Raw genomic sequence first — 106,163 nt, forward strand, 5'->3', positions numbered from 1 at the left:
GGACCAGACGATCCTCAAAGTCTTTCCAAGTTCTTAGGAAAAGTTCGAGTGAAGCTACTCTTCTGTGCCACCTAGTCTCGAAGGCCCCCAACATTCGTAACCACATATTCAACAATTTGTTTTCAGCTCTAGCTTTGCAGCAAAATAAGTATGATTACATATAAAACTCAATTCAATATTTATCAGCCTTCTACCAAAAGAAAAGCACTAAGCCATACTGGGCAAGCCGAAGAGTAAAAGCCAGTCCTTGACCACAGCCCTCTCTTACACAGAGGGGAAACGGGAAAGGACAAGATCTTTGTATTCAGAACATTTGCTACAGTCTAGCTGGGGAGACAAATTTTAATTCAGCTTAATTATATAAATACTTATTAAATACTTTTTGCATAAAGTGTCAGTTTTCAAACTTTGATGAGCATAAGAATCTAAGATGCTTTTTTTTTTGGCCATGCCCCATGGCTTGCGGGATCTTAGTTCCCCAACCAGGGATGGAACCCAGGCCCCTGGCAGTGAGAGCACCTAGTCCTAACCACTGGACCTCCAGGGAATTCCCCTAAGACACATTTAAAAAAATGTAATTTCCCATAAAAATGATTCACTACATCCAGGTGGGGCCCAGGTATCCACATTTTTAAAAGCACCCCCAGATGATGCTGGTGGTCCTGTTCAATTAACATTGCCATTAGCCTATATCAACAAAAAGTAGATAGGTTCAAAAACAGAAAATGTTTTTAGAGCTTGAGTTCTCAAGACTATATGCCCATAACAACTAGAGAACAAACTGCAAGGCATTAAAAATAAGCAAAAATCTGATGGAGCATATAGACTTTTTATTTCAGTGGTTTTCAAGTGTGGGCTGTACTTAAAAAAATCAACATAGGGGGACTTCCCTGGTGGTCCAGTGGTTAAGACTCTGCGCTCCCAATGCAGGGGGCCCAGGTATCAATCCCTGGTCAGGGAACTAGATCCCGCATGCATGCCGCAATGAAGATCCCACATGCCGCAACTAAGATCCGGCACAGCTAAATTAAATAAATAAATAAAATCAACATAGGAAGTTTTTACAGATACATATATAGACCAGTTAAATCAGAGTTTCTAGGAGTGGTAGTTGTGGCTCAGCTTTCACATTTAAAAAAATCTCCTTGTAACAAATGCAGACAACCATTAAATTAAGGGCAAGATCACTGGAATTGGTTAGTCAGGTTAAGTTTCATGAAAAAAGATGATTTTTTATCAGACTCTTTACTTGGCTAAAAATTTAATGAAAAAGATAAATGTAACAGAAGAAGTGAAAGGAACCAATGTATAAATAAATGATCTAAGTAGGGGAGGAACAAATAAAGATGCTTTTGACCACAAAGTAAAGGGAGACTAAGAACAGTAAATATATGAATTTTGCAAACATTATCACTGGGGCTGTGTGGTAATATAGGGGAAAAATTAATATTAATCAATCCTATTCTTGTCTTGAGAAGTCTTACAATCTAGTTAGTGATGTGTACTACAAACACATAAACCCCCTGAACAATGTATTTGAAAAATAACACTAATCATCATCAAATATACAGGTATATATGTATATATACACACACACCATAAAGCACTATATACTTTAGTAAGGCATATTACTAATCCACCCAGTGCAATTAGCAATACAGAGAAACAAGCTTCTATAATGTTACACAACACACGGGTTTTTAAAATTTTGTAAGTAATCTACTTTTATTACCTTACATTAAGAGCTGCCTTCCCATGAAGAATTTTAGCCTAAGTCTTGATAAAAACTAATGCAAATATTTTAAACATCCAAGTAAGAAATACCAAATTGTGACTTATACCCTAGAAATTACAAAGAGATACATTTCATAGATTTTTAATAGATTCTTCCATTCTTTCAAGTCAGGCTGCCTAGGTTCAAATCTCAGCTCTAACATTTACTAACATGTGAGCCTGGGCAAATTCGTTAGCTCATCTGTACCCCAGCAAAATGGAGATTTTAATAGCGCCTATCTCATAAAGCCAATGTGAGGATAAATGAATAAAATACATGTGAAGCACTTACAGTGCCCAGTATATAGCACTTTAGAGTGTGCTATGCAGTAAAGACACAGAAAAAGACATAGCCCTTACTGTCATGAACCTTAAAATCTAGTGGGAATTCTAAACAATAAATGATATTATGGTATTATTACCATGATATGGTACATGAATACAAATAGGAATTCCTAAATTTGATAGTTCTGGACAGGTTTTCTGGAAAAATGGAAAATTTTCAACAGGCAACAGTGAAATGGAAGAGGTGAGGAGTGTTCCTGACAAAGAGAAAGATATGTGCAAAGGCCCAAGGGCCCTACAGTTATGAATAAGTGGGAATGACAAGGATGGCAAAAGGCTGGATTTATGGCAAATCAATGGTCATGAGCAATATCCTAGAGGATCTGTCAATGCTCTAACAGCCTTTCAATCAGGATATACTATTAAATCTGACATCCAAATCAGAGAAGAAATTTCTAATAACTGAGGGTGAGATGATACTATGGTGACTTCTGAAAGAGAAAAGACAGAAATCATGGTGTAAAAACATAAGACATTTTTATTACCATTTACTTTTCAAAAACAGATTAAACTGCCGTCTCTGGTATGCTGGTAAAAGGAAGTTATGTGACTTACCAAAGGGCACATGGGTCAGACTTGAATCTAGATCCTCTGGGACCAAGTCCAGAGTTCTTTTCACTACATGGGGCTGCCTCCAGTTTCAGACACTAGTCAAACTGTTGTTCTCCACAAAGTTCCCAAGTTACATTTGTGTTAACAACTTTGTCCTTTATAATGCAAGTACTGATAGTTCTTGCTTCCATTCACACAGTCTGAAACAGAATCCTACAAACTCAATCAGAAAGGATACAAAAGTCATTAAGACCAATGACCAACATTAATGATCAAATACCCTAAAACAACATCCTGAACCACTTACTTTACTTTGAACTAACTGGCCACTTTCCTCCTCACATTTAACCTGAATCTGTTTTGACTGTGCACTGAGAAAATACAGGCCTGGTTCAAACGACACACAGAATACAGCATAAAGTTATCAGCTCCTTTTGGCTAAGAGTTGTTAGGAGGTGGGTGATAGATATAAAGATGAGGCAGGAAGTCTGTACAATTTTGCCACTCTAAAATGCCTATCCAAAAAGCTATAATGGACTTTTTCTCCAATAGCTATAAAATAAGAATCTGTTAATATTTCACACAGATTTAACTAATCCAACAGTGGAAAGTTATGCTGAGAAAGAATCAGTCATTTGGTAAACAATAAATCAGAAGGTAAAATGAAGAATGTTGCCAGTACATTTAATAACCCAACTTGTACTACCTTTACTAATCTTTTTACTGTTATTTGATAAAACTGAATGCCCCAGCTAGACTTTTATAAGCTTAAAAACATTGACTTTTGCTTCATCCTGAGAATGAAATATGGAATACTAATTGCTATGATAAGACAGTGACTATAAAATAGAATTCAGCTTTAAATTTAGCCAATCTCTCAAAGCACAATAAACCAGTTTTAGATTAGCTATGATGCATCCACTTTTAAGAGGATTTACATTGCAAAGGGAAATGCATTTAGTCAAGAAAAGTCTGATTTCATCAGTTATAATGAAATTATCTAGAGTAACCAGCAAACTACAAATGGCTTTGAGAAGACTGAGTGGAATCAGAACTAATTCACATATAACCAAATCAAGTCACTGGTTATAGTTTTCCTACAATTCAGTTGCTGTTACAAGATCCTGGGTTTTACCAAAACTAAGATTTGAACATAGATGTTTAATCCAAAAAATTTATAGAAGTGGAGTACCACGGATTATTCTTTCCTAATTATGAAATACCAGAAGCCAAATTCTATGTTTAATAAAGTCAATTTCCATTTGATAGCACTTTCCAGTTTCTGAAGAGCTCACAGAGATACCTCATTTGAGGATACCAATGCAGGTTATGATCATTACGTAGATGAGAAAATCTGAGACACAAAGTCTAAGTTCACTTGACCAAGGTCACAAAATCAACTAAAATGTAGAGATGGATTTTTTTCGACATTCATTCATTCAACAAATATCTAGAAAGCTAAGACTATGTGTTAGGAACTAGTCAGTGGTAGAGACAGACAAGGTCCTTGCTCTCCAGCAGTTTACAATCTAATGGAAGACAGACAATAAACAAGTAAACACATACGACATAATTTCCGATAAATTCTATTAAGAGAACATGGTAATTGGAGAGTGATTGCAGAATGGCACAACAGAGGTCAGAGATGGTCTAGGGAGATGACATCTGAACTGAGACCCAAATGATTAGGACAAATCATCCATGTGAAGGTCTATAAGAACATCTGAATCAGGCAGAGGAAGATGCAAGCATAAAGCCCTAGAGGCAGGAATGTTCTTGGACAGCAAGGTGGCTCAAATAGAATGAGGAGCAGGAGTGTTTAGATAGTAGCCTGATTACATGGCACCCTTAGGCCATTCCAGGAGATGGGATTTAAAGTGCAACAGGAAAAAAAAAAATTAAAAAAAAAATAATAAAGTGCAACAGGAGAGAAGACTAGGTGAGATGATGTGATTTATGTTTTAAAGAAAGCTTTTAAGCTGCTATATGAAGAAACAATTGTAATACATTCAAGTAGAGGCACCCTTGAGCTTCAAGAGTACTGGTAATGGTTTACTTTTTGGAGAACATTCCTGGAAAGCAGATACATGGGTGCTTGTTACAATTGAGACATTACATACATTATATACTTCGCTGTACAAAATTTCATAATTTTTAGAAGTAAATTGTAAAGATGTTAAGGGTGGAAGCAGAAAAAACAACTAGAATGCTACTGTAACAGCCCAAGACTGAGGTGACGGTAACTCAGGAGTAGTGGAGATGAAGAGTAGTGGAATGTGGAATATACCTCTGAAGTAAGGTAAATAGGTCTTCTTGATGGAAAAATCAGGGGCAGCAATGAAGGCTGACCAGTGGTTCTCACTGTGGAGTGATTTTGCCTCCCGGGGGACATCTGCAATCTCTGGAGACATTTTTGGTTGTCATAATTGGTATGGGGGTTCTCATATTGGTACAGGTTCTACTGGCATCTATGGGTAGAGGCCAAGGATGCTGCTAAACATACTACAATGCACAGTAGTGCTATAAAATAAAAAATTACTTGGCCATAAAGTGTCAATAGTGCTAAGGTTGAGAAATCCTGATCTTGACTGATTCCAAATGGTTCCCATCCTAGAATACCCGTACTTCCAAGAGACTCTACCAAAAAAAACTAGAAATGGAGCTCTTTACTTATTTTCAATGTTTAGAGATAACTAAAATTGTGGTATACATGAAACAAAGTTTATTTCTTTGGAGGTAAATTATATCACTCTGTGACTAACACTATGTTGATCAGGACTAACTGGTATATGTCTAATTAATAACATATGAAAAAATCAGTTACTGATTAATAAATGCCATTTATTGGACAGACTTTCTCAAAGCACAGCTGAAGAAATCCTATTTAGCAATACCACCCAACACTGCTTATACAGTTTTTCTTTTTACCAGTTATGCTTAAATCTGTAGTCCAACACATTCACTGCTTTTCCAAATACAAATTCCCCCCCAAATCGAAATAGATGTCTATGCACACTGAAGGACATAATCAGAGCTGTAAATGGATAAAATGGTAGGAAAAGCTAATTATGGGAAAATGATGGCCCACTTGTACCTGTGTGCATGTAACTGTTATCAGACTTACTTTGGGCCTTGAGCAAGTGGATAGATTAATTTCAGGTATAAGTAAGACTGCAGCACACGTTTCTCTTTATTACTTTAAAACTAGCAATGGGCAAAGTACTCTTTGAGACCTAACTCACTAAACACAAAATAGCAAAGTTGGTAAAGTTCATTTTACCTCATTTTTTGTTATCTAAAGGGAAAGAATTAGGGGGAAAAATAAAATCACTGTGATCGACTCCTGAAGCATTCTAATGGGCCTGAAACTACTACCACTAATGCAGTAAACTACGTGCCGCGATATGCTCCAGAAAGAAATTACCTGGTAACTGAAGTAGATAACAAAAAACAAAATAACATCATCATCATCTAGTCCCGGGATGACAATACAAAACATCAGAGTTCTCACAGGTTGCGGCTGAGGGAAACTATTTCGAAGAAGCTACAAAGCCAATTTTGGTCAAGAAATGGACGCCGTTTCTTATCTATAAGGACCTCAATAAAACTGGCCATGGATACATACGATACTAGGTTACTGAGTCTGGCTAAAACTGAATTTTAGGAACAATTACATTTTTAAAAGGTAAAGAAAAGGGCAGTCATATCGTCACAGCCTCATCCAAAGAATTTACACAATAACTTAGAAATCAGTTCGAGAACGAAGGCCTCCGGCCTAAATTCATCCCCACTTGTGACAAAACTCAAAACTGACAATCTAGAAGTAAAATGCTGGGACACTTCACTACCCTTAAAATCATGCCGCGTTCCCGCTATGCCGGGCGGACGTTTTCCGGAGCATCACCGCGCGGCGGCCAAAGCGCGCGTCTCCCACGAGCCCTCCCGGCGGTACGCTCTAGACACTGCTGCGCCGCCGTTACGCCTATCGACGTCCCCCACTTCCCCATTAGTACACAGAATGACCCTGGGCGGAAAATCCACCCATTCTACCTCCTTGAGGCGGCGACCGATAAGAAACTACTCCTTTCCTCCAGCCTTTCAAAAATTCATGCAGACGGCGGCCAGCTCACCAGTCTTTCCACTAACCCAGAGGGATAACCGCACCACCTCAACCCGAGAACGCCCATAGAGGAGGCGCCAATAGAAACCCCATTCTCGCGAAATCTAAAGACAATTCTCGCGATATCTCGCTGCCTGGCTTTTTCCAGCCTCACCCCCCACAACAGCGCGTTGCTTCAAAACATCGCGAGATTTTCTTCTTTCAGTCTCCGCCCCTCTACGGCACGATGGTCGCACAAGAATGTGATACAGCCTCGGCGGCCGCCATTTTCTTCCTTTCTTAGCAGTTGGCTGAGAGGTCCCTGCGAAGAAGCGGTAGCGGCCACTGTAGAGTAGGCATGGCAGATTATTCAACAGTGCCTCCACCCTCCTCTGGCTCAGCTGGTGGTGGAGGCGGTGGTGGTGGAGGAGTTAACGATGCTTTCAAAGATGCGCTGCAGAGAGCCCGACAGGTAAGTCTGGACCGCGCGGCGAGACCCCGACAGCTCACGGTAATTGGCCGTTGGCTGAGTAGGCCGCTACTTCTTCGCGCATGAGGAAGAGGAAAGAAGTGCCCTTCCGCCCTCTGAAATGTGACGAGACTCACGTTTCCCCACGTTGGTAATACCGAATAGAGGCTGGAACTCGGTTTTGTGTTCTTGGTGTCTAAGCCACTTTGAACCCCAACGCGTGCTACGCGAAGATGGCTTTAGATTTTTTTCTCCCGTTTCTGCGGTACTCGCGCTTTTTTCTCCTAGGTGTTAAGCGTTTCCTTTTCCTCGGAGTGAACATCCTCTTCCATGGGGTAAAGCGCGCGTAGTTTTACACAATAGTATGGAAGCTTCTGGTAATGAGTTTGGGAAAGGACTAGGGTCTGTCCGCCGGAGCCATGGTAAGGGAAGGGATCTGTCATTAAAGCAGTCTTTAGAGCTTCCAACCCGTTCGAGCTCTCCCGCAGTTAATCTTTCGGTACCATACACTTTCACACCTTCAAGGAAGAAAATTAGAGGCGAGCACTCGTATTCCGCGTTGGAATCCCTCTTCAGGGCGGGATTTACGCGTGTTCTACGGTTCCTTCCCTCTTACTTCTCAAAATGGCTTCAGGGCCATTATACCCTAAGTTTCAATTTGAATCTGCCTCTCAGTTCAGAGTCGTAAACTGACCAGACCTCTTTGTATTACGTAGGTGCGTACATTTGCCCTGAAGGCACCACTTTCCCAAACAAAAGCTGTAAAAAAAAAAAAAAAAAAGTTATATTCTAGGATTTTATTTGAACTTTATTAGATAGTCCCTTAATGTAATTTTAAAACGTGTGATGTTGGTATGGACTTGTGTCTAAGTAAAAGTAAGAATCTTATATTCTCGTTATGACATGATGCGTGTTAGATGCTAGACATTTTTAGGGTACAGTGTTAAGCTCATGGTAATCAGAATCCAATTTTGTGGTATGTTTTGATTACATTAGTTCATTTCGTTAACTTACTTTTCACCCCCCGGTTGGATTAAAGTATCATTTGAGTCAAAATCCATAAAATCTGTAGTGATGTAGCAAAGCGCTCATATTTTTATAATGTGAACACATTATAAATAAAAATGTACCTGTACTTGTTTTTAATCAGAAATTTTCCAAGGAGTCAACAGAAGGTCATCATTAACCCTAATTCTGCGATTTATTTACCTAATTCTTATTTACTACTTCTGAACATGTTTAGAATAGTGACTGAAACGTTTATATAATGTCAGGAACTCTGTTAGAAGGGTTTTATTAGATTGGATTGGAAGACTCACCTGAATTATTTTATTCAACCAGCATATTGAATTAATTTGTGACACTGTACATAAATACTGGAGACTTTTTAAATGTGTTAATTGGGTTTCTGCCTTCTAGGAAGCTATGATGATCAGGGAACCAAAGACAAAAGAATAGAAGTATCTGATTAATGCTTTCAAACAGTAGACAAAATATGGGCACTGTTAATTCATCCATTTGTTCTATAAACATTTTAGAGTTCTATGAATCAGGTACTGTACATAACACCAGGGGTTGGGGTACCTAACTGCCAAAGTAAAGGACTGATATTTTAAGCAAGGCATTAAAGAATGAGTGAGAGTTTGACCAGTGGAGAAAGAAGCAGCATGTGCAAAGGTATGGGGGTTTTGGGGATGACAAGAACCTAAGAGTGAAGTCACTGGAGGATAGGGTTGCGTGGGGGAAGGAGGGTGGAAAACGAGGTGAGAAAAGGTACAGGTGGATACAACTTCTGAAGACAATTTTCTTATTTAGACTGCCTTTTTAAATATAGAAATTGTCCTCAAACTATGAATTTCTTGTCCTCTGTTTGTATGCCAGTAGCTGCCCCAGTGCCCTTTCTGTAATAAAATTTACAAGTGTCTTTGCTGTAATTTGATTGTTTCTACAGAATTAATCTTAAATCTGAGATTCTCATATTTAGCATTTGAGTTGAATTGCCCCTTCTGGTTACATTTGAGAGTGCCTCTATATTGGTTGTAGAGCTGCTTGTCTGATTATGTAAGTCGAGTATAGGGAAAAGTGCTTGGGCTGAAGGGACAAATTAGGTTAATCCCTGAAATACGTTTTTCCTTATCTATATTAAATGGATACTGAATTATATTTCCAAAATCTCCATCTAACCTTAAGTTTCTTTTCTTTGTCTAGAGTATTGTGCTGTGTTCTTTGGAAGGAAGAGGTATAAGAACAGCTTCTTGCCTTCAAAGAGCTGCATACTGCTTGGGAAGCTATTGGCATTTCAGCTGGATAGTTCTTTGTTATGCAGGAAAGCAGAACAAATGATAGGGATCCCTGGTCCCTATCTAGTAAATGCTAGTAGCATTTACTCTAGCTGATTGTTGCCATGAGGCAATTGAGGCCGAGTTGCTCAGTCTTTTTTCCAGAGAATTCTAATAGCTTATTTTCTTAATGTGAAATTTCCAGATTTTTATAATATTCTGTGAGCTAAATCTAGCACAGGGGCACCAGACTGCTTCTCTAGTTTAGGTTTCCAACCTGTCTACTTTAGAAATTTATATTTGGGTATTTCAAACTGTAACTGCAGAGGGTGATGTTGAAATTCTTTGATTAGATCTTTAGTGATCACACTGATAATAAGTTCTGTCTTTGAAACACTGGAAAATTGAGATACATCTATCTACTTTTTTCCCCTTAAGGTTATATGAAGATAGAAGTGAATCAGAGACTGAGACTAAGTATAGTGGTAGATCACAGGTTATGCAAGAATATCAATCCTCATCACTTCCCCTCTAAACAACTATTAAATTAATCATTAAGTACTCAATTCTTGAAATCTCTTTCTTGATAATTGTGAAAGTAATTCAGACTGTATTATGTTTGAATGCAATGAAGAATTTATAAAATAGGACTGTTGACTTTTTACTTAGCATTAATCTCCAGTGAAAACTAGTATTTGTGTGGGGGGTGGGGTTGTTTGGTTGTTTTTGTTTTTCTAACACATTTTGAGATGGGATAGCAAAGCTTGATTATGATAATAAGCACAGATTTCTGGGCTGTAAAGAGGGGACAATACTAATAAAGTGGTGGGCTAGTAATATTTCTAGCCTCTTCACATTTCTGGTGCATAGGAATTGAATCCATTAGGACCTTGCCCATAGTAGGTACTCATTATTTATTGAATTGAATCAACAGATATCTTTAATGAATTAAAGCAGTAATGAAATTTTGTTCTGAAAATAATTATGTTCTTTCAAAGTGTATATCTTTGGCCAGTACAAATAAAAACCTGTTAAATTTTTTAAATTGAATATTTGAAGTCTTGTGAACCTGCTTTATAGTTGAATTAAAGTGTGCTGATTTGTTCATAGTAACTGGCAATTTATATGCTACATATTAGGCTCTGTGCTAAGCATATTTATATTAATTCATTTAATTCTCACAACTATTCTACAGGGTAAGTGTAGAAACTATTTATCTCTTTTGTACACAGAAGATGAATGAGGCACAAAATGCTTAAGAAAATTTGGCAAGGACACAAAGCAGTAAAACCAGAATTACCACTGACCCCAAATCACGGTTGGACCCCAAAGCCTAAGGAAGCATGTAGACTGAAAATTAGGAGATAGTCATTTTGGGCATTTAGGTAATTACTTCTGAAAATCAGCTTTTTGTGTGTTGTTGTTTGTGGTTTTGTTCTTGTCGTTTTAATCTCTAAAATCAGGTGGTATGATTGAATAATCCCAACTTTCCTTTCAACTCCAAAATTCTTGGATTCTAGGAATAATTGATGAAGAAAGGTGGAAAATGCTAAAACATTGAAAGCACAAAAAATATTTATTCATTTGAGAAGTAGGCAGGGTCCAAATGGAAAGCTTGAATTTTTACTGTAAATTGAAAATCAAAGAAGTTACCTACACTTAATTTTACTAGTCTCATAAGAATTTTATATAGTTAGAGACTGGATTGTAGGAATTACTGTTTCTCTTAAATTCTGTGCAGTGACCTAGGAAGTGTATGTTTTCTGTTGATCTTGGAGAATTGATTAAATCTGTGTTAGTATTTTTTCTAAAAGTTCTTCTCTAATGTTTTTGTATTGGTTCTGAATTTTTGAGATGGTGTTAACTGGTTCTTCTGAGTGAACTAAAGATCAATTTTATTTTCAGTTGGATATTTTTAGAACTATTCAGTGGATAGGGAGGTATAAATAAATATCCTTTTTCTGTGCAGAAGTTCCTTGGAGTTAAAGGAGTGCTGCTTTGCAAACTCAGTGTTTATAAAAGCTAACTGCAGAAGGTACTACCAGCCTAAACCATTTTCTTTCATTAGTATTAACTCTTTCCATGGACCAGAAATATTTTCCTCATAACATCAATGCCTAGCAGTATGTTAAATTTCCTGAGGAACAATTCAAATGCTGATTGCTTTAAAACTGAATGGTGGAAAAGCAGTTCTCAGATGTGATGAGGAAGACTTTCAGGGAAGAAATAAGATTTTAATTAGATCAAAGATTCGAATAAGCTTTTGAGAAAGTGAAAGATGATTAAGATAGGTTAGAGTGACCAAAGCTATAAAGTCAGGAAATATATAATTGTATACCTTTCTTGTTGAGCATTTTTATATTTAATCCTAATTAATATGCTTTGTGGTGGGTGTTTGCATTTACAAATGAGAAAAAGGGAAACCTAGGAATCCTAGGAAATACATTTGGTATATGGGAACTGACATATGTTTAGGACTTACGTGATACATATTGGATTCAAGTCGTTGAATACGCTTATCCTTTCCAGTTTTCTAATTATAATGAAGCTTGAGGCACTTGGTTTAGTTCCACATCAACACCTTTTTAGAAGAATTCCAGTCACCAAAAGTTTCATTTTCTGTTTAATTTTTATCATGGATAATTTCAAGCATACTCAAAATTGAAAGAATAACGTGGTGAACTCTAATGAGCCCATCACCCATCTTTGGTGATTACCACTTGTAACTGCCAAGGTGTGTAGAAATTGGGACTTCTCCACCATTGACTTACTATGTAACATTGGTTAAGTTACCTCTTGAGATTGTTTTCAATTGTAAAATGGATATCTATCTCACTAAATACTGTACCTCATAGAATTGTGATGATTCAGTGACAAAATGAGTATAAAACATTTATCATAATACAGAGTTTGGCCTTTTGCTGGCACTCAGCAATTTTAGTTCCATTTCCCTTTTCATAGAAAAATGCAGTAAATAACCCCTGATTGTGCCCCACTTAAGACTTGAGGCTGGTGTTTCTTTTTTCTTTCTTTTTTTTTTTTTTTGCGGTACGCGGACCTCTTACTGTTGTGGCCTCTCCTGTTGCGGAGCGCAGGCCCAGCGGCCATGGCTCTCGGGCCTAGCCGCTCCGCGGCATGTGGGATCTTCCCGGACCGGGGCACGAACCCGTGTCCCCTGCATCGGCAGGCGGACTCTCAACCACTGCGCCACCAGGGAAGCCCGAGGCTGGTGTTTCTTATACTATGTTTGCCCCACTCTAAAAGTTAAAAGTCTCTAACAGTGAAATGAGTTGTGGTTCTATAACAGAGACTTCCTTAGACATACAACTTCCCAGGCTTCCTCCACACCGCCTCGTTCCCTTAGAAAAAGATTGTCCAATAGAAGTATAATGCAAGTTACATGTTTTGTTTAACCCAACATATCTAAAATATTACCATTTTAACGTGTTCAATATAAAAATTTTTGAGACGCTTTACATTCTTTATATTTGTTCCAAGGTTTCGCTATCTGGTGTGCATTTTACACGTGAAGTACATCTCAATTTGGACTAGACATATGAAATACTCAGTAACCAAATGTGGCTAGCATTTTACCTTATTAGACAGCACAGCCTTAGCATGTTCACGTTCTCCCTATACCAACATATAGAGAGTCATGGGAGAGAGACATGGAGAAGATAGGATTAGGATCCATATTTTCCTCAAAGTTATTTGGTCAGTCTTCTAAAGATTCTTAATTGATTACTTCTTTGTTTTTATAGAGATATATCAGAAGCAATTCCAGATGATGATTATTTGTTAGCTCTGAAGTTATTAATGATAGTAATAAATTGAACTGCAATTTTAATTTGTCTATCAAATTAATTTTCTTATGTGATAGATATTTAGCATATATTAGGAAATAATGTAGTTATGGTGCTATCCTTAATGACGGTGTGTTTTTTGTTTTTTTAAGATTGCAGCAAAAATTGGAGGTGATGCTGGTACATCACTGAATTCAAATGACTATGGTTATGGGGGACAGAAAAGACCTTTGGAAGATGGAGGTAAGTTATAGCCATAAATATTTTAAATTGTTTTACACAGAGTTTAGTTGAAGTGATTTTCAGTATTTTTCAGATGTTCTTTTTTTGAAACATTGCTTTTATCATAAGGTTCCTAAAATTGTAAGGGTTATATTGGACTCAAAAGGAGAGGGGGGAAAAGAGACCTAGACAAGGTAGGTAAAATTTGAGTTAACCAGCCAGTTTTGTCTTACTAGAGAACATCATTTTCCCTCTTTTAGGATTGTGCCAGATTGATAGTTTGCACAGACGACTTGTTAATATACTGAAGAAAACAAAAATACAAAATGTTTAGGAAACATTTCATGGGTTTTTCTCATCATACATGAATTAATCTGAGATGCTGTATTCTCATTACTTTGTTATTTCAGATTTCACTTTAAAGGTTGAAGTTGTTATAGTTTGCTACTTTAGTGTGTTGCAGGTTATACCATTTTTTGTTTGTTTTAGTACCTTGTTTTGTGTTTCAGGTTTAATTCAAAATGTGGCTTAAAACAGTAGATAAACAGTGCCTTGTATTTTTTAAAAACATAATTGTTGAACCTTCTGAACTTAGAAGTCTGCACATATTTTTTTGTTTTAGATTTGATGTATGAATTTTGATACATTTTCTTTTTGCCCTTTTTTTTTAAAAGGAGGATTCTGAATGAGCGTATAGAATGTATTTGTAGCTTTTGACCAGGAGTGCTTGGTTTCCTTTTATTTAAGTGTCTTTCACATTTATAGTGAGGTTTTAATATACAAAAAAAATGAGCTAATGATGCTTCAGATGTTGTATGTAATGTATTCTTTTTATTTTATGTGTAGATGGCTCTTGGACAAGTCCGAGCAGTACAACACACTGGGAGGGAATGCCCTCTCCTTTTAAAGGCAGGAATTTTTATTTATTACCTGTGTTCAGTATGTAAACGTGAAATAAACCAGTGGATTCTTAAATGGACACAAATATTTCTTGGATTATGTGTCTGAATTTTTGTTGCACAACATTCTGATGTTTAATCATTTAAGTTTGAAGGGGGGAGGAGAACGTAGTACTTTGAGCTGTAGGTTGTCTATTCTAAGGTACGCATTGTATTCATGTGTGTAAAGGATGTAGATAAAGATGAAGTCATGTAGTTGTTTGAGTTTCTTTTGAAGTTTATGCTGTGAAATGTTTGGTTAGGAACAGTAGAACAGTTTAGATTGAGATTGCCTTGCAATGTGATTTTTCACTTATTTTTCATAGCTTTGTGTTCACTGTCAGATACACTCAACTTTTGATATGTCAAATTTTCACATTTTGATAGGTTTTTTTCCTTCCAATCTTCAGTTCCTACAGTGGGAAGCATCATTAGACTTTAGCATGTGATGTTTTGCTAAGTAACGGAGTAAATACTTTGTCTTGTATCATTCTAAAGTGCTTAACATACATTAAGGTCAGTGATTTGATTCCGTAAAAAAGAACTTTTTTTAATGTCTGTGCATCTTTTAAACATGAAGAGAATGAAAGAAATGCCGTTTTCTTTCGATCACTAAGTGTTTGGGTTGAGTTTTGGCAGTTTTGGTTCAAATGATAAACAATACCCTCAGCTATTTCAGTAAATGTTTATATTGGTATTCTTGATTGGGCATGGGGGAGCTAAGTCTTATGTTTGTACTTACTGGCAAAAAATTAAAAGACTCTTAATTTTACAGATCAGCCAGATGCTAAGAAAGTTGCTCCTCAAAATGACTGTAAGTATTTATTTTAAATTGGGTTAAAAGTTAAAGTAACTATGGATTTTAATATTAGGGCTTTGTTCCTATGTTTTGTTGGGTATCTTTGAAGTTAGTTGAAGGCCATAAATTATCTTTTTGTATGAATTTATTTCTGAAAATATACCTCCTATCTCCTAGTTCAATTATGGCCATGTATCAATATAATTTAAGATTTAGTTGCTAAGTCATTTTACATGTTCAATTTATTTTATAGCTCTGTTTTTGAAGTACAGTTGTTATATATTTCATTATGGTTTATCATTGGATATTGAATGTAGTTCTTTGTGCTATGTAGTAAGAATTCATTGTTTATCCATTCTGTACATATTAGCTTATATCTGCTAACCCCAACTTCCCACTCCAACCCTCCCCCAGCCCAACACCACCCCCCACCACCTTAAGTCTGTTCTCTGTCCACTAGTCTGTTTCTGTTTCGTAGGTAGAATCATTTGTGTCAAATTTTAGATTCCGCATATAAGTGATATCATATATTTGTCTTTCTCTTTCTGACTTAGTATGGATATCTAGTTGCATCCATGTTGTTGCAAATGGCATTATTTCATTCTTTTTTATGGCTGAGTAGTATTCCATTGTATATACGTACCACATCTTCTTTATCCATTCATCTGTCAATGGACATTTAGGTTATTTCCATGTCTTGGCTATTGTGAATAGTGCTGCTATGAACATAGGGGTTATAGCTCCATTTCTTAATCTTTGCTTATGCTGCTTGAAAAAGGACAGTTTTTCTTTTATGCTATTGCCAATAATGTCTGCCATTTCACTGAGTTTCTTGCCCACTCTCAGTGTTAAGTATTCTGCATAAAATTTTTGTGCTCTTCAGGGTGTTGTCTGTGTGTCAGGGAAAGATTTTAGAATTGCTTAAAATGATTATATTGTTAAATATATGTCAATTAAATTAAATTCTCACTTTATTTAATTTTTTGGTAGCTTTCGGAACACAGTTACCACCGATGCATCAGCAGCAAAGGTATAGTCAAATAAAAGCTTTTCAAAGAGCACTTTGCAAGTTTTAGTTGAACTGTATATGAAACACAGCCAAGTTAGTATATAGTGAATATGTGTCTGCTTTTTTTTTTTTTTTTTTTTTTTTGGTATATATGGTTCATTTCCCTTGACTCAAATAGGTGATAGCAAATGATCTGTTTTCTTGAGTGAGATACATTTGTAATTTGAAAGGATGGGTGGAATTAGCCACACTTTAGAAGAACTAAGCTGAATTAAAATAACTGTTAAAATGGTATCTCCTGAACTGCACCCCAACTCCTTTTTGTTCGTGCCTTCAGACTGTTCCATCCACCATACCTTCCTCACTTGATGTGTATGACCTTAATTAAGATACTGAGTTTAACTACTCAGGCCCCGTATTTTGACTTTGAGTATTTTAAGTATGTGCCTGGAAATGTAGTTTAAGTTATTAGGAGCCATTAGATTTCCATTTTTATGTTTACCTTTTATTTATAAACAAATTATCTATCTTTCTTTGAAGGAAAATGTTGGTTTCTGTTATTTCTTAGCAGGTCTGTAATGACAGAAGAATACAAAGTTCCAGATGGGATGGTTGGATTTAGTAAGTAATCTGATTTTTTTAAAGCTATGAAAAAACATAATCAAAACATACTTTAAAATCTTTCAGCAAATAATTTTCTTTTTTCTTACTAGTAATTGGCAGAGGAGGTGAACAGATCTCACGCATACAACAGGAATCTGGATGCAAAATACAGATAGCTCCTGGTAATGTTATTCTCTTGCTGTTATTTTTCAAAGTGACAAGAAAACTAGCATTTTTAAAGTTGCTAGTGAAAATGATTCTGTTAACATTTTCTTGGCCTAAGATTTTTGTTTGTTTTTAATTGTAGACAGTGGTGGCCTTCCAGAAAGGTCTTGTATGTTAACTGGAACCCCTGAGTCTGTCCAGTAAGTACGAAAATCATGTTCCAGCCCTTCCTTCCTACTGAAGGATATTGTCCCTGCAATTGAACTGACTTTCTCCTGCGCTATTCCTTTTCCCTTTTTTTAGAAAATTTCTAACAGCATATAAACATGCTTGAAAATCCCTCTAAACAGAAAACCATCCCTAAACCCCACATTTCTAATTCTCTGCTCTCTTTTACAAAAAAACTCCTTAAAAAGGTGGTAGCTCTGCTTGAATCTTCAGCCTTGATTTCTTTCCCTAAATTCCAGATTCATATCCAGCTGCTTCCTTAGTATACTGTCCACTTGAATGTCTACTAGACATCTTTAAATGTTAAACTTCAAATTGTTAAAAACAGAATCATTGTTTTCCAGCCCATGCTTTTTCTTTTACTCAATCTAGTTCATCTCATTTCAGTGTATGAAAACTCTGTTTTAATACTTTATCTTTCTCTAAAGTCTCATTTATCCGTAAGCATTTTTTCCTTCCCAGTTATTTGGAATTCAGCCTCTTCTTGCCACCTTCTGTACTGTCACCTTATCTATGACACCATTTGCCTATATTACCACAATGTGTCTCCATTCTTTTTAGCCTTGTCTAATTATAGTATAGCCATACCGATCCTTTTAAAATATGAATCAATTCATATCACTACTTTGCTCAAAGATCCTCTAATGCTTTCCCATTTAGAGTAGAAGTCAGTGTCTTTATTATGTCTTGGCTTACCTGCCACCTTTCTCACTTCATATTTTACCATTCTTCTCCCAACTCACTCTGTTCTAGCCCCATTTAGCCTCTTTTCTATTTTTTCAGCACACCAAGCGTGCTTCTCTTTAGAGTCCTTTGCGCTTTCTGTTTCTTCTCCCTGGAACATTTTTCCCCAGATATTTTCATAGTCACTCCTCTACTTCCTTCAGGTCTTGGTTCAAATGTCTCCTTATCAGTAAGGTCATTCATTATTCTTTTTTTTTTTTTTTTTTTTTTTTTTTTTTTTTTTTTTGCCCTGCTATGCGGCTTCTGGGATCTTAGTTCCCCGACCAGGGATCGAACTTGAGCCTGCTTCAGTGGAAGCGCAGAGTCTTAACCACTGGACCGCCAGGGAATTGTTCATTTATCTATTTTGCATAAAATAGCATCCCTTCACATACATACACACAACCTGTCCTCCTTATCTTGTTTTGGTTTTCTTTATAGCACTTCACAAATGACATGTTTTTTCTTTAACCTGCTATTTTTACTTATTTAATGAAGTTAAGGCATGCCAGCAAGGACCTTGTCTTTTTATTTCATTGCTGTAACCCCATTACTTAGAATAGTACCTGGCATATAGTTGACATTTCTTAAGTATTTGTTGAATGAACAAATAAATTTTAACATGTGAGTAACCAAAGTAAAGGTTTTAAAAAGTAAACACATGGTTTATTTTTGGAAGAATGAGCTTTATTCTGAGATAACTTTAGAAATAGGGTGTGTCTTGGAAATTTTGGACTGTTCTCAAAAATATTGATTATATATTGATACCTAGAAAATTTATTGTGTGGTTTCAGTCTTTGACACTCACGGCATTTTCTTTTAATTGTTAAAATTTAGTTTTAGGCCACCTTATCCTGAATTGGGATGGGAGGAGTACCTGATTATATTATTTTGTATTGGCTATTAATTTGTTAACAGATCAGCAAAACGGTTACTGGACCAGATTGTTGAAAAAGGAAGACCAGCCCCTGGCTTCCATCATGGTGATGGGCCAGGAAATGCGGTTCAAGAAATCATGATTCCAGCTAGCAAAGCAGGATTAGTCATTGGAAAGGGGGGAGAGACTATTAAACAACTTCAGGTATTTGTAAAATGATTACTTTTTGTCTGTTTTGAAGCCCGTTTCCTTCCTCTCCCCTCTTGTTAATACATCTGATTTCTGTGATTAACAGGAACGGGCTGGAGTTAAAATGGTTATGATCCAAGATGGACCTCAGAACACTGGTGCTGACAAACCTCTTAGGATTACAGGGGACCCATACAAAGTTCAAGTAAACTTAAGTTTATATTTTACAAAGAGGGATTTGGGGTGGATGGCAGAGGGGGAACACATGCATGAATAATTACAGCGTTTTGAGACACGATTCCTAAATTGGGTAATTTTTTCTACTTCAGCAAGCCAAGGAAATGGTGTTAGAATTAATTCGTGATCAAGGTGGTTTCAGAGAAGTTCGAAATGAGTATGGGTCAAGAATAGGAGGAAATGAAGGAATAGATGTAAGTAAAAATACCAATTTAGAAGTGGTTGAATGCTAGTCCATAAATAAAATAAGGCTTTTCCTGTTTTGTTTTACATAGCCTTCTCTAACATTGTACTGTCTTCCCCCTCACTTTCTACCTTACAATACAGAATGTGTACTTTGTATCTTGCCAACCTCTTTGATATAAATATAGTACTTCTATGGTTTGGGGCAGATTAATTTTTCAGGAAATGGCTTTCCTAATGCTTGGTCTTCTCTGCATAAGGTCCCCATTCCAAGATTTGCTGTTGGCATCGTAATAGGAAGAAATGGAGAGATGATTAAAAAAATACAAAATGATGCTGGTGTTCGAATTCAGTTTAAGCCAGGTGAGTACATATATTTATTTTCTAAGCGTTGGAGGCAGTTACTTTTGACACTAATTAATTTAATGCTAAATTAATCCAATTTGTTTCCTTTGTTTAAAGATGACGGAACGACACCAGATAGAATAGCACAAATAACAGGACCTCCAGACCGATGTCAACATGCTGCAGAAATTATTACAGACCTTCTCCGAAGTGTTCAGGTTTGATAGAATGTTAAATTTTCATTGTTTTGTTTCCATTTTAAAAATACTTTGCTTCATTAAATATGAAAGTCCCCCTCCATATTATTTTTATCAGAATCTGTTTGGTGATACTTCATTAATAGCTAGAAAGTTTAAATTGCTTTAAGATGAACATTTTGGAGCAGGACGGCAGCTACATAAGTGCACTGCTTTATTCACCACGGCATAAAAGGAATAAATGGTGGTGGTCATTTCTTGATTATTTGGGCCAAGGTGTGTCCCAACTTCTCTAAACTTCTCATTTAGGAAAATGAAAGTTAAGGGAAATAGATGTGTAATAATTTTACTGTGGAAAGAAGAGCATATTTCTGACTTTGTCTTTCTCCTCTTTTAGGCTGGTAATCCTGGTGGACCTGGACCTGGTGGTCGAGGAAGAGGTAGAGGTCAAGGCAACTGGAACATGGGACCACCTGGTGGACTACAGGAATTTAATTTCATTGTACCAACTGGAAAAACTGGATTAATAATAGGAAAAGGCAATGTATTTAAAACTATTACTGTGTGGTTAATAATTTAACGGTTCTGGATGCTATTTCTGTTGCTGTTGTAAATGAGTAGCAATAATTTTTTTTTGGCTGTGTTTTAGTAGAAAAGTGTTCTTACGCTGATAGTAACACCTAAAGCCTAAATGAAGGGCTTTATATGTACTTAAGTCAAGAGTGGGATTTGAATCACATTGGCTTCTAGAGAAGGGAACCAACAGTATAATTATTAGTGTAAGAAATTTTTCTTCTGACCTAGAAAGTGGTTAGTGTTTTTGTTTATTTTGCTGTTTCCTGACATGTTTTTAAATTTTTGAATTTTTAAATCATTGTGTTAGTTTATATTTACATTGCTTAGAAAAGCAATTTCTTTGAAGCAAATATTTTGATGTTATAATTCATTTTAAGGTTGGGTGCAGACATACTAAGTTATGTCTTGAAACTTAAATGTGTGAAATGCTTCATATAATTTGATTTAAAGTGTAGAATAAATGGAAACTCCTAGTAGAATATAGGCAAATGGGTTACTGTTCATACCTTCCTTCTTAATTGTGACCAGTTTTTGAATAGCTTCTCTGTATCCTTTGAATCTTTAGAGAAATTACTGTGCTTTGATTTTAGGAGGTGAAACCATAAAAAGCATAAGCCAACAGTCTGGTGCAAGAATAGAACTTCAGAGAAATCCTCCACCTAATGCAGATCCTAATATGAAGTTATTTACAATTCGTGGCACTCCACAGCAAATAGACTATGCTCGGCAACTCATAGAAGAAAAGATTGGTGTGAGTATGCTTTAAACTTCCAATTGATAGCACAGATCCTGTTAGTTAAATAAGACAGTAATTCATGGGTTCCTATAAGTGCTGTACAGAAAAATGTTAATTTCTACTCTAAAATTATAGGTCTGGTCACATAATAGAAACATACAATATAGAAGAGATTTTCCAGCGATGAAAATAACCCAGTTAATACACAGTTACAGGTGTTCAGAACCTTGTACTTGAGGGTGGGTAAATAAGAGGATAGCATTACTTGAGTTACGGTATTAGGGTTGGTGGAAGATTGTGGAATATACCTGAAGGAGACAGTTAACAGGAAGTCACTATTTATTAAGGGCTTGCTTACCCAACTTTGGTGAAGCAAAGGTGAATCAGATGCCTGCCCCCTCAGTAAAGTAGAAATCTATAAATCCTAATTCTTAGAATGGCTGACAGTCGTCTGGGGAGTTTTAAAATGTCGAGCGCTTGGGTGCTTTACACCTTGACACATATAACGTACACAGTTCTGATTCAGAATGTCTGCAGTAGGACCCAGCATCTAATTTTAGAAGGATGTTCCAGGTGATTCTGATGCATGATCAAATTTGGAAATAGTGAGGAAATAGTGCTTTACTGTGTTTATCTTAGCATGAAGAATTAACGTGAACGAGCATCTTAAATTATTAATAATAATTAGAGTATCTTAGGAAAGTTCTTCTTGATGTTTGCCATGCTGTGAATGAGGTGTTTCTCTCTGCTTGGGAAAACAAAAATAGATGTACAAAAGACACTTCAGAATACCTTATGGGGACTTCCCTGGTGGCGCAGTGGTTAAGAATCCACCTGCCAATGCAGGGGACCTGGGTTTGATCCCTGGTCCGGGAGGATCCCACATGCCGCGGAGCAACTAAGCCCGTGTGCCACAACTACTGAGTCTGCTCTCTAGAGCCCGTGAGCCATAACTACTGAGCCCACGTGCCACAACTACTGAAGCCTGTATGCCTAGAGCCCATGCTCTGCAACAAGAGAAACCACCGCAATGAGGAGCCTGCGCACCACAACGAAGAGTAGCTCCCGCTCACAGCAGCTAGAGAAAGCCCTCGTGTAGCAACGAAGACCCAACACGACCAAGATAGATAGATAGGTAGGTAGGTAGGTAGGATAGATAGACAGATTTATTTTAAAAAAAAAAGAATACTTTATAAAAATATATACAAACATAAGTTCTGTGGTATGGAGAATAAGTATAATTGTTCAAAAAAATGAAGAAAATAATTGTTGGACTCAGTAATGGCAGGAATTGATGGCAGAAAAATGAATAGTGCATCTTGGTTTTGGATTTTGCTATCATCAGCATTGCTTCTGGATTGATGGACAGACTAGATAGGTTGTTCAAGAGAAGCTCTTAAGAAGTTCTTGGACTCTTGAGTCAGGCTATTTGGGTTCAAAATACTCTGAATCATTTACTGACTGTGTGACCTTGGGGGAAGATAATTACACTCTTCTTTGCCTCTTTTTCATCTGAAAGTGAGGATAATCATACCTACCTTTTAGGGTTATAGGGATTAAATGTTTGAAGTATGTGTGTTTATCCCTTAAAAGAGTGCCTAGCACAAAGCCCTGTAAAAATGCTGCTACCTTTTTTCAGTAATCCTTTTTTTTACTATTTGGAAAGGAAAGGTTATGTATAATTGAAGTGAGGGATAATGACAGCAGTTAGAGACTTAAAGAGACAGGTTATTATGAAAGTCTTGAAGTTTGGCTTTATTGTAGTGAGAAAATTGACAACCATATATAGATTAAGCATTTTTGTCCAAATTGTCACATGGTGAGTATTAACTGCATGAAAGGAATATTTTATTTTAGAACAGTTAAATCTAGTGGTCCTTACAAGTTGGATTATCAAAGAAGAATCAACTAAGCATTGTTAATTATGATGTGGCATGAAATGGATACGAAATATCCTGATTTGTTAAATCAATTAAAAAGGGAATCTTCATGGTATTCAGAAAATTATGATAAAAAGGGTAAGGGAGGAAATGAATTAAATTATTGATTGAAATGGGGCTCAGTGACAGGAAGGCTGTGAGAAGGACTGGTTTGTTGAGTGAGAACTTGTTACATTATTGGGGAAGTATTCAATAGCCAGTTCACGATATGAGACCTAAGCAATTTGAGGACTGTATTGTCAGCATGGTTCTCTGATTACAATGTTAAGTAAATAGATGTAGAGTAGATGCAGAGAGAGAAGAGCTAGAGGTAAGAACTTGATATTTGATAAGCTTCCATGATTAAGATGATAAAGGGCTAGTAAAAGTAAAAATTGTACAAGGAAAGGGAAATAATGGAAAAGGGAATCGCCTGAAAAGAATAGAAGGTAAAGTTAATGTTTCAGTTCTTTGCTAATGCTGTTGATTTTAATTAATTTTACATGCCTTTCAGAAGTTTTGCAACATGAGTGAGGAAATGAAGAAAATCATAAATTTTAGATTGCTTGTGGTTAGGTAAAAGGGTAGAAATGGAAGGTTATTTGGCCTTTGAAATGTTTAACCATTACTGTCTTTCTGATTTTTGTTTGTCTTTTGCTTTTTTGCAGGGCCCAGTAAATCCTTTAGGGCCACCTGTACCCCATGGGCCCCATGGTGTCCCAGGCCCCCATGGGCCTCCTGGGCCCCCTGGGCCTGGAACTCCAATGGGACCATATAACCCTGCACCTTATAATCCGGGACCACCTGGCCCTGCTCCTCAGTAAGTTTTGAGTTTGGTTCTAGGCTTTTCCTCAAAGATTCTAGATTTGGGGAAACTATTTTAAAATTGATTTCTGTGTTTTCAGTGGTCCTCCAGCCCCTTATGCTCCCCAGGGGTGGGGAAATGCGTATCCACATTGGCAGCAACAGGCCCCTCCAGATCCAGGTAAAAGATGCTTATCATTTGGGTGTAATCTGTGTTTTTGTTTGCCACTCCTGTTACAGTTATAAATTTTCTAGTGTTGATTCTACATTGTGTGCATTTTCTGCACTTGTTTCACTCCTTCAGCAGAAGTGTTAGGTTCTGGTTCTACTACAGTGTATAAGACTGTTGTGAGTATGGTCTATTTTCGTAGGTCTTTTTCTACCTGCATTTGGCTTTCTCTACTTTAGAAGTGATATAGCAGAATGCTAAAAGCCAAGAGTATAGGAAGAAGTACAGTGTCTCAGGTTTTAGATGCTAGTGCCATCAAATGTATGTTAATTGTGACATCCATGAAAGAATAGTGTATATTTATTTATAAAATTGTGTGAGAGTTAGTTGGAGTGTTTAATCCTTGGGCATTAAACTTCCAAATTCTCAAATAAGATATGTAAGTTGCCTATTTTAGTATTTCTGATATAACTTCACATTAGTAAAAAGCAGGCCTGTATTAAATATCTGCATGTTGGAACTCTCAGATTAATTTAGTTAAATATTTTCTCTGTTCAGATGTGATTTTTATCTGTTACATTTTATTCTATCCTTGAATCTTTTCCCACCCTGTGGTTTTCTTTCCATCACAGTCAAAGAGCATTAATTGAAACCAGTAACTTTTATTTATGATCCCTTTTTTTTCCCTCACCTACTACATACCTCTTAGGCCTCTTTCACTGGAGTAGTTTCAAGGAAGGTACTGAATTAAGGATTCCTTTTCACACTAGTATACTTACTTTTTAGTTTAGTTTTTTTTGTGTGTGTGTGGTACGCGGGCCTCTCACTGTTGTGGCCTCTCCCGTTGCGGAGCACAGGCTCTGGCCACACAGGCTCAGCGGCCATGGCTCACGGGCCTAACCGCTCTGCGGCACGCGGGATCTTCCCAGACTGGGGCACAAACCCGCGTCCCCTGCATCAGCAGGCGGACTCTCAACCACTGTGCCACCAGGGAAGCCCTATACTTACTTTCTAAAAAACTAAAATAATATAAATGAAATTGTTTTAGTGAATTTTATTAAACATTTCTGGAGTTAAGGGTGGCCCTGTATTATAACATACCTTAATTTCATAGGAGGTATATGCTCTTTGGAACATGATGATACAACATGACAGTTACCAAATAACCACAACTCCCACACTTTAAAGAAGCTAAACTGTGTGCGCTAAGGTCTGAGTATGCAGCAACGAATTTACATTCTGTAGAAATGCGTACTTAAAATGTTAGCAGTACTGTGCTAGAAGGACTTAAGAAGGGTCAAATATGATTTATTGTATAATAGTGTTTAAAGAATGGAAGGATTTTTCTTTCCCTCTTGTAAGCTAATTGGTATGGTGTTATTAAGCAGAAGAATCCCACCACTGAAGAGATTGAGAAAATTAAGGGGCAGATTTATATTGGGTAACTTGGATCTGCAGGATTGCACCTATTTGGATGCTCTGTTTGGGTAGGTAGTATGATTGAGAGAAATGATGGGAATAAGAAGTGGTCTCTGTTTCACAGTCTCATTTTCCCACTTGGGGTAGTGGTGAAGTCATCAGTGAAAGAATTGGTTAATGAATGTGGCTTTTAGCAATGCCTTTGGGAAAGAAATAACCCATTTTGCTAAAAGATAACAGCCAGGGTTAGATATTGCTTATATGTAGAAACCAAAGTGAAATTTTCATTACTTTGTATTAAACATCCTGGTATTTAAATGTGGCCCTATATTGACAGTAAAGTCTGTATTCTCTGAATTAAAATCTGTTTCTATAAAAAAATTACTGGGTGGTTAAAGATTTATGTAGTAGTCACATACTTAGAGTGAAACAGACTTGAATAAGTCCTAGTCATAACTTAACTAATTACGGGATAGTAAGCAAGTTTTGAACCTCTCTGTATCTGTTTTCTTATCTATAAAATGATAAGATAATGAATTTAGTAAGTTCTCAGTATGTATTAGTTATATGTAATTATGAGACTGGTTTTCATATATGGTCTACACATTTTAAGAGTGTAAGTATCAATTCCTAAAAGTCGGTTTATCTCAGTTTCTCTATCTAGACGTGCTGTGTCATATTTGTATTAATTACTATACAGGTAATGATACTATGTATTGGGACACATGTATTAATTTAGAAACTTAATGGAGAGTGGCATAATGCCTTATAATTGTATCACCTTAGACATTGGATCACTCTGGGAATCCTTACCCATTTTTTCTCAAACATCACTAACCTTTGTTTTATTAGGCAGCTGAGAATTGCTGCCCATTTGGGATGAAGGCTAAATAGATTACATATAGATATAGAATCTGGTTAAGGAAATTACATCTTTCTTCAGGATATAAACTAATAAAGATATACCTATAGTATCATATGATACACGCAGTATAAAAGACAGAATCAGTAAGAGGATTTCTGTTTCAGACTGAGAAGTCTCAAACTTTTAATGCATCAGTTGATTTTTATGAAAGATGAGTGAGGGACAGTCAAGTGCAGAGGAAGCATAACATGGTGAAACGCCCAAATATGAGCATGATGACTTTTGAAAAGTACAACCAATTTACTGTGGCCAGAACTTGAGTGCTGGAAAAATATTGACAGCAGGGAGAGGAGGCTGGAAGGGAAAGTATAAGCGAGGGTGTCCAAATATCTTGTTAAATATGTTGAATGATATTCTTTACTTAAAAGCTTTAATAGTCCCTAAAGACTCCAGGAAATAAATGAATTTCAAATAGGGCAGTGACATCAAGTTTATCTTTTAGGATAATCACTGAAATATGATGAGATGAAATATGGCGAATCTTTTTCTTTTTCCAAGGTTTTTAAGTTGTCTCTTCATTGAAAACAAGATAGGACAGAGTTCATAGTTGTAAAATAATTCTTTCTTGTACAGGTTAGTCCCTAGAATTCCTTTCCTTTAGTCATCTGCCACATAAAACTGTTGTGCTTGAGGCAAAACTGTTTTAGAAAAAGAAGGGCACAGGATGGTTTGAGACAAAGCATTGGATTTGGAACCAAAAGATCTTTATTCGTATTCCAACTCTGCCAGTCACTAGTTTTCTAGGAACTAGGAAAGTTACTTAATCTCTGAGCCTAAGTTTTCTATAATAAAAGCTAATGATGACAGTAAAAATAATAGAAGAATTTGAAAGTGTCCACTTACTGTTTTTTAATGTCCAGTTAATTTGGGGGTCTATATATTTGCTAGAGAGGTGTGTGTGTGATTGATTATGGACTTTAGATACAAATATAGAACTTGTGTTTATTCTAGCTAAAACAGGAACAGATCCAAATTCAGCAGCTTGGGCTGCTTATTATGCTCACTATTATCAACAACAAGCACAGCCACCGCCTGCAGCTCCTGCCGGTGCACCAACTACAACCCAAACCAATGGACAAGGTAACTATGGTAATTAAAGAATTTATTTTCTATGTGGAAGTGAAAACCTGTGTTTGGAATTATATATAAAGTATATCGGTGTATTACCCCCAAATTTATAATATTATTTAGTTAGCAGCTTCAGTAAGCAGCCTTTGCTTTTTAAAAACAAGTTACTTTGAAATAACTGCAAACTTTCATAAAAGTTGTAAGATACATTACCAAGAACGTCCAGATAATCTAGCTGTTGATGTTTATCTTCCCCCATTTGATCCATTACTCTGTCACACGTGTCCATATCCATTATCATTAGTCTTTTTCAGAACCATTAAGACCAGGCTATAGACATAATGCCCCATTACCCTTAAATACTTCTTTCTGTATTTCTCCAAAATTAACCATCACACGGCACTCTTTAATCAACGTTGATACATCTTACTATCCCCAAGGCACAGCCGTTACTGAGATTTCACCAGTTGTTCCAACAGCTTCTCATCAATCAAGAATAATTCCTGTCTTTTTCTTTCAAAAGAGTGCAGACCTTTTTTGAGATGTTTATGGATCAACCTAGGTCCCTTCAACCTTTCCTTATTAAGATGAGGTCACAGTCAGGGTTCCTGCTTACATTATGGCAAGAATACGTCAGAAATGAATGCTGTTCTCTTAGTGCATTACAATAGGGGTCGTATAATGTGGACCTGTTTTATCTCCAGAGGTGGTGACCGTGGTCACTCAGTCATGTTGATGTCTGCCAAGATTCTATACCATAAAATCACCATTTTTCTCTTTGAAATTAATACTGTCTATAGAGTTATACTGAGATTATACCACTCTTCTGTTCTTTTTTTGGAGGGGGGCAGGACAAACAGGATAATTTTATTCTCATTTTTCCTTAAAATAAAGATACAGTAGAAGTTTTACAGTTCAATTTGATGAGATGTGATTTATAATCTTAACATTTTTTAAAAAACAAATGATAGCAAAAACAAAGAAATAGTACAAATTATAAAACTACTAGAGCAAAGAGAAAACTACCTTTCTGATCAAAACATGTACCACAGCTAAAGTTCCTTAGAAAACTTCCTAAGATTTCTAAGCTAAACTTTCTTAGGATTCTGTTCCTCATTGAAGGCCTTAGCCTTCATTGATAATAGCTGCCTGATTGAATTACAAATATGATAATTTCTCCTTTCGTCATTCATTCTGCATTTATTAGGTGGTATTTTACTATAGAAGAGGTTTCGTTTTTCTTTCTGTTTATTTCTGATGTCAGTATGGATTCCTGTTTTATTCAGTAAGTTATGTTTTTAACTTAACCAGATTGTCCTAGATTTGGTCAGTCAGGAGTAGCTTTAAGATGGCTCCTGTATCCTTTTGACATGCCTGTCATTCTTTAAGCACTTCCCTACTTTCTTGCACAATAAGATGCTTATATTGTGCTTTTTGAGCTCCAGCCCTTGAATCAGCCATTTTTCCAATGATCCCTGATTTCTTTTAGTAGATGATGATATTTAGAAAACAGTCGTGTTCATTGCTGCTGAGGTGTTACTGCTACTAGCTCCTTTCAGTGTACAGAGCTAGGAAATGGATTTATGTACATGCATATCTACATACATATAAAAATACATAAATATCCATATGTGTATGTATTTTTAAAACTGTACATTCATATTACCTGCAGTTCCATTCCAGGGTTTCAAAGTTCTTTCTAGCTTTTCCCACTTTCCATGCTTATAAATGGTGAAAGACCTGGTATCGTCAGTGTGTTTTACTTGACCATTGAATTTACTTACATGCTCAGTGTAACTACTCTTCTAAATAAATAGACCATCTTCTCTGTACACTATCTCTGTACTCCCAGAGTCCTGTGTCTTTGGCACCAGCAAGGATGCCGCTATCACACAGCACTTCTCTCCTACCCTCATTTTCCATGACAGGCTACTCCCAACTCCTCTACACAAAAAACAGAAGGAAAGGGCCAAAATTGCTTTTTAAAAACCTTAATCATAATTTTTTATGTTTTTCTTAAATAAGGAGATCAACAGAATCCAGCTCCAGCTGGACAGGTTGATTATACCAAGGCTTGGGAAGAGTACTACAAGAAAATGGGTATGTTCTACATTTCTTTTTTAATACATTTTATTTAACTGAAACGTTTAGTAAATATCACACTAAAATGTTGAAGATTTTGATAAAAAGCATGTTTGTTCCATGTTTTTATTACCTTGGACTTCTTTCATCCAATAACTTTTAAAATCTTGAGGTATAGAACTATTGAACAAGAATGCATTCCAAAATCACTGAACTTTCAGACGTATCATGGTCATTACAAATAATAATTGTTAAATTTGTGGTTAAGAAATCTTTTTATTTCTAAGTGTATTTGTCAGCCATTTACTAATTGAAGCTAAAGGTTTCCCCACTGGCACATAGGACATTGAATATTACCTATACTTTTGTCAAAGATAAGTTACATGTCAGTAACCTAAATGGCACTGGTTAAATTATAGAGCACCAAGCAAAAATTGGTTGCATGTGATATTATTTGTGCTGCAAAATAACAGATAAGAAGTAACCTACAGGGCTTCCCTGGTGGCGCAGTGGTTGAGAGTCCGCCTGCCGATGCAGGGGACACGGGTTTGTGCCCCGGTCCGGGAAGATCCCACATGCCGCGGAGCTGCTGGGCATGTGAGCCGTGGCCGCTGAGCCTGCGTGTCCAGAGCCTGTGCTTCGCGACAGGAGAGGCCACAACAGTGAGAGGCCCGCGTACCGCAAAAAAAAAAAAAGAAGTAACCTACAGTGACAGAGGAAGTTAATTACTTAAATAACATTTGCATTATGAAAAAGGAAAAACAGTCACCTAGAAGGGCTGTTTTCATTCAATAAATGTAGAGCATATACTATATGCCAAGCATAGGAATAGATACTGAGAATGTGACTGTGGGCATAACACTTAGGAGCCCTGCCCTTCTGGTTATTATATTCTAATGGAGAGTACAGTTGTCAGTCAAGTACTTTGCAAATATATTATTGCAAACTGCTGTGAATGAAAACTGTACAGTGGTCCCCCACTTTTACATGGGGGATATGTTCCAAGTCCCGTCCCCACCATGGATGCCTGAAAGTGCGGATAGTACTGAACCTTATTTGTACTGTGCTTTTTACCTATATGTACATAACTATGATAAAGTTTATGAGTTAGGTACAGTAAGAGAGTAACAACATTAATAGAACAGTTACAACAGTATATTGAATGAAAGTTACATGAATGTGATCTCTCTCTCAAAATACCTTGTACAAATTTAATGCCTTTTCCATCTTAACTAAGCAGCTAATCACGTACCGTTGCTGTAACCTGCATATTGAGGTGGGACAGCAAAACTTGGATGAATTTCTTTTTCCTCTACCACAATTTCACAGAAGATTTGTTCTTACATAGATCTTAGCGACCTCAGTCAGCATACGATTTTTTTCTTTCCTTATTAAATGGAGAACTTCTAACTTTTTCACTTAAAGGAAAAGGCGTCTCTTTGTCCTATCCAAATTGCCAACATCACTATTCTTGGACTTCAGGGCCATTATTAAGTAAAATAAGGGTTACTTGGACACATAAGCACTGCAGTACCAGGACAGTCAATCTTTTAAGCAAGATGGCTGCTGAGTGACTAACTGGTGGGATATGCTAGACAAAGGAACAGTATGAGATTTCATCATGCTCCTCAGGATGGTGCGCAATCTAAAACTTACGAATTGTTCATTTAATATTTTCAGGCTACGGTTGACCACAGGTCACTTCACTGCAGAAAGCAAAACCGTGGATGGGATTCTTTCTGTTCACTGACACTTAGATGTGCACATTGGAAAACAGGTCACACGACTACAAAGTGGTGGAACCAGACTTTGAACTCTTAAGAGAGTCTAAGTCCCAAGCCTGTCTCCTGAATTTGCATTTTTCAGGAACCATTTCAAACCTGATGTTATACTTCCGGACAGACCGGGTTTTTTTCAGATGCTTATTCTCAGTCATTCAAAATTAACACACTTACACCATAGCCAGTTGTCACAAACAGAAGCTAATAAGATAAACTTGCTCATTCTTTACTGATACAGAAAGTATCTATAGGTGATAGTTTTGTCATAAGGTACAGTCTACTTGTGATTCTTAACGTAAATTTCAGTGTTCTTTGCCATAACACCATGTTTGAAGATCCTCCTAACCCCCACCTTCTTTTCACTTGAATGTTTTTCTGTAGCAGCACAATGATAAGCTATTAATTTTATGAGCTAAGTGAACTGGTTGAGTGATTTCCCCCTTACATGTAAATCTTAAATAATGTTAGGTTGTCAGGTCTTTAATGATAGCTACAAGGTCCATATATTTTTCCTGTATATAAGTCTTTTTTTGTTTTTTGTTTTGTAAAGGACTGATTGCTTAACTACTTTGATTTCTTCTAGGTGCATTGCTTGTCCTTAAGATCTTTTTAGGATAACTACAAATAAGAAACCTTAAAGCATCAGACTAATCAGTTCAATCTTTTGATGTTTTTAAATGGAAGGGAAAGAAAGGGGTAATAAAATATCAGGGAGAGAGAAAGATCTTTATCTCTAAGTCAAACTCCCTTATTTGGGAAGATGGAGTTTTACTCTTCCAAGTGGCATAGGTAGGATTTCCTAGGACTCTGGATGTCCTGATTTCTTTTTTTTTTTTTTCTTTTTTGTGTATCTATTGCAGTTTTTGGGTTTGCTGTTCCCATGAGGTTTGTTGTTTTTTTTTTCCCCACACACACGCACTGTATTTTATTTTTACAAGAGATAAATAAACTGACACCAAGCATTGTAAATGGATGACCACAACAAAAGCAACAATGATTACAATTATCAAACACAAAACACACTCATACTATGTCATAATACTGACATTCAGTCCAGTAAGGATGTCCTGATTTCTAATCCAGTGCCCCCGTCACCAAACGAGGGAGACTGTCTCAGCTTTTGAAGCCATTTCAGCTTTTTCGTTAAGAACAGAAAATCCCCACTAACACTGTAGATTTGTCAGCTTGCTTATTAATAAAAGTCTGTTGAGGGCTTCCCTGGTGACGCAGTGGTTGAGAGTCCGCCTGCGGATGCAGGGGATACGGGTTCGTGCCCCAGTCCGGGAAAATCCCACATGCTGCGGAGCGACTGGGCCCGTGAGCCATGGCCGCTGAGCCTGCGTGTCTGGAGCCTGTGCTCAACAACGGGAGAGGCCACAACAGTGAGAGGCCCGCTTACCGCAAAAAAAAAAGTGTTGAAACAGATGAGTTTTTTAAATTAGTTTTGTTTTCTGAAACAATTGTAAATTCCCTAGATTAGCATGAAGAGAACTTAAGAGAGAAGTTCTTAAAGATGAGATTCTGGAGGATTAAAGATGGAAACTTTAAGGAATTCATATCGCTGTCCTATACGGAATGACAGCAGTCTAGATGTGGGTGCTTTTGAAGCTAGAATGAAGGGAACTTTTGTAAAAAAGTAAACACCCTAAAGAGAAATAGGGTTTCAGAATAGAGACAGGCAGTTTCTATTTGGAGGAAAGTAAATGAAGGCATTTTGGGATAAGTTTGACTTGAGGCAGAGTCCCTTTTAATGTTAAGCACTGATATGGTGGACTCTGAACCCTTAGCATATGGTACCTAGCCTAAAAGAGCCAGGCGAGAGTGGTTGTGGGAAAGATGCAGGTGTGTGGAGAAATAACTGAGGGTGAAATCAAGCAAAACTGTCGCTTGGGCTGTAATAGAATGTTACATATGAACTCTAGGACAAGTCTTATCTCTTGAATGAAATGAAATTAAGACTTTATACATTGTAAAGTTACATGTAATTGTTAAGTATTGTTCTTCTAAATTATCTCATATCAAAACAATTTTTGAAACTGAGGAGAAGAATAAAGGGAACAAGTTAAGGACATGGCTTTCCAAAGGGCAAGAGATTAGGGGAAGAGCCAAAACATAAATAGATTAGGTAGGAACAGTTCTTTTCCTGCTTTCACCTGGGCAAAAAGAATGACATTTGCCCTTCACATAGGAGTGGAATGAGTTTTTCTGTGGACGCTTTCAAGATTGGAATGTCAAATGCTGATGACTTACTTAACCAACTGTTTATTTTTCTTAGAGTCTAACATGTTTACTTTTAGCTTTCCACAGGGATATTTGAGTTTGGGATGGGGGGTGTTTTTCAGGGAACTTTTGAGTTTGATGAATTTTCTTGATATGTCTCCCTGATATTGTTATTTTTTTGCCTCTAAAATATGAGTATCTCTTAACAATGAGGTTTAGTTCCATTTGTAAACCTGAAGTGGAAAGTGTTGCTGTCTTAAATAAGTTTGGCTTCAAGTCAGCAAGTTTTCAAGTGTGCAGTTTGTAAGAAAATGTTGTATGGTTTTATTACTATTGGTACCAAGATATTTGGCAGTTGTTTAAATACTGAAACTGGTTTTAGATTTACTTGAATTGTGTCTCATAAGATCAAAATGTTAGACTCACTTCCTCTTTGAAAAGAGTATGGAAAACAAAGTGTGAGAATTTTGTTTACAGTATATGGGATTTCTCTGTGCTGTTGCCCATATAAGTAGGGGGGAGTTTCTTGCATTTTTTAAGTTAGTCACAAATCTTAAATTTTTATTTACTCAGTTGCTTTTATTCTTTGGCCAATTTTGTGATGGTGAATAGACCACTTTCTAAAACTATAAAGTTGCCTTTTTGGCAACATCTAACAGACAAAAACAGCTTTCTGCCAGTATTTTTTGTCTAGCTGTAATAATTTTATAAAAGATAAATTACAAACTAAATAAATTTTTTTTTCAAATAAAGGAGTTAAATAGGGAAACTCAGGTTCTCTTTCTCTCCAACTTTTTGTTTCAAATTTTTTTATACCTTCAGAAAATTGGAAAAATAGTACAGCGAACACCCATGTTTATATTTCCTATCCAGATTGACCATTTTCAAAAAGTTTGCAACATGTACTTTGTATGTATACTTTTTTTGGTGCCTGAGCCATTTCAAAGTAAGTTGCCAACTGTTGCTCTAAATAAATTTTCAATAATATCAACATATTTAAGTTTCCCTGGTTGTCAGAAAAAGTGTCTTTTGTAGCTATTTGTGTGTTGGGGGGGGGGAGCTTGTTTTTGTTTTTTAAATCCAGAGACCATTCAAGGTTCATGCATCGCATTTGAGTATGTCTCTTTAGTCTCTTAATTCCAGAAAGTCACCTAGAAGAACGTACTTGTGCAAGCTGTTGGAGCTTTGTGTTTCATTGATTTTGCTTCTTAGAACCTCTTCAGTAGTGATTATTCTTTATGTCCTTCATCAAGATATTTTTAATAAAATTGTGTTGTAATTTGGACACAGCATATTAAAACTTTAAATGTCATATTAAAAGATATCTTGAAGATTAGTGTTTATACATGTAGTTTATAGGTTACTTATCAGGAAACAAAGATGTTGGCCAGATCTTAAAATAATGAAGTCTTTAAATAATAGCTTTTAAGTGGGTTTTTTTCCCCCCAAAATGTTTTTTTCTCCATTGAAGATTTACATTTTATTTAAAATTTGTAGTGTAACAAATCCAAATGGATAAGAAAACAAAAGAAAAAAAATAGTGGGCCATCCATTCCTCCCAGCATCACCACTGGGGAACCGTGGACCGCTGTTCCAGACTGAATTTAGAGCATTAATTCTGTAATTGAATCGAGATTATGCCTAAATGTTTACCTATCTTAGTTAAAAGTATGTGGATGGCTTTGTTTTTTATTAATAGTGATGCTCTAGAACTAAAAGTTACGATTAGTATAAGGCAAAAAGAAAATAAAAGAGCATTTAGATTTTTTTTTTTTAATTACAGAGTAGTTTTCTGACACTAATGAATATTTAAAATAAAACAGGAGCAATTCTGACCCTCTGTGCTTTTGTTTTTATAACCTGTACTTACAGTGGATATAATTTTGTATTAAAATTTAGGGGGTTTTTTTTAGGTCAACAAGGGCAGACACAAGATTATTCAAAGGCTTGGGAGGAATATTACAAGAAGCAAGGTATTGTTTTTATTAGAACTGAGATTCTTTGGGGCTTTTAGTTGTGGTTACAGCAACAAAGTTGTTTTGTTTTCTCAAAGGTCAAGCAGTTCCTGCCCCTACTGGTGCTCCACCAGGTGGTCAGCCAGATTATAGTGCAGCCTGGGCTGAGTACTATAGACAACAAGCAGCCTACTACGCCCAGACAAGTCCCCAGGGAATGCCACAGCATCCTCCAGCACCTCAGGTATAATAAATTTGCTAATGTGTTGATTTCAACTCCAGTCCTGTTTTCTGCATGTTTACTGTTGTCTGGGATTATGTTTGCCTTTTAAATTTTTATCAGGCAAAGTATAACTAAATGAAGTACTGTGGTATATTGTTTGGGTTTTTTTGTTTGTTTGTTTGTTTTTTACAATGCTTTCTGGCATCTGAGTGCTAGATATCTCTATAATGCCTTTGATTTTAAAAATAAATTTTTTTCCCCCAGGGATTTGCAAATCATGCAAGAAGCCACCACCATTTATATTAACCAGTTTTTCTTTCTTAAAGGATTCACTCCTGAGTTAGCTCCATTTAAAGGATTTTCTTTAACTTTTTGTGTATTTCTTATGTATCTCTTCTGCACAGGGCCAATAATAAGAAGTGGACAATACAGTATTTGCTTCATTGTGTGGGGGAAAAAAACCTTTGTTAAATATATGGATGCAGACGGCTTGATGAAGATCTTAATTTTGTTTTTGGTTTAAAATAGTGTTTTTTCTTTCTTTCTTTCTTTCTTTTTTTTCTTTTTTTTTTTTGAAAATGTACAAAATATCTATCACTACTGATAGGAGGTTAATATTTCTGTGTAGAAATGAAAATTGGTTTGTTTTTAGTATTTAGTGTAGATGTACACATTCCAGCAAATGTATTTGCAACTATTATGTGGTCAATGCTTTGTGATATAAATGTACTTTTTTCAATGTATACTTTCACTTTTAAAATGCCTGTTTTGTGCTTTACAATAAATGATATGAAACCTCCTGTGTCGGTAAGTTGGATATGTGGGTATTTAAAGGATTCATAATTTCTTAGCAATGATAAATTAAGATACATATACACAAATATATAAGCTTTCCCCATGAAATATTAATTTGAGTTTTTAAACACTGGCATGTTTTTTTCCCCCTTGCAGTATAGTAGTAGATTGGAGGATCTTTTCCATTTATTGTATTTGGCTGTTTCAGCACAAGTAATCCTGATATCTTCATTTTTTTCCCCTTCTGTTTGATTAAAAACTGCATGTGTGTACAGTGATCTTTTGGCATACTTCCATTGCATTAACAGTGAAATTTCCTTTTATACATGACCACTGTTTCAGACCTGTACTGCTGCTATAACAGTTAACCTTTCTGTTTTTAATTTGATAATTACTTGATTTCCAAGACTGTTTCAGTTTTCGGATAGTGAATATGAGTAGTCTATAATAAGAACAGTTTTTTCATGTAAAGCAGCTCTTGCAAATGTATACAATATTAGAGTGTTTCTTTCTAAATTTAGGGTAGAAAAAGTAGTAGTGTGCAAAAAGTATAGCTACAGTGCATCTGCCATTGAAACATTATTGGGGTATGAAAATGTTCAAGTTTTTTTTTTCTTTTTTTTCTTTTTGCAGTATAGATAAGCTTTGTTTTGTAAATGCACAAGTCCAATCATTGAATCAACTTAATTTTTTTATGTACTTAAAATCATTTTATTACTCTATAACACTCATGCTGAAGTTCTGATATTTTGTTGAAATCCATTGTTTTACTCTTTGCATATTTGTTGGCTCTTTGCATATTAATATATTAGACTACATGCAAATACAGTCTGTCTTGCCATTGTCTGTTGAAGTGCAGGTTTGATCCAGCCAGTATAGAACTAGCTCTGTAGGGGTGAGGAGGACTGTGCTGTGTATCATCCTTGATTGTGTTCCTTCAAGGAGCATTGCACTGTAAGTACATCAGAATGACAAATTGATGAACTGCAACAGTATCTTTTTGTCAATGTTCCACATAATGCAAATGCCATACTTTGTGTGAATATTATGTTGGAATACAGTGCTTATATCTTGGAAAACCATAACTGCTTCTTAATTTAACGTAGAATAATTCATAGGTCTGTATTTTTTTTTAAAGTGAGCTTAATGGGTAAGTATTTTTGATATGCTTTAGCTATAGCTAAAGAAAACTGATCATTAACAAAGTTGAATAGTATTACTCATTGGTGCTCCTAAAATATATTGTTTTTCAGTGTAAAACATGCATATCTTATATATTAATATGAAAGACTTGAAATGTATCAGACAGAGTGGTTTTCAGTTTGCAAATATTAAGCAATGTAGTGGTTTTAACACCATTTCCTATATATATATATATACTAGTTCTTTCATTGGTGGGGGAGCACCATTTGCTGTTCTGAATATACTATAAAGAAAGATGTGCAAGGACATAAATGTTGAGATTACTTATAGGGTAGAAAATAGCAGTACAGTTCATTGTAGATGTTTTGAAATGTTGTTTGCCTGTTTTATAGAACCTAGAGTGACTTCCCTTACCCTTATTTAGATATGGATATGTAGTTCTAGCTTCAAGTTTAATAGTTAAGGAGTTATCTGTTATCTTTAAGAGTAGGGTATTGATGTGAACAGTTTCAGTATTTTGCATGATACTGTTTTATAGATGAACTTTTAGGAAAGTGGTACATTTATTAATTAAACTGAAGAGATAGTTCAGTTGGATTCAATATCATAACTCACAAATTGGAGGCTGTTGATTTTGATTCATTTAAGGTTTAAAATCTTTATTAATTGCAAACAGTGCAATTATTTATACTTCACAGTGCCTTCCCAGACCTTCCACCTTAGGTTCTGCTGCAAAAAGCAACAGGTAAGCACAACCTAAGGACATATATAAATAAATATTTCAGTACATTAATGTTGTCCCTGTGAGGTTTTTGTGGTTGTGTATTCAAAAGCAATCTGCTACTGCTTCCCCAAAGTGTATTTTGTTATTTATGCTACCATTTCAGTGGAAAGTCTTTAAGTTGTTCAAACAACTGTTTACATTTCTGGGTAATGTTTTTTATTTTAATTTTTTAAATTAAAATGGGAAAAAATGATGAGTAGATTGCTGCTGTAATTAAACTACATCCGAACTTTTCCCAAATATAGAAGAATTGTTAAAATTTTAAAAAGGACAGTTACATAGTTTTCAGGATTTAGGAAATCATTTGGTCAGACACTTCAACAGCCTTCACAATCTGTTTATGATTGACAAGACATTTTCTTTGCCCTCCAAAGCTATGGAGTCTTTATTTTTTTTCTTATTCTTGAACTGTAGTAATTCAGTAAGGACATTATGGGTCAAGAATTTCATTATGACTTTTTTTTTTAGACAATTCAGTTTTCATAACTTTTTTATATACACTGAAAAAGGAAAAAATTATAAGAAATACTGGCAGTAAGTTTTGGTAAAGGCATGTGCATCAGTGAAATGTTAACTGTATAGCAAATAACCTTTCATAATCTGTATAGCAACCAATATTTTTCTGGTTTATAATACTTTAATAACTGACGCTGCATTTTATTTTTTGCCAGTTTAAAATGTTTGTGTGTTCTTATAGATGATTTTAACTGGTACATATTTTGAGTTAAGATGAATGTATTAAAGCAGCATCATATCAGTTTTGTTTATTCGATTTCTAAAATGTGCTGATCCTTTTAAAACTCCTGCTTATCTTTGCAACAAAGAAAAATATTCAAAAATACTGCCTTCATTTTCACACACAGTGCTGAAGATGCTGCAAGCACCAAATCATAGCTCATAAAATCAGGTCCTGAGATAGTTACCCATAAGAGGAATCCTTTGAGTGTATGCCATTGGTGAGCCGATGAGCATGGACCATAGAAGGGCTCAATGTAGAAGGTAAAATTGGCAAATCATAATTGAGAAAAATGAAATGTTTTCCCATACATAATATATGGTATAGGGTGTAATGTACCTGCTTTGATCACTTTTCATTTTAAAGTGCTATATTCACTTGATCTTAAATGTTCCATGAACTGTTAAATTTTGAAAGTCATGTAGTTATTGCACCACATTTATGTGTGTGTATGTGTGTTTTAATAGTCAATGATAGGTATGTTAAGATTGATATTAAGGAGCTCTTTGAACCTTAAGAGCCTGTCAAGTTTTGGTTAGTTGTAGTTTGCATTTTTATAAAACAAAATACATATGAATGCTAATAGATATTGGGGCATTGTTTCTATCTCATGAGAATTTTTTTTTATTCATTATCATAAGCCTTCACTGATACTGCAAGTATTTTTTAAATGGCGCTAATCTTAACCTTGAAATAAATGGAAAGCAGAAAAGGTGAGCCAGTTGATTTGAATGCAATGGATGTTAGGAGTGGTAGAAAGAATGTTTAGCTTGAAATTGATTTATTTTATTTAGCACTTAAACTTGACAATGTGTTTTTGTTTTTAAGATTTCTTAGTGTGGTAGTACTTAGAATTCTTATGGTTTGATGTTTCTTTTAGAAATGGGAAGTATACTTTCATTTTTAATTAATGAAAATGGTTTTAATACTAAAACTAGTGGTTTAATACTAGTTGTTTATGAGCATTGTAAAATACATCCTTAGACAGATACCTTAGTAGTTAATTACAGGAGTGGGTTTGGGTAGGAGTGAACAGAGTACCTTAAGAGGGAAATAGAAATGTATTCAAAGTGATAACATTTGTTTGAATACTCTGCCAGGAGAACCACTTCTGCCTGCAAAGTTATGTTGTCTAGAATAAGGTTGTAGAAATTACTAATTAATGAAGATGTCTTTATTTTCTGAAAATTCTGCCTCACTTTAAAATGTATTTTAACAATACCTAGTTAAAGATAATTTTGACTCTGAAAATAACCTTAGTTTTTGTTTAGTCACGTGAGTTTTCTTGCCACAGTAAACTTTTGAGGGATTTTTTTAAATTGGTGCTTTTAAGAAAGCAAATAAGTCCCAGGATTTTATTTTCTTCAGTGATACCCCTATAGAAACTCTTAAATGTATTTGCACATATATATATATTTTTTCTTATGCATGCTCAATGCATTTTCGTCCTGAGAAAAGTGTTCTCTACAGAAACTACCCGTGTAAAAAGAAGATTGGCTTAAAATGGCTACTGTGATGGGAACAGTGTCTTAGGGAGATGCAGCTTGGACTTGAGGTAAATTGAATACTTTACAAACTGTGGTTTAGAGTTTGCTTTAATACCATTGTATGTAAAAGGGTACATGATTGCTGTAATTTTGTATTGATCATGGTTTCCTCAATAAAAAAATAAATGTACATTGGTGAATATTATAAGGGAATGTTCGTCTTTTTTCTAAAATACTGAAAGACTTTTTTTTAAATACAGAAGTGACTTTATTATGGGTTTACATTGTAAAATAAAATTGTCTTCCAGACAATTAAAATATAAAACAACTTGATTAGTACATGGTTGCTAATTATTTACAAACTCACTTTAAAAACTCAAAATTGAAGATTGTGCCATTTTCCCCTAAATCTAATTCTAGATCTTGAAATCTTTGATTATGTTGAAATTGTTTTCTCCTGCATGAACTATTAATACAAAGTTTTCTCATTAAAATATAATTTGTTCAGGCAAGGTCACAACATAAATTTGCTTTTATAAGCTTGAATATATATCACACACATTTGAAAAGTACGTTTGATATTCTCAACACTCAGAACTCTGTATTAGGCAGTGGTTTCCATCACATTTGCTCTGGCAGTTGTTTCTTAAAAGTCTTCAGTTTTTTTGTTTTCTCCACACACAGGGAGAAATGACACCCCTACCCCCTCATATCTCTGCTTCAGAAAGACTCTGAAACTACAACAACCAAAATGATAAACTACTGAGGAAAAAAGCCCACTCAAATTGATAGGTTCCAAATTCCTTAACTCAGCTATTTCAGACTAATTTTAGGTGTGCATAGCTCATAAGTGTTATTCTTTCATGCAAAATATGTCCGATTTATGGTTTTTTTTAAACATCATTGCTGTAAACATGGGAAATACGCAGCCTTTGTATGGGTTCTGATAGAAATAATTGAGTAAATTTCCCACTTGGCCTTATTAAATTACACACCAACGTATACTGCGTAATGTGAATCTGGTGCTCATTTGAAAAGGAAGGAGGTACTTTTCAGACGAGCTTGTGTTGTGAAGACTGTTGGGGAAAGGAATGAGGAGTCAGCATAGTGGCACTTCCAGTTTCCTTTTCTGGCCCCGCCACAGAAAGGATGGATGCAGTAAGAAAGTCGGAGAGAGAGGGTGTGTGTTCCAGGGAGAGGGAAGGGGACCTAGTAGTCGTCAGCTAAAAAAGAGAGAAGAAAAGTGATTTTTTTTTTAAAGGAAAACATTTTTAAATAGAATAAAAGTTCTAGATTCAAAGAGTGATTAATTCTTACTTTCAATGGTAAGAATGCAGGTACTAGCTGCAGAGCCTTTATTGTTCACTGCTTTACACATATACTCTCCTTCATCTTCTGGGAAAGTTTCTGGTAAATAAAGACAGTAAGTTTCTCCTCTTTCAATATATTGATAGTCTTCTCCATCCTGCAATATTTCTCCTTCAAACCACCATGTAATTTCTGGTTTGGGTTCTCCTGTTACTTTAACAGTAAATCTAACTGGCTCACTGTCTACAACCGATGTGTTTTTTAGAGGCTTCTTAAACCACGGAGCTCCTGATCTGGTTTCCGCTTCATCTTCAATGGTGGAGCCATTCATGTTGCTACCCTCTTCTTCCTCCTCCTCTTCTCTTTTCTATAATAAAATAAGTGCATTCAAGTTGGCATTTATACTGTAGTACTATTTTCAGGACAGTGGTTTAGTAATAGAATTTGGAGGTAAATATATTTTTCCCCCCAAAGTAAAGAACGTGTAAGTATGCTTACTACAAAGTATTTTATAAAACATTTCAATTACTTGAAAACTATTAAAATTTTTTTTAATACCTCTTCATAAAACTTCATTGTCTTTAAAAGGTCATCTTTGGAAAATAAAGGAAATATAAGCCTGGTACCTTTTGTAGTGCTGCATCAATTTCCTTTTGTTCAAACTGCATGCGTAATAACTTTTGCTCTTCAATTCTTCTTTGTTCTTCTTCTTCTCTTGCCTTAGCCATTCGTTCAAATCTAGCTTTCATATTCACTTTATGAGTAAATGGAGCCTCACTTTTTTTTGCAGGCTTGATATCAACATCTTCTTCCTTTACAAAAATGGGCCAAGAATAAGAATTGTTGTCTAAAAACGAACAAGAACTGAGATGTTAATAGTTCTGAAGATGTCTAGGCACAAAATAATTAACATGTTTGGTTATGCCTATTTGCCACACTGCAGACATGGACATTTTCACTATCCCCCAATTTGGGAAAGATGAAAGTTTCATTTGTGAACTATTTTCTTAACTATTGGAATCCTTTTCTCCCAGTGTAAAGATCATACATTATCTCTGGAGTCCTGGTGTATTTATTTGCCCAACCAAATCTCAGTGCTTGTTGATAATGAGTAACAGAAAAGGGTGAGGGTATGATGCATTGTTAACAATTATTAAAATACTTCCTTCTCGTTAGAGTCTCCATATCACTCTTCACCCTACTACATAATACAGAAATGTAATTTCTGTTATTTCCCACTTCATGATTTCTTTCCTCGCTCTTTGTTAATAACTGAGATGAATTCCATTCAACAAATAATTTATTGATGGGCAATGGCAAAGAATGTTTTCAGGGAGAATAAACAGGAAGACAACTATTGAAAGAGGCAATGGTGGAACTTGGGGAAATCATTGAGGTGAAGTATGGTTCTGAGTCAGTCTGTTTAGGGGTGAGAGCTGGAAGCCATGAAAATAAGGGGGTAATTTAAGAGCAGAATTTAAACTGTCAGATAGTGTGAGTCTGTAAAACCAGTTTGGTGATGATGAGATCACTCACTGGCCTTTTGATAGCAGTTTTAGTAGAGTGGGGTCTTATGGGTACAGTTAATCCATGGTTTCAAAAGTACTTTAGTTGTAGTCGACTCTTGGTTTCTAAACTACTTAGACTCTTGTGGGTCTATCTGGAAATGCCACCACTTCATATTTCACTGTACTATGAGGAAATTGCTTCCAGGTACCACGTGCAACCAATAAAGGAAATTTTGAAACAAGCTGTAAAATAACTGCCTGTGTAAGAAAAATCTTGGTTCATCAATGTTTTACATTAGTTTGAGGTGTTGCACCGCAGCTCCAATGAATGTAGAAGGAGGAGTTAAAAGTAAGTTGGATAGTTTTTCTGGTTCTCCTGAATCAAATTTTTATTTGATACTGGAAAGTGCTAGAACATCAGACACAACCAGAGACCTAATGGGTAAATTCTATTGTTAACGCCATTATTTAACCTTCAGTGGATAAACATAAAGCCTGACTACCATTATTGTTAATGAACAGTGTTGATATGATTGTTTATTATATTTAAAAGATAGGGTAAAAAGTACATGTTAAACAATGGTTTGCTTGCTTAACAAGCAAAAGTACTAAACTGCAGTTTTAATCTCAGCAGGCTTTTCTGAGACTTACATGGAAAGAAAAATGGACCTCCTTTTTCAGACTTAAAACAGTTCATGTTATTCTTTGCTTACAAAATAAATCTTCAAGATAGGATGTTTCAGCAGGCACAATAACTGCTATTCTGACTGAATCCCTCCTGGTTAATAACTTGCCTTCTGAATTTTTGCATAAAATTTTGTGTCGGGCTTCTCTGGTGGCGCAGTGGTTGGGAGTCCGCCTGCCGATGCAGGGGACCACGGGTTCGTGTCCTGATCCGGGAGGATCCCACATGCCGCGGAGCGGCTGGGCCCGTGAGCCATGGCCGCTGAGCCTGCGCGTCCGGAGCCTGTGCTCCGCAACGGGAGAGGCCACAACAGTGAGAGGCCCGCGTACCGCAAAAAAAAGGATTCATAAGTTAACTGGGAGAAAGTTCATGAACAGTCTTTCAGTTATTGAGTACAGTTGCCTTTTGTTGAATCCCTGAAAAGCCAGGTTAAAAGTGTTTCCAGGAAATGAATCTACTAAGAGAGTCACGTTATAAATGGAATGATCTTTGTTCTAGAGTCTAGGTGCATTCTTAGCAGGGCATTGATACTCCCAGCATGTGGATATTACAGGCAACCGAAATAGGCAATGAATTTGGGATAAAAATGCAAGGAATGGTTTTGGAGTGCACCTTGTAAGATCTAGATAGAATGTCAAACTAAGGAAATTAAGTGGTTTACCTACCAAATGTTAGTACAGGTTAAGGGTTACAGGAGCTGGGACGGAATTCTTAGATTAGGTTACATGAATGAGTTAGGCCTTGAAAGGTGTCTGGAACATAAAGAGAAGGTATTTTCTAAAGGAGGAAAACAAATATCAGATGGGAGGGGAAGATCCTACTCTGGAAGTTGATTATACTCTGCCAAAACTATGCTAACACAGGATCTCAGTGACCCTTAATCTAGAGGGATATGATAGGAGGAATGTCAGGTTCTACACAGGAAACTCAATTTAGGACATCTTCATGGATTACAGATCAGCCAGGTCCTAATCTCATATCCTTTTATACAAGAGTCAGTAATAGCATTAAAACCAGAAGCTATGTACCTCATTTATTTTACCTACAAATTTTATAGGACTAGGTATCACTGAGGTTTCACTATCTTTAAAAAAAAAAAAAGGAAGCACATGCATGCTTATTTAAATTCTTTACCTTCTGTGATTTGTCTCTAAAGGATCAACTGATCTTATGGCCCATCCGTCCATTTAATGTTGGTGTTCTCCAGGGTTTTATCATTCACCTTCCAACTATTAACTCTCAAGATGGTTTTATCTACATCTATACTTTGAAACAATCTGTAGCTCCTGCCTCTTCCCTGAGCCCAGTACCTGTGTTTCAGACTGCCATTATCTTTCCAAATATAGCTCAAACTTCACAGGTCCAAAACAGTTTATTCACCCCTCCCTCCTCTCCTGACCTCCTGAATTCTCTGTAGCATCATCTAGTTTGCCCGGTAATCTTGAAGCAATGTTAGGCTTCTCAGCAACCACCTGCCTGTAACTCAGTTTTGTTAAAGTTGGGTCAATTTTTCTCCCTTGCCCCCAACTTCATGACCATCTTCCAGTTTATCCTCCATGATCCCAGGATTCTGTAAACATAAGCCTTTTATCACTCTGTCTTAAAACTGATTATTTGGGCTTCCCTGGTGGCGCAGTGGTTAAGAATCCACCTGCCAATGCAGGGGACACGGGTTTGAGCCCTGGTCCGGGAAGACCCACATGCCGCGGAGCAACTAAGCCCATGCACCACTACTGAGCCTGCGCTCTAGGGCCCGCGAGCCACGAAGACCGTGCTCTGCAACAAGAGAAGCCACCGCAATAAGAAGCCCACGCACTGCAACGAAGAGTAGCTCCCACTTGCCGCAACTAGAGAAAGCCCGCGCGCAGCAACAAAGACCCAATGCAGCCAAAAAAACACCCCTGATTATTAACATTGTTCCCGGATTATAGTGCCCACAAGGTTAAAAAGGCCCTTCAGCTAGCTGCAACCTAGTTTTACAACATTTTATCCTATCACCTATTATATGAACCTTTCCTTTGAACCTATTTTCCACTCTGCCAGATAAAGTTTTACAACCTTCCTGTTGACTCACATTGTCCTTCCAATCTGGAATGCTTTCCCTCTTTAACTGAAACTTCTATTCAACCTTCACATTCAGCTAAAATGTCATTTTCTCAGCCCTGTTAAACATCTCCTAGGAATACTGATTCCATACTACTTGATCCCATAACACTAAATACATAACTATCTTAGCACTTAATGACAATTTTAATTGTTTTCATACATCTCATTAGGCTGGATTTCTTGAAGGCATATTCACTTTTATGTACCCAAAACTTAACATAGGGCCCAACATAGAAGATATTAAAAATAGCAATGGCATTAGTTTTTAGCTGTGACAAAATGGTTTATAACCCAGTCCCTAAGTCCTTATGTTTTTGTGTATGTTGCACTAAGTTCAGATGCATATCAATTTAATTGATATCTGGATGTTCTACAGCATCTCCATTTGTCTAGCTTGTGACCTCCCTTCCTACCAAACTCCTGTGTTCCCCTATTACCTAGTATACCCAGTCACTTTGATTCCTCTCCACCACCATTTCCAAGCTAAGTCTTGCCAGTTTTGTATTCTACATACTTATCAGTCCTCTCCATTCCAGTTCTAGTTCAAATCCTCATGTTTTCTCTGACCACCCTGTACAAAATTGTACCACATAATCTATAGTCTTTTACCCTGCTTTGTTAATCTCCATAGCTTTTATTTATTACCCAATCATTGTTTCCATTCCCTGTCTCCTGCCCCACACCTGTTAGATTCTAAACACCATATGAGCGAGGACTGCAGGTTTATTCACCAATGTAGTCCCAGTGTCCAGAACAGTCTCCGGAACATAGTAGGCTTTCAAATAATTTTTTAATGCATAAGTCTAAAGCCATCTTTAGCTTCAGCATGATCTTGCGATAAAGATGCCTATTTGATAATATTCCATGTTTTAAAAATCCCTTCATTGCACCCCAATAAAACAAAGTTCCTTAATATGGCATCTAAGATGGGTCATCTTGCCTGTGCTTGCGTCTTCATCATCTTTTGCCGTGCTTGCACTCTACTTGTCTCAGTAATAATGAATTGCTTATAGTCCTGGAATTTGCCCATAGTTTCATCATTCTTTTTATTCACCAATCTCCTCTGAAGACCCTCCCAAATTCCCATACCTGTTTTATAGTTAAATGTATGATGAAAATCAATTTTTAGAAGAATATATGTTAAATATAACATAAAATGGCAATTTTGACAGAATAAGTTTTCCAGATCTTATTTAAACCAATATTCATAATCATGGAACTAGTCCTTAAGCTGGAATGGCCATTATAGGTCATCTAGTGAGTGCCTCCTTATTTTACATATGGAGGTACTTCAAATTCATGTCACCTGAATTCTGATTTAGGCTCTGCCACTGAATGATTGGCATGACTTTGAACATATCATATAGGCTTTGTTGGCCTCATCTTTAAGAAAGTAGGTATGAATCATCTCTGGAGTTTAATATACACTGGTTCTACTGATTCAAAGTAAAACTTGTGCCAATAAATATTTCTGAGCTATTTTTGCTAAAGTGAACCATTTGATGTTCACTGTAGGCTTTAATTCTTATAAAAGTCATTTTGGAACAATGCTAGAGTAGGGAAATCTTTTTAAAGTCTCTTAAGATCTTAATGTGCTTTTGCTATTTAGTTCCAAGATTATTTTATACACTGATGGTTAACTGTAAATTCCAACACTTATTTCAAAGTCAATGTTATTTCTGTTAAGTTCATCATCATTACTGAACTATAACTGTTAAATATAAAACAGTATTACCTCATGAAAGTTTTCTGCTTCTCGCTCTTTAATTTCAAGATCAATTGCTCTTCTTCTTGCTCGTTCTTCTTCTATCTTTTTCTGTATTTGTTTTTCAGACAATTGTCCAATTTTTTCAAACTTGCTTTTTAGATTTTTAGCTTGAATAGAGCCACTCCTTTTCAATTTGATTAATTCTTCATATTCCCTGCTCAGTTCAAAGGTTTCATTTTCTTCTTCTTCCTTCAAAAAAATTGATTTTTATATATTAAATACCAGAAAATTAGTTTGTACAATAAACCATCCAGAAAGTTCACTATTTCTTATTTGAAGCCAAAACTAAATGTTAAATAACTTCCTCCCTAAACACAGTGCCTAAATTTACTAATTAAAAGTAGTGCTACAAATTTAAGACTGTAGATAACATTTCATTTAAAATGCTATTTAATTAGGGACTATGGCTCAAAACCTCATTAACATTCCATTATAACCTGCTAAAAGTAAAATATGTACACGATTAGCTTTTACTAGGAATTGTAGGAAGACCTTTGTTTAGGGGAAGGTAAAGAAAATTCAAAAACTACTGGGCTAGGAGTCAATAGTTCTGACTCTGATACTGTGTGGCCTTTTGCCTGGTCACTTAGTCCACTGGACATGATTTTTTCATCTCTATATAGAGCCACAGTATCTCTAAAATTCCTCCTGCCTTTCATTTGATGATAGTCAAAGTTAAATATTACTCTTAATAATTCAACTGAATTAAGCATTTCTACAGTCTGGTAAAATCCCTACATTTTGCTACATATCACTTGTATTCTCAATTTTATATTCTGCCAAGAAAGATGAGTCAACAAAAATTGGGTTCGAATTCTTTATACCATTTTATCTTGAATACCTTATTCAGGTTCCTTTCCCTTGTCTTTTACCTTGTCTTTCCCTTTTCTTTGTATACTTCGTACACTTCGAAGTATACTTTGTATACTTCGTAAACCCTAATGGACTGGTAGAATATTGCAGTTATTCCTGGTACACTTCTCCTGGGGAAGACCTAGAGTTCTAGGCAGAGAGAAAAAAAAAAGGTGGGACTGGGCAGGGTGGGGTGCGGGAAGAGTCACAGTGGATGATGTTGACATGAGGCTTAATTTCTTGGTTCAACAAAGGGAAAAAAGAAAGTTTATTCCTTTATACTACCTCCACTTTTTGGTCTATGTGGGTGAAAATGGGCAACTCCTAAAATACCAGAAATTAACAAAGTTATGACATCACATCATATCACAATGGTTCCCACATCACTCTGATCAAAATTAATGGTTGAACTAATCAGTTATGATCTATGTAATCTTGGAACTGGCATTTTACTTGTTTGAAAACTCCCAGACATAGTGGAGTAAGTCACTTAGTAGCACCAGAATGTCAGACAATTACACCCTGCCATATATGAATTAGATTACTTCCCCATAGTATTACTAAAATATATTCTAATTTACTTTGTTTTTCTAGACAGACAATTCATTTTCAGCTTCCTTTATAAAATAAATGCTATTACATTTTTTTAAAATTCTGAGGGTACACCTTGAAGTATTTTCCTACAGCATATTCATTATATTTTCTTATTAACTATATATTTATGCAGCATTTATAGTCTCTTGGTTGACCTGGGCAAGGAAGTAAATATCCCCACAGTCCCATTGCTCCAACCCATGACAAAGAGGCAACTTCTAAGAGATTGCGACCTCTGTGAAGGAACCCACTCGGTTCCTAGATCAGGAGTTGGCAAGGGGCCCCCACCAAGTCACCTACCAAACATGCCATATCACTGCCAATCCTACTTAGGCTGGGAAAGCCACTGCTCGCCTCACCCCAAGTAATGGGGTTGTGCATTCATCCCCAACACTGTTGTTCGTGTAGCTGCTAGGGCCCCGTGCCCAGCCGGAGGCCAAGGGTGACGGTGGAATGCTGGCCTCCTCCCTCACCCTCCCCACTTCTGCCTATGCAACTGGTTGCCCATCCAGATGGAAGGAAGCAGTGTTCAGGGTTAGGAAGGCGAAGGTTAGACAGGGACCTAGGACATCAGGAGGTAGGAAGAGGGCTGCTGAGAGCCCACCATGAGGAAGCACGGAGACGTCACATGGAGTGGGTGAGCCAAGGCTCTGAGACTCTAGTGCAGGTTCCACTGTCCAACCAACTTTCAATGACAACACACACAAGTTCAAAGATAAACTTATTTAAAATTTCAAAGGCAACCTCAGAGCACTAAATCCTGTGTCCCTTCTGAGCATGGGGTCCTGTGAGGGCACAAGTTGCATGTTCATGAAGCTGGCCCTGTACAGTCTATAGGTATGTATGTGTATATATGTATTTTTAAAATTATTTATTTATTTTGGCTGTGTTGGGTCTTTGTTGCTGTGTGAGGGCTTCCTCTAGTTGCGGCGAGCGGGGGCTGCTCTTCGTTGCGGTGCGCGGGCTTCTCATTGCGGTGGCTTCTCTTGTTGTGGAGCACAGGATCTAGACGCGCGGGCTTCAGTAGTTGCGGCACACAGGCTTCAGTAGTTGTGGCTCGCGGGCTCTAAGGCGCAGGCTCAGTAGTTGTGGCGCACAGGCTTAGTTGCTCCGCAGCATGTGGGATCTTCCCGGACCAGGGCTTGAACCCGTGGTCCCCTGCATTGGCAGGCTGATTCTTAACTACTACACCACCAGGGAAGTCCCTATATATGTATTTTTAAAATTCATTTCAATGCTGGTGAAACCATACTAAGGTATTTAATAGTATCAAAATTCTATCTTAGAATAATTTAATAAAATACAGGCATAACTTGGAGATATTGGGAATTCAATTCCAGACCACTGTAATAAAGCGAATATCTTAATAAAGTGAGTCACATGAATTTTTTGGTTTCCCAGTGCATATAAAAGTTATGTTTACACTATACTGTAGTCTATTAAGTGTGCAATAACATTATGTCTAAAAAAATAATGTACATACCTTAACTTTAAAATATTGCTAAAAATTGCTAACCATCACCTGAGCCTTCAGTGAGTTGTAATCTTTTTGCTGTTGGACAGTCTTTCCTCAGTGTTGATGGCTGCTGACTGATCAGGGTGTTAATTGCTGAGGCTGGGGCGGCTGGGGCAGTTTCTTAAAATAAGACAACAATGAAGTTTGCTGCATCAATTGACTCTTTCTTTTGTGAACGACGTCTCTGTAGCTTGCAATGCTCTTTGATAGCATTGTACCCGCTGTAGAATTTCTTCCAAAATTGGAGTCAGTCTTCTAAAACTCTGCTGGTGCTTTATCAACTAAGTTTATGTAATATTCTAAATCCTTTGCTGTCATTTTAACAATCTTCACAGCACCTTCACCAGGAGTAGCTTCCTCATCTCCCAGCCTTCATAGAACTGAAGAGAGTTAGGGCCTTGCTGTGAAGTGTTAAAATCACTTTCTTTTTTCATCCATAAGAAGCAACTCCTCATTCATTAGTTTTATCATGAGATTGCAGCAATTCATTCACATCTTCAGACTCCACTTCTAATTCTACTTTTCTTGCTATTTCCACATCTGCATTTACTTCCTCCACTGAAGGCTTGAACTCCTCAAAGTCATCCATGAGGGTTGAAATCAACTTTTGCTAAACTCCTGTGAATTTGATATTTTGACCTCTTCCCATGAATCACAAATATTCTTAATGGTACCTGGAATGTTGAATCCTTTCCAGAAGGTTTTTAATTGATTTTGTCCATATCCATCAGAGGAATCACGATCTATGGCAGCTATAGCCTTACAAAACGTATGTCTTCAATAATAAGACTTGAAAGTAGAAATTACTTCTTGATCCATGGGCTGCAGAATGGATTCTGTGCTAGCAGGCATGAAAACAACATTAATATCGTCACAAATCTCCATCAGAGCTCTTGGGTGATCAGGTGCACTAATTTTTTTGTTAACATCTTTATTGGAGTATAACTGCTTCACAATGGTGAGTTAGTTTCTGCTTTATAACAAAGTGAATTAGCTATACATATACATACATCCCCATATCTCCTCCCTCCTGCGTCTCCCTCCCACCATCCCTATCCGACCCCTCTAGGTGGTCACAAAGCACCGAGCTGATCTCCCTGTGCTATGCGGTTCCTTCCCACTAGCTATCTACTTTACATTAGGCAGTATATATAAGTCCATGCCACTCTCTCACTTCGTCCCAGCTTACCCTTCCCCCTCCGCGTGTCCTCAAGTCCATTCTCTACGTCAGCGTCTTTATTCCTGTCCTGCCCGTAAGTTCTTCATAACCATTTTTTTTTTAGATTCCATATATATGTGTTAACAGATGGTATTTGTTTTTCTCTTTCTGACTTACTTCACTCTGTATGACAGACTGTAGGTCCATCCACCTCACTACAAATAACTCAATTTTGTTTCTTTTTATGGCTGAGTAATATTCCATTGTATGTATGTGCCACATCTTTATCCATTCATCAGTTGATGGACACTTAGGTTGCTTCCATGTCCTGGCTATTGTAAATAGAGCTGCAATGAACATTATGGTACATGACTCTTTTTGAATTATGGTTTTCTTGGGGTATATGCCCAGTAGTGGGATTGCTGGGTCGTATGTTAGTTCTATTTGTAGTTTTTTAAGGAACCTCCATACTGTTTCCATAGTGGCTGTAACAATTTACATTCCCACCAACAGTGCAAGAGGGTTCCCTTTTCTCCACACCCTCTCCAGCATTTATTGTTTCTAGATTTTTTGATGATGGCAATTCTAACCAGTGTGAGATGATACCTCATTGTAGTTTTGATTTGCATTTCTCTAATGATTACTGATGTTGAGCATTCTTTCATGTGTTTGTTGGCAATCTGTATATCCTCTTTGGAGAAATGTCTATTTACCTCTTCTGCCCATTTTTGGATTGGGTTGATTGTTTTTTTGATATTGAGCTGGATGAGCTGCTTGTAAATTTTGGAGATTAATCCTTTGTCAGTTGCTTCATTTGCAAATATTTTCTCCCCTTCTGAGGGTTGTCTTTTGGTCTTGTTTATGGTTTCCTTTGCTGTGCAAAAGATTTTAAGTTTCATTAGGTCCCAATTGTTTATTTTTGTTTTTATTTCCATTTCTCTAGGAGGTGGGTCAAAAAGGATCTTGCTGTGATTTATGTCATAGAGTGTTCTTCCTATGTTCTCCTCTAAGAGTTTTATAGTATCTGGCCTTACATTTAGGTCTTTAATCCATTTTGAGTTTATTTTTGTGTATGGTGTTAGAGTGTTCTAATTTCATTCTTTTACATGTAGCTGTCCAGTTTTCCCAGCACCACTTATTGAAGAGGCTGTCTTTTCTCCATTGTGTATTCTTGACTCCTTTATCACAAATAAGGTGACCATATGTGCGTGGGTTTATCTCTGGGCTTTCTATCCTGTTCCATTGATCTATATTCTTGTTTTTGTGCCAGTACCATACTGTCTCAATTACAGTAGCTTTGTAGTATAGTCTGATGTCAGGGAGCCTGATTCCTCCAGCTCCGTTTTTCTTTCTCAAGATTGCTTTGTCTATTCGGGGTCTCTTGTGTTAAAATACAAATTGTGAAATTTTTTGTTCTAGTTCTGTGAAAAATGCCAGTGGTAGTTTCATAGGGACTGCACTGAATCTGTAGATTGCTTTGGGTAGTATAGTCATTTTCACAATGTTGATTCTTCCAATCCGAAAACATGGTATATCTCTCCATCTGTTTGTATCATCTTTAATTTCTTTCATCAGTGTCTTATAGTTTTCTGCATACAGGTCTTTTGTCTCCTTGGGTGGGTTTATTCCTAGGTATTTTATTCTTTTTGCAATGGTAAATGGGAGTGTTTCCTTAATTTCTCTTTCAGATTTTTCATCATTAGTGTATAGGAATGCCAGAGATTTCTGTGCATTAATTTTGTATCCTGCTACTTTACCAAATTCATTGATTAGCTCTAGTAGTTTTCTGGTAGCATCTCTAGGATTCTCTATGTTTAGCATCGTGTCATCTGCAAACAGGTTTACTTCTTCTTTTCCGATTTGGATTCATTTTATTTATTTTTCTTCTCTGATTGCTGTGGGTAAAACTTCCAAAACTATGTTGAATAACAGTGGTGAGAGTGGGTAACCTTGTCTTGTTCCTGATCTTAGTGGAAATGGTTTCAGTTTTTCACCATTGAGAACCATGTTGGCTGTGGGTTTGTCATATGTGGCCTTTATTATGTTGAGATAAGTTCCCTCTATGCCTACTTTCTAGAGGGTTTTTATCATTAATTGGTGTTTGATTTTGTCAAAAGCTTTTTCTACATCTATTGAGATGATCATATGGTTTTCATTCTTCAGTTTGTTGGTATGGTGTATCACATTGATTGATTTGCGTATATTGAAGAATCCTTGCATTCCTAGGATAAACCCCACTTGATCAATGGTGTATGATCCTTTCAATGTGCTGTTGGATTCTGTTTGCTAGTATTTTGTTGAGGAGTTTTGCCTCTATGTTCATCAGTGATATTGGCTTGTAGTTTTCTTTCTTTGTGACATCTTTGTCTGGTTTTGGTATCAGGGTGATAGTGGCCTTGTAGAGTTTGGGAGTGTTCCTCCCTCTGCTATATTTTGGAAGAGTTTGAGAAGGATAGGTGTTGGCTCTTCTCTAAATGCTTGATAGAATTCGCCTGTGAAGCCATTTGGTCCTGGGCTTTTGTTTGTTTGAAGACTTTTAAGCACAGTCTCAATTTCAGTGCTTGTGATTGGTCTGTTCATATTTTCTATTTCTTCCTGGTTCAGTCTCGGAAGGTTGTGCTTTTCTAAGAATTTGTCCATTTATTCCAAGTTGTCCATTTTATTAGCATATAGTTGCTTATAGTAATCTCTCATGATCCTTTGTATTTCTGCAGTGTCCTTTGTTACATCTCTCTTTTTTTTTTTTTCCATACGCAGGCCTCTCACCACTGTGACCCTTCCCGCTGCAGAGCACAGGCTCCGGATGCGCAGGCTCAGTGGCCATGGATCATGGGCCCAGCTGCTCCATGGCACGCGGAATCCTCCCAGACCGGGGCACGAACCCACGTCCCCTGCATCGGCAGATGGACTCTCAACCACTGCGCCACCACGGAAGCCCTCATTTTTCATTTCTGATTCTATTGATTTGAGTCTTCTTTTTTTTCTTGATGAATCTGGCTAATGGTTTATTAATTTTGTTTATCTTCTCAAAGAACCAGCTTTTAGTTTTATTGATCTTTGCTATTGTTTCCTTCATTTATTTCTGATCTGATCTTCATGATTTCTTTCCTTCTGCTAACTTTGGGGTTTTTTTCTTCTTTCTCTAATTGCATTAGGTGTAAGGTTAGGTTGTTTATTTGAGATGTTTCTTGTTTCTTAAGGTAGGATTGTATTGCTATAAACTTCCCTCTTAGAACTGCTTTTGCTGCATCCCATAGGTTTTGGGTCGTTGGCTTTCATTGTCATTTGTTTCTAGGTATTCTTTGATATCCTCTTTGATTTTTTCAGTGATCTCTTGGTTATTAAGTACTGTATTGTTTAGCCTTCATGTGTTTGTATTTTTTACAGAGTTTTTCCTCTAATTGATATCTAGTCTCATAGCGTGTAGTCAGAAAAGATACTTTATACGATTTCAGTTTTCTTAAGGCTTGATTTGTGACCCAAGATATGACCTATCCTGGAGAATGTTCCATGAGCACTTGAGAAGAAAGTGTATTCTGTTGTTTTTGGATGGAATGTCCAATAAATATCAATTAAGTCCATCTTGTTTAATGTATCATTTAAAGCTTGTGTTTTCTTATTTATTTTCTTTTTGGATGATCTGTCCATTGGTGAAAGTGGAGTGTTAAAGTCCCCTACTATGATTGTGTTACTGTCGATTTCCCCTTTTATGGCTGTTAGCCTTTGCCTTATGTAGTGAGGTGCTCCTATGTTGGGTGCATAAATATTTACAATTGTTATATCTTCTTCTTGGATTGATCCCTTGATCATTATGTAGTGTCCTTCACTGTCTCTTGTGATAGTCTTTATTTTAAAGTTTATTTTGTCTGATATGAGAATTGCTACTCCAGCTTCCTTTTGATTTACATTTGCATGGAATATCTTTTTCCATCCCCTAACTTTCAGTCTGTATGTGTCCTTAGGTCTGAAGTGGGTCTCTTGTTGACAGCATATATACGGGTCTTGTTTTTGTATCCATTTAGCCAGTCTGAGTCTTTTAGTTGGCACATTTAATCCATTTACATTTAAGGTAATTATCGAATATGTATGTTCCTATTACCATTTTCTTAATTGTTTGGGGTTTGTTATTGTATATCTTTTCCTTCTCTTGTGTTTCCTGCCTTCAGTGCACCTGAAGTTTCTTTGAGGTGCACTATTAATGAGCAGTAATATTTTAAAGGAATCATTTTTTCTGAGCAGTAGGTCTTAACAGTGGGCTTTAAATATTCAGTAAACCAGGTTGTGAATAGATTGCTATATCTAGGTTCTCTGTTCCATTTATAGAGCACTGGCAAAGTAGATTTAGCAGAATTCTCAAGGACCCTAGGATTTTCAGAATGCTAAATAAGCATTGGCTTCAACTTAAAGTCACCAGCTATGTTTTATCCTATAACAAGAGAGTCAGCCTGTCTTTTGAAGCTTTGAAGCCAAACATTGACTTCTCCTCTCTAGCTAAAAAAGTCCTAGATGGCATCTTCTTCCAATACAAGCCTGTTTGTCTACATTGAAAATCTATTGTTTAGTGTAGCCACCTTCATTTTGATTATCTTAGATCTTCTGAATAACTTCTGCAGCCTCTACAACAGCACTTGCTGTTTCATCTTGCACTTTTTTGTTACAGAGATGGCTTCTTTCCTTAAACTTCAAGAAGCAACCTCTGGTAGCTTCAGACTTTTCTTCTGCAGCTTCCTCATCTCTCAGTCTTCATAGAATTGAAGAGAGTTAGGGCCTTGCTCTGGAGTAGGCTTTGGCTTAAGGGAATGTTGTGGCTTATGTGACCTTCTATCCAGACCACTAAAACTTTTTCCACATCGACAGTAAGGCTGTTCCACTTTCTTATCATTTGTGTGTTCACTGGAGTAGCACTTTTAATTTCCTTCAAGAACTTTTCCTTTGCATTCACATCTTGGCTAATGGTTTGGCCCAAGAGGCCTAGATTTTGGCCTATCTCAGCTTTCGACGTTCCTTCCTCACTAAGCTTAATCTTGCTAGCTTTATTTAAAGTGAGACAAATCGCTTCTTGGCCAAGTGTAAAGTGAGAGATGTGCGACTCTTACCTTCACTTAAACACTCAGAGACCATTAATTGGCCTAATTTCAATACTATTGTGTAAGGGAACAGGTAGGCCCAAAGAGAGGGAAAGAGATGGGCAAACAGCCGGTCAGTGAAGCAGTCAGAACATACACACTTATCGATTAAGTTTACCATCTTATATGGGAGCAGTTTGTGGTGCCCCCAAACAGCTACAATAGTAACAATGAAGATCACTGATCACAGATCACCATAACAAATATAATAATAATGAAAAAGTTTGAAATATTGAGAGCATTACCAAAATGTGATACAGAGACACAAAGTGAGCAAATGCAGTTGGAAAAATGGTGGCAACAGACTTGCTCCATGCAGGGTTGCCACAGACCTTCAATTTGTAAAAAGTGCAGTACCTGCAAAGTGCAATAAAGTGAAGCACAATAAAATGCAGTATGCCTGTAAAATTATTCAAAGAGTTGCCAAACTGATGTTCCTATTAGCATCCATGGTACTCTTATAGTTTTTTCTTATTTTGATTACCAGTTTAATTCTGTTTCAAGGAAAATAAGTATAACTGGGTATATTAAGTATGCTAGAGTGACAGTTCTCAATCATGGTGTAATCTCACACAATTGTGAGGTATATAGGAAGAAATATTTACTTACATACTACAGTAATATCTCAGTCACTTGGAATCTTACATATTTTTCAAACTAGCAAGAAGGAGTAGAGTTATAGCAGGCTGGAAAGGTACACTCAACTATGCTGAAACTTGTACCAAGTGCCTCATAAGAGTGTCCTTTATGTAAAAATAATAATACTTAGAAAGTTATTGTAAGGTAATGCACGTGAAATACTGAGATTACTAAATATTTGTGGAATAAAAATGGACACTTCTTAAAGTCTTACCTCTCCCATTTCTTGTCTCAGTTGTTCAAATTCCTGTTTTTCCATCTCTAGCTTATGCTTCCGTTCCTCCTCTGTTCGTCGTCTTTCTTCTTCCATTTTTTGTTTTAATAATTCTTCAAAATTAATTTCTAGTTTTCCAGGTGTAAGAGATTCTTGAGAGGTTGTTTTATACATCTCTGGGGAGTCATCATCTACTACCTATTTAAAATAATTCTTTTATCACTCTTGCCAGAATTATACATACTACAAAGGGAATATTTCTTGAATAGAAAGGTTTCACATTGAACTAAAACCCAAAAATTCTCTTTAAAAGTATAAAACAATAAACAAGAAGGAATTATTAGAAACTGTAAGACTAAAGTATTTTGTAGTAACAGAGAAAATGGTGACCATAAAGTCTCCATTCCAGTGAACACAAATAAATACTTTGACTTTATACTATGAGTAATTTGAATTAGACATTAAGATATTCTAACAACAAATTTTTTTTAATTAAAAAAATTAAAAAGATGTTCTAATATTGGGAAAACGTTTTAATTGGATTAAAATTAACCTCCATTCTGGTAATTAAAATAGAGCATTTCAGTTAAATCATGGTTTTTACCTGAATGAATTAGATATCATGACCCCTTCATAATCAGGCAAAAATCAGTTAATGCTGTGATTTTACTGATTTATTTACTGTCAGGCTAATTAAAAATAAATAATAATAGTTAATACTTATAGCTGCCAGGTACAATTCTAAGCACTTTACATGTATTGACTTATTTTTCTGTAACCCTGTGAAGTAGGTGTTATTAATATCCCCATTTTATAGATGAGGAAACTGAGGCACTAAAAAGTAACTTGTCCAAAGTCAACACAAATACTATGTGGAAAAGGTGAAATTCCAAACCTTAAAAGTCTTTCTAATAAAACTATAAATAACTATTTAGACTACCTTTTTGTAATTTCATGAATTACATGTCTGCCATTTAGTTATGACCTTGGGCAAGTTACACAGCCTCTCTAAATCTGAGTTTCCTTATCTGTGACAACTTTCATAGAGTTGTCATGAGAATTACATAAAGTTTGGAAACACTTTGCAGTGTGTCTGACACTATGGTAAGCTCCCAAATAACAGTTTTATTATTACAATATCATTCCCTGTATATAGGCAATCTCTAAATTGCAAATAGAAACTCTGCTTTTAAATCATTGACTTGGAATACATTTTGCCATGAAAAGCAGTGACCTAATTCTAACCCCTGAAAGTATATACATAAACCTCTCACTTGAATTGTGTCCCTGTGGCTGAACTAGAAATAGGAATAAGAGAGGTAAAGGGTAATTATTATTTGTTCCAATTTTTATATGACAGGCTTTTACCACAGAACCAGTTCAACTCAGAAATAATGTTTATATGGTCTCAAAATCCACAGATTGCCAAAAAAATTTTTATTAATATATGAGTTAACTGAGCAATAATATGAAATGACAATACTTGGCCCTAGATAAGAAAACAACATAAATGAAGGAAAAAGTTTCTCTTTCCTTTCCTGATATAGAAATGTCTTTAGGAAGCCAGAGTTTTGGTTTAATGCCATTTTCCTTCCCTGCACTTTTTCCACTAGTGAGTCATGATAAAATGGCAGATTTGGCCTAAAAATCTGCTCCCAGGACTAGATTTCCTGATCTTCACAGCTACTTCTTATCTACCACTTCTGAACCAGCTGATTCTCCAGAAATTAAGTGCTCTCAGAATGTTTGTAGGGTTTCTGTGTAGAAACCATTTGTGAATCAAGGATTACCTAATAAGATAGTATTAATATCACTTATTCCAACTTAGCCATAAAAAAGAACAAAATAATGCCATTTGCAGCAACATGGATGTAACTACAGATTATCATACTAAGTGAAGTCAGAAAGAGAAAGACAAATACCATATTTGTGGAATCTAAGATATGGCTCAAATGAACCTATCTACAAAACAGAAACAGACTCACAGACAGAGAACAGACTTGTGGTTGCCAAGGGGGAGGTGGGTGGGGGAGGGAAGGACTGGGAGTGTGGAATTAGCAGATGTGAACTATTATATATAGGATGGATAAACAACAAGGTCCTACTGTATAGCACAGGGAACTATATTCAATATCCTGTGATAAGCCATAATGGAAAGGAATATTAAAAAGAAGAATGTATAAATGTGTATAACTGAGTCACTATGCTGTAGAGCAGAGATTGGCACAGCACTGTAAATCAACTCTACTTCAATAAAAAATAATAATAAAATAAATCACTTATTCCACAAGCATTTACAGGAAGTTTGTTACACTAGAATGCATTGTGCCATGTGCTTTTTTTTCCCTAAGTCCAAGCGCCATCTTTTTCTTTTTTTTTGGCTGCATTGGGTCTTCATTGCTGTGCATGGGCATCCTCTAGTTGTGGTGAGCAGGGGCTACTCTTCGTTGCAGTGAGCGGGCTACTCATTGCAGTGGCTCCTCTTGTTGCGGAGCATGGGCTCTAGGCACGTGGGCTTCCTTAGTTGCAGCACATGGGCTCAGTAGTTGCTGCACGCGGGCCCTAGAGTGCGCGGGCTTCAGTGAAGTCCCGTGTCATGTGCTTGATGTGGTCTCAGCCTCACTGAGTGAGGAAGATGGCCATAAGCCACAATACAGCGCTAGTGCTATGCTAGGGGAGCACTAAATGCTCTAAGAACACATGAAAGGAACACCTTTCTGGAACTTGTATTAGCAGGAAAGGCTTCCAGAGGAAATGGAATATATGAATAGGAGATACCTCAGCACAGGGAAAAGAGAGAGAGACACGTTTCATATAGCATTTATGAAGTTCCAGAGATGAGAGCATAGCGTTTTGAAGAAACGGAAAGAAATTTAGTATGTCTGGAACAAACATGGCAGATTAAGGAAGACTCAAGAGGGACTTCCCTGGTGGCACAGTGGTTAAGAATCTGCCTGCCAATGCAGGGGACATGGGTTCAAGCCCTGGTCCGGGAAGATCCCACATGCCATGGAGCAACTAAGCCTGTGCGCCACAACTACTGAGCCTGCGCTCTAGAGCCTGCGAGCCACAACTACTGAAGCCCGTGTGCCTAGAGCCCGTGCTCTGCAACAAGAGAAGCCACCGCAATGAGAAGCCCGCTCACCGCAACAAAGAGTAGCCCCCACTCGCTGCAACTAGAAAAAGCCTGCATGCAGCAACAAAGACCCAATGCAGCCAAAAATAAATAAATATATTTATTTAAAAAAAAAAAGGAAGAATCAAGAAATGAAACTGGAGAAAATACTAGGGCAAGATTATAAAGAAATTTATTTAAAAATTTTAGTGTTTGGATTTTTGTTTTAAGGGACGTGGAAAATTTTTAAGCAAAATAGTAACATAATCAAATTTATTTATTTATTTATTTATTTTTTAAGAAAGACCACTTCTGGCTTTATAGGAAAGAATGGATTATAGGCAAGAAAGCAAATTAATTAGGAGTTGGCCTCAGGCAAGGGATAACAGTGACCTGCATTATAGTAGTGGTAGTGGGAAATGGGGGAAAACTGATCAATTTTTAGAGTGATATAGGAAATGAGACAGTGAATGACTGGATGTGAGGCATGAATGAGAGGTGGAAGTGCTTAAGGCCCACAGGTTTCTGATTTGAGCATCTGGGTGGGTGATGAAGCCAAATAAACACTTGGATATATCTGTCTGAAGCTCACCCAGACACAGGAAGAAAACCAGGTCATGATATCATTGAAGCCAATTAAAATGTTTCAGGAAGGGGATGCAGCGTTCACGTGTCAACTTACTTAAAAAAAAGTTTGTCAGGTAACTGTACATTTAACAAACATTAAAATGGTATAGGGGCTTCCCTGGATTCTGTGGTTAAGAATCCGCCTGCCAATGCAGGGGACACGGGTTTGACCCCTGGTCCGGGAAGATCCCACATGCCCCAGAGCAACTAAGCCCATGCGCCACAACTACTGAGCCTGTGCTCTAGAGCCCGCGAGCGAGAACTACTGAAGCCCATGCGCCTAGAGCCCGTGCTCCACAACAAGAAAAGCCACCGCAGTGAGAAGCCCGTGTAGAGTAGCCCCTGATCTCCGCAACTAGAGAAAACTTGTGCACAGCAACGAAGACCCAACGCAGCCAAAATAAATAAATAAATATTTAAAAAATGGTATAAGAAGTATAACTTTGTAACAGAGTTAAGTTTAGTAGCAATATCCAGAGTGATGGTAAGCATTTTGGAGCGTTAACTAATTGTGATTAAATGGCTTTGATCATTTAATATATCCCAGATGGGATGGATACTGGAAAGAAAGGAGGAAAGGAAGGAAGGAGTGAGGGAGGGAAGGAGAAGAGAATGGAGAGGAGGGAAGGAAAGGTGGGGGTAGGAACCCCGCTCCCTCCTCGCTTAGATACTTAGTTCTGGAAAACATGCCTTCCCAGAGAAGGAAGATAACATACACTTCTCTATGCTAGGCATAGCAATTTAATCAGAAACTTCTCAACACTATAATGAAGCAAACACCTTTAACTGACAGTGTTATGCCATAGGAGACTTTAATAACTTATATGCCATCCCTACTTCTGGCATATAAGTTCAGAAATAATAGGGTATTCCCCAAAGTTGAATGATTTCTCATAACATACTGAATCCCAGTGGCCTCCTCCAGTCACATTCTATCTTACCATGCTTCTCCTTGCTTCAGCAAATGCCTTCTTTTCTTCCTCTATTCTTCTTCTGGCTTCTTCTTCTGCTTTCCTTTTTTCATCTTCTCTCCTTTGTCTTTCTATTTCTTCAAAACTGAGTTTGAGTTTACCAGGGCGGTACCCTTTAAAAATGTTTTCAGTGTCTTGGTTTTCCTCCTCTTCATTTACCTAACGAAGAAACAACTCACTACTAAAAACTGGGATTAATCAAAGACAGGAATGAATTATAAACCAAAAGGCACAGACTCAGCCACCTTACACAGAAATGTTTCTTTTTTCTAGTATTCTTGACCAAAATCCCCTTCCTTTATAACGTCTCATATGATTTAAAAAATCAAATTTGGAAAAATTCCAAATAAAGATGTACTCAAGTTAAATAAAACTTCTCAAGCAAGTCAAATTTTTAAATGGATAAGATTAATTGTTTAAAATTCTTAAGGAATCATTTAAAAGTTTTACTAAACATTAACTCTCCCAGAACAAACATAAAACACGTGTGTGGACCTACTAGAGAAAGGACTTGAGGACACAGGGAGGGGGAAGGGTAAGTTGGGACAAAGTGAGAGAGTAGCATGGACACATACACACTACCAAACGTAAAATAGATAGCTAGTGGGAAGCAGCCGCATAGCACAGGAAGATCAGCTCGGTGCTTTGTGACCACCTGGAGGGGTGGGATAGGGAGGGTGGGAGGGAGGGAGACGCAAGAGGGAAGAGATATGGGAACATATATGTATAACTGATTCACTTTGTTATAAAGCAGAAACTAACACACCATTGTAAAGCAATTATACTCCAATAAAGATGTTAAAATAAATAAATAAATAAATAAAAGTAACACCAACACACAGATGTGGGTCCTACTCAGTTTAAGATATGGAATGTTTCCAGTACTCTTGAAGGTCTTCGTGTATCCTTCAAGAGCCCATCCACCTTTTGCTGGCTTTTCAGAGGAAACTAATATGCTTAATTTTGTGTTTGTTATTCTTTTGCTTTGTTTGAATATGTAAAAATTTGTTCAGTGTTGCAGCTTTTGAATTTTACATATAAGAAATTATACTGTATGTGGTCCTATTGACTTACAGTTTTGCTGAATCTTGTAGTTTTTTTTAAGATTTATCTGTGTTGATGGGGCTACCTGTGGTTAATTATTTTCTATTGCTGTATAGTATTTCATTGATTAAAAATTCTACAATTTATCTTCCAAAAAAAATAAAAGTGTGTGTGTGTACTTAAATTGAGGTTCAAGTATACACACACTGAGTCTCTTACATAATAAAGTTCTCATTCTGTAATTTTCATGGATTTTTTTTTACTATGAACTATGGTTATTAAATGGATAAAACATTATCTGGAACTATTTTACATACAATTCAAATTTTATGATTTTATAATTAAAATTCTAATGTAATGCTAATTAAATTAATTAAATACTCATTGAAATTTATGATTTGATTAATTAATGATATTTCTATGTCTTTCCACTAAATTGACCACCAGTGATATCTAAAATGTGTAGGTATTATCCAACTGTAACTACCCAAAATATTGGGTTGGCCAAAAAGTTTGTTTGGGTTTTTCCATAACATTTTACAGAAAAACCCAAACGAAATTTGGCCAACCCAATAACAACATTTTCAAACAAACATCTAGAAAATTAAAATTTTGGAGATATAGACCTCAGAACATCATTAATGAAAACTGATCAAGAAAGTCTGAAAGTTTAAAAAATTACATATGTTCCATTCTTAAATTCTTGCAATGAGATTTGGAATCAGTGTTTTCTTATTTCAATTTTATTTTTTGTTGTTAAATCTGTTACTATAATAATAGCAGTTAACATTTTTAAAGCACATATTGGGAATTCCCTGGCGGTTTAGTGGTTGGGACTCCACGCTTCCATTGCAGGAGGCATGGGTTCAATCCCTGGTCAGGGAACTAAGATCCCAAAAGCTGTGCTGCGAGGTCAAAAAAAAAAAATAATAAAAAGATAAAAATACATAATAAATAAATAAATGAAACACTTATTATATGCCAAACACTACTCTAACTGCTTTCTATATTAACTCATTTAATGATTTAAGAAGTAGGCACAATTATTTTCACCATTTTACAAATGAGGAAACTAAGATGTAGAGAGGTTCAATAACTTGTCCATGGGTACACAATAAAGGTTAGATATCTGAATCCAGGCAGTCTGGCTCCAAAATCCATGCTCTTAAGCACTTAGATTATATACATTACACATATATATATCTCTCTCTATATATTCAGTATATATATATACTGACACTAAGTGTACACTTATGATTAGACTTGAAAGTGCACTGCACCATGCTATTAAACACATTGCAGGCTGAGCTAACAGATGAAGAGAAATTAGATTTGTTGAATAATTATTTTGTATGTTTACAACAATTTATAAAAATAAAAATTTAAGGCATATTAGGTAAAATATCCCAAAATGAAAGCTAGAAAATAATATAAATGCATGTTATATATGGAATATGTATACAGTTTCAAAATCAGACCCTTGTATATAGAAAATCTCCTTAAATTTATAGCAATGAACCTTATCTAAAGCCAGCTACCTCCCTTAATATTAAATGTTTTATATATAACATTTGTATAACATATTATACATATAATATATAATTTGTATAATATAATATATAAATGTTATGTATCATAATATAATTATGTATTATAATATCATATATAAATGTTACATATATATCAGTTTGTTTTACCATTTGCCGCCTTGCTTCTTCAAAAGCACGCCTCTCTTCTTCTAAACGTTTTCTTGCTTCCTCCTCAGCTTGCTTCCTTCGGTTTTCTTGTCTTTGTCTTTCCAATTCTTCAAAAGTCAGTTTCAATTTTCCAGGAGAAAGTGACTCTTTCTTTGCCTCACTTTCCAGTTCATCATCCTAAGAAAACATAATGAAAACCTGTTAATCATAAAGGGATATGCTGCTAACCAACTTAACTGCTTTTATTTGTTCTTTATTAAAAAAAATTACCATGACCAATGAAAGACACTTTGCTTCCTTGAGAGACCGACGTTGTTCTTCATACCTTATATCTTCTTCATACTTGACCCTTTCCTTTTCTTCTTGTTCTTTTTCTAGATCTTCGAAATTCTTTTTCATTTTTCCAGATGTTTTGTGTGATTTGACAGGTACCACTGTTACAAGCAGTGAATCATCTCCTTCCTAATTTATAAAATAGATAATTAGCATATTTCTTCCTAATCAAAATTTAGGTTTCATGGGACTTCCATCATTGGTGAATTTCATTACATTGCCATCAATGTTATGAAGAACAAAAATTAATATTTTTAACAGATTTCTATTAAATAGCTCTTTCTCTGAATTCATTGTACATGATGAGTCAATCTTATTGAAATCCACTGCTGACAGGTTCAAGAAGCATCTTTTTTCCTAGAAGATGGTGTTAATACAGCTGTTTGGATAAAATTGCGTGAAATTATCTGAATTTCACTATCCGTGCACTCATCCCACAAAAGGTAATGTGCATGTGAGCATACTCTAAATCAATTTGATGGTGGATGGCTTCAGTTTAAACACACAAGAAAGGTTTCTGTGTTTGATTTTTCTCTCCATGCAAGTTTTTAAATACTTAATAAAACTAACATTTTAGCAAGGAAAAAAACCCCAGTATTTCCAAGTGATTTAGAAAACATTTATATTATGGACAAAACTCTTTGGCCTTTGGTCCTATTCAAATATTCTTAAACTTGTTTTTAAAATCCATTTTAATTAGTTCTATTACATCATCTGTTATTGCCTTTGAACTTTTTTCAAAAACAAAGAATTGTAATATGTAACACATGCCCCCTAAAATAAAACTGCTTCCAATTTATGTGGCTGTAGTTTTAGGCACACCATCAAATTGATTGATCTTTAACTTTCTCTGTTAGATAAAAAGAGATAACTAAAATTTTTGTGGTTTGAACATTCCTTCATGGTAATAGATTCTGTACTCTCTGCTAGTATGTGATAAGCAAAACAAACTATCAGGAACTCTGAGGAAAGAAGACAGATGATGAAAAGAAAACTGCCTTTTTCAAATGTTAGCTTTCAACAATCTCAACTATTAGTAACAGTTCAAGAAATATACAGCCTTGGCAGAGTATCTCAAATTGAGACTTGTGTCTCTAACCATGAAAGCAAAAACATACTTTTCTTTAAAAACACTAAGCTATAGCGTTTGAAAGTGCAAAAGTATGATCTTGCTTTGCAAAATATTTTTGTCCTTGTTGTTGTTGCTATATTTATAATAAAAGAACTCTTAATTTTTTTAATTGAAAGATTATTTGTGAATCAGATAATTTTAGGTGAATGTTTCATTAAAGGAAATGTCCATTTACCTCTGATGCTGATTCAGTTCCCGTATTGTTTATGTCCTCAATCTATTGAATAAGAATTTTATATCATTACATTACATCAGATTTCTGCTTTTTGTTTTAAACATACAACTGAAAAGTATTAGTTGTGATTTATGGTAAATTTCAAAATTTAGCATTCTGAAGTATTTTTATGTTGCTCCAAATTAACCAATTATGTCCTTTTAAATAGAGATTAAACTTTATATTAATTTTTGCATTTTGATATCACTATCTAGGGAACAACATATTAAGAAAAAATTAAAATAAAGCCTACCTTTGTAATTCTGGAATTTGAATAATGGACCAAACTCTTATAATCTGGCTGTGAGCTTACAACCAGCAGTTATTAATTAAGCAATTTAAATGGAGCTACAGAAACATTTCCCCATTCTCTCTCTGCCACAGCGAAAGGAAAACCTATCATTAGCAATCAAATAATCATCATGACTATATTTTATAATATAAATAGATGGCAAAAATATAACTGACACAATAATAAAGCACAGTAAAAGGTGTAGGCTTTCACATGGCTAGTTTAGAAGGGAAAATAATTCTGGAAATCATAATTGTTTACTCTATATTTTGACAGACCTAGGTAGGAAAGGCCCTCATTCAAAAAGAGAGAGCTCAATTCGGCCATTAAGATTAGCTTGAGGGGCAAGCTAATGTACGATACATAACAGAGTGAGAAATGACAGAAAAGTGATTTAAATAACACAATGTTTGAGATCTCAGGAAAAGGAAACATAAGCAACAGGAAAATGGAAAAAGTTAGAAAGTAAAAATTCAGATTGTTTATTGTTTTAATTTGATTTTTAACACCAGTGAAAGAGCTGGAAGTAGTTTGTTCCTCACTCAGTCTAAGGGAATTCTGCTGTACCTTGTCTCATACTAGGAACTGGGCTGGCTAACTCCCTGTTCTCTCATCATCTCACTTTTCTATATTCTCTGTCAAGAAGAAATAATACATATTATTAAGATACCAAATTTCTTGAAAAAGAAATTATTCTGAACAAATCATTTATTAAAAATAAGTCTATTTTGTATCTTAATAGTTTATTTTAAATAGCTTTGTTCAGAATAATTTGCTTTGTTACAGAATTATTTATTACACTGAGTTGTTGTATAAATGATGAAGGTTTTATTGAATGATAAATGATACTATGAAAAATTTTAATGAATCTGTAATAAAATAATTACAAAATTATTTCCCTTCAAAAGAGTGCTAACAATTCCTCTACAAATCATGTTAATCTCAATAAAAAGTTCTAGGAGATATGGTGAGAAGCGAGACATTGAGAGCATAGGGAAGAAAAATTCTAAATTTTTTAACCCCAAATTTCTTTTTCTTGCTGCTACAACCTTCTCAGATTTTTATTAGCTTACAGTAGATAATAAACTATATTTAGAATAGTTTTTCTTTGTTTGGTTGGGTGTTTTTTTGTTATTTTTGCTTTATTCTTTGCTCATTTTAAACCATTATCAAAACAACAAAAGATAGAATTTTTTTTCCGTTGGGTTTCAACAAACAAAGAAAAAGATGAATTTGCCTAAGTGGCCATGGTCTCAGTATATTCATAGAGAACTAAGATATTCAGTTCAATTATAGTGCTAGCTTTCAGAAACTACCATTGAAGATCTGCTTCCCAATTATTTCTTTTGATTTATGAAAAGAAAACTCCTTTTGCTACTTCCCAAATCAACTTCCTTTCTCCCCTTTCTTTTCAACATCTCAATCTCCCACCAATAACTTCTCTTTTTCCAAGTTGTTAGACATTAACCTTGTCCATCAAAATACCCTCAAAGATAACCAGATTATACCAAATTAAGATTCTCCCCCAAATTTTATTGGTCTTTGATTCCAACATCCAGTATACGAACTATGCCTATTTTTAATTTATCATAATATCCTAGAATCTCAGAACTGGTAATTATCTTAAATGTTACTCAGCTACCTGTCTGACTCAGGAATCCTTTCTATAGTGTTCTTGAATATGGACGTATACAAGAGGATTTTTCAAACAAACATTAAGACTCTTCTTGACTATGTCGTGCCTTCTTATATTCAAAGATAGATTAAATTTTATTAGATTTGAGTGGAAAATGTGTTTAATTAGGTTTTAAAATTAGACTTCCCATATTTGCAAGATGAAATTACTATTAATAGTTTATATTGCTCTACCGACATATTCTCAAATAATTTAATAGGCTAAAAATTTTATTAACCAAGATTCTCTCGCACCCTGCCATGTAGTATCCAGGGTTACTAAAGAAAGTGGTTCTTTTTCATGATTAGTTTTCTTCCATCTCTCTCTGAGTATCCTATGTCTTCATCATATTCAAATTCACCTCAACACACATATTTCTTCTTTTTGAAACCACTGCCATATTCAGTTCTCGGGGTGGTAGTGTAATCAGTGCTTTTTGGAAAAGGGCACAGACTTAAAAGAGATAGACTAACCCCATGTGCATACTCACCATTTCCTGCCAAACACCATATATTTTAATTATATATTTTATTACCTTAGTTTACGATTTGTATTATAAATATAATTACATATAGTGATATATTTTATATATAACCTAAAATATTCATTTATTATATATTGTATCCCCTTATTATAATAAGGGAACTCCCTCCTTATAACTGTATTCCCTTGTGAAATTTCATTTCTTTTTAAAAAAAATTAATTAATTTTTGGCTGCATTGGGTCTTCATTGCTGTGTGCAGGCTTTCTCTAGTTGTGGCGAGCGGGGGCTACTCTTCATCGTGGTGTGAGGGCACGCAGGTTTCAGTAGTTGTGGCTTGTGGGCTCTAGAGCGCAGGCTCAGTAGTTGTGGGCATGGGCTTAGTTGCTCTGTGGCATGTGGGATCTTCCTGGACCAGGACTCGAACCTGTGTCCCCTGCACTGTCAGGCAGATCCTTAACCACTGCACCACCAGGGAAGTCCGAAACTTCATTTCAAAATGAATACTAATCTTTGATGACTGGAGGTGGCAGAGGTAAAGTACACCAACCTTTCTTCAGACAAAGAGATGCAAAGTAATAAAATATAGGAAATTCCAATTCTTTTCTGTAATTCATCCGGCATATGACATTATTTGTCACCATAAAAATGGCTGTTTGTGCCATAAAAGTGATTATTTGCAAAGTCAGGGTAAATAAATTTCTTTGACATGCAAATACAGCATATGCTTTGCCTTCTTTGTCACTTTAAAAAAATTTTTTTGTTTGTTTGGTTTTTTTTTTTTGGCTGCACTGTGTGGCTTGCAGGATCTTACTTCTCTGACCAAGGATCCAACCCTGGCCCCGGCAGTGAAAGCGCCAAGTCCTAACCACTGGACCGCCAGGGAATTCCCTGTCACGTTTTTTAAAGAAAAGTAGTAGAAACTGAAAGAAGCATAGCAAATAGATTTAAGGCACTTAAAGAGTAGGCAAAAAAGAGCCAAGTACAATCTCACAATAAAAACGGTTATGAAAGACAATATACTGTGAAGACAATGTTAGGATAGTTGTTAAAATACTGATGACAGAAGGAGAAGAAACTAAAATGATTTCATGACATTTTATCTATATGTACCATTTAGGTGAGACATTTATTTATAGCCCACTTACTTTGTACCAGGCACTGTACTAAGTGCTTTGCATTTATTAACTCATATAATCTTATTAAAAACGCTAGGAGATATACCATTATTGTCTTGTTAAGCTCAATACATTGATCATCTCTTTTGATCCTACAGTGTAGACAAGGTTAAAGTACATAAGCAATATAACTGTCTTCTGTGTCTTTTTTCTATGTCTCTATGACAACAGATCTTTTGTAATATAAAACAGATATCAATATATTAAAGAAATTTTTGTGAATTGACCAGTTCTTTACTTAATAAAATGTAATTATGACTATTAGAATTTCAAGTTTCTATGTCATTACACACATGAATCATTTGGAGAGATTAGCTTTTTCTGGAAATTAGATCAGATTCTTGAGTATTTTAAAATACTTACCAGCTTCTTAGTTCTCATGCTCTGAGAAGAAAATATATGGGAATTCTAAGTTCATTAAGAGACTATATAAAATCATAGTAATAATGTTTTTCTCCCTCTAATTTGTCCTCTGTGGCTATGGGCAACAGTAATGGCTATATGAAGGAAATGACTGTCACACATTTCTCCCTTCTACTACCGTCCCCAACTTAAAAAACAAAGCTAAGCTAGCTAATAATACCATTATTGAATAAAATGTGACTTGAATTTGTTTCAAATAATTGAGTAGGAAGATATCCTAATTAAGCCTGTGTTTGATAATAACCAGCAAGTATTTTTTGATTGCTATTAAAAGACCAGCATTTTGTTATATGCTTGTGGATAGTTTATGTGTGAACTTGCCTTATATCTTTGTAAAATTCTCTAATGTGTCAAGAAAAATAAGGAATGTGGACAGTGTAAGGAATGCAGAGAGAATGATAAGATGGTATATAACAAAAGTCATCTCAGTATTCAACCTTGAAATAGGCACATTCTGCCCTTATCCTTCTAGGCATTTGATATTAAATATTTGTGCTTAAGATCTTATTTCCATGTTAGCTACTATTTAACAGGTTTATGTTATATTAAAATATTTTGATTAGGCAGCATACTGATTAGTTTTACTCTGTACAATTAGTTTCTGAAGCAAATACCAAATTAATATCTAGTGTATACCTGCTCAGCCCTTTTTGCTAATTCACGTTGGATCTTCCTCTTTTCTAACATATCCTGCTCAATTCTGCGTTTTCGTTCCTCTTCTGTTCTCTTCCTTTGTTCCTCTTGTCTTTGTTTCTCCATTTCAGCAAATTTACCTTTAACAGTTCCTAAGAATATATGAAACATGTTTGATATTTTGCTATGCTTCCTTTTTTGCAATTTTATTTACAATTTGCCCCTCAAGTGTCTTACCTGTTAGCTTTGGGACGTAAGCCTTTTCTACTTTAGAAGATACCTCTTCCTCATCATCAGAAGCAAGCATTTCTTTAATCTAGATGGTTAAATAAATTAATATGAACATATCCAAACTTTAGACTAGATCATATTATATGCAGAGTTTGCAATTAGTTTATAAACACAGAAAATATTAATTATAGTTAATATGAAATGTGGTTAATGTGAATAACAAATAAAATGTAAAAGATGAAAATGAATATTTGCATGAGAATAAAATAAAATAAAATAACCTCCTGCTTTCTCCTGTTCCATTCTCTCTCTCTAATATATTGTTCTTTTCTTCTTTGCTTTTCGGTTCTAGATCTCCTTTGATTTCTTTCTTCCCTGGCTCTCTGCATGGCTTCAAACTTATCCTTTACATCACCCTTGCCAAGTTTTGGCACATAGGTTTTTGGTACAGGTTTAGATGAAGAAAGCAGAAGCTTCATTAGAAGAAAATAAAGAGAAGAAAGTTAAAAAAATAAGAAAGGAAGAAATTAGGTAAAGATAGATCAGAATAAGCAATATAAGAAATACTTATTGAAACAGACTATAGATAGAAATGAGTTTGAAACCTTTATTTGTATAATCGGAATCTGATTAGATACTTTTTAAAGTCTAAGTATGAAAAATGAAATTACAGAAAATATGAGAGTAAAAATGTTATTAATATAAAGCAAAGAAGTCCCATTTTGTAGGTGTGTTCCACTGAAGCTGAAGGCTAGCAAAATATAAAAACTGAAGACTGGATTCCAATTTAAAACAACCTGTATTTTATTGTCCTATTTCATTACATTAAAGATTCAGATTTTATATCTCTTGCTTAAAAGATACCAAGACTAATTTTAATAAGTTAGATGAAGTTGAAAACAAAGCAAAAAGTTTAAGACTAATTCACATAAGCCTAATTCTTGCTTGTTTCCATATCTAATATCAGCAAAACTGAAGGCCTTTACTTCTCATTTGTGGCTGAGGTGAGCCAAGGTCTTTGTGCACAAGCAGTGATTTTTGTTGTTACTACTGCTATACTGCCCATCTAGAACTTCTTTAAACCCAAGTTGAAAATATGTAAAAATGCTGCATCATTCCAAGTAGGAGGTGCCCTAAGAGGAAAATTCCTAAATGACAAAAGAGCTTTCCAAAGAAGGAGGAATCTGTTAAAAGACTAGAGAAATGATTTTCCTCCATCTGAAACCAGGAAAGCAAATTATTTTCATCTTTTAGAAAATTAAACTGATCTCTAAAAGAAGTTTCAGAAAACAAAACTTCATTGCCTCAGAACACCAAACCCTTTCTTCTAGTGATAATGGCAAATTGCATAATTAATCTGTGCCATACCCAGCCCCTATTTTATTTTCTACTTATGGTACCATTGGCCATTTTAAGGTTTTTTAAAGTTTATAATTTTGAGGTGTCAGCAACTGATTTCTTCTTATTACAATTCTCAGTAACAACAGCCAAGAACCAGAAAAAGGCCTAAGATAAGTTTAATTGCAGATGCTAGAAGAAGTAGCTAAGAAGGATCCTCACCTGAGAGTGAATTATCTCTTTCTCCTTAAAGTATATACATCAATTCTGTTTTTTTAATACTGAAAAAATAACTTCTAAAATTTATCAAGATATTAAAATCTACTCAAGATGCTAGCCATCACATCTACTTCACTATCACTCACAAAACTTAATAATCATGCTTCCTAGATAAGAATCCAAACGAAAATACTGGGCCCAAGACCAGCCTGTGAATTTTACCTCTTCTTATGTTTTACATCTTGACACTATGTCACTATGAACTTCTGTGAATGACCTTTCCACCAGTTGCCCTTTTCAGCAATTCTACAGTCAACCCTATGATTCCCCCATTTTTTAACTTTTAAGACTTACCTCAGCCTTTTGAGAAATATCATTCATGTTTGCTCTATGCAGTCTTGGGGTGATTATGAAGCTTTGTAATTTTTTGCACCTGAAAAAAATATATTAGTATTGAATAATTTTAATGCCTTAATTTTTTAATATGCTGTGTATTTTTTTAAGAGAAATAGCACGTTAATTGCCCCTCAAAGAATAATGACATCATCCAAGCAAGTAATAAATTATAATAACCCTCAGCTTTTCCCAAGATTCAGGGTATAGAAGGTACAAGGTGTAAGGTGTTAAAAGATTCTTGTAAGTTTACAGCCCAGAATAACTTAGTGAACGTATCAAGTACCCTTGCAAAAAATTTGTATTCTGCAGTTATTGGATGTATTATTCTATAATTATCAATGGGGCCAAGGTGGTTGATTGTGTTATTTAGGTCTTCTATGTCTTTACTAAAAAAAAATTTTTTGGCCTAGTTCTATCAGTCTTAAACTATATGGAATTTTCTACTCCTTTATTATTTTATTTAGTTTTGGCTGTGTCCGATCTTAGTTGAGGCACGTGGGATCTTCGTTGAGGCATGAGGGATCTTTTTGTGGCAGCGTGGGCTCTTCATTGTGGTGTGTGGGTTTTCTCTTCTCTAGTTGTGGCACGCAGGCTCGAGGGCACATGGGCTCTGTAGTTGTGGCGCGTGGGTTACAGAGCACGTGGGCTCTGCAGTTTGCAGCACGTGGGCTCTAGTTGAGGCAAGCGAGCTTAGCAGTTGTAGCGCACAGACTTAGTTGCCCCGCGGCATGTGGGATCTTAGTTCCCTGACCAGGGATCGAACCCACGTCCCCTGCATTGTAAGGCGGATTCTTTACCACTGGACCACCAGGGAAGTCCCTGTCTATTCCTTTAATTCTGTCATTTTTGTTTTATGCAATTTCAAACTTTTAAAAATGCATATGTTATGACTATAATATCTTCTTCTTGAATTGGCTCTTTCATCAGTATGAAATTTCCCTCTTCTTATCTCATTGTCTTGAATTTATGTTATTAAAATAGCCACGCCAACTTTCTTTAGTTTGCATGGTGTATAATTTTCTAGCCATTTACTTTCAACCTATTTATCCCTTTATATGTAAAGCACATCTCTTGGACACAGCATATAATTGGATCTTGCATTTTTAAAAATTAAATTCTGATAATATCTTTTAATTGCAGTGTTTAGCCCATTAACATTTAAGGTAACTATGTATATGAATGGACTCAAGCCTACCATTTTACTATTTGTTTATTGTTTGCCCCTCTTTTTTTGCTCCTCTATTATTCTTTTTCTGCCTACTTCTGTATTAATTGAATAATTTTTAGAATTTTATCTATTGGCTTTAAACTTTTAAAAAAATTTTAAGGTATAATAGACATACAATAAGTTATACTTTTTTTTTTTTAGTTATACTTTTTGAAAGTGCACAATTTGATAAGTTCTGACATATGTATATACCCATGACACCATCACCACAGTCATGATATAAATATATATATATAGAGAGAGAGAGGGACTTCCCTGGTGGTCCAGTGGTAAAGAATCTGCCTTCCAATGCAGGGGATGTGGGTTCGATCCCTGGTTGGGAACTAAGATCTCACATGCTGTGGGGCAACTAATCCTGCGTGCCACAGTTACTGAGCTCGTGTGCCTCAACTAGAGCCCACGTGCTGCAAACTACAGAGCCCACGTGCTCTGGAGCCCAAGCGCCACAGCTAGAGAAGAGAAAACCCGCACGCCACAACTAGAGAGAAGCCCACTCACCGCAAGAAGATCCCGTGCGCCACAGCTGAGACTAGATGCAGCCATAAAAATTAAATAAATAAATAAATAAATGAAATATTAAAAAAATATATATATGTAGGGATTCCCTGGTGGTCCAGTGGTTAGAACTTGGTGCTTTCACTGTTGTAGCCTGGCTTCAATCCCTGGTTGGGGAACTAAGATCCCTCAAGCCATGCAGCGTGGCCAAAAAAAAAAAAGATATGAATATACACATTACACCCAAAAGTTTTCTCAGACCCCCTTTAACCTCCCTTTTCTTCTAGCCTTTCCCACCTCCATCCCTAGGCAGATATGCTTTCTGTCACTGCAGATTAGTTTAAATTTTCTGTAAATGGAATCATCCAAGTGTATACTCTATTGTTTGGCTTCTTTCACCATGCATAATTATTTTGAGATTCATCCATGTTGTTGCATATATCAATAGTTCATTTCTTTTTATTACTGAATTTTATTCCGTTGTATGAATATACCAGAGTTAACCACTGTTAATCATTCATCTGTGGATGGACATTTAGGTTGTTTCCACTTACTATTACAAATATAGCTGGTATTGGGCTTCCCTGGTGGCGCAGTGGTTGAGAATCTGCCTGCCAATTCAGGGGACATGGGTTCAAGCCCTGGTCTGGGAAGATCCCACATGCCATGGAGCAACTAAGCCCATGTGCTGCAACTACTGAGCCTGCGCTCTAGAGCCTATGAGCCGCAACAAGAGAAGCCCGCACACTGCAGTGAAGAATAGCCCCCACTCGCGGCAACTAAAGAAAGCCCACGCACAGCAACGAAGACCCAGTGCAGCCAAAAATAAATAAATAAATTTTAAAAATTAATTAAAAAATAGTCTCCTTCTTAAAAAAAATAAAGCTGGTATGAATATTCACATACAAGTCTTTGTGTGGACATATGCTTTTTTATTTCTCCTGGGTAAATAAATAAAGTATAATGGCTAGGCCTTATTGTAAATGTATGTTTAACTTTTTAAGAAACTGCCAAGCTGTTTTCCAAGTGGTTGTACCATTTTATCTTCCCACCAATAGTGTACAAGAGCTATACTTTCTCTACATCTTGATCAACACTTGGTATCGTCTTCTTAATTTTAGACATTCTAAATGTGTGTAGTGACATCATATTATGGTTTTAACATTTCCCTAATACCTAATGATATTGAACATCTTTTCATACGTTTCTTTTCTATCTATAAATATTCCTTGGTGAAGGTATCTGTTTAAATCTTTTGCCCATTTTATTACTTGGTTGTTTATTTTCCCATTATTAAGTTTTGAGAGTACTTTGTATATTCTAGGTACAAGACATATATCAGATGTATGAATAGGAAAAATTTTTCTCCCACTCTTTGGCTTGTCAAAAGACAAGCCAATTTTTTTTTTTTTTTTTTTTTTTTTTGCGGTATGCGGACCTCTCACTGCTGTGGCCTCTCCCGCTGCGGCGCACAGGCTCCGGACGTGCAGGCCCAGCGGCTGTGGCTCACGGGCCCAGCCGCTCCGCGGCATGTGGGATCCTCCCGGGGGCACGAACCCGTGTCCCCTGCATTGGCAGGCGGACTCCCAACCACTGTGCCACGAGGGAAGCCCTAACAGTGTCTTTTGAAGAGAAGTCCTTCATTTTTATAAAGTCCATTTTATCAATTTTTTTCTTTTATGGAATGTGCTTTTGGGGTTGTACTGGCACAAAGAACCCAAAGATAATTTATCCTACATTTTCTTCTACAAGTTTTATAGTTTTAGGTTTTGCATTTAGGTCTTTGATCCATTTTTAGTTAATTTTTGTATATGGTGCAAGTTCTCTCTCTCTCTCTCTTTTTTTTTTTTTTTGTATATGGGAAAACAATCTTTCCAGGGCCATTTATTGAAAAAACTTATCCGGGCTTCGCTGGTGGCTTAGTGCTTAAGAATCCACCTGCCAATGCAGGGGACAGGGGTTCGAGCCCCGGACCAGGAAGATCCCACATGCCACGGAGCAACTAAGCCCGTGCGCCACAACTACTAAGCCCGCATTCTAGAGCCCGTGAGCCACAACTACTGAGCTCGTGAGCCACAACTACTGAAGCCCACATGCCTAGAGCCGGCGCTCTGCAAGAAGAGAAGCCACTGCACTGACCAGCATGCGCACCGCAACGAAGAGCAGCCCCCGCTCGCCACAACTAGAGAAAGCCCTCTTGCAGCAAAAAAGACCCAACGCAGCCAAAAATAAATAAAATAAATTTATAAAAGAAAAAAAAAAAACTTACCCTTTCTCCACTGAAATACTTTTGTACCTTTGTCAAAAATCAATTGACCAGGGCTTCCCTGGTGGCGCAGTTGTTGAGAGTCTGCCTGCCGATGCAGGGGACACGGGTTCGTGCCCCGGTCCGCGAAGATCCCACATGCCACGGAGCGACTAGGCCCGTGAGCCATGGCCGCTGAGCCTGCGTGTCCGGAGCCTGTGCTCCGCAACGGGAGAGGCCACAACAGTGAGAGGCCCGCGTACAGCAAAAAAAAAAAAGAAAAAGAAAAAGAAAAAAATCAATTGACCATTTACATATGTCGGTCTATTTTTGGACCCTCCATTCTGTTCCATCAATTTATCTGTCTCTCTTGATGCCAATATTACGTTTGTTTGTTTGTTTGTTTTTAACTATAGTCACCATGCCACAATCTTTTTTTTTTTTTCTTGGTCATGCCACGGGGCATGTAGGATCTTATTTCCCGACCAGGGATCGAACCTGTGGCCTCTGCATTGGGAGCGTGGAGTCCTAACCACTGGACCACCAGGGAAGTCCCGGATTAGTGTACTATATAATGAGATATGTAAAAGGTGCTGTAGAGAATTCCCTGGTGGTCCAGTGGTTAGGGCTCCATGCTTCCACTGCTGGGGCTTGGGTTCGATCCCTGGTCAGGGAACTAAGATACTGCAAGCCGTGCGGCACGGCCAAAAAAAATAAAAAAGTAAAAATAAAAGAAAAAGAAAAGGGTAGTGTAACTCTGACCCTTCTTTTTCAAACTCGTTTTGGCTATTCTAAGTCCTTTGTATTCACATACAAATTTTAGGATCAGATTGTCAATTTCTGTAAAAACGCCTGCTGTGATATTCATTGGGATTGTGTTGAAAACTGTAGATGGATTTGAGGAGAATTCACATCTTAATAATGTTGAGTCTTTTGATCTATGAACACAGTATATCTCTTGATTCAGTTAGTTACATCTTCTACAATTTTTTCTCAGACATGTTTTATAGTTTTCACTGTGCAGGTCTTCCACATCTTCTGTGAGATTTATCTCTAAATAATTTCATGTTTATTGATGCTATTGTAAATGCTGTTTTTTACATTTCAGTTGATGATTGTTTGATACTAGTATATAGAAATACAACTTTTTTGGGGGGGGGCTGTGTTGGGTTTTCATTGCTGCGCACAGAAGAATTTCTCTATTCGCGGCGAGCAGAGGCTACTCTTTGTTGTGGTGCGCAGGCTTCTCACTGCAGTGGCTTCTCTTGTTGCGGAGCACGGGCTCTAGGTGCGTGGGCTTCAGCAGTTGTGGTGCACGGGCTTAGTTGCTCCGCGGTATGTGGGATCTTCCCAGACCAGGGATCGAACCTGTGTCCCCTGTATTGGCAGGCGGATTCTTAACAACTGCGCCACCAGGGAAGTCCAGAACTTATTTTTGTATTCTGATCCTATATCCTGTTACCCTGCTGATGTAATTTATTACTTTATTGTAGATTCCATCAGATTTTCCACATAGACGATTATATCATCTGTGAACACAGTTCTAACTTTTACTTTCCACTCTGGATGTCTTTTATTTCTTTTTCTGGCCTGATTGTACTAGCTAGACTCTCCAGTACAATGTGAAATAGAAGCAGTGAAAGGAACCGACAAGGACCTACTGTATAGCACAGGGAACTCTGCTCAATATTCTGTAATAACCTAAATGGGAAAAGAATTTGAAAAAGATTAGAGGTATGTATACGTACAACTGAATCACTTTGCTGTACACCTGAAACTAACACAAAATTATAAATCAACTATAGTCCAATATTTTAAAAGAAGAAGAAGAAGAAAAAGAAGAAGTAGTGAGGACAGACATTTTTGCCTTGTTCCTGATCTTAGGGGGAAAATGTTCTGTCTTTTACCATTAAGTATGTTTTTTTTTTTTTTTTTTTTTTGTGGTACACGGGCCTCTCACTGTTGTGGTCTCTCCCGTTGCAGAGCACAGGCTCCGGACGCGCAGGCTCAGCGGCCATGGCTCACGGGCCCAGCTGCTCCGCGGCATGTGGGATCTTCCCGGACCGGGGCACAAACCCGTGTCCCCTGCATCGGCAGGCGGACTCTCAACCCCTGCGCCACCAGGGAAGCCCTGATTTTTAACTATAGATTTTTCTTAGATGCCCTATTTCAGATGAAGTTCTTTTCTATTCCTATTGTGGTGGAGTAATTTCAGGAACGGATGTTGTATTTAATTTAATGCCTTTTCTATGTCTATGAAGTAATCATATGATTTTAATTTTCATTATGGTGAATTACTTAATTTTCAAATGTTAAATAGACTTCATTTTTTAATGTAAGTTTATTTATTGTTATTTTATTTATTAATTTATTAATTTGGTTGCACCCGATTATATATATTAATTTAATTAATTATATATTAATTAATTTATCTTAGTTGCAGCAGGCGTGCTCCTTAGTTGAGGCTCTCAGGTTCCTTACTTGCGGCCAGTGGGCTACTTAGTTGCAGCTTGCAGGCTCCTCAGTTGTGGCTCGCCAGCTCCTTAACTGTGGCACGTGAACTCTTAGTTGCAGCAGGCATGTGGGATCTAGTTCCCCAACCAGGGATCAAACCTGGGTCCCTTGCATTGGGAGTGCAGAGTCTTAACCACTGCACCACCAGGGAAGTTCCTTAAATAGACTTTATATTCCTAGGATAAATTTCATTTAGTCATGATGTATTATTCTTTCAACATACTGATAATTCAATTTGATAAAATTTTGTTAAGCACTTGTGCACCCATGTTTATAAGGCATATTAGTCTGCAGTTTTATTTTCTTGTAATGTCTGCTTTTGTTAACAGAGTAATACTGTTCTCATAGAATGAGTTGGGAAGTATTTCCTCTTCTTTAGTTTTCTGTAAGAGTTCATGCAGGCTTGGTATTATTTTTTCCTTAAATGTTTGCAAGAACTTCCCAGTGAAGCCATCTAGGGCCAAAGTTTTCTTTGTAGGAGGAGACAATATGATAGGAGTGGGTTGGACAAGATTCCATATAATTATTAACAAATCCTAACTTTGGTTGTTTAGTGGGTCTGTGGGTGCTTATTACATTATTAACAATAATTACCTAATAAAAGGAGGTCATGCATGAATGAGAGTATCATTAACCAAGGTTTGAGTAATCTATGTGCCTGAGATAAAAATAACAAGCAGCTCTAGTTCTGCTGTCTTACCTGAGCCACTGTATCATATCTAGAGTTACCTATAAGATATTTCTTCTTGTATAATAAAACCTAGTCTTCATTCTCATAGCTTCTCAAGCTTTCATTCTTCTTCTATATCTCCTAAATTTTAATAGATTGTCATGATTTGTGAATGTTATTTTCAAATTTGCTGTTATATATTACTTGACTATTTTCACTGCCCCCATACTAATACAAGCCTTCATCACCTCACACTTTGATTACTACAATTTGATAATCAGACCTAAATCTAAATTCCAACTCTGCTGCTTCCTAGTTAGGATTAGATATCTCAAGAATCATACCTACCATTAGTGGGTATCAATAAGTTTGATTAATTTCATTACTCAGTCTCCCTCACCACAATTTACCCTTTTCAGTAAAAACCAACATTTCCCCTGCTAGTGAGCACATTAACATATTATTTGTGCAATTTAAAAGAGTAATACCATAGGGTATGATGAAAATTTGATCATCTCACATGGGATTATAGGGACTGATAATTTTAGCTGAATTAATTGGCCAGAGGGAATTTCAGGAAGCCTTTTTTTCCTGGTGAAATAAAAGAAAATTGTGTGGCTTGGTGACAGTGAAGAATTAGCCTGTCAAGAGTAATCCTGGAGAATACATGGATCAGCTAGCCCTCGTCATCTAATTTTTTAAAAATCTTCAAATTATATCTTGACTTATTTATAGATTCAGAATAAAATGAGATTGATTTTTTAAAATTTAGTATGAGCAAAACCACTTAAAATGGTTTTTTTAAATGTTATTTCAGGGACTTCCCTGGTGTTCCAGAGGCTAAGACTCTGCACTCCCAATGCAGGGGGCCTGGGTTTGATCCCTGGTCAGGGAACTAGATCCCACATGCCGCAACTAAGAGTTTGCATGCCGCAACTAAAGATCTCGCAACCCACAACTAAAAAGATCCCGCATACCGCAAGGAAGATCCTGCACGTGGCAACGAATATCCCATGTGCCGCAACTAAGACCTGGCACAGCCAAGTAAATAAATATTTTTGAAAAAAAATTTTAAAATGTCATTTCAGTATTCTGAGCTCTCTTTTTGAAAGTCTGTGAAAATTTGAATAGTACTAACTTTAACGTTTTTGGTTAAAGTACAAGCAAGTTATTCTTTGCCCAGAGTTCGCTCTGTTCTGCATTTTGAGGATAAAAAAATTGTAGCAAAATAAGTTTATTAGCTTTTTGCATCGTAGGACTGTCTTTTAAGGTGCAGATTGAAAACCCATAGGACCCATATCTCTTGCATAGTTTTATGTTGAAGAAGAAAATTCAAAATCAACAGATAAATATTTGTAGGATTTATAGATAATTTTTAAAAGGCATGACTCTGCCTGGTAGAACAACAGCGTGTTTCCATTGCTAACTCAGTTGTCCTTCTGTGCTAAACCAGGTTAAAGATATAAATTTGACTACATTTGGTTTATTAACTTCACAGGAAAGAACTCTGTGCCACAGTCATTGATGGATTGCCTTATCTAAACCCACTATCTCACTAATAATTCCTTTGATCACAATATGAATAATTTATGATGATAACAATCCTAGCTAGTATTTTTTGAGCCTTTACTATGTGCTAGGTAATGTGCCAACTGGTTAATAAGCATTATTTCATTTATTTCCCACAATAACCCTTTAAAGTAAATACTATCATAAAACCCTCTCTCAAAAACCTTTCCAAGCTCAGTAATTTAAAATTTCTTAAAATATTAATATGAGAACAATGTCTCGGAGTTTATGTAATAGGATTTGAAGTCTTATGGAAATTGAGTCTCTGAAAACTGAGTCTCTGAAAAGTCAAGTAACTTGTCAAAGACCACACAACTAATGAGTGGTGGACATAGGATAGAAACAGGCAGTGTGACTACTGAGTCTGCATTCTTCCCCACTGTATTATGCTGATGCCAAGAAAGCAGCACAATTGTTTTGTATGGGAATACCAGCCAGCTTATAAGCTTTTACCTTCTTATGTAATCAACATAGCCTTTAATCCAATTATCTGAGAACCACAATTCTGAGCAGTAGAAACATGTTGGAAGCTAAAAAGACATTACTAACAGTATTCTCTACATTTAGTGAATTTGTAATATTTAGCTGGCAACTGGCAGCAGAACATGGTGCTGGGTAAGTGAGAAGCAGGTGTCTTGCCTTATGTGAGCAGCACAGTTTTTATTTAAGTAGTTTATTTCCTTTTAAAGTGATACATGCTAGCAGTTATTCTCTTAGAATTACTTGGAGTTAAGCAAAACACACAGTGAGGTTATTAAAGGATTCCCAGGTATTGAATGAAATGCTGCTCTCTCAGCTGGTTGTGGTTTAGAATTCATTTAGTAAACTCATTCATGTATGATAAAGTTAGGGACTGTTTGGTCTCTGATTTTTAAAGTGCCTAAGTCAGCAACATGCAAGCAGCCCTCCTATTGCTGTAACTAATGACTGAAGAATCCAGTAACAATATTCACATGTATGTTATTCTCTTGATTAAGAAACACAATGATATATCTCATCATTCTGCTAAATTGCTGAGAGTACAAAAGGCTTCTGAATCGCTAATGTAACAGAACATTATTTAACAATGTACTCCTAGGGTAACCAAATTCACTTTTATTTGTTTAGTGACTGTGAGAATTTTGGTTTTATGAAGGCTTTTTAAAGTATTAATTGACTTCAACAAAGTCAGGACAAAGACTCTGTGAAACGTTTAAAAATTAGTTGAACGTCACACATTTTAGTGAATCTCAACACTAAACCATAAACCCATAGAAGAAATTCCTGTGAAAGGGAGTCATAGACGGTGAACTTTAGTCAAGGAATGGAGCCATAATGCACTCTAAACTGCAGCTGAAAATGTTTCAGTTTCCTTAAATCCTCTCCTTTCTGCCTCCTAGTACCCTCTCTCCATCCTAACTCCACAATGTCCTAAATACTCATGCCCTTCCTGCCAGAAGGGCACCGTCACCTTCAACTCTGCCCAAACTACCTCCTTCTCTTCTATCAGCCAACTAGGGACCATGCCGTGGACTAAGCTGCTCAATATGTATCAATAAATGATTGTAATTACAGGTGGTGGAATGTGTATTATGAAATGAAAATTTCAGAACAAATGACATATACAGGTTTGATCTTGTCATAACTTTTCATAACTCCTCTCATACAAAAATGTACAAACCTGTGTATTTTTAAATTTGATAAAAGATTCATACAAATATAATTTGAAATCTTCCAAAATATTCTCCTAGAACTTTTGCTGCTTAAGAACCTTTGTAGAATTTAGAATTATAAATATATCCTGATACTTTCTCAGTTAATTGTTGACGTTTCTAACACAATAAGACAATGATGGTAGGAATTCCCTGGCTGTCCAGTGGTTAGAACTCGGCGCTTTCACTGACCTGAGCCCGGGTTCGATCCCTGGTCAGGGAACTAAGATCCCGTAAGCCGTGCAGCATGGCCAAAACAAAAACAAAAACAAAAGACAATGACTATGGAAGAAGTACTGGAGTTAGAGCCAGAAAACTTGGATGAGGTCATTTATTAGCTGTATGGTCCTGGGCAAGCCAGTTAACTTTTGTGAACTTCAGTTTTACATGTAAATTAGGCATAATAATACTTTTCTCATATTGTCAAATAAAATGGACAGTTCCTGCCTTCTGAACCTCTTTGCTACATCTGACACTCTCAGTCACTCCTTCATTCTTTTTTTTAAACCAAATTTATTTATTTATTTATTTATTTATTTATGTCTGTGTTGGGTCTTCATTGCTGCGCACAGGCTTTCCCTAGTTGTGGCGAGCGGGGGCTACTCTTCGTTGTGGTGCGCAGGCTTCTCACTGCGGTGGCTTCTCTTGTTGCGGAGCACGGGTTCTAGGTGAGCAGGCTTCAGTAGTTGTGGCTGGTGGGCTCAGCAGTTGTGGCTGGCGGGCTCAGCAGTTACGGCTCGCGGGCTCTACACCGCAGGCTCAGTAGTTGTGGCGCACATGAGTTGCTCCGTGGCATGTGGGATCTTCCCGGACCAGGGCTCAAACCCAGGTCCCCTGCATTGGCAGGCGGATTCTTAAGCATTGCACCACCAGGGAAGCACCATTCTATTTTTAAAATATTTATTTATCTTCTTTTGGCTGCGTCAGGTCTTAGTTGCGGTATGCGGGGTCTTCGTTGCAGCGTGCGGGATCTTTCGTTGCGATGCAGGCTCTTTGTTGTGGTGAACAGGTTTTTCTCTCTCTAGTTGTGGTGCGTGGGCTCCGGAGCGCATGGGCTCTGTAGTTTGTGGCACGTGGGCTCTCTCACTGAGGTGTGCAAGCTCAGTAGTTGTGGCATGCGGGCTTAGTTGCCCCGTGGCATGTGGGATCTTAGTTCCCCAACCAGGGGTCAGGGATCGAACCCACGTCCCCCTGCATTGGAAGGCGGATTCTTTACCACTGGACCACCAGGGAAGTCCCACTCCTTCATTCTTGAAATCCTTCTCATGAGCCTTCACTTGGCTCATGACACCATTTCTCTCCCTGTTCATGACTCTGACCATTCCTTCTCTGCTCCTCTGAGGGCTTCTTTGCCTCTCTACACTTCATCAGTGTTGTCTGCCCCCTCGTTTCAGTCTTTGCCCTTTTCTTCTGACTCTACACTTTTTCTTCAGTGAGTTAATACACTTTGGTCGTTTAAATTACCTCTCTGGTCTCATCTCTCTCCATCACCCATACTGAAATACTGGCACACCTGAGCCTTCACACAGCTAGCTCCCCCAGCTTGATGTTCTACTCATTCTCTTATTCTCTTAGCTAACTCCTACTCATCCTTTAGTTCTTAGATAAACTGTCACTTTTCTCCAGGAAGCCTTTCTTGCCTCCACGAGACTGGGTTAGGTGCTTTTCCTGTGTGTGTTTCTTTTCTTTTTTTTTTTTTTTTTTAACATCTTTATTGGGGTATAATTACTTTACAATGGTGTGTTAGTTTCTGCTTTATAACAAAGTGAATCAGTTATACATATACATATGTTCCCATATCTCTTCCCTCTTGCGTCTCCCTCCCTCCCACCCTCCCTACTGTGTGTGTTTCTGTAGCACCCCCATGCTTACCCTAACTGTGGCATTTACCACAATGTATGGTAATAAAGGACTTTCTTGACCACCTCCTCTACCAGAAAGTGAGCTTTCTGAGAGTAGAGACTGTATTTTATACACCACTGTATCCATAGTATTTAGCATGTGCTTGGTACATCGAAGACATATATAATAATTGTTTACTGAATAAGTAAATCCTGCCAACTTCAAGAGGAAGCACTTTATAAACAGTTAAGGATTGTTGGGATATAATGTATGACTCTATGATTATCATTATGCCGGACTATAATATAAATAGAACACACCGTTCATTACAAAAATATTTATTAAGCATCTATTATGTGCCAGGCATTCTGCCAGACATTGAGAAATGCAGCACTGAATAGACAGGTGCTCTCCCTATTCTCACGTTATTAACAGTCTCTTGGCCAAAACTCTGAACAAAAGCCTTGGAACAGGATTTTTAATGGTTCAGTCTGCCTTGCTATCTGTAGACACCGGTATGGTGCTAACATCAACCGTACTTGACACAGAATTGAAAACCAGCACACACCATACCCCAAACTTCCCATTAGATGCCTAAGGTCAATGACTTCCATTCTCAGTCTACATTCTGCAATACTCTTAATTCCACCCAGACTTTCATCTGTACATCTGGTAGACTTTATGCTCCTTTCCCACAATACAGAGGATTGGTTCCTTTCTAGTGCCTAGCTCCATGCTTGTTAAATAATAAATTATAATTTAAAATAAATCCCAAAAGCCATCATGGAAAGGTTTTCAATATCCATGTAGTAATCATCAAAACCAGGAACTCTAAAAGATTCCATTCCTCTGACTCAACTTTTATCCCCTTAATAAACTGTCAATACTACATTTTAAAATACGCTATCGAACACTTAACAAAAGATTTTCAAATTAATGTTTTGGAAACAGATTCTCAAATTCCAAATACCCATTCAATCTTTGATCATTTTATCAACTCCTCCCACTTTCATGCTTTTTACATACATTATTAGTCAACATTTCACCTACTAGTCTATAAACTCATGTGGAATTTGCTGCTTTATTTAGCACAGAGGTCCCAGGCCCTCCTTCAATTTCACATAATAATCCTTACTAGAAATACTCATATATATTTACTATTCATATGGATCATTATTTTGATTAATAAACTTACTTAATAAACTTTGATTAATAAAATAAACTTTGATTAATAAAAATGAGAAGCTATAAAATTCAAAGCATTCACTTTAATAGTTTTCTCTCCTTCAGAATGCTGATAAACATTTCTGAATTATTAAAACTTTTCAATAGGTACCAGAATCCAATGTGGTGAGTACATAAAGTTACCTCAGTTGCTATAGGAAAGCTTTTTTAATGCAGTCTCTTCAAAGTTCTTAACTGGTACATATTATCAGAATAATGATTTTTTTATACTTCTTTATTGGAGCATAATTACTTTACAATGTTGTGTTAGCTTCTGCTGTACAAGAGTGAATCAGCTATACATATACATATATCCCCTCCCTCTTGGACTTCCCTCCCACCCTCCCTACCCCATCCCTCTAGGTCATCACAAAGCACCAGCTGATGTCCCTGTGCTATGTGGCTGCTTCCCACTAGCTATCTATTTTACATTTGGTAGTGTATATATGTCAGTGCTACTCTCTCACTTCGTCCCAGCCTCCCCTTTCCCCACTGTGTCCTCAAGTCCGTTCTCTATGTCTGTGTCTTTATTCCTGCCCTGCCACTAGGTCCATCAGTACCATTTTTCTAGATACCATGTATATGTGTTAGCATACGGTATTTGTTTTTTTGACTTACTTCACTCTGTATGACAGACTCTAGGTCCATCCAACTCACTACAAATAACTCAATTTCCTTCCTTTTTATGGCTAATATTCCATTGTATATATGTGCCACATCTTCTTTATCCATTCATCTGTCGATGGATATTTAGGTTGCTTCCACGTCCTGGCTATTGTAAATAGTGCTGCAATGAACACTGTGGTACTTTTATCTTTTTGAATTATGGTTTTCTCAGGGTATATGCCCAGTAGTAGAATTGCTGGGTCATATGGTAATTCTTTTTTTAGTTTTTTAAGGAACCTCCATACTGTTCTCCATAGTGACTGTATCAATTTACATTCCCACCAGCAGTGCAGGAGGATTCCCTTTTCTCCACACCCTCTCCAGCATTTATTGTTTCTAGATTTTTTGATGATGGCCATTCTGACTGGTGTGAGGTGATACCTCATTGTAGTTTTGATTTGCATTTCTCTAATGATTAGTGATGCTGAGCATCTTTTCATGTGTTTGTTGGTGATCTGTATATCCTCTTTGGAGAAATGTCTATTAGGTCTTCTGCCCATTTTTGGATGAGGTTGTTTGTTTTTTTGATATTGAGCTACATGTATATTTTGGAGATTAATCCTTTGTCAGTTGCTTCATTTGCAAATCAGAATAATGATTTTAAGTACACATTACATATTAGTAAAATGAGGTTTTCTTTTTCTTTCTTTTTTTTTTTTCTTTTTTTTGCCTCACCACGTGGCATGGGGGATCTTAGCTCCCCAACACCAGGGATCGAAGCCGCAACCCTGCAGTGGAAGTGTGGAGTCTTAACCACTGGACTGCCAGGGAAGTCCCTAAAATGAGGTTTTAAAAGTTCCAGAGTAACTTCTAGCCATGATTCTTTTGATTTCTAATAAGGTAACAGCTTGCCATTCTTTCTACCTTCATCAACTCGGCTACTGCCTTCTCTACTGCTCTGTGCTCCTTAACTCTGGTCTATCACTCAGCTCTGAGGATATAAACTGCACAGTGCATCATGCACCAGAACCGAAATTCTTACCTGGGCTTGTTAGGCCCTTTTGCAGGTTCCCTTAGCCTCTCTGATTTACCTTGTCTTCTTCCATTCCTTCAACCTCCCACCTCGACAAATACATTCAATGCCTGTTTCCATCTCCAAGACAATTCTTAAGCCACTTCTTTCCCAATGAAGTATTTTCCCAAACTAACAATAAATAGAAATGGTGATTTTCTGCACTTCAACCTAAGCATGGATTTTTTTCCTTCAGTCTCTGACATCTCAAAATGTGTTTAGATTTTCTAGATATATTAGATTTTCTAGTTGCTAGATGTATCTGGCATAAATTTAAATATTTTATATTAAACATCTTAGATGTATCAGTCTAATCTATCTTCTTTAATTTTTTATTATTTCACACATATATAAAATTAGAGCAACTCATATCATAGACCCCCATACACCCACCACAAAGCTTCAACAATTATCGGCTTTTTCCATTGTCTTCAACAATGCAAAGTCTGTTTCTTACAGCCTGCCCAATGCCTATTTCAGCACAGCGCACAGCACTTTACAGACGCTTTAAGCCCTACTGCAATGGCACCCACCACATTCTAGGCACTGCACAGGACCTCCTCCTAGCCCTCAGAATTATGCCCAGGATCAAACCCCGTAACTCTCGCCTTTTATTCTCTCTTGGGAAGACTTTAAAGTAACCACTCAAAGAAAATTGGCAAGTTCTCATTTGGTGAAGTCATTAATGAAATGAAGTTACATATATCAATAAAATGTAAGAATTTTTTTCTAGGGGCAGGACAGGAATAAAGATGCAGATGTAGAGAATGGACTTGAGGACATGGGGAGGGGGAAGGGTAAGCTGGGACGAAGTGAGAGAGTGGCATGGACATATATACACTACCACATGTAAAACAGATAAGCTAGTGGGAAGCAGACGCATAGCACAGGGAGATCAGCTTGGTGCTCTGTGAGCACCTAGAGGGGTGGGATAGGGAGGGTTGGAGGGAGGGAGACGCAAGAGGGAGGGGATGTGGGGATATATGTATACGTACAGCTGATTCACTTTGTTATACAGCAGAAACTAACACACCATTGTAAAGCAATTATACTCCAATAAAGATGTTAAAAAAAAAAGTAAGAATTTTTTTAAAGTTACAGTACATTAGAAGAAAGACCTGGTGTCTCTATACTAATTAAGGAGAAGGGTGGAAAATAACAACTGAATCCCTATTATGTACCATATACTAGGTGGTTTGAATGTTATTTCTTAAAGTCAGAGGTGATGAGTATGATAGAACTAAGAATAAATGGGAAATGAAGAAATTTGCTAAAATGAATAAATATGTATTTATTAATTAATTCAAGAAACATTTATTAAACATCTTTCTACAATGTGCTAGACAGTATAAGGCACTACATATACAAAGATGAATATAGAATAAAATATGTCTTTTCATGGAGCTCATAGACCACATGGGATGAAAGATAATTACCAAGAAAGTATAAAAAGGCATAATGTCTGAGCCTATTATTTATTATTATTTTTTTTGCGGTACGCGGGCCTCTCACTGCCGCGGCCTCTCCTGTTGCGGAGCACAGGCTCCGGACGCGCAGGCCCAGCGGCCACAGCTCACGGGTCCAGCCGCTCCGCGGCACGCAGGTCCTCCCGGACCGGGTCACAAACCTGCGCCCCCCGCATCGGCAGGCGGACCCCCAACCACTGCGCCACCAGGGAAGTTCCCTGAGCCTATTACTGAGGAGCCCAGAAAGCTTTTGTTTATATAGATTATATCTATAGATATATAATGTATTGAACATAAAACAGAATTTCCAAATATATACTTATTAAGTCATTTGAAATAACAAGCCCATTATACATAAACACATTTTATGAAAAAAACTACTTTCCAAAATAAAAGTAATTAGAAAAGTGACATTGTTTTACATTTTTGCATATCTCTTTAATATCTGGCTTAATAAAAGACAAGTATATTCTCATATCTGTTTCTACATTCAAACTATCATGATACGTTGTTTTGACTGAAGTATATAAAGAAAACATGGCCTCATACAGATATGTTGTTAGAAAAGGAAGGACCTCATGGGTCCTTGAAGGGTCTTGGGGACTCCCAAGGATTCTAAAACCACATTTTGAGATTTCCTGAATTATAGGAAAGAACATTGTATCAAATCATGTCAGTTCTAATTCTAAAAATAAAGTAGTAGACTGAGCACTCCCTTACTGTATTTTAGAACACCAAATGAGGCTTAGTTTAACAACTTAATTCCTATACTCAGTAACATAAATGCCAAAGGATTTATATCTGGAATCTCACACACTTAATCTAGTATTAAGTAACTTTTCCTCTGTTTGGGCAGGCAGATGTAATGTCTTTAACCACCTTAAAGGGGCAGCAGCAACACAACAATTAGGCCTCACTGTACTTTTCTAAGTGTCTAAGATGTCAAGCAAGCCAGTTGAATTGTTATCAAGAATAAGACAAAACACTGACCAAAGGATAAGGCTGAACATGTGGTTCATCAACAAAAGCTTGGTCATAATAAAAGTATGATGAAGGGATTTCATAATGCCATTCCAGCATATTAAGCATTCAATGTCTTCTTAAATGAAGACAAGTACCCATCATAGGTTTCAGAGGGAATACTGCAATATTACTATAGCCTGTCCATGATTTATCAAGAATGCATTTTTTTTCAAACTTGACAGATTAGGTCTGTATTTACAAACACAGTATTTTTGTGAGGAGAATCTACTGTGTACCAGACATTATGCCTGGTGATGGTATACAAAATGTAGGTGACAGCCTTTGAAATCAATTAGCTTTGTTAGGAAAAAGAGATGGGACCACAATTATAAAACAAAGTAGTAAGTGCTATAACAGCAGGATATACTGGGCTACAGAAATATGGAAAAGTCATGGAAAGACTATGGTGGGTTAAGGAGGGGGCTGGGGTGAGGGCAGATGACACAGAGAGAGATGGTGACATTTGATTTAGACCCTGAAGGATAAGTAGGATTTCGCAATGTAGAAAAGTAACGGCATCCAGGCAAAAGAAGCAACACGAACAAAAACACCAAGGCCTGATAGCCCAGTACAAATTGGGGGAGCTATAAGTTGTCCAGAGAATCTATGGTAAAACTGGAGAGACAGACTGGGCACAGAATAGGAAGATTCCTAAATGCCATATTTAGAAACAGTTTAGACTTGATCCTATAGTCAATGGGGAGCCAGCGAAGGATTTTTTTAAAGTAGAAATGTGACTTAATAATATACGTATTCTAGAAAGAAAAAAGAAAGACGTAGTGTAGAAAACTGGAATAAAATGGGGAAAGACTACAGGGAGGACAAGTAGAATGATCTTGGCAACAGAAGATAAGGGCCTGAATTAAGATAGCAGCATTAGGAATGAAACGTTGGAAAAGACATTTTAGAAGTATAATTGACATGACATGGTGACCCATTCATTCATTTATTTAACAAGTGTTTATTAAGCTCCTACCACATACCAGGGACTATCCTAGGCTGTGGAGAGATGAAAGTGAACAAAAAGACAAAGTCCCTTCCTCCAGGGAAGGGGGTTGTACTGGGGGCATTACTGCAAAAATTTTAACCAATTAGATTTGGAGGGTAGAGGTGAGGAGAGGAATACTGTCAAGAATTAGTTCAGGCACTTCCCTTGTGGTCTGGTGTTAAGGAGTCCGCCTTACAGTGCAGGGGACACGGATCCGATCCCTGGTCAGGGAATCGAGATCCCACATGCTGTGGAGCAACTAAGCCTGCGCGCCACAACTCCTGAGCTCGTGTGCCTCAACTAGAGCCTGAGTGCCACAAACTACAGAGCCCATGTGCTCTGGAGCCCACACTGCAACCAGAGAGAGAAAACCCACACACCACAACTAGAGAGAAGCCCGTGAGCCGCAAGGAAGATCTGCGTGCCACAGCTGGGACCCGATGCAGCAAAATATATCAATAAATAATAAATCTTAAAAAAAAAAAAAGAATTAGTTCAAGTTTCTTAGTTTGAGTGAATGGGTGGACAGGGTTACCATTAAAAGCATGTTTAAGGGATAAAAAATTGAGTTCAGTTTTGAACAGGTTTTACTACCTGTCAGAATTACATTTGGGGTCTGGTTATACATGTACTAAGAACTATGGACTTTTAGAGCTCATTCGCTAAAGACCTTAAAGATCACTTAGTCCAACCCGTTCATTTACCATATGAAAAAATGGGAGGCTCAAAAAGATTCAGTGACCAATCCAAGGCTGCAAACTATTCAGCAGCAGAAGAAGGAACTAGACTCCAAGTTTCTTGACTTCTAGTCAACTACTCTTTCACTCCGTCATTCTCCATTTTTACCTAAAAGTACACGAAATATATATATATGAATTGTATATATGTATACATACACAGTATACTAATATTGGTATCAGCTGGCATAGCAATAAATGAGATAACCTTCAGAAAGTCTTTGAAAATGACTTAATGGCCTGATAAAATATGTTTCAAAAATAGTGTATACTTTTGAGCTGTTACGGTTTCCAGGTTGAATATTAAGGTATAAAGCTCAAGCTGTGAAACAATATGTAAGTCTCACAGAGGAATATAATAGTAAGTGTGACAGACGGTCTTAAAATACGCATGCTAATGTTCCTGTTCTAGAATTTCATCGGACTTATGTCTGACCTCTAAATTTTCTAAATTTAATTACTTTACTTGACTTTTTTTGATATGCAATTAAAGTATTTCAAGATAGCAAATAAGGCAGGAATCAAGAAAAGAATTTTAAATCATAGCTGGCTATCATTTACAATAACTATTTCATTGTGTTAATGTATTATCTCTTTTCTCAAGGAGAACAGAATTGTCAAGAAAGTGACAGCTTTAAATCTGCATTTCATTAAACTCAAGTAAATTCTTTGTCTCAGCTTTTAAGAAGGTTTTAGACAGAACGCTTACCTATACACTAGAAGTAAATGTTAAAACCTACCTCTTTACAGTCTTTGGAACAAACAAAATTATTTTGAGCTTCATAAAATGTGAGCCTAAATATTTTTTTTGATTTATTTTAATTTATTTATTATTTTTGCCTGTGTTGGGTCTTCATTGCTGCACGTATGCGCTTTCTCTAGTTGCGGCGAGTGGGGGTTACTCTTGGTTGCAGTGCGCAGGCTTCTCATTGCAGTGGCTTCTCTTGCTGCGGAGCACGGGCTCTAGAGCGCGTGGGTGGGCTTCAGTAGATGCGGCGCTTGGGCTCAGTAGTTGTGGCTCGTGTGCTCTAGAGTGCAGGCTCAGTAGTTGTGGCACATAGGCTTAGTTGCTCCACGGCATGTGGGATCTTCCCGGACCAGGGCTCGAACCCGTGTCCCCTGCATTGGCAGGCGGATTCTTAACCACTGCACAAGCAGGGAAGCCCCTAAATTTTTATCATTTTGCACTTGTACAAGAAATATAAACTTAAATATTATGTAACCTTATTACATTTAATGAAGGTTGTAACCTTATACTCTAAAACTTATATTACAAAACATCATGAACCTCATCACAGCTCAAAAATATGAAACTAGATCTTATTTTACCTATTTAAAATAGTGAGTTTTTTTCTCCTACCAATATATAATTCCTCACTTATAACCAAGAATCTTATTTTCAACCTGTCTTGACATGCTTCTGTATTAATATATAATACTTTGCACTCATATGACTGTGTGTAAAGTTTTCAAAAGAGCATTCACCATACTATGAGTCCCTGAAAGGTAAGCACTGTGCTCTAGTTGGTTCTTTATCTTTTGCGTCTCATATAACAACTAGGACACAGTACAAACTCGATTCATATTTGAGCTAGTGAACAAATAACAAAGAGGAGGAAAACTGTCTGACCCAAAATCAGCCCAAATGAAACTTATGAATGATATCTCTAAAAGGAGGGCTGATGATGAGGTTGCACGAATGAATGAACAAATGAACAAACAAATAAATAAAATTATAGAAAGTAAAATAAAATGGAGTGAGTTTACTTATTAACCTAGATATCATGAAAAACCAGAAATTGGGCTTTCAGGATGTTGGCTTCCCAAGCAATTTCTGGAGGAGACTGGGCCTCCTCATCCCCTCTTCAAGTGGAAGATGGCCTTTCAATGAAGGACACAGCTGGGAATGGGAAGACCCAGGCCACTGGCCCCAAACAAGTGGGTGGGACAGTGAGGTGGAAGAATAGTAGTTAACTCCACCTGATGACCAATGTCTAAGGTTGCAAAAACTCTCCTAAACACTTAAGATGGGGAAGGAGTAGGATTATTTAAGAGTTCCTAGGAAAGATTTCTTTCCCAGAGATATCTCCCCTATGCTTTCTAAAGTCCCACCAGTTAAAATATTTTTAGTTCTCAATACATGGTTCCTTTCAGCTCAATGGACACTAGCAATTAGTGTCAATGAAAGTTAACCTCTCCTTCCCATTCCCATGATCAGATTATTTAAGAGAAGGATTGCTAACCAAAATATACCTTCAACATTTAACGTCCAGGTTCCTAATGCCAAGTCCAGCAGACTGCCCATCATATCATGGCTTCAGACTTGCCCTAATATTGATACTTAGATCAGGGGCCTGCATATTCAAGTGTCTATAGTCAGGTAATGTAAGTTCATGTTATGTAGTATAATTGACAGGTAATATAAATGAGTGATGACTAACTGTCAAACAGTAAGGGATGGTGGAGACTATGTCAAAAGAAGAGTGTGTACCCTATCTGAGGAGGGAGCCACTACTTAGTTCCAGAATATTCTTGCTATGCAGAAATGTGGACCCAGTTTTGCCAAGATCTTCCAATTTTTCAAGAGAGGCTGAAAATCCATATTTTAATATAAAATGTACTATTTTTAAGCATGTCTATGGCTGAAAGTGGCTTTTTGGCTCCCAGTTTGTGGCCCTTGATCTAAATGAACAAGCATCATTGAGAAAATGCAAAGAGACAAAGGGGAGGCCTATTTTGGCCAGAAAGAGGGAGGCAGAATCAAAGGGGAGAAAAGGGGAGGAAAGAGGCACAGAAAGGAAGGTGGAAGTCAAATTTCACCAACCTCAAAACCTGGCCTAGGGAACCCAAACTATCTGTCTTCTAATCTGAGAACAAAAAGGAGGAGATGAAGAAAGAAAAAAAAAAAAAAAAGAGGGGAAGGGAGAAAAAGAACCAACTCTTGAACACTTACTAGATGGCAGATGCTGTATCAGATGCTTTCACATATGCACTTTCACTGAGATATGGCAATGAGAGAAAAAACATCCTATGCATGGGGAAAAGAGGGAACTATATCAAAATACTAACCATTTATGTGTCAGATGATGAGAGCCCCCTTTCCAGTTCCCCACAATTTTAAACCATAAATATAATATGGTTATATTAACTTTATAATAAAAAACAAAGTTGATTGAAAGTTAAATAAATAAGTTGGATTTCTGGGTAAAAATCCACCCATCCTAGAGTGTAGAAAGTATACTACCATTAAGTCAAGCCAAACTATGCACTGAGCATTTAAATAGAAAAAGAAAATATAACAACTCTAAGTGTATATAGATATGTAATCTTGCAATTATAAAACCAGAAGAAAGAGAACATGAAAGAAACTATACAGGTGATCTCGACCACAGACAGATTAAATAAGAACAGAGATATGTGAAATTGTTAAGAATGCTGTAGGTCATTCTCCTTCTTAATTATAAAGTTGACTACTAAGATGTTTTGTGTGTGTGGCCTACAAACATACAATGTACTAAGTCCTCTCTTCTATAAAATCTTTCAGACATCTGCCCATCTGTTACATACTTTTCTACATTTACTACATTGTTTTCTTTCTTTTAGGCATGTATTTTTAGTTAAACAATACTTTTATTTGCCTTTAGGGTGTTTCAAAGGTAACAGTAGGTTTTCTTTTTTTTCCTAAATGAAGTAGTATCTCATTTCAGGCCACTTGGGTTCTAAGCAATCTAAATTCCCAATTAATCTCTTCCAAATATACATATCCAGTTTTCATTCTGTTCACAAATGAAACCCTAACCCAAATACCTCAAATGTAATTTCAGGGGAACAATACTGTTCAAAAACCTAGATAATGCATTCCTTCGCTGATGCTAAATATAGTCATCTCAAGATGACATACATTTTGACAATGATCAGTCTTACATATCAAATTTTCAAAAATAGCACAGATTCCATTTTCAATGAGTAGGAAAAATTGCTATTCACTACATTTCAGCTTAAAATGGATTTAAAAGTGTGACTCTTTCATGAAAATGGAAATTACATCAATACTGTATCAACGTAAATTGGATTTAAAAGAATTTTGTTGTGGTTTTTGCTTAGGGCTCTTTAAGGGAGTCGTGGCAGACAAAATACAGAATTGCCCACATTTTTCTTTCAAGTATTCCTATCCAGAATATAAAATATCTTCAAAAACAGGGGGCTAATAGCTGTGAGAAGGAATCTGACTTAACTACATTAAGTAACCAAAGTTCATTTATACTAAATATACCTCCTCAAAAAAAACCCTGTCCCTCAATTTGGTTGATAATGCACTTTTCCACCCTACCGGGCTTCAAAACTCAAAAGAATTTCAGAGACTTACGTGTATTCTGAGTTTTCTTATGGCAACAATTTAACCTGTAAAAGGATTGGCGGAGAATAATGTGGTTCACTCAATGACGGGTGACTAAGATGGTATAAATACCTAAGTTTATATAATCATGCTACCCAACACATAGTTATGTTGTGACTCGAAGGCCAATGGGCCCATACATGAATTCATTAACAAAATTAAGCTGGTGAATGATGCTCCTGTTGCTTTGCTCATGGAACTAATTTCTTTCTTATTATGGCTTAACTTCTTTTCTTTACCTGCCTCCAGCCCAAGGACAGACATTTTGTTAGGGCATATCCTTATGCTATTTTTATCTTGTTCTCATTCTATCCTCCCTCTCTGTCTCTCTCTCCCACTTTCTCTTCACCCCACCCCCCCTTCCAACCTCTTCGTTCGCATTATGGACCTTAAATTAAATAAATATGAAATGAAGATCTTGAAGCCATTGCGATAATCAACTAACCTCTCAACTAGGTTATTTTCTTTATAAACGCCATTAATAATAATTTTTTAGCATTTGTAGAGCTTTGCAGAGTTTACAAACAGTTGGAATGGCTCGGCGTTTTCAAAAAGCATACAGAGAAGGGAGGTCTCGAGAGGTGACTACATCATTCACTCCAACTTCCAGCTCTAGTTGCATAACTCCCAACATCCGACATAGGTTAGAATCACTAAAAACTAGTCTGGAGGGAGGGGGCAGATGATGGGCTGTTAAATCACATTTCAGTCCCCAGCCTCCACAGGGACCGATCAGGAATGACTGCTCTTAAAAACAACAGGCACTGCCGGCGGAGACGGAGACCGCGCCGGGGGCACGTGGTGGGGGACGACACGGCACTTTACCTGCCGGGACCCCTGGGACAGAGCAAGGGGACCGGCACCCGCTCCACCGCCGTAGGGCTCACTACCTGCAGGACCGAGAAAGCTCCCGAAACTGCACAGACAGGGCGCAAGCCGAGCTGAAGCTGCGGAGCCGGGCAAGGAAGTCGTGGCCGGGAGCCCGAGGCCGGTGACCACGGAGGGACAGCCAGGCCGATCCCGGTCCGCCCTCCGCCAAGCCCGCGGAAGCGGCTCCGAGGGCCGTTTCGCTCGCGCCGGCGGACCAGCGCGTCGCCACAGCTGGATGGAGCCGGGCCAGGAGCCGGGGCGCGCGTCCCCGCCGCCCCGGGGGAGCCAACGGCTCCGTCTCGGCCGCCCCCTCCCCATGTCCCCCCGACTCCTCTCACCCGCCTCGAGCTGGCGACACGCGAAGGTCCGGGGTGCGCGCTGGCAGGCTCTGGGCGCCGGGGTGTGGTCAGGGGTCCTGGCGCTCCGGCCGCCGCCGCTCCAGCCGCTACGAGCCCTCTGGCCGCCGCCGGCTCCAGCAGCAAGTTTCCATAAAAGTCCTGGTGTGCAGCCTGTTCCCGCATTCCAGGCGGGCCCAACGCCGGCTGCAGCTGTTCCAAAACACGAGGCCAGTTCCCCCAACCCCCCGCCTCCGCCGTGTGGCCCGGAGAGGGGTGGAGAGTCCAGGAGGAAGGCGGGCGAGGGGGGCGGTGGCTGCCAACTTTCCGCCGGGACCTGCGGGTCGCCCGGCTCTGGGTCCCTGCGCTGACCCCCTCCCCGCGGGTCCCCCTCCACCTCGCGGCGGGGTCCGGGGAAGGCAGGCTGCCTCCCTTGTGGGAAACGGGTGCTACCGGAATGGGGTTCAGAAACAGGCGGCGGCTGCCTCCCCGCGACCCGCAGCCGCTTTGCGCTGGGCCCGCTTCTCAGCTGCCCTACCGGTCCTGGTGTCTAAGGATCCGAAGCACTGCCTTATCTTCTTCATCCAGAGCGTCGACCCTTGGCCAACCTTCCTTTTACTGTTGAGAGCACTGGGCAGCAGACCGGGGACCACTTCATTTGTCTGTTGCTCTCCTTTTCTTGGTTCTGGTCTTCAACTCCAAAGAGAATGGCTGATAGAGAAAAGTGGAAGAAAGAGGGGTGAGCGGGAGGGGAGGAGGAGGCATAAAAATAAATAATATTTATATAATCTTCCAATTTTCCTTAATTGAAGGCAAATCATCTCTGGTCTTTCTAAACCTACATTAATGCATCTTGCGAATATTAGCACCACAGAACTTTTCAATCTGGACCACCAGACTGCCAATTAAATCCATCAGACAACCTACATTAAAACCTGAAATACTAATCCAGCGGTGACATTTTCCTGGTTGGGAGACCTTCAGTTCTGCACTGCATGCATAAAATGAATATAAATTTAATGAATGAGTGAATGAATTAACAAAATCGAACTAGCATCCACACAGATAAGCCAGAGAAACTATCCACACAGATAAGCCAGGGACAACTACCTCCAATTTCCAGCCCTGGGCACAGTGGTGCTCAGGTTATATTTTCAGGGATTCTGAAAAGGCCTTCTCGTCTTAACTAAAACTTTCCTTCTCCATCCCATCCCCGTACACTATTTACTCGGGATGGAAATTCTTTTAAGAGGTATAAACCATTCATTCTTCAATTAGAGAAAAGTTCTAGATTGGTAATTAAGACAGCTATTTAAACTTACTCTAATACAGGTTAGCGTGGCCTGGATGATCTAGCTTGTTCCCTTGCACCCGTCAATACCATCACCCTAACCTTCTTCAGTTCATGGAATTTTCCGTGGTCATTCTGGCTGCAGGGCCTTTGCATAAGCTGTTCCCTCTGCATGAAATTCTTTCCCTGGACTCTTCACCTACCTAACTTCAACATATGCTTTTGCTGTCTGCTTATATGTTGCTCTCTCAGAGAAGCCTTCCTTTTACCCCAATCTTTATCAGTCCCCCCATTATAAATTCTCACTCCACCCTTTTCTTTCTTACACTTACCAATTTATAATTAACACATTTATATTTATGACTTAAAGGAGTAGAAACTTAACTGATCCACTCAGATTCACCAGATACAATAAAGCTCTTCATTCTTCCTATAAACTCTGCTAGCTACCCACAGCATGCAAGGCCTACCTCTTCTCCCCTCAATTCATCATTCATTCATTCAACAAATATTCAGTTCTAGATACTTAGGATACAGCAGTCACAAAACAAATAAAAAGCCCTGCCATCATGGGACATACATTTTAGTGGAAGAGGGCAGCCGGTAAGCAAATAAACAACTAGGTGATATGCATTAGAGATAAACCAGAGCAGAAAAGTAGGGAATGATGGGAACGGAGTGGGAGAAAAATGGTCCAGAAGGAGGTGCAAAAGCCCCAGGAAGGATCCTATCTGACATGTTCTAGGAAGAGCAAGAAGGCTTCTGTGGGTGAAGCTGAGTAGGCAAAGGGTGAAATAATACTGAGTGGAGTGGGGCAGGAGACAGACTGTGAGAAACCTTTTTTACATTGTAAGGACTTTGGCTTTTACTCGAGTAAGATGGGTGGCCACCGGTGGATTGTGAACAAAGCAGTGACATGATCTGACATATTTTTAACATGTTCACTCTGGCCAATGTGCTGCAAACACACTAAATGAAGCAGGGAGACCAATTAGGAGGCTTCCAAAATAATCAGGATGAAAGGTAATGGGAGTTTGGACCAAGATGATAGTTCTGTAGGTAGTGAGAAATGCTTGGCGTATTTTTTTTCTTGGTACTTTTTAAAAAGTGGAACTGGTGTATAGGAATGCCAGAGAGTTCTGTGCATTAACTTTGTATCCTGCTACTTTACCAAATTCACTGATTAGCTCTAATAGTTTTCTGGTAGCATCTTTAGGATTCTCTATGTATAGCATCATGTCATCTGCAAACACTGAAAGCTTTACTTCTTCTTTTCCGATTTGGATTCCTTTTATTTCTTTTTCTTCTCTGATTGCTGTGGCTAAAACTTCCAAAACTATGTTCAATAAGAGTGGTGAGAGTGGGCAACCTTGTCTTCTTCCTGATCTTAGTGGAAATGGTTTCAGTTTTTCACCATTGAGGACGATGTTGGCGGTGGGTTTGTCATATATGGCCTTTATTATGTTGAGGAAAGTTCCCTCTATGCCTACTTTCTGCAGGTTTTATTTATTTATTTATTTTTCAGTACACGGGCCTCTCACTGCCATAACCTCTCCCACTGTGGAGCACAGGTTCCGGACGGCAGGCTCAGCGGCCATGGCTCACGGGCCCAGCCGCTCTGCAGCATGCAGGATCCTCCCGGACCGGGGCATGAACCTGTGTCCCCCCTGCATCGGCAGGCGGACCCTCAACCACCAGGGAAGCCCTCTGTAGGGTTTTTATCTTAAATGGGTGTTGAATTTTGTCAAAAGCTTTCTCTGCATCTATTGAGATGATCATATAGTTTTTCTCCTTCAATTTGTTAATATGGTGTATCACATTGATTGATTTGCGTATATTGAAGAATCCTTGCATTCCTGGAATAAACCCCATTTGATCATGGTGTATGATCCTTTCAATGTGCTGTTGGATTCTGTTTGCTAGTATTTTGTTGAGGAGTTTTGCATCTATGTTCATCAGTGACATTGGCCTGTAGTTTTCTTTCTTTGTGACATCTTTGTCTGGTTTTGGTATCAGGGTGATGGTGGCCTTGTAGAATGAGTTTGGGAGTGTTCCTCCCTCTGCTATATTTTGGAAGAGTTTGAGAAGGATAGGTGTTAGCTCTTCTGTAAATGTTTTATAGAATTCGCCTGTGAAGCCATCTGGTTTTGTTTGCTGGAAGAGTTTTAATCACAGTTTCAATTTCAGTGCTTGTGATTGGTCTGTTCATATTTTCTATTTCTTCCTGGTTCAGTCTCGGCAAGTTGTGCATTTCTAAGAATTTGTTCATTTCTTCCAGGTTGTCCATTTTATTGCCATAGAGCTGCTTGTAGTAATCTCTCATGGCATTCTTATACACTAGTGATGAAAAATCTGAAAGTGAAATTAAAAAAACACTCCCATTTACCACTGCAACAAAAAGAATAAAATATCTGGGAATAAACCTATCTAAGGAGACAAAAGACCGGTATGCAGAAAATTGTATGACACTGATGAAAGAAATTATAAAGATGACACAAATAGATGGAGAGATATTACCATGTTCTTGGATTGGAAGAATCAACATTGTGAAAATGACTCTACTACCCAAAGCAATCTACAGATTCAATGCAATCCCTATCAAACTACCTTTGGCATTTTTCACAGAACTAGAACAAAAAATTTCACAATTTGTATGGAAACACAAAGGACCCCGAATAGCCAAAGCAATGTTGAGAACGAAAAATGGAGCTGGAGGAATCAGGCTCCCTGACTTCAGACTATACTACAAAGCTACAGTAATCAAGACAGTATGGTACTGGCACAAAAACCGAAATATAGATCAATGGAACAAGATAGAAAGTTCAGAGATAAACCCACGCACATATGGTCACCTTATCTTTGATAAAGGAGGCAAGAATATACAGTGGGGAAAAGACAGCCTCTTCAATAAGTGGTGCGGGGAAAACTGGACAGGTACATGTAAAAGTATGAAATTAGAACACTCCCTAACACCATACACAAAAATAAACTCAAAATGGATTAAAGACCTCAATGTAAGGCCAGACACTATCAAACTCTTAGAGGAAAACATAGGCAGAACACTCTATGACACAAATCACAGCAAAATCATAGTAAGATCCTTTTTGACCCACCTCCTAGAGAAATGGAAATAAAAACAAAAATAAACAAATGGGACCTAATGAAACTTCAAAGCTTTTGCACAGCAAAGGAAACCATAAAGAAGACCAAAAGACAACCCTCAGAATGGGAGAAAATATTTGCAAATGAAGCAACTGACAAAGGATTAATCTCCAAAATTTACAAGCAGCTCATGCAGCTCAATAACAAAAAAACAAACAACCCAATCCAAAAATGGGCAGAAGACCTAAATAGACATTTCTCCAAAGAAGATATACAGATTGCCAACAAACACATGAAAGAATGCTCAACATCATTAATCATTAGAGAAATGCAAATCAAAACTACAATGAGATATCATCTCACACCGGTCTGAATGGCCGTCATCAAAAAATCTACAAACAATAAATGCTGGAGAGGGTGTGGAGAAAAGGGAACCCTCTTGCACTGCTGGTGGGAATGTAAATTGATACAGCCACTATGGAAACAGTATGGAGGTTCCTTAAAAAACTAAAAATAGAACTACCATACAACCCAGCAATCCCACTACTGGGCATATACCCTGAGAAAACCATAATTCTAAAAGAGTCATGTACCAAAATGTTCATTGCAGCTCTATTTACAACAGCCAGGACATGGAAGCAACCTAAGTGTCCACCAACAGATGAATGGATAAAGAAGATGTGGCACATATATACAATGGAGTATTACTCAGCCATAAAAAGAAATGAAATTGAGTTATTTGTAGTGAGGTGGATGGACCTAGAGTCTGTCATAGAGTGAAGTAAGAAAGAGCAAAACAAATACCGTATGCTAACACATATACACGGAATCTAAGAAAAAAAAAAAGTCATGAAGAACCTAGGGGTAAGACAGGAATAAAGACACAGACCTACTAGAGAATGGACTTGAGGATATGGGGAGGGGGAAGGGTAAGCTGTGACAAAGTGAGAGAGTGGCATGGACATATATACACTACCAAACATAAAATAGATAGCTAGTGGGAAGCAGCCGCATAGCACAGGGAGATCAGCTTGGTGATTTGTGACCACCTAGAGGGGTGGGATAGGCAGGGTGGGAGGGAGGGAGACGAAGAGAGAAGAGATATGGGAACATATGTATATGTATAACTGATTCACTTTGTTATAAAGCAGAAACTAACACACCATTGTAAAGCAATTATACTCCAATAAAGATGTTAAAAAAAAAAAGTGGAACTGGTAGGATTTTGGTAACAGATTCAGTGTGAGATGTGAGGAAAAGAAGTTTTGGGCCTGAGGAACTGGAAAAATGTTTTCATTTACTGGGATGAGAAAGATGGGGAGGAGGTTTAGGCTGGTGTGGTCAGGAGATCCGTTTTGGACATGCTAAGTTTGAGAAGACTATTAGAAATCCAAGATTTGTCTATCTGTGTAAACATTCCTTGTATATTTATCATGAATCGATTAGATTTGTTCTCACTCTTGATTACATCAGTTGCATGTTACTGAAATTACACAAACATTATAAAAAGGAAGAAATACCAAAGCAAAAATAAACAGTTAATAGTTTTTATAAAAGCTAAGTCGAATGCTTTGAAGACGTAATAAAAGCAAATAGCTTATAAACATTACCATCAAGCTAGCTGTGGGGAAGACAAATGTAAGATTGGGTAGAAAATTATGAAAACCTAGGGGGATTTGGGACTCATTGCTTTTCATGTAACTTTTTCTCCTTTAAATAAGGGAAACTGGAAAACCCAGATGATGATTTTGAGGTATAGTTTCTACAACAAAGACATCTCAGAATACCCAGTAGATCCATACTCCCAGTAAAGGCCTTCACCCTCCCTCAAAAGATTGGTCCAAGAATGTGCACATATTCATTTAAAATTAAAATGTCTACATTATCTATATACAATTTATTATGATTCCCTGGTGTGATATTCAGTCACCAAAATAACCCCAAATGATCCCGCCTCCTAGTCTTTCCACCCTTGTGTAATCTCCTCCCACACTGTGTCAGGGTTGGTCTGTGTGACTAATAGAATATGGCACAAGTGATGGTACGTCCTGTTCAAGTCTAGGTTATAAAAGATACTGTGTCTTTTGCCTTGATATCTCTTGGATTACTCACTCTGGGGAAAGCCAGCTGCTGTATTTTAAAGATACTCAGGCAGCTCTGTTAAGAGGCCCACGTGGCAAGGACCTAAAGCCCCCTGACAACAGCCATGCGAGTGAGCAAATCTTGGAAGCAAATCTTCCAGCCCTAGTCAAACCTTCAGATGACTGCAGTCTCAGGACAGACCCTAAAACCCTGGACCACTAGAACCAGCCGTTCCTAAATTCCCAACCCTCAGAAACTATGGGAGATAATGTTCGTTGTTTAAAGCTGCTAAATTTGGGGATATTTTTTTATGCAGCAATAGATAACAAATGTACCCGCTTTAACCTACTTTTAAAAAAATTATCCATCTGCTACCACATTAAGCA

At 37.1% G+C, this 106,163-nt stretch overlaps 2 protein-coding genes across 15 annotated transcripts; one reads left to right on the forward strand and one right to left on the reverse strand.

Moving 5' to 3' along the window:
* Nucleotides 1-7,040: 7,040 nt before the first annotated feature.
* FUBP1 (far upstream element binding protein 1) lies at nucleotides 7,041-40,932 on the forward strand. 10 transcript variants are annotated; one of them, XM_082680237.1, is made up of 22 exons: nucleotides 7,041-7,241; nucleotides 13,473-13,563; nucleotides 14,389-14,451; nucleotides 15,256-15,294; nucleotides 16,270-16,309; nucleotides 16,860-16,909; nucleotides 17,002-17,073; nucleotides 17,199-17,256; nucleotides 18,926-19,088; nucleotides 19,180-19,278; nucleotides 19,403-19,504; nucleotides 19,754-19,856; nucleotides 19,956-20,056; nucleotides 20,433-20,574; nucleotides 21,202-21,362; nucleotides 23,935-24,086; nucleotides 24,172-24,251; nucleotides 27,535-27,663; nucleotides 29,677-29,751; nucleotides 35,788-35,933; nucleotides 38,549-38,595; nucleotides 39,498-40,932. In XM_082680237.1, the coding sequence occupies exons 1-22, from the start codon at nucleotides 7,128-7,130 to the stop codon at nucleotides 39,526-39,528; spliced, it is 2,058 nt and encodes a 685-aa protein (XP_082536363.1). In that variant the 5' UTR covers nucleotides 7,041-7,127; the 3' UTR covers nucleotides 39,529-40,932. The 10 variants fall into 10 exon arrangements, with proteins under 10 accessions (XP_082536363.1, XP_082536355.1, XP_082536354.1 ...); XM_082680229.1 differs by lacking the exon at nucleotides 14,389-14,451; XM_082680228.1 differs by lacking the exons at nucleotides 38,549-38,595; nucleotides 39,498-40,932 and adding an exon at nucleotides 36,317-36,714 and having other exon boundaries at nucleotides 16,857-16,909; nucleotides 27,535-27,672.
* A 194-nt stretch (nucleotides 40,933-41,126) lies between these two features.
* On the reverse strand, nucleotides 41,127-99,442 carry NEXN (nexilin F-actin binding protein). 5 transcript variants are annotated; one of them, XM_082680180.1, is made up of 14 exons: nucleotides 99,306-99,442; nucleotides 74,290-74,368; nucleotides 72,660-72,851; nucleotides 72,385-72,463; nucleotides 72,151-72,299; nucleotides 67,427-67,468; nucleotides 66,057-66,248; nucleotides 65,787-65,963; nucleotides 63,016-63,204; nucleotides 58,333-58,530; nucleotides 48,200-48,421; nucleotides 42,792-42,977; nucleotides 42,175-42,532; nucleotides 41,127-42,080 (listed from the first exon to the last, which is right to left on the reverse strand). In XM_082680180.1, exons 2-14 carry the CDS (start codon nucleotides 74,314-74,316, stop codon nucleotides 42,067-42,069), a joined length of 2,025 nt encoding a protein of 674 aa, XP_082536306.1. In that variant the 5' UTR covers nucleotides 74,317-74,368; nucleotides 99,306-99,442; the 3' UTR covers nucleotides 41,127-42,066. The 5 variants fall into 5 exon arrangements, with proteins under 5 accessions (XP_082536306.1, XP_082536308.1, XP_082536307.1 ...); XM_082680182.1 differs by lacking the exon at nucleotides 99,306-99,442 and adding an exon at nucleotides 98,988-99,125; XM_082680181.1 differs by lacking the exon at nucleotides 72,660-72,851.
* Nucleotides 99,443-106,163: the final 6,721 nt, after the last annotated feature.

The sequence above is a fragment of the Grampus griseus genome (assembly GCF_964374135.1).
Source record: "Grampus griseus genome assembly, chromosome: 1".
Classification (NCBI taxonomy): Eukaryota; Metazoa; Chordata; class Mammalia; order Artiodactyla; family Delphinidae; genus Grampus; species Grampus griseus.

What these genes read in the sequence shown, in the direction of transcription:
- FUBP1 (XM_082680237.1), top strand. Translation starts at nt 7,128, where the DNA reads ATGGCAGATTATTCAACAGTGCCTCCACCCTCCTCTGGCTCAGCTGGT. An exon ending in AAGACCTTTGGAAGATGGAG is followed by an intron (nt 13,564 to 14,388) that starts GTAAGTTATAGC and finishes TTTTATGTGTAG; the next exon opens with ATGGCTCTTGGACAAGTCCG. An exon ending in CCGATGCATCAGCAGCAAAG is followed by an intron (nt 16,310 to 16,859) that starts GTATAGTCAAAT and finishes ATTTCTTAGCAG; the next exon opens with GTCTGTAATGACAGAAGAAT.
- NEXN (XM_082680180.1), bottom strand. Translation starts at nt 74,316, where the DNA reads ATGAATGATATTTCTCAAAAGGCTGAG. An exon ending in GAACTGAATCAGCATCAGAG is followed by an intron (nt 66,249 to 67,426) that starts GTAAATGGACAT and finishes TTTATAAATTAG; the next exon opens with GAAGGAGATGATTCACTGCT. An exon ending in TTGATGCAGCACTACAAAAG is followed by an intron (nt 42,533 to 42,791) that starts GTACCAGGCTTA and finishes ATTTTATTATAG; the next exon opens with AAAAGAGAAGAGGAGGAGGA.